Source organism: Pocillopora damicornis, chromosome 13 (genome assembly GCF_964200805.1).
Source record: "Pocillopora damicornis chromosome 13, jaPocDami1.2, whole genome shotgun sequence".
NCBI classification, from domain to species: Eukaryota; Metazoa; Cnidaria; class Anthozoa; order Scleractinia; family Pocilloporidae; genus Pocillopora; species Pocillopora damicornis.
In genome coordinates, this window is record NC_142682.1 from 8,695,636 (window position 1) to 8,821,462 (window position 125,827).

The window sequence follows — 125,827 nt, forward strand, 5'->3', positions numbered from 1 at the left end:
ACATATATACATTTTTTTTAAAAAAGCATTAAATTGAGGAGAAAAGAGTTGATTTGCTTTTATTTTATTATAGTGTTTGAAAACAGACCTATATCACCTCCATGCTTTGTGTTACCAGCGCAAATCAATGTGTCTCTGGATCAAGATATTAAAGCAAGAGGAAGCCAGTATTTTATTTTGAAGTCTCTTGGAACAATTTCTACATCACTTCATAACTGGAAAGCTATGAAGAGTCTGAGTGATAAGAAAAGGTATGGCTGTATAATTTTGTTAAGGAGGGGATTGGGATAGCCTGGGTTGGGAAGGGATAGTTAAGATGTCAAACTTATGCTGGGGGAACATGTACTTGGCACATACTAAATGTCAGGAACAAGTAAGGAAATTTTCAGTCCCTGAGATTAATTGTGACTTTTTTCCTTGATAAAGGCTGTTTGGTCAAGTCCTTCCCCTTAGCAACAGCATCCTGTTGATAAGTAGCATTCATTGTGAATGCAGTAAATATTGTATATAATGTGTTGAAAGGTACATGTATTCTTTTAATTCTCTTAATTTGTTATTAATACCATTAAAGGTTAATATGTAGGTATAACTCCTGGCAGGCAATGAAGCAGTCATTTTTGAGAGACATGCATTTGGTCAAGGAACTTACAATCACCTATCTTCATTGAAGTTATTTTTTCTCATTTTTCTCTCACAGAGGTGAGTCTTCAGAGGGCATCATGCAGCTTTTTCCAGCTGATGCTCTTTTGATTGAAGGCAAGGCTGTTATAGCTCAGGTGTATGTTCTGGTCACTTCAGTATCTCCTCTCAGGATATACAGACACAGAAAAGGGCATGCACACCTTGTGACAAGAGAGCAGGTAACCTAGCTATTAGGTGATTTTTACCCTGATGGTTTAGTGATCACTTCAAGTATGTGTAGTAGAAAAAACAAATGAGTGCATTTTAGGTTATAAACATCTCATGCTTAGCTTGCTTATCATATCTTGACTACTACTGCATTCTCCCTTCAGTTATTTGTGATCAATTTTCATAAAAACCTTGTTCAGTCATGAAGTTTAACTTTGGGCTTGTCACTTCAAACAAACAGCATTATACCAAGTTTAAGAACTAAGATTACAGGCTAAAAAAAAAATGCTACAATATTGAATCTCAGGGCCTGTTTCATTGTACCATTTTTAACCACTTCTATTTAAACTACTCTCAACACCACAGAAAGTTCTCTCTAATGCATATGCTATTGTAGGATGGTTTGGCAAGTAATTGGAACTTTGAAAAGTTCTATCAGCACTTGGTTGAAAACTTTGATGAAGACAAAACAAGTAAAGCAATTGAGGAGATGGATGAAATTGTGGTGAAAATGCTTCTTCTATTGGAGCAGTCATTGATTATGCACTTTACAGGGCTGAATACTGGTGGAAGACAAAGAAGGTTTAGGTATGTACAGTACTTTGGATGAAACAACATGTGAGAGGAAGGGCTTTAAGTCTTCAGTCCCATTCTGATAAGTGTACGTGAAGGGCTGGGGCATATGCCATACAAACCAAAGAGGTATCCATGGCAGCCCTGTAAGGGGGATCAATCTCAGATGCAAGTGCTAACATGCATTGTCAGGCAAAACAGTTTCAGTGGAAAAACTTACCTCAATATGATTACCTACCCTGTAAGGCAAGTCATCCTGCAGTACAAGGCAATGGGTTTACTTCATATGGAATGATTTGTAATGCAAGATAGAAGATCTGCAGCAGCCATAGGAGTCCAAAAGAACTGTCAATCAAGCCACCTTTGCTTTGTCTATGTGAAGTTGTGGAACTCAGTCTGATTTACTTTTAGACATATTTTTAGTGAAGTTTTTTATTTTCAGAAATACTGATTTATATATTGCATATAAATTGAAATTATTCTTGTTTGTTTCATGTTTAGATGCCAGTCGTGTTTCCAGCTTCTGGAGATCAGTGTTATGTTTAGTTCATCACTCAGTCCTTATATTTTGGAGGTAGGTTCAAATTAAGCTTCAGGAAAAATTTATGAGGTTAATGATACTACTGCTCCATTTGCTTATGTGCATTACTGTGATTTGCTTTACCACTAAAATGGTACAACATTATTGGGTGGAAGCAGTTTGATGTTGTCTGAAGAACATCAGTAACTGTAATGCTTATAACATGTGTTTGAATTTAATCAACAAATATGACTGCTTGCTAGCTTTGGCAATTAAATATCTATATTTTATGACCGAGAAAATAATGGCTTAATAATGACATACCTTTGAAAGACAGTGTAATCTTAACTTGAAACCTTCTGGTCTAATTAATACAAAGGTTATATGTACATTGTTTCAGCAGTTCTCTTTTTCTTACCATTCAGTTATTCCAAAAGTATAAAACACTGTCCTGTTTTTAATTGTGATTTTTATATCTTGCAAGTTTAATTAATTTTATTACGACATTGATACAATATTTGCTTTCTGTTACTCTTACCCTTTCAAGGCAAAAGCTCCTTCTTATGAGATTGTTTCCCAAAAAATAGTTGAAGATACAGTCAATCTCTTGTTTGAAATGATATCAGTACCATTTTCCCATGATGTTTACAAGACTGTAAAAGCCTTGAAGGAAACTGTGATAATCCAGGTACTTTTTATGTTTGTGTTATGAATTTTATTAACAAAATAATTCGTTATTATGCAGCAATGAAAGAAGCCTAACAAATGAACAACAATTTTTCTTGATGCACGCTCTTTTGCTACTTCCCCTTCCCTATTACAATGTTGATTTTAACATTTAGGGGAAGTCACTAGGCTGAAATATTTTAGGAATGTGTGTTTTGGTGTATTATTATGTTGAGGAAGATGGAGTAGCTTGACGTCAGTTGGCATTCTATGACAAAACTCTGGATTGAGAGAGTGGCTTTGAACCCTGGTCAGATTACTGTGTTATGTACGTGTTCTTGAAAACTTAATATTCTCTCATGAAATTTGATAGAAAACTATTGAATCACTGGGAAATCAAAGGCAAAACTGCCCCATTGTCCTTGCGTCAAAATTAATATCACTGGTGTCTTTCAATTGACAACTCACAAAAGCTCTTCTGAGAGATGATATGGGATTTTGAAGGCTCAAATGATGGCAGTATGAAGCTCTCTGAATAATTACCATTTCCTGCTCTTGTAAACTATCAAAATACAATTTTTCAAAATTGAATCATAGAATTCCTTTTTTTTCTGCAACATTGTGTTGAATTTTGTTTTGTTCTTCTGTATAGGACAATGTCTTCATATTGTATATTAATGAATGAAGCTGCATGTGTGTGCCTTTTTTCAGTTACGAGACACTTAAAAATTGTAAATGGAAAGTGAATAAGTTTCAAAGATGGCTTGAAACAGAGAGTCATTAAATGGGGCTTTCAAATGTCCAAATTTTGCAGCAGTTCCTAACTGAAATATCTTACCCTACTCTTTCAAATTAGAATAGAAAGTGCCAATTAGTACTGGAAAACTGTTTGACAGATGACTTGTTAGAGTATTTATTACAATCTCAAGTGGAGAAGCAACATAGAGGAGACTTCAAACAGGTACTAACATCCTTAACTTTTTTTTCTATTGTTGGAAAGATTCCCTGTATGCAGTTTATTTAACTGCCCCTTGATTTCTTAGATTGAAAACACTGGAAAGGATAACAGGAGAAATTGGTGGAAATTTTTTTATGTATTAAACCTTCAGAAAATAACAGCCTTATGATTTCAGGGTGTTTCTGAGGTTGAATTTTTTTTTGTTCTTAAAAGAAAACTTTCCTATGTTAAAGGTAGGTAAATAATAAATTCCATCTAATGAACTGCTATCAAGTAATGATCATCATAACTTCAACAATTAAATCTAGATCACACTTTATTTAATGTAAATTTGTTTTTTTGTAATATTGTATTAAACTAATACTGTGTCTATTGCAGATTTTATTAAGGGTTAATCATTCATTGTTTCTATTTGTGATCTATAATAACAGCTCTATCCAACCCCTTATGGTGATAAGTACAACACACTGATGCTAGAATTACTTGACAATGGAGTTGAGTTCAATCATGAACAAAGAGCTGATTTAGGAACACCAGATGTTCATGATTTTTTGACAGCTTTTGAGGCAGTGAGATCTACACATCCCTCGTAAGTTTTTATGTGTACCGTGCAGGTTAGGTTATTTCCACTTTGCTATGTTATGATGATTATCATGCAAAAATGATCATACCAAAAAAAGATCAAAATCATGATAATTGTTGTAAGCCTGGTAAAAAGCACTAACATGCAAATCTATGAGTGTGTGTGAGCTTTCATTTTCTGTTGGTGGTAAGACCCTTGATAAAAATTTGTTACAGCTGCATTTCTGTTCCTTCTTTAAAGGAAACACAGAGATGGTTCGGTTAGTGACTCACACATATCTAAAGGTAGGAATGAATTTGTCTTATTCAGCTGAGGTTAGACTTAATTGTACCCAGTGAAAGCAAGCACTTCATATCCATATTTTTGTATGTCCCAAAGACCACGTAGCCTTTTGAAAACTCTAAGGACTACAACTAGTTCTAGAGGGACTCATGTGAGAAAGCCATGATCCAGATGGTTTATTCAATAATATGATTCATGATAATAGTGAAATTGCTTGGTTGCAAATCTTTGACTGTGTAGTTTTTGAGATATGGACTTATTCAGGTTTACTTTTTGAGATTTCTGTGGAACAGATTTTTCACTCTCATGAAAAAATAACTTTTACTGGTTTCTAAGCTTCATGCATGTATAAAATAAACCCATTTTCTTTTTTATAGGGTCATCAAAAGAAACTGTTTGTGTTGATGGTAGGTTTATTTTGAGTGTTTTTCTTTTAAAGGTGATATGTATTTTATCAAAATCTGACATCAGGCTTATTCAGATAAATGAAATCAATATTTCTAAAAGACCTGCATCTTGACTTTTATCCAGATCCAAATGTGGATGGTGTCCTGACAGAACTCAGTTCTCAGCCCGAAATAGTTCTTCATCCACCTTTCAACAGTGATGTCTTCATTTATCAATCAACTGTTCCATTTGATGCCACAATCCTGCAGCTCTGGGGTAAAGCTTCAAAGTGCCATTTAGCTGTACGAATAGACACCAAATCTGAGGACAATAGGTTTGTAAATATGTGTCACTCTAATGATTTGATATTGTGGATAAAAAATTACCTTGGGTCAGTTTTATGAGTAGAATCCCATAGATAAGGGAAAATGAGGATTGGTCATGCAAAGCTGTGCCCTTAAGAGAATCACTGGCTGTATCAAGATTTGAGGTGCCCCAGCTCTTGTAAACTTTTATTAAAGTCATTATTTTTATAAAAGTCATCCATTTACTTAAGTTAGTTGCCTGTGGTACTTAAGCTCTCTAAGAGGATAGCTATGTTATTCTGCACTCATTGTTGGCTATGTCTAGATAAATATACTAGGCTTTTTAAATTATGGTCATGATGTCAGCTACTTAGGCTTGCGAAATTGATATAAATCAAAATTTTTCTGTATCATGTGAACATATCATTTTAATTTATTTGTTGACATAGTGAATCATAAACAGTTATGAATAATTAACTCTGTCATAAAGCTATATATCATTAATAGTTGGTTATATTATTTTGTTTCAGTAATTCTAATCATTCTCTTGGTGTTGGGTGGAACAAATTTTCCATTTTTGTTGTTGATACCAGGAAGAGTAGGCCTGAAGTTGTGAATACCTATCATCTGTTTGTGTTTCGTAAAAGACGCTCTGAGACAGAGAGAATATTTGAACAAGATTTTACCCATCAAGTTTGCGCTATTTACCAGGTAGTGGATCTGTTCACATCCAGGTGGCACATGTGGTCTTTAAATGCTGCCATGTAGAATTTCTTGTGTTTTCATTTTTTCAGTGTACAATGTGGTGAAATGAGAACTATTGAGTTATTAATGTGTATTTATTGAATCTTTGGGATTTCAGTGGTGGTGATGTTCCCACCTTCCAGAGAAATTTAGATTCAGCTGGTTTTTTTTATTTATTTTATTTCTCAGTCAGGATGTACAGAATGATTGGTCAGGTCAGTAGGACATATTCACTCTATGGCCTGCTAAATTCAAAAGTTTGTTTTAACTGAAATCTTACTAGCTAGTAATATCTTACTAACCTTGTTTTCTTGGTATGTAACTTACAGTACAGACTTCAAACTCAGTTAAAGGAGATACTTTTTTTTTTTTTAAACCAGCTTTGCTCAAGCTATATATAAAATTGCATACATGTAGTTACTGGAATTATTGTTGTAATTTTTCAAGGAGTGCAGCCTCAAAGTTTTTCCTGACTTGCCATGTGGTCTTGAGAAGTTGTCAGAGTCAACGTGGAAGACTTTTCTCTCTAAACAGAAAGAACTCCCTCACTGTGAGACTGGGCACGAGTCAGGTGGATATTAATTATAATAAAAGTAATAACAAGACACCAAATTGTCATGAGAGGATAGACAAAATGTTCTTATTTTAAAATTGCTTGACCATAACCCTTTATACCCGAACATCAGTATGCGTACTCTCTGCTCTGTTCTAAGTCCATTTCCAAAGGTCCTGACATGGATAATTTGTTTAACAATCAAGAGCCTCTTTCCTTTATTCTTGCGAGCTTCATGTTTGATGACAGTCACTCTTAGGGGCCATAAACCTTAGTACTTTGCCTGTACTTTGCAATAGATTGGAATTCGACTGAGGTATCAGATATCATAGGATACTTAACTTAGGTACATGAATAAAATAGGAAAATACTGTTTGCCCTCAGCATGTGCCAATGGCACAAAGGCCGTGAAAATCAATGAAAAAAATTACCTCGAATGAAACATAGCTTGGTTAAAACTCACAACTAGTAGGAGGGAAACTATTGGCTATTAATATTCATAACCTTGGACGCAAACTCTTGTCAATCAGTTCGCCAACCCGATGTTACCCACAGAAAACTAATTTTCTAAAGTTTTATCTTATATAAAGTAGATGCAAGTCTTTTTCAAAAGAGGAGATGAAATGCTAAAATGTAGTTTCTTTGGGTGTCACCACTTTCCTATTTTAAAGTGAGAAAAACATTTACCACTAGGATAAATTCCTCTTATCGTCAGGTCGTTGGGTTTTACCTTGTGCCAGCTGTGATTACCCTTCTAGCTGCTTCTGGAGGCAAACAGTCTGGTCGCCACTCACATGTCAGTACAGTGTTTTTTCCAAGAATTATACCAGAGCTTGCCTTGCAAACAAGAAGGTGAGAGGCAAATTAAACATTATTCACATTGCACTTGGTAGCTTGACTAGATTATAAGCGTCTCTATGCGAAGCATTATTTCCATTGTTTGTGGTTAAAGTTACGTTGCTTTCGACATCTCAACTTTCGGAGGCTTGTTGTCTTCCAGATTTTTATTGAAGAGTGCATTTCTTTTGAATATTGTAAAACCAAAATCAAATTCCATAAGGAGCCAGTGAGATCTCATGATAAAATAAGAAAACTGCCAAAAAGGCGGGAAAATGCGGGTGATTAAGTTCCAATTGGTTTTGATGTCGCATCTCATGAGCATAATGCAATCTGATACAACTAGGAATTGCATTCATCGCTTCACCGAGAATTTCTGTAACTTTGTGTTGGTAACACACCTTTGAATGTTTTGAACTTACGAATCAATTTAATCCTTTTTAGCCATAGAAAAGAAGAGGCTTTAGTATCAAACGTTTTCTCTTTTTTTTTGTTTACTTTAGATTCTTTTTGTCGGAGATTCTACCAATCGCGGCATTATGTATTACCTTATGGAAAAGGTATAGTTACGTAAAACGAGAGAACCCATATTTTTGCAAATGAAACTGTGTTATATCTATGAAGATAGGAGAGACGAGAGCAGAAGTTAACGTCTAGCTTTTGAATAAAGGTGCTTTCTATTTATATCTAAATTTTTTTATGGTGTAATTGTGTTTTATTAAGGAGGCAAAGAGCTGTAGTAGTTCTTCATTACTTGGTTATACTGACTGCACTAAAGATTGATTTTATCTTGTTTCCAGTTCACGAAAGTAAGTTAAAGTCCTCTCTGTTTCTCGCTTGCACGACCTTATGGCAGTTAATCAGTGATGTGTTATTATTCAGTGTACGAACTCTTAGTTCCTTTGTATTAACTGTGTTGGAATCACTCTTTATGAAATGAAGTGCCTCTACTTGTCGATGACAAATAAGTGTAGTAATCTCTATCTAGTCGATGAAGACGTATGAAAACCGTCGGTTTTTCCTTTATCCTTGATTGGTTATTCCTTTACTACAGCTGAACGGTTCATTAAGAAAATGGGAAAAGACGCATACAATGAAAATTTACAGCGACGAGTTGAACGGCGGCCGTACCTCTGTCAGCTTCGCGTATTACCCTCAGTTTTGGCTTCGTGAAAACAAGAGACCTGTCTTTGTTAAAGCGCTCTACCAGCTTATAGCGAGGTATCTCCTTATATGTCTTTTGTATCATTTTAAAATACAGTAAAGCCCAGTAAGTAGATAACTCTCGTAGCTTTCGTTTACCTCCCAATCATTTTAATTTCCATGGTCATCGCGTTTGTTAATGAACTTTTTCCATCCTAACATCAGTCAGCACAGTATTCATGTTGGTTTTCTCCATACTGTTCTTTAAATGATACATTTCCTAAGGTGCTGATAAGAAGAATTTGTTTCACAATGAAGAGCTTCTTTAGTTGGTGAACATTTCTTTTATTCTCTTGACCTTAACGTTTGACCAAGGGGGAATACTGTTGGAAAAATTAGTTGCTACTCTCTCTTAGGGGTTAAAGAGACATTAGCCATGTAAACCGCAAAAAGGAAATTTTGAAAAAATCGGTTAACCAATCACCTAAACCTACACATCCAATAACACTTCTACCGATTTCGTGATGGCATTACATGATTTCAGTCGTTCATATTCCACTGGGATCGGAAATGTTTTGTTTGCTTCAGGGGTGATATTGTAAGAGGAAATTATACGCTAGTGTTTCTCAGGGGTTGAAGGGTTAAGTCGGCTGATGTAACACGTGGAAAAATACCACAAGAGAGGGAAATTGTTTACCTGGAGTATCTGCGGAAAAATTTGAAAGAGACATTCACGACCATAGCTAGAAGTCTACCTTGGAGAGTAATATGCCCTTGGTTTCGCTTTAGTTTCATCTATTGACATCTTCTCCAGTGCCTTTAGTTTGAGGAGGTTTCTTCTGAAAATGATGAATTGGTGGTTGTTGTTGTTGTTGTTCGAGGGATGCATGGGTATACAGGGCGTGAAATTAACTTTTTTTTCTGATAGCCACTTGGCTCCTGAATTCTTCAAAGTGGTAGCCAATTCAAAAAAAGTTGGTCGCCATTTTCAACGACAAACAAAATCTTTCTTTACGCTGTCAGCGTTCTAGATAGACCCTCCAAAATAAAGTTAGGGAAAAGATCTTTGACGTGCTACAAAGTGGACACTAGGATGTATGATATACAACCTTCAGGCTCATCTAAATCCAAGATGGCGTCTAGTTATCGATCGAGATACATGTGCTACGTTTTGGAAACAAACTAAACGAGGAAGTTTGCCGCGGATTTATCTTTGCAAATTTATTTGATTCACTATATCTCTTGGTAAGGTTATGATGAAACGTTGTAGTCGCCAATTTGGCGACTAACTTTCAGGATTTGGTCGCCAAAGTGAAAAATTTAGTCGCATTGGCGCCTGTATTAGGCGCAATTTCACGCCCTGGTATATGACTGATATGCTCAAAACATCCTGTGGGTACTAAAAGGGCGTATGCTAGAAAAGGGGAAAGGGGTGGGGATTATGGTGTTCGTTCCCTCTTCTAAAAAAATGATCATTTATGCTATTAGAATAATTGAATGCCCTAAAATACCCATTAAAAGAAAAAAAACAAAACAAAACAAAAAACAGTGTAGTATTCCACAATGGAAAATCCTGCCTAACCCCTGTCACTAAGGCGTCCGCGGTCTAATTAGCACCTGCAAGGAGATAAGTTGTAATTATGATTTTTCTTCATCTATCAGGTTTCTTCCTCTAGAAAACAACACGAACACCATTCTTGTTGTGGGTGGAGTTCAGTGGATGGGATCCCAACACATTGTGGAGACCAATAAAGCCTTAACCAGGTGAAGTGTGTAATTACACCATCAACCGTTATTGACGCGGTTTGTTTTGTTTGGAATGCTAGCAGATGACTGTTGAGAATGTCAAATTTTCCATTTTATCATTATTATAAAAAAATGGAAATAAGTGATTGTACTATAAATGTGCTGCTATTCATTTTCTTATCATGAAGTAATTTTTCTTCAGTCTTGGCTTGAACGGAATCAAGGTTGTTATCAAGAGCCTGGGCTCTGGATTCCACCTTCCCGTACCAGGACTTCCTCGTCACAACTTGGTAAAGTTGCCATTGTTGCATGTTAAACCCTCTTATGAACTCTAGTATAGACAACGTTGATCGCTAATGGCATGTTTTTCACAGGCAGAACAGCGTAAAACTGCTGAACGGAATGAGATGGTAATTAAAGCTGCTACGCGGTTGGGGTATGAAGTAGTGGACACTTTTGGAATGACTGTTTCTAGATACAAGGACTTCCTCCTGGGAAACTGTGGCTGCCATTTTCACAAGGTGACGTTAATTCTTAAACGATTAGTTTAAATTCCTGATATCTCTTTGGCTTCATGCTCCGGCTAGCAACTGATAGTCAATACTGAGAGGGTAACCATCGCTTATCAGAAATCACCGTAGTGATTTGGGGCAATTTTCCAGTGAGTGTCAAAGTTATTCCTAATCACCCCCACAACCAATCCTATTCCAAACTAAAACAAATCGCGACTTGTCCACTATCTTTTCCAGCGTTTCAGCCAGTTTGCCTCATTCTTACGTTGAGTTCTGATTGGCTCCTCATAAGATTTTTCTTTACTCTGATTGGCCGTTGGGGTAAGTTTTTTTTGTGCGACACTATTGGAAAAGCACTTTATACCAGAGTTTCTGTGTAATACTAACCACTCACGTAACATATAACTTGAATCCCAAGATGTGAGAATTAATTTTCCTAAATAAACAATGATAGAATTCTTTGTTGGCCTTTCCTTATAATTTTTTGGTATACCGAGACGTTACCCGTTTTCGGCGTGGTTAAACAGTCTTAATCATGAACGCTCCTGGGAGTCGTAGGCCTATAGAAGTAGATGCATTAAATCAAGCGAGCTGAAATTTAAAGCGATGTGGTTTTCAGGTCGTAGACATGAGGTCCTTGATAAAGGAAGAGGATGAAGTTCCATCTCCATTGTTGGAAAACAGTAACAGACAGACCGACTTCTTACCCAGATATCACGTGATGGGACCAATTAATAGTATTTACTCAGAGTTGGTAATAAGCAGAATGTGCAGTTGAATTTTCAAATATTTTGGTTATCCTATAAGTTTTTCCGTTTCTTTCTACAAAACTAAACTGCAACAGTGATTATAGCAGGTAAACTAAAGGTAAAGTACAATAACGAATACAGTAAACCAGAAACCTGATCATTGCTAACCCGTTTTTAATGTCTATGAAAATATTTTTTTAAAAAACAAATTAAATTCTTATGGTTCAGAAGGCATCATTTTTACACATAAGAAAATAACGTGGTTTTTCAATTCATATCCTCTGTACATATTAATTATTACAATATTTCAAATGAATTCCAGATCTTTCAAGCTAAGAGTATCAATATTTATTATCAGAGTTGTTAATTCAAAATAGATATATACATATCGAATGATAATGTGCAATTATGAAAGGGCCGATATTATTTACCTATTATTTACCTTGAAGTATTTATAGTGTTATATATAGATTACATCAGAACATCGTCATTAGCGGAGCTAGTTGTGCTACCCATGACTGATCATTTGACAGCATTTACACTTACAAGTTCTTCGTGACAAATGTACTTGTGTAGAAAAAATAGCTGTGGGGAATTCCCTGAAATCCTTTACACTTTCTTTGACAATTCTCCATGTAAAGTCATCTACTCGACTTTCCTCAGGGAGCCTTACAAGTTTTTCCTTAGCTAATCCTCTTTTGGGCGCGGTAAAACCATTCCGCATTTACCGCAGAATCTTCTCAAGAGAAACCTCTAACTGTGGGTGTGGTGTTAAGCCTATTTAAATGTTGTGCCTCTCTCCTGTGTGTCAGACGAAATGGTGGCTTGTGGCAATTATTTGGGTCCTTACTTAAAAAAAGGGGCGAAGCCGCGAGTTCAGGGTAGAGTCAATTTGTTACTGTAGATATGAATGAGGTCGACAACATTAGGTACGGCTTTTAACCCTTTCACTCCCACAAGTGACTTAGACAGAATTTCTCCTTACGATATCAATACAATATCAAGCAGGCAGGTGATGAGAATAGAGAAAAATATCGTTTATGGGATTAGTTAATCCAATACCAAATTCTCTAAACTAACATCATAAGAATTGTATAGCAGATAGTAAGGAGAATTACTAAATAGATCTTGGGAGTGAAAGGGTTAAAACCTTATGGCCACTTTTGGATTTAGTCAGGGTTAGTGCAACACACGAGAGGTTCGGCGTTTGAAACGGGCGTCAGAGAATGATTTATGTCAAGGGAGGACTGACTCCCTCACTAAACTGCGTTGATCGCATGCAAATAAAGCCATCTAACTGATGTCTCGATACACGTGCAATAGGGTAAATTTTATGGAGAATTGATTGTGCAGGAAGGAAAATGTACCTTTTTCAATGGAGAAGTGGAATCAAATATGTGAAGGAAAGTGAGGGAATAAAATCACGATAGAGAAAAAAATACAAGATTTCCGTTGCGTTTACTCCCATCAGGTCAAAACAAGTATAAACTACCGAATTGGTAAACTTAACATAGAGCTGATAGCAGTTGCTTTTTCGCTTAAGAAACTTCTTTACTTATAAACAGGGTGAAGCGATTACTTGGGTATGCTTGAAATTCTTCCTTGTTTAGGTCTGATGGGTCTAGTGTATAAAGCGCCCGAGAGTATATGGTTTTTTTCCCTCTGCTGCGTTAACCCTTTAACTCCCAAGATCTCACTAGTAATTCTCCTTACTGTCTGCTGTATGGTTCTTGCGATGTTAGTTTCGAGAATTTGGTATTTTCTTTTTTCTCATCACTTATCTGCTTCATGTTGTATTGATATTGTCAGGAGAATATCTTGGTCACTCATGGGAGTTAAAGGGTTAAAACTCCTACGTAGTTGTACCAGTGTTCGCCACACTCCCTTTACACTCTCGCTTTATCGTTGAATTTTCCCCCTCGACCTTCGCGGTTGGACTCAAACATTTTATGGGAAGAAGGGGGTGTCTAAAAATCGAATGAGAACTTCCAAGATCGTTTTTGTCATTAATTGTTGTACCTACTTGAATAGTCTCAGCTTTGACTCACGTCTGTCTGACGCCGGTCTGACTGTGCCTGTGCTAAAATGCCTTATCTTTCACGATGATATTAGCCTGTTCGAGGCGAAAACTACTTGTGCACATTTCCCTACAGGACCTCGTCCACGTTTAACGTCACGCAATTTCAAATCAGATTGATTGCGTGACTCGTTTCGTCTCGTCTCGCATGGCCTGACGCACGTATATCATACCGTGTATTGTTTATCAAATAAATCCTTAGTATCAGCAAAATCGAAGCTACTATGGATATTGGATAATTTTTCATATTTTCCTGTTGAGATCGTTCCTATCTTGCGTAGACATCTTGCTGACGGAAGACTGTTATTCCTCTTCTTGCGCCAGCTCGCTAATCGCTTGAATGTTTGAAATGTCTGAGTGAAACTGGAAGATTTCATGATTAAATTATTCGGCTTCGCGTTATTTTGATCGCAGGAATCTTTCTCGTCGAAGGAGTTAGTGTTGTTATGCTTTGAGTCAGTGACAACTGGACGAGGAATAGTGTTTGGTGGTGCTTCTGGTGGTCGACCGTTCACAACCAAATCTATCATGTACATCCAGCGATATCTCTGGAATACCGAATCACATTTAAAGGTGTAAGTTACTCCATCGGTCTCCAACTTAAATCGAAAGCTGTACATTCTTCGTTTTGCCAGAGCACACGTTGATCCAGGGGAAATCTCGACAAACTGTTGGAAATTCTCATGTTCTGCCCCCATTTTTCCCAATTGAAAATACAGCCCGGTCGCGTTCAGAGTCGTCCAGTAGACTCGCCACTTTCCGGTGTGATCTTCTTTCTTTAAGAAATCTGCGTAGTAAGTTTCCATTTCAATTTTCCTTGTTGTGGATTGATTATTGAAATGTAGTAGATGCAAATTTCAACTGAAAGTCGATGAACGCTCTCACTTTCTTCCGAAGTGGAACCAACTCCCATCAGGTATTGCAGATGTTTCGAGATGTTTCACGTGTAATTCGAATCCCTACTGTTGAGCGAAAGTGAAGTAATTGTTTTGAATATAATTATTTAGATTAAGGAGATAAACGACCAAAGAAGCGCTTAGATTATATTCAAAACAAATCCATCTCTCACTTATCTGAAACGAGATTGAAAGCAAGAAAATCTTAGTGTAATGGGTCAAAGATTAAGTTAAACTTATAGGAGGTATAATAATCTAAAAAGTGAAATTAATCTCAAACATTTCGTTCGAGGTTATAAAATATTTAAATAATTCACGTTGTGCATGGCTTTATCCTCGCTACTTTTCTAGTGACGTATTACCATGCAATGAGTACAAAATTTGAATATTTTTAATTACAGTATGTATACCTTTTCTGCCGTCAAAAAAGAAACCCAAATACTTTGTTCATTATTTAAGGTCTGTGATCGTGATTGATAACTACTTTCCAAATTAAACGATTTTCCGACACAAAGAAAGAAGTAAATGGGAGAGTGTTCTGACAAATCAAAGTTTAAATGATGGCAGAATTTAAACATTCAAAGCGCGAGGGGTTCTGCCTAGTCGTAATGTAAATACGTGAGCTCAAAAAACGTGTCATGGTGCAAATTGGCACAGAACATGTCACAACGCAATGCAACACAACAGACAAAAGGCAGTACAACAAAGTACAACGCAGCGTAACCTAGGGAGAGTAATGCGACTGTCTCATCATTTCTCTTGAGCACAACGCAGTTCTACAGGAAAAAAACTTGAGTTAGATAACTCCAGCATCTTAATCTCTAGATTCGTAGTCCTCAGTTCAGGGTCCAGGGTCTAGAGCTTACCCACCCATAGCCAACCTTTCGTTCTCCCCTCCTGACCCACTTTAGAAAGTTGGTAGAGCACACATCTGTTGATCATGCGTTCTTCAATTTCGACAGAAGGTGTCTCTAAATGATGCCAAAACCGAACACTGTCAACTCCATGACCCTGCTCCGGCGGGTTTAATGTATCGAGCTTCGTGGGTGTCTACTAACATCAGCTTTAACACTCGTTCACAGTATTCCAGCGTTGTATGAGAAACTTTAAAAGAAAAAAAAATTGGAAGATCACACAGGAGATTATATAAGAGAGTGTGTAGAGAAGGTTGTGTTATATGATTTGGTCAATATTTACAGTTGAAATGGGGGGACTTTCTGATTGAAAAATACAAATCGAATACAGAAGAGGAGTAATTTCACCTAGGATTAGATCGACACGAGAGAAGCATATTGTATCTTATCGGAAAAAAAATAAAAATCGAGAAGTTTGCGAAGAACGGCTTCACTTGGCATTCGCAACACAGAGTTTATATTCTCTCGGATCACAATAAAAGAATTTTCAAACATAACAAACACTCATCTCCAGGCTGAGAAACACAGTTCATTACCACTTGTATTAGTCTTTCTTGTCACGTAGTAGGTTGACAAACAGGATCTACTTAACAAGCCAAAATAAATAATTTGGTACGTGTGTTTTGCAAACAAGAGCCAGGTGTCACCCTAATTTTAGTAGACAAACAAATCATGGTTGCCATTACTGGTTTATCTGTTTATTATTCCATATTTGCTTCTGAAGAAGCAAACTCAGTCTAGTTACATGATAATTGTATCAATTCTGGGCTACACGCTGGTGAATTTTGTCGGAGAATTAAGTAAATGTCTCCTTAGATGAAAAATTTCAGGTGGTAAGAAAAAAAGCTGAAATTAAAGTTTAGTTTGGTTCGGTGGCGTGAAAAATTCATTGACGAGGTTTCCATGCGTTTCCGTGACATTCTTGTTCATAAAGCGAGGCCCTCTAAATCAACTTCACATCAGCCAAAGCGCAATTGGTTGTAGTGGGAGTTGTTCTCCCAGTTTTGTACGTTTCACAGACCTACACTCTCTGTAACAAGGCAACAAGCTTTCAAGGGGTTTCAGCTAAAGCCGATTGCTAGTGGTCTACCGCTGCCTATGAGACCTCTTACTGCTGTCTCTTTAGTTCACGAGCAGGGTCTCGTGTTTGTGTTTCGCCTTACGACCCCTTTCCGGGCACAGTCGCCTTTGCATCACTGGCCGCCGCTTATGAAAAAAAGTTCTAGAAACCCCTGGCTTTCGGTATCGGATAAATACTGCAAAATCCATTTGGAATCCAGCCAAATGATGGATGATTGAAACAATACCTGTTAACTTCCTGTAAAGCTTATTCTTGTTAAGTTCCTTGTCATTTTTAAAAGGCGTAATGTCAAATGGTCCTATGGAAATGATGTTTATTTTTGCTCATGATACCTAAGGCTTCCTTCAGCAATCCTTGTTGTGTTAATTAAATGATGTGATGAATTATTTGTTGTCAAGAAGATTTATTCTCGGTTTTTTTCCTGTTAATGAACTAGAGTGTACTTGCTTAAGGTATCGACAATTATTCTTGCTAGACACTTTCTAAACTTGCCCATCCAAAATAAATCTCTTATGTTTGTAACCTTACCGCTCAAAATTTTATTACAAAGCCAATTCACAATCATGTCACCGAGAAACGTCCTTGAGAAGTAAGGTCCATAATACTCAAGTAAAACAATTTTGCTCATTTTACTCCTACGTTGACCAAAAGCGATTGGTTAAAACCCGACAACACGGAAGCATTAAACAGTTATTAACAGTCTGCAGTATCTAATGCTTGCTTCGTTTTAAAATCATACTGGTGAAAATTAAAGCTATGTGACACAAGTCTGAATTCATCCACCGAGGAGAACTTACTCGCCGATTCCAACTGAAGTACTCCACTGTTTTGTATCCAGATTAGCAAAGTGCAAGGTGAGTGCTTACTTTTTCGCCACATCACATCATGACATTGATGTTGGAATTGCGTTTTACAATTTTGATTGTAGGGATATAGTTATCTTTCTTTAAACCAGCTGACGTTGGAAACCGCACGTTTTTAATAGAGACGCAATATCGGCGATATGAAAGTTTTATGTTTCCGGCGCCTTGGAAAGACTTAAACAAAAAAAAAAATCTTATTGACAAACACTCAGAGTACTCTGGTATCCTGTAAACCGACATGGAGTAGGGTTCAAACGAATTCTTACTATTCAAGTTAAAGCTTGCAAGATATTTGGTCATCTTTCACTCAACAACATATCTTTCATGACGCGGAAAATAAATTTATCTGTTTTTTTTTTGCATCTTGTTTTTGGAGAATTAAATGCCTCAGGGCACAAAGCAGGTGATAGTGATGACAAAAGCTGGTTGGGCTTTGTGATTCGTGTACTTGAACCGCGAAACGCGAAAGGAATGGGAAAGAAAAAAGTTCTGTACTTGTAACTCTACTCATCGCTTTCGCGACGCCCACGCCCATTTTCATTCTTTGTAAAGCGCCAGGTGAACCAGCAGCTACGTAGGTAAGGGGACTGGGATGCGATTGACATTCTGACGCAAATGAAGTCGATTGTTGTTTTCAATTTCCAGATGACTGTGTTCTACGGGATGAGAGGGGGTGAGATTATTTGTTTTCATATCAACACGAGAAGCAGCCTCTCTAACATGGTCCGTAGATTAGAAGTCATTGAAAGCGGAGTGTTAAATCTGCAGGGTCCACACGGTGCGTGTTCATTTGCCACGCCCAGTATGGAGGTAAGTATTGGTGTTGTATTTTGGGCCCTATAAACTGTTTGGAGCTTGTTTTATGAGTAATCATTTCATTATCAATCTAATCACAATGAATTGTATTGCTAAATAACTCGTTTGCTACATCAAAAGAATCAGAATGCAAAGTAAACAAAGCACGGTAAACGCAAACATATTAGACAACACTACTTCTTGTTTCAATTCTTAAGCTTAAAGAGACGTTGAACATTTCTGAGGATGGAAATGATGCTTGGACTGAAAAGTAACCTGAAAGATGAAAACTTGACAACACGATTTTAAGCGACTTAAGAAGAGCATTATATGGCCATCATCAAGGTTTCAGTCCTTTTCCTCAAGAAACTTAGGATTCAACTAATGACTCAACTGTTTTTGTAAATTCCGATTATAAACTGTTTTGTACGATTGTAATATTTATATCTAAGTGCTTTCAGCGGCTCTCGGTACTGTGTGATATTTGGCACGTAAATCGAGCGCAGAATAACTGCTGTCTGATATCCTCTTTTCTTTAGTAAAAATAGCCTGACAGAGTATCACCCCGTCGGTATTTCTCTGCGCATAGAAAAACTGCTTTCAACATACAAGTCGTGGTCAGACAGAATCTGATCGGAAGAATCTGGTGGAACATTTATCAGTTCATGCAAGTGTAGATGGCGAGCAAAGGGCCATTCCTTTCCTGCCTTATCTGGGCATGCGAGTTGAGGTCTCTCGTTTGTTTTTAGTTCCTCGAGGAACGTCCGCAACGTTCGGCACTCAAAACTTTTTAAAATTGAAAATTAATTAGCTGAGCCACTTCGATTTTCAATCCAGTTCTGATAGTGAACTGACGTGTTCTACAGGTTCGATCAGTCAGGCAGGCAGCTGAATATCGTTAATGTGAGAGTCGTAATTAGCTTCTAACGGAAATCAGTAACTCTGTCGGAAGACGCATTTTTTAATGATTCCGCTGTCTTTTTCTTTTTTTTTCCTCTATTTTTTATTTCTTTCTTTGGCTATGTTAGCCAGCTGATTGGACATTATTCGATCGCGCCAAAGGGCTGATCTCGTTGAGAATCAAAACTGCGTTCAAACTAAGCCCTTATAGATCGTTCTAGCATAATTTGTCGCATAATTGATTATTTCAAGTTCGGTCCATGGTCCAGTCTATTTTCAGTTTTTAATGTCTTGTGGGAGGGGGGGGGGGGGAGGTTACCGCAATACTGAATCGTTCGTCGTCTAAAGGACTAGGATTACCGGAAGTAAAGTTTACCTTGGTCTCAGTTCCCGCTTTGACGGGCAACAAAACGGCGTCGAATTCGAAGAGAAACATGATTTTAACATTGTGCATTTTGATACATCGAGTCACCGCTTCTAGTCTAGAATTAAGTGTAATAGTTAATTATTTTTCATCAGGGCAATTATCTGACTTAAATTAAAGGAGAAATCGTGCTATATTAATAATGAATAAATATATAATTTGGACTTGTTTTGTATTTCCTTTTTTGAAAAGCTTACTCAAAGAAAAATAGCAGGATTTTCAAAAGCGAACATGATTTTGATCATAATTTGGAAAAAATCATGCAATGCCAATGACATAATATACTTCATTTACTAGCACAATCTATAGGGCCTAATTCAAACGCAGAGTAAACGCAAATGGGTCGGCTATTTTGGCAGTTGCGCGCCAATTTCCTGCCTAAAAATTTTAAGGAAAATATAGGAAACAACCGATGTCATGCAAATTGTCAAAAAAAATTTAACCGCCCATAGAAATCTATAAAATGCCAAAAAAAAAAATAAATAAATAAATAAATGAAATAAAGAGCTATACGCAAGACTTTTCCGGAACCGGCAAAATTTATTTCATTAAGGTTATTTTGTTCATATGCTATTTTGTTTTGGGCTTCATTAAACGAGTTGTGCTGTTTTAAAAGACTGTGAGCCTAGTTTATATGCTTGTGTGGTTTTTCATTGATCCTGTAAGACCACTGTTCGCCTGCCTCGTTTAAACGTTCGCACATGCACAGACGTTTAACCACTCTGTTGACCCTCTGTCGGCCGACAGAGGGAATGTGGCTTCAGGGACTAAAACGAGCATCCCTGGAAACGAGTTTAGTAATGCTGGTAAGTGGAAACTTGCATGGGCCTCAAACCTCTACAACGTGGGAGGTAATAGTCTAAATGCCAATATAAGACCGTAGAGAGCGGATGTTTTAGCCGCTGTTTCAAAGTTTTTCATTCGTTTTCTCGACTTGGTGTAGTTCGACTACGTTCGTTAAATCTCTAAACCGGTAGTTTGTCTGATTTACGCAGTGTGCGGTTATGGTGCTAAAAACGTTTTTTTGCCCTTTAGCCTTAGGATTTTTCCTCAGTAAGGATTCTTTTTGTCATTAAAGTCAATCAGGAAATTTCATAAAATACTGTTGCTTTTATCTTCTTCAAGTAACTGATGTTGAAGATCGTTTATTTCCGCCGAGCCTCTGAACAAATAGGTCTATAAGAGAGGAGGAAATTCGCACTTCCTGTCACAATCAAAATTAATTCTTTGAAATTGATAGGTATGAATCAATCACGACTAAAAAATTCATCTTAAATACACTTTTACAGACGTTTAAAGGTTACTGATTGGAATATATATATATTTTTTACACCAGTAATGTGTGTGGTGACGCTTGATCTTGCTTAATTGTAATTTCTAACTTGAATATTTTTTGCTCAGGTGGACGGCGAATATTCTTAGACTCAAGAATGGGTCTATGAATCTATCATCGATCAGAAATGTCACTCAGTATTTTACTGAAATAAAAAAAAAGAAACTTAGTTTTCTGTGTGGTATGATTCGACAAATGACATGATTGGACAATTCGATCCTACCAGTCGTAAGTTACGTATTTTTTATTGATTATCTACACTCACCATAAAGGTCTTTTAAAAATTTGGCCTTTGCGTCATTCCAACATACTTTTGAGTTTTAGCCTCTTCTCAGTTTTCAAGCTCTTCTATAATGGTTAATGTTTCTTTCCGCGGTTGTGCGTCTGACTTGGGAACAAAAAAGCTTATTAGTTTAATTAAATATTTGTTTCTAAAGAAGAGGCGAGAAAAACTGGAAAATTCGACTCGTAGTTTTTATAGCAACTCATTGATCGAGAGATTCGGGTTGCATTTTTTTACTATTACTTCTTCTTAGCCCATATGCTGATGTTTCATGGTTTTTAAGTGGTTTATTTAAAAGAAAGTTTAAGGAAGATGTTATGATTTCGTGTCGAAAATATTCTTGACTGAATGCAGACGAGTCTTTGATTGCTTGAGTAGAGTTAGTTTCGGTGTCTCAACAGATGATATCCAAACTGATATAGCGTGGAAGGATAAAAGATTCCTAAGATGCTACAAGGTTGGAGATTGTAACCGGTTTGAGTAATTCACGGAAAATAAACACAATTCTTTTGAGTTCTTTTAAATGATGGCAAAGCAAACACGCCATCTATGATCTGATGATCCTATTTTCAATAATACCTTCTACAGATAAACCGAGATATCCAGATTTATCCGCGTTTTTATGAGTCTTCTCCTACAGAAACCTAGTGGGGAGAAAAGGAGAAAAATATGTGAAGAGTTAGGGGTCATTAAAACGATGACTACTTGTTATGCTATTAATTGACCAGTGAATCTGCAATCAAAACGATATTCTTTTCACGTATTAATTTTCCTTTCAAAATTCTTTTCAGGGATTTTAATTTTTTACCCGTTAAAACTTGAATGTACTAAGGCTTTCCACAAGAGTGTCGATGAAAAATCTAAGGGTTTTATTATAATTTTTGTGTTCAGAAAGGACTATGTCGTCGCTTTCAAGCACGACACGTTTACACCTCTTTAACGCTAGAAATCCCGGCAAAAATGATCATTGAATTGCAAGAAGTTCACCGGAGTTATGGAGGATTTTTAAGCCGATTTCTTATCTTCCTTTCAAACAAAATGATTATCGTGTGCAAGGAATGGTTAGTTTCCCAGATTTGTAACAACCTCTATCGTAACCACGACTACCATCCAAAACTCTTCCCAGAGTTCTTTAGGGTCGTGTTCAGTGTGAAATCGAAAATTCCTATCACGTGACATGAATCATTACCTGAAAAGAAATTATCATGGCGGTTGTGGATTCCCAACACACGCTCGATTTTGCTGATTTCGATGAAGATTGCACGAATCACGAAGTGGAGGTAATTTCTGAACTGTTGTCGATATCAAAGAGACGACTGCAAAGCTTTGGCGAGCTTGTCTGCAGCTTTTTTGTGGTCGATTTGGGTTTTCGTGCAGAGCTTGCGAGCAAATGTTGTTTTGTTTTGGTGGTATGGTGCGTAATATGGAAATAGCTAATTGTTAATCGACGAAAGCAATCTTACCAACATTCGGTCTTTCCAAATCCTTTGCAGGTTAATAGCTTACAAAAGGTGATCAAGCTTACGAAGGAAAATCTACACAAGATAGAAGGACAGGTTATCAATGTCCAGCACCCTCCGTCGATTTTCTTGGAGGTGGGTGACAATTTTCACTGGGTTGCACGCAGAAAATAATCAGAAATTTGTCTACAAAGCACCGATAGAGAAACATCCTCGAAATAGTTTAAGCTGTAGCAACCGCCATCAGTCTGAAAAATTCTTTATTTAAGCGTATTTGCATTTTCTGTTAAAACTAAAACGTTTTGCAGTATTATCTCAATTTGTCAGCCAGGATATGAATCGAAATCTCGGCCACGAGAAATTCAAATTGCAAGCGATGAATTAATACACATAATTTTAGCTTTTTCCTTCTGCTATATAACTACTCTACGAAATCATTTAATTTTATTTACAGTTTATTTCCTTGCACGATTGATGTTGTTTTGCTTGGTGCGTGAGTCACAGACTAGACGCAATGGTCTGCAATCTTATTTGTATTTATTTTCGAGAAATGAAGTCATTGCTTTTTGACGCATTGTAAACTTGGTGAGCGATAAGATTTTGAAATTTCGACCATCCGTTAGGTTGATTGAATATTTATTTAGAAATGCTCGTCATGATATTTGACAAAGTCGAACAAGAAATCAAGTTCACCGCTCGAGCAATAGATCGGCGATTTGTTGTTGTTTGCCAGCTCTGATTGACGAACATGTTAATTTTGATTTTTTGGTGTGCTACCTCTTTTAAAATTTTCACTGGTCGCAGTTACATTTTATCACCGTTTGAGAGCAGCCGATGAGAACTTCTCAAAGAAATTTGTGTTTTTCGATTTTGATCATCAACATTGGTATTGTTCGCATTGTGTTCGTAATGTCTTCAACATTGTACGTCGCAAAATATTATGCGACATGGTTTGGTCTTAATTCTTTTAATCTACTTTTCTGTGTTGCTGTGATGCTTTGGTGCCAGGGAATTGACATACGGTACAATTCCGTTCTCGAAGGAATCGTGCGGACGTGAGAAATGGCTTAATCTGTTTATGTCGATTTGAGTTCATAAACAATTCTAGTGATAAAAGGTAATTAGCCAGTATTCTCTTCTTAGTCGCCACTGGCTTATCTATACGATATCTTGCGGGAGCGTAAATTTGCGTTCGTAACAGAATGTGTTCGTTAAATGGATTTTCTGCTTCTAAGCGATTAAATTTGTTTCTCTGCTTATTTTCTGAGTTACAATTACGTACGTCGATCAAATAGCATAAATCCGATTACAACTTGAATCACCATTTTACTAAGTCTGTTGACCAATGTTATCATCATGCTGTGCTGCTGATTAGTGTCCTAACTTTCACAACTTACCACTTTATTTCAAGTTGATATTTTGTTTATTTATTCAGGAATATGTGGACTTGCAGAAAAGACTTACTGAGTTAACAACAAGAGAAAAGGTCCTATTAGAGAGAAGAACAGCAACATGCTCAACTTCATCTGCAGAGCCCAGCCCCCATAGTACAACCCCATCTTCATCTGGTGCTACATCACCAATACCAAGTTCAAGAAGTAGTTTTACTGGAAGTGATCACCCATTTTCACCTCCTCTCCGTGCCCACATAAGAGTGAGACTCCCTAATCATCAGTACACAGTGGTATGTAAATTTATAAAATGTGTGTGGTGTTTTTGAAAGTTAACCAGATACTTGTATCTGTTGAGGGTGAATGGGAGTTACCAGTGGTTGTATGTCTTTTATGTTTTGCTATTACTTTGCTTCAACAGCTTAGATTTTACACTAAGTTTTCTGTCATTTGAGTTATAGTGTGTTTAAGAACTGGACAGCACAAAATTGTTACAGCAGAATACAAACTAGATTGCATCCCCTTAGGAAGTGAAGCAAAGGAAAATGGGAAAGGAAATGGAAAAGCAAGATCCCTGCTCAGAATGAAAGCACAACTGCTAATAATATTCAGCAACTGAGAACTTGCATCAGTAATTATTTCAACTCCTTTTCAACTAAATGTACATGCAAGTCTTGGTAATAGGGGACAGGGAGTTTATTTTGGCTGCAGTATTTGTAAACTAATAAACTTTCAGATAGTTGGTCCCCAGGCTGTCAGTAGTTTATTGTTATGGGGAACAAAGACTCTAACTTTTGTTGGAAGTAATCATAAAACTTTGTATTAATACAATTACATTGAATAACCATAGACTTCTGCTCTTGATTACTTGGCAGAAGTCAAAGATAGTGTATTGATCTATTGGAAGGGTTTTCTGTGTATTTTTAAAGGATAATCTGCAGTATTAAACATTTCATTAAAATAGTTTTGTAACAGGTAAAGGACAATGCACTGTGGTGTATACAGTATTGTGCAGAAGTACAAAGAAATTGCATGCTTTTGTTCATTGCTCTATTACATTTACTGCAATAGTCAGAACAATAGTTTGCTTGAAAATTTGAGCATTTTTCCTTTAATTTGTTGTAAAATGGAATTATGGTTTAAAAGCATATTTCTCTCAGTTTGTGTTCAAAATTTCTCTTTGGAAAGATTATAGAATTCTCGGCACTGTCTATTCAACATTTTGAGAGCTACATATCATTCATGTGCATTGTACTTGTAAAATTTTGCATGCTTGATGCTTGTGCAGTTCCCACCCATTTAATGCGAAAAACACACCCAGTGCGTGTCACTGCAAAAAAATGCTCGCCCTCTTGGTTACCCTTTTATGACCACATGGTTGCTGAAGTGGTTTACCAAATGTTCTGATTTGATGGACTTAATGCAAATTGAGTTGTTTTTTTGGCCCCATACTGTGGCCACCAGGTGGCCAATTTGTCTGGCGCACACACAACACAGTAAATAGTCACGGAGTGCCTCACGAAACTTTAAGGGATGATTAGTGATTCTGATTTGCAGATGTTCATTTTTTAACACAGGTAAGGAAAAATTGCTAGCCTGTGTTTTGCAGATTTTACAGAGTATTTTGTTTTTTTAAGGTTAAGTGCAAACCAGACGTGACGCTGAGAGAAGCATTAGATAAAGGAATGAGAACAAGAGGTCTAGCACCAGAGACTTGTTTAATATGTAATTTTCAAACTAGGTGAGTTTTGACGTTATGCACGTACACCACTGGTGACCTTATCATTTATCAGTTTGTAAAACACTGACCTACAGTACAGCTGAAATGTAAGTTGACATTCCTGACTTGAAACTTGATCCTTGTTACTCAAAAGTTTTGAGATTGGGGACTTGAGTTGTGAATGTTTAGTTTCAATTTTAGAAGATCAAATGTTTTGAGGATCTTGATGTCAGGATATAAAGAATACAGCTTAATTCTTGAATGTAGGACATAAATGATAACAGAGTGCTTGATATTCTGCCTCTTTTTATCGCGGCATAACTTGATTGAAAAGTATGAAAACAAATTCCATACTTTCCATTTTGCCACTAGACTGAAGTGGCTTCCCATGAAGCTAATAACAGACAGAAAATGCCTTCATATCTCTATTACACTCACATTAGAACTACTGAGCTTAGTCAGTAGGACTATAAAACATTTTTTCTTCTCTTTTGTATTGAAAAATAGTCTCTGCCTTGCAACCAAGACTCACTGCTGGTAATAATACAAACAAAAACAAATTTTTTCAACAGTTTTTCATACATTTCTTCTGTAAGTTGTACTTCATCAGACAAACTTTTTTTTTTAAAGGAAACCCTTTCATTGTAACAAGTACTTACTAATCTACTAAACAGACATTGATTAGTGGCCAGCTGGCATAATGCCATTGTCTGATGTCTCGAAAACTTTTATTTTGGGAATGTATTTAGGTTTGTCAAAATGAATTCTAATGAATTTGTTTTGTATTTTCTTTTTTTCAAAGAGAAAACTGACCTATGCTGTAGTTTGAAATTGTCTTAACCTTACAACACAAACACAAAAAATCTCACAGAACTATGTATGTATTACTCCTCAAGGCTCACAGTCAAACCATGGAAAGACAGCACAACCTAAAAGGGTGTGAAACTTACATTGTATATGACATGTTTAGTGAAATACGATAAAACAAGTTTGAAGATTCAAAATGAGCTCTCTAATATTGTAAAATTAACATATTAAGCTATACAATAGACAACAGGATTCATTCTGCAAGGAGTTTGTTGATTACAGTCTATCGTTTTTTGAACAAGTGCAGAAATTAGTGAGATGTTAAATGAAAACAACTTCTTTAACCAAAGTAACATTTAAAAGACACATTAGTCGAAAATGGAAGGATAAGCTTTGGAATTTAATGAAGTCAATGTTAATGAATTGCAAGAGCCTTGAGGCTTGAGGGAGTGTCAACTTTCATTTCAGCCACACTGTCAATAATGTTTGTATTAGATATACTGTAGTGTGGTGTACTGTTGTTAAACATTTGTCTCAGGGACATTTACCTTCTCTAAAACATCAATACACATGATGTTTTAGTACTGTAATAAATTACCTAGTTTTAGAAATCGTTTTTTAACATCACTCATCATTTGATAAAAGAGGAAAGTAAAATGAAAAGAGATTTTGAAGTGAGTTGATCACCTGAAGTAAAAGATTCTCACAATTACATTTTTAATATATTTGTGAGCAGAGTCACCATAAAGGCTCATTTCTTTGCTGTTGGTGTCCAGTGAATGGAAAAGCAATGATGAGTTCCAGGTTGTTAGCTGATGACAAAATTAAACTAGTTATGAATTTTTATGAAATATCAAATTTGATATGGTCACCATGAATCTTGGTTGCCATTACAATGAAAGGACTTAAACAGGGGCCACCTAACAGTTTCCAACAACAGGGCTTTCAGTAAGTTTCAAAGTACCTAGAGGGCAAATAAGGAATAATTAAAGTGGCAATTTTGTAGTGGATGCCATGTTGTTTTGTCAGTTTACATGTAGTTATGGGAACTATTCAGCTTAGCAGTCTCATAGCTTTCAGAGAAGTGCTCACAAACCTTCAAGCAAAATCTGAATGAGGAATCACACATTTAGACTTGTTACTAGTAAATTATGCATTCAATTCCACTCCACTCCAATTCCACAGATGTACAAAGTACTCTGACTGAGTCTCAATAATTGTACCATTTTCCATCAGCAATTATGTTGAAATGAGTTGAAAGTGGCTGGCCAAAGATGGCATACTTGCCATTGGTTTGATGGGCTACATACTGTTGGTTTTGGTGGGCTAATTGCTATTTTTGGAAGCTCTGTGATTATACCATGATACAATAACCTTAAACCAAAAGAACTAGAGTTTGTCAATTTCATATCAGTAACAGCTAAGGCCAGTTGAAGATCACTCTTAGATGGGATAAAATCAAGGCTGATACCAAATCTGCTCAGCATTTTCTTTCATGGGTGGAAATTCATTGTTGCTAGTGAGATACAATTGCTGAAATAAAGTCTAGATCTGCAGACATGCATACACTGCACTTGCTGCACCATTCTCCACCTTTATGTAAAGCTCATCTCTTCTCAACTGTAACTTGGTTAGAACTTGCAAACTAATTCTGTGAATTAATTTTGTTTTTTGCACAGAGATATTATTAGGTGGGACACTGAACTGTCAAACTTCATGGATGGAGAAGAGGTAACCCTAGGAAAGAATATTAATTATTTATAAGAAAACTTTAGTTTCCCTCCATGTCCACATGGAGGGGAATTTTCATGAATTAAACTTTGAAAAATTGACTGGCATAACATCCATCAATTAGTTCTATGTGCACAAGTGTCTGTAACAATGCCAACATTTTGAAATCAAAATGGTGAAAGATTTTTCATGGAAGGGCTTTAATTTTTTTTGCTTTCTTTTCTTTCAAATGTAATTGTTTCTAAAGAGACTCAAAGAGTTTTGAAGATTCCAAATGGACTTCTTATTGAGGATTATTGCCAGTACTTTTCCTCATTAATTGGAAAGCTCTGGTTGGATTTTATAGTAACATTGATTTTAAGCCAGTGGTTAAAATATCTCAAGCTGCAGGTTGTTGAGAGTAATAATGTAAAGAAAATGACCTGTTTAGAAGAAATTTGCTTGCAATTAGTAGTTGTGAAGGGTGCCAGTTACAAAGGGTGAATAAATGCATTTTGGAAATCTGTGGCAAATGGATTAGAATGATACATGTAGTTACATACATCAACTGTTTTATCTGATGTACCATTCATGTAACTTGTTCCTTGAGGCTAAGAAAAAAAAAAAGAAACATTGATAGTAGTTTTCTGCTATTGAAGTTCAAGATCTGAATAATTTGGAAACTGTTACACGTGTTTAACCCTTTGCATGTGCAAGAATGTTCCTTTGCATGTTGCTAACAAACTGTTTTAATCATCTTTGCAGCTATCAGTTGAGAGAATTGATGATCTTCCGAAAACTGGCCAGTTTAACCACTGTTTTGTAAGTCTTAATAATTTTTGTTGTTTTTGGTTTTATCCTTTTGTAGTGTGATATGTACTGGATAACAGTTAATTCCAAATACATCATTTTCCTGCCAATAGTTAAGAATCAGTCCATGCATAGCATGTGTGCATCAAGTTATGGATGCATACAGGGAGTTTGGATAGCACTAGAGAATTGCTTTTTGAGTGTTCTCCAAACCTCCCAAGTGCATCCATAACTTGATATATGTAGAGCTAAAACAGAAACCAATTTTTTTATAACATTACATTCAGACAAGTTGTGCTCAAAACAAACAAAAAAAAAAAGAGTTTACTACTTGAACAACTGTGTCTGGTTTTACCTCATAATCATGTTCTACCCAAAAACTACACATAAATGCCAAGGCAGAAATGACCAAGAAATATTTTGTGACCAATCTCTATTCAAAGATTTGTTAATTTTCTGCTCTGATGCAAAAAAAAAAGCAAATTTCTTGCATGTAGAAGACCGTGTACAGTAGCATGCTTTAATTGTTGTTTGCTTGAGTTCACAGCCAGAAAATTGCATAGTTTAAAAATTTTGAAAATTCTGAAACTGTATGGTTTTAAAATTAAAATCTCCTATTGTGTGATACTTTTATGAAATATCAACACTAAAAAATAACATTAGCCATTCAAAAAGCAAAGTGAAAACTTATGAATTTCTTGCATGTATGAGACCTGTTAAGTTACTGGGATGTGATTTGACGGGAACTTTTAGTTGAAGTGAAACTGCACATAAACAGTTGTGCATGCATAAGGATTTTTACCATGGTAACTCCTTAGGAATTAAGTAGTACTTGAGTGTATGCTTTGTGATAATAATCGTTGGTTGTAGAGAAGTAAGAATTAAAATCAGCATAATAGTCCATTTTACAATTGTGTGCGTGGTTGCCAAGCCTTTGAACAGGCTTGAGGCCAAGGTTAACCTTTTTATGATACAAACCTTGCTACTTTTCAAATGCAAATTACTAATTTTATAATGCTTACTAGGTTCTTGTCTCTATCACAACAAGGTGACCTTCAGCCTCACTCCAAATCAAAGGCTTGGCAACTAAGTACACAGCTGTAAAATGGCCTATTACAGGAAACTTAAGCTGTGCAATAATCAATATTTTAGGTATATTTTCAAGTAAAGAGATGGAGAAAAATTGTAGTGTGAGATTTTACATATAATCAAGACAAACTGGGTTAGGGATGTTACCAGTGCTAATGAGACTAATCAATGCAATATTTTTTGCAGGCCAAGAAAACATTTTTATCTTTCCCATTTTGCGACTGTTGTAAACAGCGTCTATGGATTGGATACAGGTAAACAGTCCTTTCATTTTTTTTCACTTCAATTCATTGAAAGGCTTTCACTTTTCCTCACATTTTGGCATTGTACGGTGTACCGGATATCCTTTGTTCAGTTCAGCAGATTCTTCGACCATTGTGCTTGTATTGTGTAAAACAGTCACATTCATTTAGTTTTTATTTTTAGCATTTGACCTTGTTGTTTTTCAATTGACATTTTATAAATAAATCTTGGTTGTTTCATCATAGATGTCAGAATTGTGGTTACAAATTCCATCAAAGGTGTGCAGCAACGATTCCTCCCTATTGTGAGGAAGCTTTCGTAGGGTGAGTTTTAATATAACTTATTTTTTAAATTTACAGTTTTCTCAAATATAGTGCACTCACAGTACATGGATATGATTTAGTTTGAGAATTATTTGGTAAAAGTTCAAGTTTTTTATGAATGATTATTTCAAATTTAAGTTACAATGGTCAAGAGCCCTTGGGGCTATATTTAAAGGAAAGGGAATACTTCTTTCATTGTATGCAGGTTAAACTACTGTAGGTATTTGACTCTTGAGTGAGTTGGATATTTTAGGATAGGTTGTATGTAAGGAAAATAGTTCTGCACATCTCAAGAAAAGCATCAGTGGTCATCATGGTGTTGTCCTGTGCATGGTTTTGTCAGGATCATAGAAAAGGAAGGAGGCTGATCGAGCTAAACAAGGCTTTGAGAAGGCAGCCTGCCTGTAGCAATGTAATTTTTATTTCAAATGTTTTTCATTAGTTCCAGACCAGATTAATTTGCATTGTGGTACATAAATAGAAAGATTTAAAATTGAAATTGTTCTTTCTCTTTATGATAAAGTATGACCCTTGTGCAATCTAAGCTGTAAATTAGTGCAAGGAAATTTGTGACAGATAACCAAAATCATTGCAAAATAAAATTTGAATATTGTATGTCTACATCTGGCAATTTGTTTTAACGAGAGACTTTAAAGTGCTGTGGTAAATAGTTTAATTTGCTCTTGAAGAGCAACAATACCCATGAGCACTTATTAGCAAACAAGCCACTTGCAATTTCTTATTGTTATTATGATTATTATGATTATTATTTTTATTATCATTATTATTATTATTATTATTATTGTTATGTTATTATTTCTATATAATATTATGCTTACCTTTGTGGAGATCATGATTGTATCCAATGACATCTTAGCTAGTAATGTAGTAAATGCAAAACAAAGGTTTTTGTAATGTCTTACTCATTCTTAGCAGTAATTGTAGACTGTCTTTACTTAGGGAGGAAGACATGTGTATGTATTGGTTTGATTGGATGGTGGAAAAATGGAATAATTTGAAATTGTTAGTTTGAGGATGATGTGGCTTTTCCTTTATTATTTTTGTATCTCTCTGCTCTTTATCACAAGGATATCCACCATACATATATATACACATGTAGTTTTCTGATATATATCAAAAGTTTTCTTTTGCTTGACTGATTCACTCATAATCTTGCATTCACCTTTGCCATACTAAAACTATAGGCCAGTAACAGAGACAGATCTTAGGGATGTGGAGATAGTGGGCTAAGAAAGTTGTGAAGGAGAGACTTCACTCCATATCTATAACACATCAATGTCCACTCATTAGACACCACTAAGAAAGTTATTGAAAATCAGTGAAAACAGGGAAATAAGTTCCTGGGATAAATGCTGCACTGCAATAATGTGTCTTGTAGGACTATGATTGAAAATTGTATTACCAGTATGTGCCCTTTCAATCAGTGGATCTATGACTCTATTTCAAACTGGGTTGAACTCCTGTAATTGATTGTAGGGACAAATTCTGTTGAAGAGACCATCCTTTTCACACACTCCCTCCATGTTTCTCAAGGCAAATTGTTGCAGTTGCAATTTGTCTATGGTGGGGTGGGTCATAGGTTTCTTTGACCTTTCACTCAGGTGTCACGACCTGAAGATCTGCTATGGCTTTTGTTTGTGTCCAGTGGCTATGATGTCATCTTCCTTCTTAGTAGAACACAATAATGTAATACATGAATTTCATCCATTTATGTATGTAGAGCATCTTGGAATTCATATGCTCAACAATTGGCTGATTAAGAGGAAAGTTGAAGACTCTGTTGTTAATTTTTTTCTTTCAGTGTGGGGTCTTGTGAGTTGATTTTGTTGTGGGAGGAATGTTATGGCCTGCTTTTTCTACATTCTCTAGCTCTGTTTCTGCTCAAATTCTTGCCAGTTACAGTTTTTCTTACAATATTGAATAACAAAAAAAATGGAAACAAACTATACAATGTACTTAGAATAAGGGAAATTATCATTATATTTTCCTTTATCACCATATTCTGCTAAATTGCACTGATCACATTGATGTGTTTTTTGTTTTTTTTGTTTTTTTTTTGACTCACACATTATCTTTTTACCATAAGTATGGCATATGTCAAAATAGATCTTCACTGTGGGTAATGCAGGAGAACCCTGTCAACTTGAACTCTCAAGGGAAACAAAAAAAAAAGGGTTTGAGTTAGCAGGGTTTTGAGTTAGCTGATAATAAATGACTTAACAAATGGGGTCAAGGGAAGTTGGATCTTGTTCAAGTTCCCTGTTGACAAAGTTCAAGTTGGTGGGTTCTACTGTTGTGCATAGTAGGTACATGTAGTAAATTCCTGTTTTTACATTTTAGGTTACTCTCAGAGAAACAATTTGACTTCTTTAATGTAGAGGACAATGGGTCGGACATGGCAGCAAATGAAGTATTTTCCAAATCAAGAGAACGTTCAATATCTGCTCCAGATGTTTACAGATGTAGAATCATAAGTGGAAAAGGTCCTTTAAATGAGGTTTGGATAACTGCTTGATTTAAAGAATTGCAATGAGTGGCAAAGTTTTGGCAAGCTCTATTATTTTTTTTTTTATTTTTTCCCTATACAATGTATTTTTTATTTATTTCCCCCTCTTCTCCATTTCAGTGTTGCCTGGTTTTGCAAAATGATCACTTATTCTTGCAATATTGTTTGGGGGAAAAGCTGGGGAAATTTAATTTACTCAATAGAGATGAATTACGAGATTGTTTTGTTTATCATGTTGAATGGAGGTGTGCCAGCCACTTTTGCCACACATGGTATGTTTATATTTAAATTATTGAATAAAAGTGTGATAACTAATTAGAAATGAACCAAGAAGGGGCTTATGTGGTGGTGTATTCATACATGTAGTTTGCAACATATTTAACTATGAATGACTGTAAATATGTGAAAATCATATGTTCATAACTGCGATGATCGTTTTCATATTCGTTTCTTCAATCGCAGTTCACATTTTCATATATTTACAGTCATTTATTCACCACTTTGAGGGTTTATTTGGAATCAACATAATAATCAGCTTCCAGTTGGCTTGTTAGCTCAGTTTGTAGAGTGCTGCATCGGTATCTCAGAGGTCATGGGTTTAAATCCCGTATGGGCCTGAATATTTAACAAATTGCAGCTGACCACAGCCTTGCATGTAAGCTGTGCGTTCGACACTGAAGATGGTAGTGAAAAGGTTTTCTGGTAGCATATTGCAAAACATGCAGCTTTCTCAGTAGTTGTCTCAATTACCAGGTCTTTACACACTGTAAGACAACTTTGTTTGTCGTTTTGGTAAAATTTATGTTTTATCTTTCATCCATAGGATCGATGCGGACCATTTGTTCCCACATTTGGCAAGGAGAGTTCACCAACAGTATCAAGTAAGAATCCTTTGGTAGGGTAGAGGCTTAGGCTTAGGGTTAGGGCAATTCTGATAACAGAATAAAGGGGTAAGTTTCTAAAGAAACTGTGGTTCAGAGTCGGTGGGAGAATATAACAGGGTAATTTAATATTATTAACTGAGTTGATTACGTAAATTGGCCACCACGAAGAGTTTAAAAGCTGACCTTTCGAGCGTTAGCCCTTCGTCAGAGCAATTAAGAAGGGCGAACGCTTGAAAGGTCAGCTTTTAAACTCTTTACGGTGGCCAGTTTACGTTATCAAATCAGTTGATGATACTAAATTACCCTATTCTGGTAATAGTAGTCTAGTTTGTCTCATAGCTATTTTGCAAATGTGCTAAAAACCGGTGTCAATTATTCATGCTATTCTGTTTACAAACCAGCTTTTTTCTCTTCATTTTATTGTTAAATCTCATCCTGTGTCTAGCTTTTTGAAGTAAAGTATTTAACGTTGTGGTAATTTATAAACTGCGAATAATGTTTCTGCAGCGGTTGAAGCCAGCAAGTTACTGCTGAGGAGACACAGCCGGACTTCAAGTGTTGGTAATGCCAATCCAAGATTGTTCGCCAACAATTCCTTAGTGCCAAATAATGAGCACACCAACAGGATAGAGCACCCTATTGCGAAGTCTGTACCAAATGGCACTGTAATGTGCCACTCACCCTCCAGCCCTCAAAAACCCAAGAAATCGGTAAGTTCAACAATCACTGCTCAAGAAGACTGTATGAGGAAGATTAGGGTTTAGTCTGCTTTCAAGATGACCCATATTGCTGGAGTCCTGATTTCAATGAAGTGACTTGGGGTACCACTACTCCTCTTGTGAATAGGTTGTCAACTCAGAAAAGAATTGTAGAGGTGTCCATGATGCAGGAAAAATTGAATAATGGAGCAAATGAATAATCAAGCAAATAAATTATTGAATAAATAAATAAGAAATGAGAAATACATGAGTGGGAGAATTACTTTGTGAATTGGAGAAGAGATGAACATGAAAACCTGATACATTTTCAATGAGTACTCGAGGAGAGAAACATGTATTAACTTGCTTTGCAGCTAAGTAAAAAATAAGAAATAATGTTTGTTCATTTTTTGTTGTTATCACAAGCTTTTTGAAGATAGACGTAATTAAAATTGTGTAAATTTCTGTTAGTTTCTTGATTGTAGAGTTAATTGCATCGTTTGACGATGGCTAGTGGTTATCCTTGTTTTGAAATCCAACTACAAATAGAACTTCATGCTTCTTTTTTTAAGATGCAGCGCATGCGAACTAACTCCACAGACGACTGGGAAATCCCAGAAGGTGAAGTTCATCGCGGACCGAGAATAGGATCAGGTTCATATGGAACGGTTTACAGAGGGACATGGCATGGTATGCCTTAATATGTCTATTATATCCTGATAACTAACATCGTGCAGAGCACTCACACACTGTTGAAACCACACTATAGTCCATGGAATCGGTATTGTTGAATCAGTAGACAACTACACGTACTTGTGTAGGCTTTGTATGATGTTGCTTTGTTTTTAATCTTTAGGGGCAGTGGCTATTAAAACGTTAAATGTGTCGGAACCAAGTCCTCAACAGTTACAGGGATTTAAGAACGAGGTAGCAGTATTGAGGTGAGTACGGAGATGTAACTTGGTCTATCCTGTGAGACAGCGTCAATCAATGCCGATAACATTCCAGCCTTCGTTAAATTTGCCGCTGAAGCTAAAAATTGATGTGAAACTGGACGGGAAAACTGATATCAGCCCTCCAATAAGAATTATTCAGTTAGGTGTTTTTTTAAGCTGTGAAAGTGAAATTTCGAATATGATTCAGGCGTTTTTAGGCTTGCAGTATAATACTTAAACCGTGAGTGAAATGGTAATTAAGGTTAAAGACAAAAGTCAGTAAATATGTGAAGTACGATCGTATAAATTTATTTTTGTATCCTCGCTAAATTAGTTTTCCCAGTATTTCCCCAAAATACTCTTTTTTTTTCCTCTCTTCCGTAATGCATAGTAAATCGTTTTATCTTCTCTGATCATGGCTTAGGGTTATTGTGTTCTTATCTGATACTCGATCTTGTTCCGCAGGAAAACGCGTCACGTCAACATTCTGTTATTTATGGGCTGTATGGCTAAACCAGAACTAGCGATTGTGACACAATGGTGTGAAGGCTCCAGTTTATACCGTCATCTTCATGTCACAGAAAGTAAATTTGAAGTTCTACAGTTGTTGGACATTGCGAGACAAACAGCACAGGGAATGGAGTAAGTTTAATTTTTCTATGCTTTAAATAGTTGGTATCTATTTTAAGAAAAATCTACTCTTGTGATGTAAAATACGATCTAGGAGTGGGTGAATCGAGGAGAGTGTCATTATAGAGCTTTTTGTAGTTGGTACAGTTTATAGCCTTAGCTTGTACTCCTAATACCGATTTCCAGAGGTGATCGCCGTCTTTTATGGCTGATTGTGAAACTGTTAATAGTGTTGATCTTTCTGGCTCTTGATAATGATAAATACTTATCGTAAGAATAATTTACGAGAAGCTTGCCAGCTGGTTCTCATAGGTTCGGCTACACAGTCTACCGGGAACGATTTGGACATCACTGCTCCTTGCGTCTGGTCGAAGAAGGTGTCAGTAAATTAATTTTATCCTCTCTATAGAGGGGATATTTCCCCTCTACATTCTAACCCATTTCTGCAATTGTGAGACATGGACCGTCAAGGGTTTTAGCTTTGCACTGATGGATATCTTTTTTATCCACAGTTATCTTCACGCGAAGTCTATAATCCATAGAGATCTCAAGTCAAATAGTATCCTTTCGTTAATAGACATCTCTCTGTCATGACGTTTCAATTTCTTTAATGAGTCTCACTCTATGACTAGTTATAGTTTCTTCCTATTGCGTCACTACTTTACCCAGTGGAAAGGTGAAAAAACTAGTGGCGCACCAAATGGTCAAACCTAATAACCGAATACATCTTTTAGAAGTCAGTTAGGTTTGGGTTGTGGCGTCACTGTTATTTTGTTGATTTTTGTCGTGATATCCTTAGCTTTTTACAGACATTTTTCTACAGGAGGACTTGACAGTTAAAATAGGTGACTTTGGTTTAGCGACTATCAAATCACGGTGGAGTGGGAACCAGAATTTCGAACAACCATCCGGATCCATTCTGTGGATGGTAGGTTCTTGAACTGTTTTTGAGGTTTTTTTTTCTGTTATCATGTCGAGTGGTATGTTGCTTGCACCAATCAGATCGCCGCATTTGGGTATGTATTTCGCACCAATCAGATTGCTGCATCAGGGTATGTATTTCGCACCAATCAGACTGCCGCATTAGGGTGTGTATCTCGCACTAGTCATATCACAGCATTTGGATATCTTGCAACAATCACAGCGTTAAGGGTATGCATCTCGCACCAATCATATCACAGCTTTCTTGCAAATGATGTCAAGGAATCAGGGGGCTGTACACAAAGAATGACATAAACCATAAATTTGGGCTAATTTTGATAAGTGTAATGGTTTGTGGCCTTCGCGATAGCCTTGTCGATCAAGGTCGGGATATGAAAGGTTCGCATTTAACCTTTTTGCATCATTTTAAAGTTAATTCACACTCAAAATGTCCATACTTCCTACTTCTCTATCATTGTATTGTGCGTAACCCTTGTCGATGTTGTGAAAGTGATCAAGCCTTCCTCTTCCCCTCCTGCATCCTGTCCTCCCCCCTCCCCTATGATGGATTACGGTAGAATCAAGGAGACAAAGCTCAAGAATGCAAAGGTGGGGAAGAGGGTTGCCATAAGAGTTATGTCCAGGATTGTACATCCTTAATGAAATAAAGCAAGAGCGATGGATCGCGAAAAGTCATTTCAGTATGGGTGCTCGGTATAGTTTCAGACAACATCGACTGTTGAATTACAATGATATTAAACTAGGATGTTTTGTCGTCACAAACGCAAGGTTAAGAGAACTGGCTCTCCATACCTCTTCCAGGTTGAGAATTTGCTTATCAGTTACCGTTATTATATGAGCGGATTGTCTGACTTGCCATTAACGCAGCTCAATAGTGTTGTCGATTCAATACCTGCCTTCTACATTTAATGTTTGCTTTAATTTTCTTGAAGGGCTATTTACTGTGCCGGTTGATATGTTTTCAGACAAAGTTATGGAAGGAACTTGTTTTCAATTAAACGTGAGGTTTTTCAATCTTCATTGCAGGCGCCTGAAGTGGTTCGAATGCAGGATCCAAATCCTTACTCATTCCGTTCTGATATTTACGCTTATGGAATTGTACTTTACGAGCTACAAACTAGTATGTTACCCTATCCCCACGTAGGAAATAAAGATCAGGTTCGTATATCACTAAATTTATGAGCGAGTTTTCCAATTGCATGTAATTTCTGACATATCGTGGTTATTCCTGGGTATTTCGAAGCACCAAGAGAAAATAGTAGGATTGTTTTCTGTGGATTGCACGTTATCACTGCTCATTATCGGTGCCACGTGTGATAGGCTCGTGCATATTACATAGAGACACAGAGACAGTCGCACATTCACACAGAGAAGCCAGGAGAAGAAGGAATTAAGAAACATGTCTCAAAATAGCCACAGGCCAATAGCCAATGTAGAATGAGTGACTCAGTGATGGTGGCTTATTCGCGTGATGATTTCCAGCAGGCCGAGCTTCGTTTTCACGAATCACTGATGGCCTAAACATTCGTTGTTTGATCAGATGCGCTTTGAGTGAACGGAAATGTGGTTTGTCTTTTGCTAATCTTTTTTCCGTTTTTTGTTTGTTGGTTTTTGTTTGTTTGTTTTTTTTTGCACAGATCTTGTACATGGTTGGTCGAGGTTTTCTTAGGCCTGACTTAAATAAACTTCGATCAGACGTACCAAAGAGTTTCAAAAAACTTCTATCAGATTGTATCAAGTTCAACAGAGATGAACGACCACTCTTTACTCAGGTCAGTGAACTTGTATGAGTGATGATAGGGTATAACCCGCGGATACCCGCACACACTCTTTATGGTTACGGCCACCTTTTAAGTTAAGTGGTTTTCTTAAGAACACAAAACAATGATCGCAGCTCAGGTGCGTCTCTGATATTGATTTCGTCAGAAACACAACGGACCCTTTTGTTACCTACATACATACTGGTTTTATTTTTAAAGTATGGTATAGATCTTTTTTAAGTATTTGTGGTCAGTGTTAAAGCCAACATTTGTTTACCAGACTTACTAAGTTCGTTTTTTTCTAGCGGCAACTACCATCTGTTAAATAGTTTTTTTAAGCCATGTCTTTCTCTTTACTGCAAGTACCTGTTACACATTGGTTTTGTATAATCGGTTTTCTTTTTTTGCTGTTTTTCTTTTCAAACTGTTGCTGTAGGTTTGATTGTCAAGTTGATAATCTGAGTTGTTGGCAGATCCAATGCTTTGCTAATAAAGTTTTCAAACAATCCTTTGCAGGTTCTTGGATCTTTAGAGTCCCTTATACGATCTATGCCGAAGATCCACCGAAGTGCATCCGAACCCTGTTCCTTAAATCGTGCTGGAAAGATGAACTCAGAGATCGGTTTCTTTGGGGCCCCACCCGAGACCCCTATCAGTCCATTTGGTGCGTACCAGCCATTTTTCACTGCAGTAGCCGGATACTAAATGACGCAAGAAAAAACCGCCTTCTCTCCAAGCTCCGAGCTCTTTGTGAAGACATGGTGCAAGTTGTAATATCTGTCACGCACAATTTCGCGCGACGTACGTCAGGGATGGTCACACAACTCAATGTGTTTGATAATGTTACTCTCAGGGAGAGAGAAAAGTGGCCAGTTCAAATAAGAGGATGCTCACCTTGAAGCTTAAGGCACAGAAGAAAAATCCAGCTGTTGTATCTCACGCTAAAGACTTAATTTATTTTAGAGCGTGCGTAGATATACATACACATTCCTCAAGATAGGAAAACAGGGTGTTTATACTGGAGGATATTTGTAGCGTTTCTGTATGATTCTATCAATATCGGCGCAATTGACTGAAATGGAAAAAATTATCAAATTATCTCGAAATGAAGTACAATGTAACATACGAGTATGAATTTGCCTGCTGCAGCGCTTTCTCGGGGCGTGAAGCATTTCCAAAATTTTATAAAGAAATGAAAAATATATATCGGAAAAATGGGCTTTATATGATTGTGGAAGGTGTCAAGCTTGCTTGCTCTCTGATTTTTTGCAAGTCTTAATTAAAGGCACCTAAAGAAGGAAAGAGAGGAAATTCATTGCTGGATGACCGATGAACCAAATAACGTTTTGTCGCAGACAATGAATGTTGAAGAAATTTTGGCAAAAGTTCAAGCTTTGTTTAGTTTCGACTTATTTTCATCAAGAACATACTACTGTTGTGTTCTCTTCTTCCTGTCAAGTTTAGATATTCATTTGTATTTAGATATTCATTTGTCTGTCGACACCAGAAAACCACCTATCTCGCTTTAGCCGCATATGACAAGGAGGAAACTTCGGATGTTTAAATTCACTTTGAATGTCCATACTAGTCTCACTGAATCGTCAACAAATTAAAAGAAACATGCCTTCGCAAGCGGGTGCGATATCGCATGTTGTGAGTTTTATATGTGTGTATCGCTGATCTGTGTATTTGAATTCGTGAGTAATTTTTCAAGATTTTGTTATCATTTCACGTTATTTTATAGTGTATATGTGACTTTGAAGCACTGCGTGTTGAAGTAATGCTGTGCATTGACCACTTCTTTTAACTTGTCTTCAGAAATGAATAGTCTCCAATCATAGGCACGCACTGTGTGCGAAAATTAGAATTTTTTTGACGTAGTGATGTAAGTAATACGGTTGATGGGCTAGTTAATAGATACCTTTATTTTAATGAAATGCTGTATTTGTGTAAAAATTTTGCAGACGAGGCTTTTAAATGAAATTGCGCAAAGTTCAAAGTATCATCTCCTAACTTATAAAATTGTATATTTTAAATATTTAACTACACTGTAAATGATGCAGTAGCACGGAAGTATATGATGTTCAGATCACATGTGTGCGTTTTGTTGACTCCTTACGCCCCAAATACGATCAGGATCAAATTTCTCCTCATAATCTTTACATTATCGCAGGAAAGTTTGTGGTTGCGCTCATCTGTCTCAAACAGGCTGGTTGGAATCCCAATTCATAGGAATTAAGATTCTGATATTGAATAATTTGCCCCGAACTTGACACATTGCTGCGGTTGCTGTCGAGAAATTGTATGCTTACCAGTGAGGATAGGGTATATGTTGACTCGCCAACTGCCGAAGAAATGTGAGTTTTTAGCTTACACCGAAATGTGATGTTTCAGAGGGTGAAGTAGGCAATTGCAGTTGGGCTGCGGCAAGCTTGGTAATGAACCATTCATACTTTGCCCGCCTTAAATCACATTCTCGGTGATCCGCGTCAGCATGACATCGGATGCGTAGCATGCAAGAGCAATTTTTTTTAGCTGGGTAGGTCGATATGGGACTCTTCGTGTTCCCAATGTTTTCATAACTTTCAAAAGAACGAAAATATCGCACTACTTCACTTCAAGAGAAAGAGAAAAAGCAATTTTTATAAACTTACGCAGGAATTTTTTGGGAAATTGTCCAAATGCTTTTGAGCAAAAATGAAATGGACCGGTGCCGCGCTTACTGTAGTCTCCTTCGCAGCCGTTGGTCGGCCTCGTTACACAACGCCCTCTATTCGCCGTTGGAGAGAGAGCCATTGCGTGACGAGACCAAATAACGGTTGCGAAAGAGCCTACACTTACTGCCGTTCCTCTAACAGAAAGAAAATCAAAATTATTCGCCTATAGTTAGTCGCCTCAAAAATATAATTCCACGTAGTTTTACTGCGAAAAGCAGACTGGAACTGCTGTATGTCCAATAGACCCTCAACAAAGATATATTGCGGTCTCGTATAAGGGAAAATACACCGAGCAAGAGAAAGGATAATATTTCAAAGAGGGCTCCTTGATTGGTTGTTGCCTATCTGGACTTTACCCTCTGTGTGTGAAATACGTGATAAGATGCAGGTTGTTTAGAAGGAATTAACACGCAATTGGGTTAATTCCAAGGTAGCTGAAAGCGAATTTTATTCATAGAAAAAGTCAAACGCAAAAGAATGCATGGAAAACTCACTATCAGTAACATAAAATTTCATGTGAATTTTTTTCAGTGGTGTTGAGTAATGCGATTAGAATACGTGATAAAATGCAGGTTGTTAAGGAAATAACACGTGATGGAGCGAAGTCTAATATGGCAAAATGGAATTTGATTGGTAGAACACAATTCAAGCACGTAAAAAATTGTCTGATGTTCATGTAGTGCAATGACTGAGTATGTTCTGATTGGACTTTGGACATTGTTTTTGTAGTAGGTGATGGAATGTAAGTTGTTTGGCGTGTGCTGGTTACTGTCATTTTTGTGCACAGCCCCCTAATCCCATGACATCATTTACAAGAAAACAATAACCAAACGCTGTAATTGATGCATGATATCCGAATGCTGTGATATGATTGGTGCGAGATACATACTCTAATGCGGCAATCTGATTGGTGCGAGATACATACCCTAATACGGCGATTTGATCAGTGCGAGCAACATACTCTACACGCTAACATGGAGTTATTATTTTTTTAAATGAAAAAAACAAAACAAAACAAAAAACTAAAAAACCTTAAGTACTGTGTAATTTTCTGTGTTGAATAAACAACTCACAACAACATTGAAGAGTGTGGGTGAGATGAGAAGCTGAGAGGTGAGACGTTAGAGATTATCACGATGAAGAGAGTCATTGCCCCGAGAGGAAATCGGGTGTTCCTGCGGCTCGGCACCGGAAGTCTTCCGTCCTCTGTTAAAGATTTCAGTGAGAATATGATTACATTACAAATCACAGCTACATTTGGTGGCTGATTTGGCCACCAAGCACTTTTATTTGGTTTAAGTGTCACTATCGTTGACTTTATAAGTGTGGAGAAACCAGTGTCCCCTTAACATAGGCTCTAGCAATGTTGCACGGCCACACTACTTTAGCCCCTGATAGTCTTAGAACGAAAGTCGCGAAAGATGGGCTTCCTTTGCCTTTAAATGAATGGAGCCCATGGCTACTGGAAAGAAATCCCTGATAGAAAAACCCTGGTCATTCAGGTGAGCGGTTTGGCTTGTGGCTAATCACTTCACCCTGTAGGCCAAGTAGATTATCAAAACCACCGAAAATATACTCTGTCATGAACACTACTTGAGCAATAGTGAAAATAAGGCCTGAAAAAAAACTTCAGGCCTGTACGGGATTTATACCCATGAACTTTGCAATACCAACTGAGCTAACAAGCCAACTGGGAGTTGGTCCGAGGTCATGGGTTCAAATCCTGTACAGGCCTGAATTTTTTTCTTCAGGCCTTATTTTCACTACTGCTCAAGTAGTGTTCATTACCACGAAGATCACTTTCATATCTGCAGTTCAATTACATGACTTTCATATATTCACTGTCGTTTAAAAAATACTCTGTTAACCCCAAGAGATGAAATGATGAGACTGGGAAGGATTACCTTCCTTGAAGGGTCACTGGATAGGGTGACCGCTGAAGCAATCTAGTCCCTACTTACATGTGTCCTCTAGCTAAGCACCTGCTGCACCATGGAGAACCCAGACGCCCCGCCGGGGAAATGGGCTGGAAAATTCACCCCCAGTCTTTCGCTAACGAAAAATTCAAGATGGCTTCCGTCGCTAGTTAGCAATTGTATAATGGCTCCATGCGGTATGAGTGTTATTTCACGCGCCAATTCCTTGGCTCTTCAAGGTTACAAGCACTGTTGTCATGTAATGTTACATTCGCCTGTGGAAGAAAAGCTTTTTGGCTTTTATCCACTGAAACAGGCTGTCCTGGTAAGTACCAGTTAGTCATGCTTGTGCCCTTTAGTGGTTGTGTCCTCGTGTACCGGCACACAAAAGAAGTAAACATTAACGAACTGCGTCATAACTCCATGTATGGTTATGAAAACAAAAGGAATTCCCTCGTGTACCGGTACACCAGGACAGCCCCCCTTTAGTCTTCATTTAGCACAGAAGTTAATGAAAATATGATTTCACCTGCCAAGTAGTAATGGAAAGATCTCTTTATCGCTAACTAATGTTTTTCAGAGCAAATCAGGCGTATGCATGAACACTTGACTGATATTGTGGACTTAGGTTTGAAAGAACACTGTTCATCGACTGATAAAAGGATACGCCAGTTACGTCCATTATTATATGTTAGATTTACTCTGAAAAATCTGATTGGTCGACAACATTCAATCGATATACATATATATACATTAGAATCACTCTGAGTACTCTGATTGGTGGAGAGCATACAGTCAACATACAATAGCGTGTGAAGTTGACATAATAATCCAATTTGTGATATAAACTACGGTGTTCTACAAGGATTTCCAGTCCTGAGAAAAGCCGTAACAACACACGTGATAAAATACTGTATCTTGTTATATGTGTTTGGTATCACCATTCAGCTGCCGTCACATTACTTGCCTTTGGCGCCTTTTGGTCAGGTTGATGAATGAATGGCAAAGCCTTTACCATTCTCAATCTATTGTTGTTTGTCAGCATTTTTTCGGATTATGGCTGCTAAACACTCAAATTTGTCTATTGCTTTCAGACAGTGATGTTCAAACTTTCCAGAAGGGGAGGAAAATCAAAATACAAAAAGTAAAACAGAAAGTTATGTATTTAGTGGCTAAGTTGGTGAAGGCATTTCTTGTAGCTGAGAATGAAAGTCAGCAAAGAAAAGATTTGCCACAGGCCGATTTTTTGTCATGTACTTGAAGGATTTATTCAGTCAGTAAGAACCTATTGAATAACTCAGAATTCTGTTGATTGAAAATTAGGCCCATTGTTTGTTTTTGTAGTGATTTAATGCATGTTTACAACGTGAGTGTACCAATGCACTTTACAATTGTTATTTGGAGTGTTGATCCTTTTGTTTTGATTCATTAATAAGGTTGACTTTTCTCTTCAGTAAAAGGCTATTGTGTTTATATGATAAACAAAATAATACATGTAGATGCTTGTAGATATGAAATTTCTCTTCTCATGTTCAACTCGACATTTCACGCGTGAGCTATTGGGTTAAACATTTGATGAGGAATTCCATATCTATGCACACCCATGTATTATTCTCTATATCTGCAGCAGGGTCATCATGTTGATTACAAAATCTGCCTAGTTTTCTAGCCCCACGTCTGTGTAGTGTTCTCAAACTTTCTGAAAACTCAGAGAAAAAGTATCTTGTCAGTATCTGTTATGTTACTTACTAACTGGGAGGTTCATAGTAGAAAAACTGTGTTGGTGGTCTTGAATACCCACCAAGAGCTGCACTCAAGACACAGGGTACACTTTTTTTCCAAAAGGGTTTGACTCATGAAAGAACTCAAAACTTTGCTCAACTTTTTACAACAGAAAAATTGTTTTGGAGAATTCAAATAATCAATGAATGAAAGAAACATTGATTAATTCATTGTAAATAAATAGCTGACATTTTTAACTTCCTGAGTGACATTTTTTGAAGGATTATTAGACTAAGAATAGTTCTTGGATATTATGTCAACCCATGTAATGACACATTTGCCATTGACAAATTCATTCCAAACTAATTTTCCTTGGGAAGGATATTTTGAATCCTTTTGATAAGGTGTTGTAGCTTGGCTCAGCTATTTCAGTTCTGGTTTGGGTAAACATGTGGTTTATTTTAAGTTGAGCTCTTTCAGCAAATTTCTGCCTTTATCTATTGCATTATTCACATTATTACACTGAAGTAACATAACGTATAAGTGCCAGTGGCAGAATTATGGCTGGACTGGTGAGGGAAAAATGATGCAGATTCTTGCTTTGGGAGTTTACATTTACATGTAATTGTGGAGATGTTAATTTTGGAATTTTTGAATAATGGCAATGGATATTTCGTAGGAGGGAGAATATCCAACACTCTTACGAATGCTTTTTAAGATGTATTACATAAGCTCATGAACTAGCAGACCTTAAAATCATTTATTTTTGAAGATATCAACATATAATCAGAAACTAAATGGGTGAAATCTTACCATGTTAAGCTCACTTGTGGCTGGGGTAGATTTCTTACGACAAAAATGATTGACAGCAAAAAGTCCTATTGTGAATTTTGGATGATCCTTTCAATCTTTCCTAGCGTAGTTTGTCAGTTAGTGTAATTTCTTGCCAATGATGCAAAACCTGAGGTTTTGTCTAACTATTTTTGCAAAGATTAAAGTATTATGGGAAGTTTGATTTTTTTTGTAGTGGAATACTGATGCCGCCACAATAAGATTTTGCTGTCAATTAGACATTTATGAATTTTTTGGAAGAGCTGCCTCATTTACTGAAACAATCTACTGTTAGTCAAATTTTTAGCTACTGTTTGCTCTTTACCTTCTCCAAAGTGAATAGTGCATGGCTGATAACCTCTTTGCGAGCCAATCAGCTCTAGAAGAAAAAATTCACTAGTAAGGTAAGTAGTAAGGAAAAATAGATTAATAAAAATAAATAAAATGATTAATGACATCACCAGAATAGAAATGAGCTTGCAACTGGTATGTTCAACAGGGCAGGGTGCTTTATGACTCCTGCTCCCGTGAACAAAGTACTAATGAGCAGTTGCAAAATAGAAATACAATTCTGGTGTGAGAGCTTAACTACTTGAAGTCCTCTATTTCAACTTAAAAATTGGTGGGTTTACGGCTCGTCAGATTTGTCAGAACTCAACAGTCAGGTTATTTTTGCATTTCCTCAGATGCAGCTTCGTTTTGATGGCCGAATGGGATTTCCTGGAGGATTTGTGGACGATTTTGAAGATCTAGAGACTGCCATTAATAGAGAGGTTGTAGAAGAGCTTGGAGAAACAACAAATCCTGTCAACATTACTAAAGAAAACTATGTGATCTCTCATTTGTATGAAGAGTATGTGTCAGAACTGGACATCACAAAGAAACTTTGTCTTCACTTCTTTGCCAAAAATGTTCCATTAGAACAATTCTTAGAACTTGAGACAAGGAAACAAGGGGCACCGTATTTAGGTTATGAGGTTTGTCAGTCTTTCTTTTGAATTCCACCCTATACACACAACAATTAATGCTGAAACATTTTTCAAGTTTAGAAGTAGTATTATTTTTTTGAAAACTTATTGTATTATTATTATTTAACTCCAGGCCTGGGTTGTTTGAAGCGTGGATGATGATATCCATTGGATGAATCTCTATCCGGTGGATAACGCACTACGTTTTGTGAACACTTTCTGTTGAATAGCGATTTATCCGCTGGATAGCGTTATCCGCCCTTAATACAACTAGACTCAGCAGTCCATTGCAAAAGATTTATGTTTTTCACGTTAGATATCTTAGTTACAATGTCCATCTTTTATGTGCTTCAAACAACGGATTCATTGACCTGTCAGCTCTCAAGATCCAATGTAGTAATTCTTCTTGCCTCTCTTTTGTTATATCAAGATAACGCCCTTTGGTGGACAGATTTGTGTGTTTTATTCAAATTCAGAAGATATTGTAATTTAGGAGAGGTTAATTTTAATCTTTTTTTAGAGGCAAAAAGGTAAACTCAGTGGAAGTAGTCACAAGAAATTTATCCCAAGATTTTAGTAAATCATTCCAGCAAGAAAAAGTCTCTTATCGTTTTTACTGTAGTTTCGTAGACGGCAGAAATTTCACTGTTTCCCTTTCAACGGAATACTTAAGTGAGAGACACAGCATTGTTTAATGGCTGTCACGTTTGACTCTGGATAAAGAGATTGAGAGTCAATCCTTAACTATCGGGGTCGTTTCCCATTGGAGGAAAAAGAATGAATTCTTGCTAAGCATTTCTTACCAGGAGATCATTAATCTAAAATGTTTTCCGGTGCATTGACAGGGTCAGATAAGACAGACGTGAGGAAATGTGCACATTCCGCTGTAACTTGTCTGTACCTATACGACCAAAGTCATGATCTGAAAAATTTTATGGTGATTTTTAAAGAAAGCGCATTTCTCTGTCAAGTTAATTATTTTCTTAATCGGCGAAGGTTTCTTCTGTTGTGCTTTTACACAAGAAATAGTTTTGAAGTTCACCTCTCCCGGGAGGGTATTATCCCTGTAAAATATTCACACCATGAAAAACTGGTGCAACTAGCTCGTACGCGCGGCATTTCAAGTTCGCTTTACTTATGTTCGGATCGTGACAAAAAAAGAGACATTGAGACATGTTTCTCTCTTACAAAGCATTTTCTCGAACTTGTCGTGTTTGAGTTTCAAATTACTCGATGAGAATATATATGCAGATCTTCCGATTGAGTGCGATGTTTGCTATTATTGAACTGTGAGTTCAAACCTTACTTATTTGTCTGTTGGTAGGTCCTCGGGCTGGTTCGCTGTCCAGTGTACATCTTAAGAGACAAACGAGGAGGGCTTCCGTCATTTCTAAGACACGACTTTGTAGGAAACTCCCGACAACAGCTGTTAATCGGCTTGGAACACGAAGGGATATTAACTCCAGAGGAGATCAAGGAAGTTGTGCAACTCTCTCAATCAATTCCAGCGTCGGCGGCTAAATTGTGACAGTAACAGTGTTTGATATTGCCGGGGAAGTACAGGTATGTGGAACTAATTTCAGAAGATAACGGCATTTGATAGTGCCAATTACTTTTCTGAGGAGGAGTGGACATGCAATCAATTCTGGGCTTGATGCGTGGGTGAAGGCTGGAAGTTTCGATAAAACCTTGTGAAAATGGACGTTTATCCTGGTCCATTTTTAAGTTTGCGAGCTTAATAAACGATATTCCACAGCTGCTTTGGAAAAGATGCAAATGTAATCGCAAAGCACGTTTTTATCACGAACGAACAGCGTTTTACGGAAGAACAATGGCCGTATTACTCATACGATTCGACTCACAAGACGAATTTCAGTGAACACTAATATTTGTTAAATTATTATTTTTTACTATTGTGATGATGATATTATTATTGTTATTATTGTAATATAACCGTGTGTATATTCCAAATGCAAATGATACTTGCAAAAGCTTTTTAAAGTTTCCCGCAGGCAATTTTTTTTGCCAGTAGCAAAAACGAAAACAGCTGATTTCTAGAACTCATTGGCCGGTCCATTGTGCGATGTTGGTTCTGTTGATCTCTTCCTTAATCCAAAGATAACAAATACGTGCATTTATTGTAAACGGTAATAAACGGCAATAAACGATATTAAGTGTGAAATGTGTCTGGAAATCAGTGTCAATGTTTTCTCGTATGTTTGTTTGTTGAGCTTGTTTTTGCACCTCCCTACCGCGTCCTCCCTCCTTTAAAAAATCCTGTTATTTAATTAACACGCAATTTAGTGGCTAATTTAGCGATTAATTTTACCGCTGAAGTGTGCGATCATTACCATAACTTCTTAGAGTTCTACGGATCTAAGGTTAGGTATTTTTTAATTATCGCTGCCTTGTAATGCGCGTAAGATTTTTGCTAAAAATAATAACCTTGAAGCTGTTCGATTCTGATTACTTGTGGTAGTCTGTGACTGTTTGATAGCTTCCCTTTTTTATCCTCGTTACAGAACGAATTTTTTTACTCAATTGATATAAACGAGTGTATTGATAAAAATTTGACAAAAATGAGCGCTGCGGGATCATGAGGTACCAGTTTAAACTCCTTCAGCTATGCGAGGGATCCGCGCATGCGTTACTCGCGATATCCTGGCTTCGCGTTGTCGGTTTTGTTACATGAAATAGAAATTTAGTTCACCAACAATTCTTTATCAGAGGCTTAACTTTCAAGGCTGAGTGCTTTTTGTTGCCGGTGTGGTAAAGTGGAAATGCTCTGCGTGATTGAATGATACATTAGGCGTGAAATAAGTTTAAGAATTAATTATTTAAAAATAGTCTCAGTACTAAAATAGAACTAAGATAGTCGGAAGAGTATTTCACCGCGTAGGTTATGTGATTTTTGGCTTTCAGCCGAGAATGTACAACAATTAAACCACATTTTAAGTGTGTACCTCTTCAGGGTAATGTTTTGTGGTGTGCGTGACTCGCTTTCACATTCCCTAAATGGGCTTGCCTTTCCTTCAGCTGTCTCTTTGTGTGAAGAAGTTCTTCCTCTTTTACCACCGACCAAGCTTTTGTCTTTTTTAACTTACTGAAAAATGATGGGGCTAGTGTAAAATCTTGAGTGCGTAAGGAAAGGTCTAATTCATTTTGGACAGGAGTGCAAGGTGCGGAATCACCTCAATCGAACCGCGTCTCTTCAGATTTTGCACCCCAATATTCTTGCCACTGATCTACAGAGAACACTTAAGTAAGCCGGCCCATCGTCATGATTACAAAGTTCGTGTGTTACATGATCCTTGGATACTGCTAGTATCAGGAATGTCGGAAGCGCCAAATAGAACAAGAGAGATGGCTCAGGATTGCTATATTTTCTATTTCCTCCTCATACAATTTTTCTTCCATTGAACCATGTTTAAGAATTTCAGGTTTTTCATTCTCTCTGCAACCAAATTCGGCTTTGTTAGTTTTTTCTTTGCTCTGGGTTTCGAGTTGGTTGTTAACCAGACTCTGAGTAGTAAACGCTCACTAAGTCTACAAAGAAAAAATCGACAAAGTTGGAGCTTAGTTTGTAGAGCAGGGCCTTGATCAACAATGGCATTATGCGGTCTGTTTTTCGCAGCTTGACTTCAGTATACACAATAATTGTCAAGAGGTTAACCTGTACTAAATAGTCATATTTTATGTTGCTATTAGTAGGTTTCGAAGCGCACTATTCTTTTGAAAGTAAAAATCAATTCAATGAGTCAGTACCTTCTCCAGGCGTGGCCATGTTAACCTTGTTGAGTTGATGTGACCATGAATTTTTCAGCCGAGAACAACGAACTGACCTATCACTAAATTGATACTGGTTTAAGTTGATAACTTAAGTATTCTTGTTTTATTTGCTATTATTTGGCCATCTGAGCATGTCGGGTTTTGCCTCTAATCCAGTCTAGTGTGGTAACTGAGCGACAACAGCATGGATAGAGAACATGGCGTGCGGTAGTAGAGTGGGCGTGAGGCGACAATTAACTCAGTTCTAGAGTTTGAATACCAAGGGTCAAGAGTTTTTTGCTGGAAATCGTGAGGAGGATGCTAACACCTTTACAAAACAGGAAAACAAACCTCCTCTTCGTTTTTTCGAAAGAAGTTGATGAAGTAGTCATTGTGGAGTATGATAAACTACATCCGAGACAGTCTAAAAAGCGGAAAATTCGACCCTTCCTGTGAGGTTAATCAACACTCCTGCCTTTTTTCCCACGGTGCTTTTACCAATTCATTTATCGGTGGACTTCAACCTTTTGCGAATCAAACATTTCGCTGAAGCGCAATTCTTGAAACATCCATTGTCGTTCAGCTAGACTTCCCATACGGAAATTAATTTTTGACGCATGTTATTGTGATGGTTCTAATTGTCGTTATCTCTTTAGCGATCTTATTTTGTGCCCTCTTTTGTAGTGCCTTGTTGAAAGGAAACCCTTTTATTCAATTATCTCTTTATCTTGGTTTAAACCTAAGTGTGATGATTACAGACGCTAGAGTAAAATAATCCGTTTGATACAAATACTTGTGGAACAGTAGGCACGCACGAAAACTGCGCAATGAGATTATTTTTATATCAGCGGTTTAACAGCCTCATTGACTCAGATAAATTTATTTCAAGATAGATTATTTTAAGCTGGCCTCGCGTTAAACCGATTACACACTCTATAAACACTCCGTTGGAACAAAATTTGTGCCAGTGTTATGTATCCCATGTTCCGTTTTAGCTATCGATACCGGAAAAGGCGACCTCATTCTTCCGGCCACTCTTTGAATAATTAAACGCGCCTAAAACAACGTAAAGATGCAGAGCGAACAAACACTACGGCGGGAGCTTGTGTAAAAAGGTTAACTTGCCGTCTGTGTACTTTACATTTAATTGTGAAAAAGAAACGCCGTCTTATTGTAATCAATCGGCACTTCTATAACCTTGCTTCGTGAAAGGGAAAAATAACTCACAACGTTTGAGAACTGCGTGTGAAAAACGATTGGAATCTGCTCTGTCTGACGTGATTTTTGTTTCGCGCTCTCCGTGCCGCAAAAAGTCGAACAGCTCGTTAAGATCCATTTTGATACTAGATGAAACCTAAAGAGTGGGTGGATATTGTACCGCTCATTTCATCCCTGTCGCTGATTTTGGGAAGATACGAGTTGAAGTGTCTTGAGGCTCTGTTGAGGTCACCTCGTTTGATCAATTGAGTTGTAATTAGCTACTTTACCTCCGCCCACCCTCTGCGATCAACAAACAATCATTGTCAAGCGATAAATACTTTAAGCGGAAATTTAGCTATTAGAGGTATTAACCGGGTTGCATTTTTCAGCCAAAATGCCCGGTCGTTGATGTGTCAATTCTTTCTTGGGACATGGCAGGGCGAAAAAATGACGGGAATTTTTGAAAATCAAACTGTACTGTTAAATTGTTTCCATTTGGAAGGCAGTATGACCAGTCAACGACACATGTCCTTCCACTTTTCCATACGTCACCATTAACCGATTGATGTCATTTTGGGCGACCAATCAGGAATGTTGTTGTTCATTAGCGATGACAGGTGAAATGAAATTGGCTAGCCGTGAACTTCAATAATATAAAAGCAAAGGACCAACCGACCACTAGCTGCATCACGTGTGAAATTGTATTTACGTTTTCATCATTTTTTTTTTGTTTAGTATACAGAACAGTGGGCCTCATAAGAGAAACTCGTATAAGTATGGAGAGGAACGAATCCATCGTTTTTGTCTTGTTAATGTTGGTCCTCTTCCAAGACAGGACCACTGCCAGTTGGATGTTAGTGCGTTTTTATCTCATGCATTTCCATTCATTAAAATCAAAAACAGAAGCTTTTCCAATTTGATGGACAAATACATGAGCGGTGGCGGTGTAGTTGATGAAAAGTTTCTTGCCTTATTTTGAAGGTGGATGGGAATTTCGGCGCTGGGCACCCGAAGCAGTGGAAATCTGACGACTTGTTATGGAGTTCCTGGCTTGTCCTCTCAGCAGATGACTGTCTGTCAGTCCAAACCGGACCTCATTCCAACCCTCAGACGTGGAGCAAAGCTTGGAATTGGTGAGTGTCAAAACCAGTTTGCCAAAGAACGATGGAATTGCTCCACCACAAATTCCTCGTCAGTGTTCGGTGGAATTATTAACATAGGTGAGTACAAATATCTTCAGTGTAACTTTTCTCACTGTGCGTCAGTGACGTTGCTTCAAGTTTCCCTCTTTTCTGTGACAGGAAGTCGTGAGGCTGCGTTCATTTACGCGATAACTTCTGCTGGTGTGGTACACGCGGCCAGCAGGTCATGCAGTCTTGGCAACCTCAGTGAATGTGCTTGTGAAACTCGTAGGAAAAGAAAGCAGCCCTCCAGAGGATGGGAGTGGGGAGGCTGCAATGATGACGTGAAGTTTGGTGTCTGGTTGTCAGAGACGTTTGTAGATGCACCTGAACGGAACGAGCGAGGTGTCACGAGTTCTGATAAGAAGGCACGTTTACGGAAGAAGGCAAGACATGCAATGAACCTTCATAACAATCATGTTGGTAGACTGGTGAGTCATTAGCACACTTCTTACCAAGGTTTAAATATGTTAGTGCAGTTATCAGCCTTCTGATGAAGTTGACAATCTTCGATCGACATTTTAGATTAAAGGCTATAGGCACCATCGAATAGTTTGAAGAAAATAAAATAAAGTGTTATCTTGTAAAAGAATGTTAATCCGAAAGTTTGCGAGAAAATCTGGAAACATAAGATGGTTGGGTTTAAATGTCACCTAAGCGATTTAGAATGTTGTGTTCGAGCAGGTTTTAGGTTTAGGAATTTTTTTGGAGTACTTTTCAACTCACATAAGTTCGAAACGGAACTGGCCAAGACTGCAAATGTTCATCGAAATGGCCAGTTTTCGCGAAATTTCATGCATATAACGATAAGAAAAAAAAAATCAAAGGTAGAATATCTATTTCTTCAAGTATTAGAATCACGAATGTACTAACAGCTCCAATAGTCTTCATGACCAGTATTCAATTGCTCTTAATTGCTTAAAATGGCTTCCTTTCATAACACATTCTCTTTTTTCAAAGACGAATTAGAATTGCATAATTAAAAATTACTATTCGATTGTTTGAAAGAAGGAACCTGGGCGGCTTGCATGAAAATCTCGTGGGAAAAGTGAGATTACTTTGTTCGAGATCGATGTAACGTTAACATATGATGGTGTTCAGTTCCAAATAAAAACAGTCTGACGTAAAATTTGATACGAAAAGGACACAAGGTTCAATCCTCATCGATCAACAGAGCAAAACAGTTTACTTGTAAATAGCATTTATTTTGGGAGAGATATTGCTGGTAATTTTATCGGTCATCTTCTTAATTTCATGAGCATGTGGAAGATTATTTGATTGTCATTTTTATTGAGTCATTTATTGACTAAGTGAGTCCAATGGGCCATTAATTTTGCGTACGCACAAGATAAACAGTTTAACAGACGTTCGATGGCAGCCCACTAAACGGAACTCGGAATTTTTTTTCATTTCAGAACTCGAAAATTCGTATTAGGCGCTGTATTTTCGGCCTAATATATGATTTGGACTTACCACGATTTACTTATACTTGTTTTTTCATGATATTTTCAAGCTAGACACGATCAGCCAATAACCTATCAAGTTTCCACATAATTTGTTGGCGTGGTAAAATTCTTTAGAAAGTTTTGTTGCAACAGGGTTTGGATTTTATGAGTAAGAATAGAGTTATTTGCGGCTTTTCAAATTAAAGTTGGTTTGTCAGTAGGCGATCTTCAATTCCAGACATTTCACAAGTTTTTTGCTGGTTTCCCCCCCAATTTTCCCCACACGCAAAATTAGCTGTTAAACACATTAGACGATCCGAGTGGAAAAAGTCATGTAAACGATTTTGCAAGTGGTTTTAAAGTTCAATTTCGTACGCGGATATTACAACAGTGGTACCTTACATCTTGTTTCTCTTTCACCATTGGCCTACAGAAAGCGACTCTAATGTCTTCCTCGACTTACATCGCTGGAATTTGGAATTTCTCTTTTAGTTGATAATGTTAGCGTGATTGAGTGGCTTCTTTTTAATCTCTCCAAATCTGGAGAGGTACCTCCCTCGACAAGCTATTTATCATGTGTTGCCTTCAGTTTCCTCTTAACAGCAGAACAACGCACTTCAACGCAATGGATTTTGCATGTGTTCATTAATTATCGCTTACTCGTTCTTATTTTATAGCTTAGAACACTAGAGCAACTTCAACTTAACGCTCAAAGCCATTAAGTTTGTATTTATTGGCGGGCCATTGATAAAAGCTCAGCAAGACTCAAGACCATTTGGTAAAATGAATTTCGTTTCATTATTGTTCTTATTAGGTTGACCTCCAGCCAAAGAAAACAAAGGGATCAAACCCCACTCTGAACTTAATGTGATTATAACGTATTTTCCCTCTGTCCATACTTTAACGGGAGACAAAATAATTGGAGGTCCTTTAATACTAGAAATATCAAACTCATATGTTGAAATGACGACAAATCATGTAGCAGTTTTCCTTTGGCACAGCAGATATCTTTTTAAAGCACGTTTTCGGTTTCCTGATGCTCAAAGTTCTTCCGTAGTCTAGATTCATTAAAATTAAACGATTATGGATGAGCTATCATGTCTTAGAGCAAATGGAACTTCGGTTCATGTCAATTAGGAACAAAATGTTATATTTTGATTATGTCGGAAATGTCGGGTAACAAGGGTAGAAGAAATGGGGTGTTTTCTCAACTTAATCAATTTTAGATTGGCATAGGTCCGTTAAAAGCACTTTATCCACCGGTGTTTTTTGTTCTTTGCGAAATTCACCTTATCTCAGTTGTAGTTGCGGTTTCCGTCACCGATAAACACATGAAGTTGGGATTAATGTGTAGTATTTATTTATGTTTGAATTTGATTGTTGTTTACATTATTGAAAAAGCGTGTGTATCAAGTGCTGCTCTTCACTCGGCCATTAGGCCGTTTGTCGCCCCACAAAATCGTCAGCAGCTGTCATTTAGTCAAAATATTTTTTGGATTTCTGACAATGCAGTAAATAATGCGTTGCTTGCCATTCTGACGTTAGTTGTAGCTACTCACGTAGCAAGATGATGCGGCCGGCGCCTTGTGCTGTCAAATTACTCTGTAGTGTGTACATAGACAAGATTTTTACTTAACTTATGATAATGAGGCGGCAACAAGAATGCCTTGCCGATGTCGGATATTGAACAGTGTTTGGTTTGTGGCCGCATTCGGAACATATCACGTACAACTTATACAACTAGACGCACTCAGTCGGTGTACGATTGAGGTGACGATTCCTTGCACGGTTTGAAGACTTCAGAGTTATCGTGGTTTGCTCTAAAAATTTGTTTTGATTCAACACAACCGTTTTCTTGTTTGTTACCGCTTTTTGAATTCCGTTCAGGCTATAGGTTGTAAGTAGTGATTTGGTCGAAGGAATATTCTTGTGTTCATAGTCAGACTGGAAGCAAATGTCAGGACACGAAACCTCCTTTTTTTAATTTTTAGACTCATGTCCAACTGTCCAACTGCTTTTCTACGTTTTGGCATTAAGGCAAAGTTAAGTGAGACAATACGCATAAAATATAAATTTTTAGTGTAAAGTCGTTTGGACTATTGGTTACCGGAAATAATTGAAATTAAAAATGTTAAACTAACCAACCTTTTTTCTCCTTTTTGAGTTGTGTTTACAGTCTTTATAAAGCCGTCTTTTGCGGTAATTTCTCGTTGCATACGAGCTGGACAAACCTCCAGAAATTTCTAACGTAAAACGCATGTAGCTTTGCTATTGTTGGTTGAAAGCTCTCAAGCACAATATTACGTTTCCTATTGAATATTAGTTAGAACCACTTAATTTTCCTTACAGTTGCGTGACCTATAAGTTCCAACCCATAGCTAATTTTTAATGACAAAATCATTGTGATGTTGTAGAGGGAGAGAGAGAGAGGGGGGGGGGGGGGGGAGAGAGAGAGAGAGAGAGAATGAGAGACAGCTTAAGTATTAGGGTGACACTTGTTTACTCCTTTACTGTTTTTGTCAAGTACAAACTATCGTTGGGTCTAACGGAAACGTGAGGGCAGGGGGTGGGGCAATGGGTAGAGATTGGGGTGCAAATGGAACTTTTAACATTCGTGATGGAACGAACTGTTCATAGGTGTGTCGTTATGTTCTGACGACAGCGACTCAGAAAACACGGATGTGGGAGATGTAAACACCTCTGTTGTGTGGGATCGTAACTAATTTATTAATCTGGTCGGCTTGCTATTTGTTTTCTCAGCCGTTTTCCTTTGGAATTAATCTCCTCATTAAAGACAAATCATCTCTTTTTGGCCGCTCCTAGAGTGATTTGGAATTTGACGGGAATTTTGTAAATGATCGGTTTGAAGAGCTTGTCACTCAAAGTCAAGAGAGTGACGCCGTGGGAAATTCCAATCGCAAAATCTGAGTCTTTATTTATATAATAAATTTAGTTTCCAATAAACGCCTGGGGCCGATTTTTCGAAAGGTGGTGAGCGCTAGTCCAAGGTCAGAATTTAACCTCGGTCCATATTTTTCCTCTATGCAGCAATGTTTGTTGCTGACTCCTGTGATATTTCATACTTTAAGATGAAATTAAAAGAAAACTAAAAGTGGTTGATAATTTTGCTTTTAGAGGCTCACGACAATCTGGGGAGAAAATTCAATTTATAAAGCATAATCATAAGGAAAGATGTGTTTTCGTCTTGTCACGAGCGTAGGACAAAGAAAAAAAATTCTGAGTCCCCATGAGGAATCGAACCTCAGACCTTCGGTCTGAGCGCTCCGATGCTCTACCACTGAGCCACAGAGACTCCACGGTAAGCGAGGTTTATTACGAAGTTCATATGAAACGCGTCCTGCATACTGCTAGGATCGGCAATGTCGAAAGTGTCAAGCGCGTGCTTTCCCAATCACTCTAGACTTTACAGAAAACACAAATAGGATTGTTCAAAACATAATTAAGTTTTGTAGTTAGAAATTAGAGAGATGGTAAGTTTTGAGCTCGGTAAAGAAGTAAAGAAAGATGTTTTTCGTCTTATCACGAGCGTGGAGCAAAGAAAAAAATTCTGAGTCCCCTCAAGGGGACTCAGGGCGCGGAATCCGAAGGTCTGAGGTTCGATTCCTCATGGGGAATCAGAATTTTTTCGACCTCCTTAGCGTCACAATGCTTACTTGTCCCATTATCTACAGAGACAAAACTTCAGCTTTAAGTTTCCGAATAACTTTGTCAATGTTTGCAATCAAAACATATCTGATCGCTGCCCTGACATCGGCTCGGTTGTTGCTTAGGTTCGTGAAATGAAAAACTGCAGAAAATGCTGAACGCAGGTTACTATCTCGGGAGTTATGTTCAATACATTTCCGAACGTGCTTACAAAAGTTACCTAATGTATATCATCTTGCCCAACTCTAGTCTGTCTACAGCCGTTTATTTTATTTTCAGTTCAGAGGGGGCGCGCAAAGCGAGCATAACTAAGAGCGTGGATCTTGAAGGCGACCGCGTAGTGGGTTGAACACCCACACTTTGTGTCTGCCTTCGTTAAATCCCTAGCGGTTCTAATTTATTTCGAGTCATAGACAATAAGCTGAGGGAAAACAGAACGTCCTGTGAACAGAATATCCTGAAAGTGACTAACTTTAAAGAAACTTTAGAGTTTACCTATATTTCCGCAAAATTCAATAATTTTTGTAACATGTGAAATAACTCTTAGTGTCCTATACCCCTGAATTGATTTTACACGGCATTTGTTTTCAGCAACAAAATTAATATCTGTCTACTTTGTCAGACCAGTCATCGTTCAAGTGAATCTAATAACTGTTTACCAAACTTGTAATTCTTAAAATTTTGGTATCTGTTACATTTGTTATCTTTTTTCTTCTATCTTTGATCATTCAACGGGTTTTATTGCGCAGTATACGATGATAAAACGTAATACCGAGATATTGTTTTCTCAGCCGGTAAGATGGGCCATCGGAGATTGTAAGTATGTCATCCGAACTAAGTGAACTCGTCACTTCAAGTAAATTGCTCTAGTTTGGAGAAGAATGAATGAATTCAGCACACGTATTCTTTAACACCTTCGATATTAAAAAAACGCCAATCGAAAGCGGTCTGTCGCTTAAAGAACCAATCAGAATGGTTCTTTCATTGCGGCATACTAGTTAACCGTACTGTATCATCAGAGTGCTTACAGTCAAGGGCTGTTTGGTCCAGTGAAAGGCAGGATTTTAATGATTGATACTGTGATTAACCCTGTACTCGTTTCATTGTGTTAGGTTTTTAAATTTCATTTGTCTGGCCGGTAGTAAGAATTATATCAAAAAGTACGTTTTGTTCAAGATAGGCCTTCTTCCCGATTCTCCTAAAATATTATTTTTGTTTTCTAGTAGCATTCATTGATGTTACACCAGACAATACAACTCCTTTTACATACCTCATTGCAGAGCAAATATTGGACAGTTTACGTTTTGTTTCCAAGGACCTAGATTTTTAAATTCTCTGAATATAGGAATCCAGAATGTTGGCACACTTCCCCTGTTTAAGTCTAAATTGCTAACATTACACCTAAGCTGACTCTTTCTTGTTTTTTTTTTCCTATTCAAACGAGCTGTTCTATTAGATGTTTATTTGAGTGCCTGCTATTGTTGTTGTTTTATGTGTATGTTCTTTGTGTTCTTTCCCATTTAACCTACAATATTTTTTACCTAAATTACGCCCTAATACCCCACGTTTGTAAAATTTTAGGAGCCTGTAGCACATAAGCCTCTTGGTTTCTCACCTCGCCACATGTTAGATTGTCAGTTATATTGTATTATATTAATGTATATGTAATTTCTTTTATTTCTATTGATTTATTATAATTAGAAAATGGCAAAATAAACAAATAGAGGATAAATCTCCACTGCTCATTTAAACATTTTTAACATTGTTATTTGCAGGCCGTTCAAACCCTTGTAAGTGATCGCTGTCGTTGCCATGGAGTCTCTGGCTCTTGCACCATGCAAACATGCTGGAAAACTGTGCCGAACTTCGAAAAAGTCGGAGAATTTTTAAAAGCTAGGTACGCGAATGCGGTACAAGTAGTTTACAACAGACGAAAGCGACGCATAAGGCGAAAGGAGCAGAAACGACTAAAGATTACCAGAGATACGTTGGTGTACATCGACCGGTCACCAAACTATTGTAATCCTAATCCGACTCTGGGCATCTTAGGCACGTCTGGCCGGGTGTGTAACAAGACGTCTTTAGGAGGAGACCGATGTGATATGCTGTGCTGCGGAGGAGGGTACAACACTCAGGAGGTACGAGAAGTCAAACGGTGCAACTGCAAGTTTGTATGGTGTTGTGTTGTGACCTGTGAAAAGTGCCCTCTGATTTATGACCGGCACACCTGCAAGTAACCGTCAAGATTCCCCTCTTTTAGCAGCAATTTTCTTCCCCGTGGAGATCAACTTTATAGTTTAATAAGTTATTTATTAATTAAAAACAATCAGGAAGTGAAATGAATTAACATGGTGGCTAAAAGCCCGCGTTCGTCTTTACTCTTGGAACTTTCCTACTTCCACTTTAGCACAAAAGAAAGGGAATGTCAATGAATAACAACAACAGTTATGCTTTGAGTTGAAACTTTACTCAGCAACTACGTATCTCGTAAACTAGCTGTGCATCAGCAATTTATCAGTAATTTATTAGACTCTGTTAACTGCAAATAATGTCTAGTTTAATGCAGTAAGAAAGAAGTGAACTAATGAGGTGGAATACAAATGATACTACGGTTTTCATTTTTTTAAATAGTCTGACTGACCGACTGACTGACCTACTGGCTGACCGACTGACTAACCGACCGACCAAACGACCGTCTGACAAACAGACAGGCAGAGAAAGACAGACTTATACAGGCAGCAGAAGAAAGACACTGAGTCGGCAGACTGTCAGAAAAGCAAACAACAAACCCACATACGTAACCAGCAAATTAACAGACGCAGTACTTCAAACGAAAATTTTCAAGGCAAAAGCGTGGAGTACAGCGTCTTATTGTAACCGATATTTTCAATTTTCTTGTTGTTATAAATGTCAGTCAGGTACTGTGTAACATTTTGCATGTAGTGTACGTTATTTATATCCAGTAGCACGTAAATGGCTTGATTTGATCATTTTAAGGGATACATGGCCAGTTTAATGCTGGTCACTTTACTATAATGGGCAGAGCAGGGGACACATTCTTCTCTTTTTATTCGTCCTCTCTATTTTATTCCGCTTGCAATCGACAAAATGACATAGTGATATAACTGATACACGGTTAAGCCACCTACATTCTAATTGGTGACGATATTTTTTAATTCAAAACATTTTCAAGTTTGAGATATCATTATCAATTCGCTTCTTGCCCATTTCCGGTCCATGCAAGAAGACAATAATCGATAATATATGGTGTAAAGTTATGTCGAGTTTTTATCACATAGGAAACCTTGAAGTTCTTGCTTAGTTCATTTGTACAAATTGGCTGCTTTAAAATTAATTTTTAACAAAATATTTGTACTTTTGTTGTTGTTGTGTTTTTTTGTCAGCTATTTTGTTAAATAAAACGAATTAGATTCGGAAATGTGCCGTTTCGTTTTAATGCGCCGTGAACACTGGCTAAGGGTTTCTAGTGCGCGATAGTCCGTCTGTGTCAACTGGCTGACGAAAGTCAACTTAGTTCAATGGGAAAAATTTATCAAGAGTTGTAATAACTCGGCATGCGAACTTTTAGATCATAAATGAGTCTCAAAGAAGAGTTTGGCAGTGTATGATCGCGTGACAAATTGTAATCACCGCTAACGGTTGTTTTGAGGTACAAAACTAACTTAGTCAGATCATTTGTATTGCTTTGAGGCACTTTCTCAGACAACGGTTCCCAGAACGCTTCTGCTAAGTCTATTCTGCAATACTTGTAGCCAAAAAAGTATCTTCAATTAAATTGTCTGGTTTTTCCGGCTTTGTTAAGGGCGTCCTGGCATCCTGGTGATTCACAGACTTGGCTATCCTTTATATTGAGAAGCCGTAAGAAGTCGATCTACCATCATTAAATCAAAGAAGAAAGCTATGAAAGAATAGATAGGTTATGGCCATCGTTGAAGAGATGAGTTAACTTTGTGCACGAGTACTGTAATGTATGATGGCAGATTTCACAATCATGAACTGACGTCTCTTTGTTTGGAATTTCTTTAATTGCAGTTTACCTGGGATGAGAAATTCGCTACGAAATCCATTTACAGTAAACCCTCTGATAATTTCCAGTGGGACTTTTTCCTAGGGCTCCCAGCCGGGGGGCTTATTACAAAAAGGGGAGGGATCTTAACAATAACTCACTGTGGGAAAATGCAGAATTGTCCCATATTTACTAATACCGTTTGCAGTATGTATTTCTCCGGTTGAAAGGCTACAATGTTTGTAACAGAGAACAACGCAGGTTCTCAAATAAAACTACGTTTTTGTACTGCAACACTACTTGAACAAAAGAACAACTATTTCGGTATTTAGATGGGGAGGGGGGGAGAGGGGGGGGGGGGAAGGAAAAGAGGCCTCCATCAAAGAAGGGAGATCCAGTTCAGCTTTCAAAGCTAGAAAATGACCAAGATCCCCTCTTGTAACGGAAGGATTGCAGTGAGACCAATAAACAGTAAAACATGCTACTGATACAAGCGACGTAAGAAGTTTAATTATGCCGGCTTTCGGCCGATGGACAACACTGGTGCTCTGACTACAGCCTTAGCGTTCAACCTCAAACTGGGAATTGGAAAAGATATCAAGCGTTCTTTCCAATTGCAAAAGTGTGTGATGTTTTCGTAAGATTTTGGTACAGGTAAAAGATAATTATGCACCCAGCTTTTAAAAAAACTCAAAATGGACGACGTTCACATTAATTCAGGGAAAAAGCCACCTGCTAGCTTCACGAAGATTCTGATCAAGGAGGTACTGAGTCAAATGTTAAAGAGACAGTGCAGCTGTAAAGAATGAGACAAAAAGCAGATCCTCACAGAGAGAGATGTGTGTTTAAAAAGAAATTTAACCCTAACTCTAAACTACCAACAGCTAATTAGCAATAAGGAGAACCAAGCAGCATTAAATGTACATGTGCTTTTAGAGGTTAACAGCCACTCTACGTACAAACATAGCCGGGTTTATTCATTGAAAGATTGCAATCGACAGCAAATGACGAAACTTTCTCTCTCAGTCCAGCATCGTTCAGAAAACTCGCATCCCCGATTTTGGGAATCAATCCAGGCGGACAGTTTCTAAAAGAAATTTTAAATGAAAAACTCATACTTTTAGAAGAAAGGCGTTACAATCGGTAAGGTGAATTAATAATGAATAAAAAATTGGTATCGAGGGAAAGAGCGAACGAAATGCTATTGATGAGCAAGCTAAGTATTTCAGTGATCTAGTTGTTAATTGTGATGTACCATCAATGTAAAGTATTTTTTCGGTTTCAAACGATTGAAAAAGCAGAAAAAAAATGAACAAATAAATGGCTAGACTTAAAATCGGAATCGTGAGAGAACTAGAAAATAAAATACTTATTCATCGTAACATTACTCCTCATCATTACTCCCTCTGAAGATCATTCTTAAAACTCTTTATACTCAGGGCGTGTATGTGGCATTTGCTCGTGTTTCGCAGATGTTATGAAGTCTTTCATGGTTGATAAGAAGTTTTTTATTAGAACTTTAATGCAAATGTTGGCTTGAAACGTAGATGACAATAATTTAATTCCTCATAGTTTGTACATTATACACAAGTTAACACGATTGTTGAAAGTTTTTGCTAAATGACTGATTATCTACGTACGAGCAGATTGTTGGAAGAAACGTCATTAACAAGACGTTATAATGTGTCTGTATTTGAAGAATGTCCCTGATGCCGTGTAACACAAGCGGATCGCGTAAATGACATATTGGTCTTTCATTCAAACTAGTCTTCGCGCCATCACAGAAGACATACGGTAAAATTTTGCTATTATGAAGTGGTTTGATACCAATGTGCTGCATATACAGTCCAAAGCAAGCGTCTTCAACTGGTATGATAGGAACCTCCTGAGACGCAGCGAGAAGTCTGGGCAAGAGACTTGCACTGAACACATAACCTCCACCCGAGGCATAAGGCGGATACTTGTGTCTATTAATGTCCATTACGGACACATAGTAACGATTAGTTTTATCTCTCACAACCTCCATGTCCCTCTGAATATTACCCGCGTATAGCGGCCTTGATCCATTGGTCACGTGATATTCTTGTAGCCACTGAACAAGAGATAGGACATTCACGTAACAGTCATCGTCTGTCTTGAGGATATACTTAGGTTTGCAATGGTGTGAGGTCCACTGAAGACCTAATAAAGTCTTCAAGGACAAGTTACGGTATGTATCGAGGAAATCTCCGATGACAATGTCTTTGTAAACCTGAGCTTCTTGCCTCAGCAGATTGTTTAGCTTGGAACTATTCGTTTTCCCAACGAGGAAAACTGTCTTCCAAGATCTAAATGAAGGAGAAAAAGAGTCTTCCTTAAACGAAAGGTTCTCATTCCATAGAGTGTCAAACTTCTTTAGAGATTTATAAACGTACAATAAACGGCTTGAACCTGGATTAATATTTTATCACATTGTTTGGTTTTATCAACCGGTTTAAAACACTCATAATCCACAACTCCTCTATACGCTCAGACGAAGGCCTGACACTCGAAACGCTAGATTTAGAAACTCTTTACGATGGCCAATGTACAATATGAACTCAGTTGATTAAACCAAATTATCTTGTAATACACCACGCCGACGCAGCACCACATGTTTCTTTCTGTAATCATACCAGCGATGGACAAATTCGCGGTCTTGCGATTTTGTTAATCACTCGTATGATTACAGACCGAATTGGACTCCACTCGGTCCTATTACCATTATATAACAACTTAACGACAACAAAAAGTTGTTACGTGTAAACAAAAAAATCACAAAAAATTGTTGTTTCGTTAACCGAACAAGTAGCTCAGGTCAACACAATTAAGAAGGATTTCTTCTCTTGTTTGGTTTTTTTTTTTGTTTGAGGTGTCGAGTTTGCTTACTCATCTTATGGCAAAGTTATGGGACATGATGTTTTTTAGTATTATGAAATCCAATTACCTTCCATTATTATCACAGCGTGAGGGAACAAGAAGTCAAGAGATCAAAAATTAGACGGCAAGAAGTCTTTAAAATGACAAAGTTTTCCCTAAAAATTTTTTTGGAACTCTTCTCGAAACCGTTGTCACCAAAGAAATGTAAATCGGGTCGTATATGAACATATGGGTAACATATGCAGGGCATAGCAACAAGGCATACACCTGCTTACGCAGGATGAATATCCGAATTCCGAAAGACACACGCTGACATTTAGCAAAAACCTTTCGTACACACATTCCATAAATTAGCCATTTGATGAGATTCTACGACGTAGCTGTGCTCACATGCTGACGTATTTATGGCTTTCATTCATCATTGTAGTCTTATGACTAGGCACATTCTAGGTTTTGTCAGATCTGAAATTTGCTTGTTGAAATTGTGGACTCATGAAATGATACTGGCTGCCACAGATATTTTTATGGGATGAAGGTTCTTGGTTGCGAGACAGGCCACGAGTCACGGAAAGTCTCATTACCATTTATTTAGGGGAGACATCTCCCAAACACATAGTGGTAACTGACATTAACGAGCCTTCACGTGCATGAGCACTCTCAGTTGCGGTTGTGCAATTATTGATTTACACTTCTCAAGGAGAACATAAACGGAAAAAGGAGCGTAGAAAAAAAAGCGTTGCTCCCTGTACATTATAATTAAATCATGCTCACATTTTCTGGAAATCTTGTTACAAAGGGCGACATTCCTCTAGATCACGATAGCCACAATTGCAAAGCAAAAAATTGAAGCAAAGTTGTTGTTTTTTATAACGTATTCATTCTCAATTCCCGAATAGGCAAGACCCTTTTGAGTCTTGAGTATTAGAGGGAAGATAGAAAATTCATTGCCCGATCACTTTTTCCTAAAGAATGTCTCAGAGATGAAGGAAACCCTGTTTTTCTCTCCCCCATAAATAACTTTTTTCCACCCACGTCATGCCAGTTATAGTTCCGTGCCCACAAATTACGTGCCCACAGAATACGTGTGGCAGTAGTGGAATAGTTCGGAGTAACTGACTTCCTGAACAAAAACAAAGCAAATATAGTAAATACCTCTCAGGACTTGTCCAACTGCCCTGATTTACTGGATTATCTCCTCGACCCCACGATAACCGTATGGATTCTCTATCCATGAAGTTAACAGGATTTGAGTGAACCATGATTAAGAGAAAGGGAACCGGAAGGCAACGAGGCAGATAAAAGTGATTTACAAGTACTTGCTCTTCCTGCGGTTCCTCTTGCAGGTTGTTGAGTTCATACTGTTTAGCAATAGTTTGTGAAGATGCCAAGTATCTTTGAACCAGGTCTTTCAAATCCAAATTCAGAAGTTCCAGGTAACTTAAACTTGGTCCCGTGGCGGCTTTGATATCCGCGTCTATTTGAATGCTTGCTATCTGTCTTCGAAGGACACTTGACGAAGAACGTTGCATTGTGTAAAGCTCGAGAGTACCCCTCAGGTCGGCCAGGAACGTTAGGTAAACAAGATTCATGAACCCAGTGAGAGATGCCAGCAAAAGAAGATACCGGATCTTGCAATATTTGTTCATTTTGCGCCCCATTTGTGTCAAACTGACTGTATATGAAAAGGGAGAAAATTTCTCAATAAGTACGTGCACGAACTGGGTTTCATTTGTGTGAAGGCTATTCTTTGGGCAAGTCTTGTTATAATTAGGTGGTCTGTGGTTCTCCAGTACAATAATCCATCTTTTAAGCAAGATGCAAGAGACACATTGATCAACTCGCTGGTAGAAAACTTGTTTAGAAAATAATTCTTTACATAATAGCTGCTTCTTGAAATGTTCAGAGAAGTGTTTTAAGTTAACTATGTTTTATCGGCTCAGTGTTGCCTTTTTGTACCATGTGATGATATCATAAACTAATTTAACAGGCTGTAATGATGACGAAAAATTTCTTTCATTTACTGATGATGACAACGATCATTTTCTGGAGCCGGAACCCGGACCAAAGACATTTTCAAGTGCTCAGCATAAAAGTTGGTTGCTTGACATAGAAGCTATACCACTAAAGGTGAAATATATAAATGTTCTTCAACCAGTATTGTTTTAAATATTGTATTGCACTGTAACGTACGTATTTGTAAAAAACAAAAAACGTAAGTAATGTAGCTATAGATGTAATTGTACTGTAAGTTATTTTTTGTATCCGTGATGTAAGTAACATAGCTGTAATTAAAGTAAAAAAAAAAAAAAAAAAAAAAAAGGTTAAATGGAAGCAAGTTGTTAGCTGACCTGCTGAGAATGAAAACTATGGAGTGTTATTCCCCATGCATTAATTCCAAGCCGGCTGAGCCTCTCCACATGCAACTGAACAGAAATTTTTACAACAAATAACAAATGCGTGAGCTCTATTGTTGTAAACTCAAGAATCCATGTTAAAATGTGCAAATCAACAATTGAACAGACAGAACCCTCAATTCAAGATAGAATAAACCACAGGAATGTATAGTCCGCGGTGAAAAAATGAAGATAAATCGGCTTAAAATATCAGCATAGTAGTGTTAAGCTTAAACAAAATACGACGAAAAGTATGAGTGATCACGGACGTAAAGGATGAAGTGTCGTCTGTTATTTTACTTGTTTTCCTTTTGCTTTTATATTCATCATGGGAAATGACCTTCACAAGAATAAGTGAGAGTCCAATTTGATCAATTGACACACACAGACAGAAACCTCAAATCGTTAAAGCCCTGAGGCGTTTTAAGGGAATCAGCGCTTGCTTTTAAACTGTCGTATATAATTTGCTTACAGATAGAGTTAATTAATTTAAAAAACATCAAGATTAAAACCTACTGTTGATGCCAGATCAAGTAAAACTTGTGCAGGAACGTTTGTGTTGTTCAGTCGTTGGCGTGTACCGGAGACTGACGATGAAGGTCGGGTCAAGTTCGATTTTGTGTAAAATTTCTGGGATTCGTAAATAATCTGTATGACTATCGGCAAAAGAATGAGAGGAAATGGCATTGTCGGAAACCGTCCGGAAAAACACAATGTTAAACATTGTTTTTGATGGCGAGACACAGAATTAAGACAAAGGTGGCCAATTATCAAGCAACATGTTGTGGTTTTGTACACGATTACCAACAGAGCTTATTCGAATATCGTAAAAAACGCCTCAAGCTGACAGTTTCTTAATTTAAAGAGACTTTTCCCTATTTTTCGTACTTGAAACTGTCTGAGCCTTAACCTCCTCCAAAAAAGAGGAATTCCTAGACTTTTTCCTGGAAGTCAGTGATCAAATGAAGGAGAAAACAAATTAGGTAGTTTGATGTGCTGCCCTGGTGGACCACGTTCTAAATACGAGGAAGTGAGAAATTAACTGAGTTAATTCACACTATTCATTTTAAGGCACAACATGTACGAAACTAGAATTACTACCACATGAATGTTTGTTATGAACAATGCTTTTCAAAGAACTCGAGAATATTGATGTATTTTAGGCTTATGGAATTACATGTATGATGAAAACCTTGGCCTTAAGTCGGACAATTTCCTGTTTATTATAGCTGACGTAAGCAAGTCTCGTTAATCACGACAAGAGGCTTATTCTAAAGTCTATCGTTCAGTGTAAAAAGTGATAAAATGAAAAATTTTTTTGTCTCTGCTACAGCAGTAATTGCCTATAGTGCCGAATTTAGCTTAGAATCACCTTGTCACAATTTTTTAAATCCAGTTTCTGTCATTGCATTGAGTGGCGCTCGGAAATGTAACCTTTCCCAGAGGGCGTGATATGGATTTTTTGATGACTAACAGGGGAAGAATTTGTGTTATGAGACGATTTTAAATGCCTTGTTGTCAAATATTTTTACAACTGAAAACCAAACAGGACACATTTACCTTGATATGATGTCTTAGAAAGAACGAGAATTTCCTCACATGTCGGTAACTCCTTGTGTTCTTGGACATAATAATGTATTACGTATTTTCTTTATCGACCGGACGACGTTTTCAATGCCTTTCAAGAGTGTTCGAGGAGATAACTGCGATCACAAAAAGTGCAAGTTTACCCTTTTTCCCGGAAACTGTTAAGTGTTAAAATAGTCATAGATATCAGGACCTAGCTCAAAATAACCGTTATCAGTCCATGTGTGCACGCTATTACGACTGGCTATAGTTAGCATGCGGCGACTTGAGTGAGTCTTACCTAAAGTCGCCGCTCGACATATGCGTGGACTTTGAGATACTGTCACATGACGTCTGGACTCTGGAACTCTATAATAAGGAATAGTAGTGGATCATCTGATCTTAACAGGCTCGGAAGAAACTCATACATCGGCTATCCGAGAGCGAAAATAGGCCCGTTTTAATCTGTCTTAAAGAGTACCAATCCAGCTTTGTAGACAGTGTGAAGAAATATTTGATTCGCAAGAGCACTGAAAATTCTGGGTTAAAAAAGTGAGAACACCACACGGCTATCTATTGATCTTTTAAGGGCTTCATGTTCACCTTACAAAATATTAAATGAAAATAACTGCGGTCAGAAATACTGATAGTAATCGGCTGCAAGATGCATATATCGGTTTTCACCTCGATCCTACTTAGCTTCGAATATTCATTTGACAATTCTGAGTTGTATCTTTGGAAATATCGTGGCTGTGGTCCTTATGGTGGAATTTTTAAAATCAGGAAACTGGATTGACAACAACAATATTTGAACTGTGCGAGCATGAGTGGGCTGAGGAAAATGAACAGGGCCAATGGGTTAATTATTGGGGAGTGAAACAGTTTAAAAGATCACAGCTATTTTAAAACTTGTGTCAGTGAAGATTTTTTCTTATATCTACAGGACCCCTACAGGCCTCAACCTTCATGTCGTAGAGAAAGGAGCAGTAACGATTCATTTTGTGAACATTTATCTGTTGTGAATATAAAAATTGCCTTTCTTTTTAGAAATCTAACCTGAAGAACAATGGCTCAAGATCTGTTGTCGTATTAAACCAGTTGCGGTTCCTTGAACGTCAACTGTATTCCTTAACACTCTTAAATATTCCCGAGAGTCGTCAAATGCAGATTTTGCTGATCATTCTGTTGGCTTTTGAGTACGGTCAATTGACTACTTAAGCGGGCAATTTGGCCAAAAAAATGCCTCATGCTGTTTAAACAATTTAGATGCGACACGAATTAAAAAGTCATGTTCACGGTGAAAACTATGCGTCATAACAACGCTTTATGAAGAGAACATAATTTTTTGTGGTTAACTTCTTATTGTCATCTCATGTTGTTTTATTGGCAAAACATGGTTAAGTGAACATGTTTCGTGCTGAGAGCTGTTAGGTGCACACATGTAACCGCACTAACATTAGCAGAACTCATGAGTGTCTGACTGGCTTTCAATGATTTAGTGAATCTAAAAACAGCTTTTTGTATCAGCTGTTAGTAAGGTTCTAAAAAATCGTTAGGGTGCCGAAAAACTCCGAAAGAGAAGGTCAGTCGAGGATTCTTGTTTATGCTCCACACCTGAAGAAACTTGACACAGCAGCTGGTACTGAACGAACCGTAAACAAAGACAATGTTTGAAAACCTACCTCCGAAGGGAAAATCGACGATTATTTCGTAAACAAAAGATCCAACTTGATTAAAGGTGCTGGCCGTTTCGGAACTAATGGAAACTGCCTTTTCAAGCCCAAGGAAAAACTCAAAATGTGTCTTGATCAGTTTCTTTTTTGACAAATTTTTGATGCAGCAATAAAATACCTATCACTGGACAACGAAACATGTGCACCTACATTACAACTTGGAAAAAGTGTGAATAACTCTTTTAGTATAAATAAACGAGTTTCTGTTCAAGAAATGTATTACTCTTTCCACCATAACCTGTGATAAATTAGTAAGGGATGACATTAATTATAACATATGAACAAGGAAATTAATAAGTGACGCGACAAATGTTGGAAACACTGTGAAACTTTCTGCGCATAAATATTGCGTGGGAAAAACAGGGATAAATGCCCTTAAGCCATACTTTCACTTTTCTTTATACAATAAGAGCGTCGATGAAAAGCTTCATTTGCATGTATAAGTTAGTTGCCTCTCTTTGTGTACGGTGTAGAACTTCCTTACATGTCGCTTTCACTTCATTTTCTTCTCAAAGCTACCTGAAATTTTTGACCCTGAACAGATAATTTTATTAGCTAATATCGTGTTATTTCATAGATAAGAAGCTCAAAACCTCCCTTCCGGAAGCATGCATATTTTCATTATATTTCAGATCAGAGAAAGACTTGCGTTACGGATGATGTTAGACCTGACAAAGGATTATGGCTCTCATGTATTCGAAGAGTGAAATCAGTGCTCTCTCAATTCGTATTGGCCACAAAGAGAGAGATTCCTTGAATTCAATTTGAAAACGAAAATTCCCAATAGAAAGATGAGTAAAACAACTTACCAAAGATTCTCATAACAATTTAGCACCTGTGCTTCAGCCAACAACAGTCATTTTTAGCAAGGTTCGGAACCCAATACAATGTCTAAAACATCGAAAACATCTCACTATATTGAGACAGTTTTGCTTCATTTTTCTCGAAGGAATCAACTATCGGCGAATGCATGTACTAGACAGCTAAATGGGAGACTGTGTTCAGCACAGAATAAATGGTTTCAAACTTACGTTTTGCTTTTTCGTGAAATCGAAAGTTAATTATCAACCCAAGGTTATAGAAGACAGATTAAAAACATAGATATCGCAATATTGCATACTATACTAACCAGCTATTTTTAGTGGTGCATCTAATAGCAGAATAAATTGAATCCTCGCAGACATATATATTCAAAAGCATTAAGACGCAGCTGAAACCTTCTGAAGCCTGAAATTAATCCGCTGGTCCACAAAAACCCACGTGTCTGGAAAACAAACAGTATTCACACATCTGCAAAACCACGTGGTTAGCTAATCGTCACAGGTGTGTTAATGTCTGAGAAACGTGGAGTTCTATGTCAAGGTTACCCAATACTGTTCTTGTTGTCATTCATATGGCCATGCCTCACGGATCACCTTTGTTTAACCTGGTAGTGATTAAACCATTATTGATCGCGCGTTTGAAGGTTTTTTGCCCTGGAAGTGGGCATGATTGTTCGTGAAACAAAGGCGCTTCTGCATTATATAGATCAACTCTTATAAGTCTATTAAGAATGCGGTTCCCAAGTGATAAACATACTTGGTCGGAAATTAATGCAAGTACTATTTGAATTCGGGCCAGTCAAAGAAAAAATTGTCATTCACTGAGCACGTAGTACTTAGTAACAGTAAAATTTGCAACTGCAGACTATTATACCACCAGTGTCACAGTCTCTTGATTGTACTGAAGGACTTGTACAGATCCTTGCAGTATTTTATAAAACCAACATGAATTACAACACGTGTATCCAATATTTTCCTTTAAACCACGGCCTTGAGAAGCAAAACCCATTGAATCGGATTTTGTGCGGTTTCCTTTGCTCAGTACATGGTGCTTAACTGAGGATTGGAGATTATCCATAACTATAAATTCAGTATCAAGTAGCGCCATAATTTGGTTATCACCAATTAAATGTGCAGACACCGAGCGAAGACATTTACACGATATGTTGGGATAATTTCCGTTAGTTTTCGGTAAGCGACCGCTTAAATCTCTTTGAAGACAGGTTACAATGAAGATATCAACCAGCTGATTTTCCTTCTGTACTCCATACGATAATTATGGACCAAAGTTACATTAATATAAAACTTACTGGAAATTAAAAAGTTTACCTGTTATCATGTCAAAACACTCCACCAGACTTGAACCGACCAGTCTAGAAATTCAGACTCTGTCGAAGTATGTCTGCTCCGGCTCTAACAACATCGACGTTTTGCTTATTAGTCATCGATTAGAAAGCTAAGTACCGCCATTAGTGTTAAGTGCAACTTGCTACAGGCAGGTTGTAGACTTGCTCTGAGGGACGCACTTATTATGGCCATGTACATTGCGTGAACTCTCCATGAGTTCATCGTCCTTGCAGTCAATTTAGGGTGAAGATCGTGTTGCATATATACTTAGGAATTCAAAGTGGGCGAAAATAAGTATGGCCTAATCGGACCTGCCTAAACATGTCTTTTATTTTGAAAATAAGCAAACAGTTAATAGGCTTTTAGGAAATACCTAAAGAACGTGTTGAACAAAGACAGTTCCTTAGTTGTGATAAATTTCGCCGCAAATTTCCATAACAATTGGTCATAACGCTTGTCGTGACAGAGCACAATCGACACAAAGCCGTCAAACGCTGATAAACAAGATGACAGTCAACAAGAACACTCTTCTATCGCTGACAACCGTTCTTATCACTCTCCAGCTCTTACGAAGAATTTATGCTGCCGAATACAACATCGTCAAGTGTCGAGATTAGGAGAAATTTTACAATAACAATATGGCACTTCAATGTGCATTCATAATAACTCTTAACTAATTTGCGTGATCAATATTTTACTGCTAACGATATGAAGACTGTGGCTGCTAAATAGCGAGCCACTTCAAAATAGGTCAAACTATTGGTCATTAGCAGAATTTGAAATATTTTGGACCAAGAACTTCGAGAATGTGCCATCTCTTTAAAGCAATGAAATCTTGCTCAACTTTTGTTTGCATATGAGGTAATTTCCCAACTGTTTAAAATATCTTTAATTCCTCAGCATTATGTTATTTCCAAACAGTCTCTGAGAAGATGCGTGTGAATACAGGCATGACTGCGTGGGAAGATGGCTCTATGTCACTGACTCTGAGATCAATAACATTTTTCCATTCGGCCAACAAAAAAAACCTATGGAACAGGCCCAAACAAGTTTCTTATTCTTTTAATCAGACAGTCATTTTATGAAACGATTACATGAAATCGGACAACGTTGTCAATAAATGAAATCACAGAATCTTTGTGCGTCACCGATAAGATGTATTAAATAAAACGGAAAGTACTTTGCAAGTTAAACATGGACATTTGTCTCTAATGCCACAATCTTTGATTCGCACAAGGATTTAATTAACCACGACAAGAACACGTAAACAAGACGCAATTGAAACAACGCCGCTGTGAAGCTCGAAAGTCCTTCACTAATTTGGATTTATTTAGGGTTGATGACCGTGTTCTGAACTCCTGAAGATTTAGAAAGTAATAAGATTTCGCTTATTCGCTGCAGCTTTGTGCTAGAACAGCTCTTAATTAATACACCGGCTTAGATAAGACACCTCCAAAATGTATTGATTGAACTTAAGAGCGAAAATTCTGGATTTTGATTGTTAATTGAAATAGAAATGACGAAAAGGTAGAAAAACAGATTTGCTGTGGTTTTGGTTTGCGCGTAGTGGTAAAAATCCAATTTAAACTCTGCAGAGGTATTTAAATCACCAATGCGGAAAGCACAAAGTTACGTAGATTAATGTCTGAGCCTTTAATCTACTGCTTTTAATTGACATTCCCTTGTGCAATGTATTGTGACTGAATTGTTTTTGAAGGAAAATGAAAATGAGCTAGTTCAATTTGTCAAAGGTGAAAGCGTTTTAATCCCACCCGCGTCGTGCAACCGCTATCGCACATTATAAGACTTTCTAATAATCTGAACACTTCATTTCATGACGGAGTTATCTTCTTCCTTTGCCTTTTCGTAATCAGGCTTAGAATATGGACACTCTATATTATTTCTTAATAGATTTCATTTCGGGAGATCGTCGATTGATGGCGGAGAGTAGAAGAGCAGAAGTACGAACGATCAGTTTTGAGTACACGCAGATAGGTAGTTCAATAATTTGCTGATCAAAGACAAACGGATTAAAGTTATTTAAATCGTTTCCATTAGAAACAGACAGGTAATAAAATAAACAAGTAAACGAACGAACGAAGATGGAACGTACTGATTAAAAAAATATGTCAGAACAAACATTCATACAAAGAAAGAAAGTAACAAACAAACAAAATATCAATACAAAAAAACAAACAAAACTACAACAAGCAATTTCTTTTTTAGGGAAAAGCGCCGTATTTCTCATACCATATAATCGTAATGTCATCGAATAAATGTGCTTTTTTTGGTGTTGGGATGGTGCGGAAAGAAAGGGGGTAGTTAAATGGTTAGGACCTTAAAACTAGCTACGTGAAAAGCCAAACGTACACAGAAAATCTATACAGACAGTTAAAGAAAGATATTTATCAATTTGTGATGATCGAGGAGAAAATGACAATAGTTCTTCCTCAACACGAACGCGAACCTCAGAGCATCGAAAGTCATTGTCTGATGCTATATCACGCCTAAGCTACAGAGAAGGTTTGGGTAAGCAAGGCCGTGTACGAAGTTAATTGTGTGGTTTTTGTCTTGCGCACTGCTAGGATCAGCCTGACTGTGGAAAACATCCTGTGAGAAAGTTAACCGGAGAAAGAACTTTTATCCAACGAACGTTTTTTAAAATTCACCATCTTTTTATATCCACTGATAGACAAGTGATGGATAAGTTTGTATATCCGATGAAAGTTTCGAGCACTTCCTGGGGAGCCTGAACCAAAAAAGTTGGCATACGAACCGATGGGCACGAGTTTCGTTGACGATTTACAACATTTTGACCATATCGTTAGTCTTTAGAGGAATAATAAAAGCATAGAGACCAACCAAAAAAAAAATAAACGAACAAACAAAAAAAGGCAATTTACATATTTTATATAATCATGCATCTTTTGAATCAAGAAAATCGAAATTTGGGATGAGCTGTTGGAATTTGTCTTTAGAAAATGTCTTCCATTCATAATTTTACTGAAAGCAGAGAAAACCTTGCATTCTGTGTTGCACTCAGGAAAGTGATATATTACACTCTAATAAATTAATGTAGTTTTCACTTCTTAATTAGTGTCCATTAGTTCACTTATACGATTTTCATATATTTACAATCATTTCTGGAACAAAATAATCAAAATGGAAGTTGAGTCAGGGCAGGGCTATCAAAAAGACAAAATGGACGCGCAGAAGCGTTAAGGTGTGTTTAATGAATTTCTCAGAGTACATGCAAGTATCAAATATGGCATCATTTACTGTATGTAAGCTTCTCAGTAAGTTTCCGTCTGGTTATGCTGAATATTCTCCATAAAGAGGACAGTCACTCTCTAGAGAAAAAAAAAAGATTAAAATTGTCAAAATTCGTGAGCCACTGTAATTTTTGTGGCCTTTTTAGAAGAAAATATTTTTGTATGAAAGAATGCTATGAAAAAGTACGGTAACAACTTACTCATCCATTTTCAAAACAATGTATGATTTCACTTCCATTCAATACGGTTTTCTTCACTTTTGTTAATTTAAGTTGTCTTTCACTTTTGTTTACTAAAGTTGTCTTTCACTTTCGTTTGCCGAAGTTCCCTAAAAACTGTTGTAATTCATGCATGTATGGCATTTTATGATGCCTTAAACATAGGCGTTGACATGGCGCTTAATTATTCTAATTTAGTCTCAAAGTCAGGTCTTCCTAAATCCACAATTTATTTTGACTTGAAACCTCATGTTCATGAAAGGCTATGTAAAAGCGGAAAGGTTATCTTCTGCTAATTATAAGAATGCATAATTCTGTTTGGTACAGTATCCTCTCTTCATGAAATTTGAATATAGTTAACACAACAGGTTGAACAAAAGTAGCAAAACATCCCATAATCATAGTTTTGTACACGTGTAGCTGAGACCCCGTTCTCTACACAGGAATCACGGTCAATCCGATGTGATATGGCTATTCTCGCGTCGACCTTTTCCTTTACATGACTTCCATGGAGGAGTTACAAAAAAGAGCTTTGGTATTTGCATTTGACACACAGTATATCATATTACTCCTAATATGGTCGCTGCCCCACTCAATCCTAACCCTGAGTAATGCACAGTTATATCACTTTGTTATAGTGCAAAACAGATGGAACTGCCATGCGAGGTTGGTAAGTCAGATAGAGTAAATGAAGAAAGAGCCTTTAAACTAATTCCAGAGAAAAAGCCAAGAAAGCGGGCAAAATTCTTATCAATAGACCCCAAAGTTATCTAAACATACCTACCACGGAATCCGGATCAGCAATACATGCAAGTTTTCTTGCGTTCTCTCCTTAGTGTCCGAACATGGATGATGTGGAAGCATTTTTCCACATTGCTCTGCAATACCTTGGTCTGAGATCTCTACATTCTACGGAATTACATAAGAAACTCGATGAGGCATCATGTTATTTGAATGAGTAAATAACTCGTTGTAAAATTGACTTTTTTTAGATACTTGACAAAATGTTTTGTTCTTAGCTCTTTACGTTCTTTCTCGAAATTCAAGCTTTAAGATATATATTCAACATCTTCATTTCTAGAGTATTTTAAATAACAATAAGTCATAGTCAACATATTATAAAATCTCCTGGCCTAGTTCATATTATACAATCGTCTTTCCAAAATGCTCAATTCCAAGAAAAAATGCGATCATTTTCTAAACCATTATAAGGTGTTTCGAGATTTTTCACACAGAGGGTACAAAATAGGTGGCTCCTGGCCGGTGACAAAATTGATTTTATCTGGGACATAATAGGCAAAAAGGCACTCGTAATATTTTCAAATGTTTTCAAATTTACTCTGTATCGACTCACTCGATTGCAAACACGTTGAATGCGTCAATCAACATGCGCTTCTTAAAATGTACTCGTGTTTATGCAGTCATTTTCTTATGGTTGTTCGTCTCGTTGTACCACTAGAAATCACGTGATAATTTTCACTTAAAATTGGTCATGGCCACGACTGAATTTCCTTTCATTAACATTGAAAAAAGGACATTGTATGTTCCTCGAATAGGGTCTATTTTACAATAGCTATGATTTTGCTTGTATGTTCTCGACATTGTCAGAATCAAGATACGGTAAATTAGATTACATTAGTTTTAATTGTTCTTACTTGAGTCATCTAATGTTTCTTCTAATTATAATTCTGAAGGTAAAAGGGAAAGCAGGACTTTTGTCAAATACACGAACCACAAGGTATTAAAACGATAGGCATAAATTGTAAGAGCAGGCGCAAAAGAAATAAAGCTACTTTGTGTTTATTTAAAAGGTGCGGTAGAACTGTTGATTTCGTTTCAATCCTTACAGTTGAAAATAGAGACAAAGAGAAATCCCACAAAGAAAACAAAAAACTCAAAATCGTGTGTATTAGATCAAGTCAAATCTTATCACTCGTAAAGGGATAAATAAATTCTAAGTTCTTAATACAACTTAGCACGCAAAAACAATCCGACAAGGAACAAAAAACAAAGCAAAAACCAAAATACGTTTTTTACCATCATTAGAAAAGTTGCCTTGTCCTTCTCCATTTCCTCGAATAGCAGTTACTGAAGTAAACAGAAAAACATTCAACATTACCATGAAAATGATTGGGACATTTTCAGTGCTGTGAATTAACCTTTATTGTCTTTCTGCTACTGCTTCGCGTCTGAATTTTCAAATCTGAACGAACTCTTTTATACTAAGTTGCTAACATCTGTAGCTTAAAGCTACACATATATTGGTGTGGTTTCTTCCACCTTGCTCAGATCAAAAGGTGGTATTCTTAATTGAAATCAGCCTTTTTTTAACTTTCAATTTGGCTCGAAACATATGTATTTTTTAAAGGAACACAGGCTGAAGCGTGGGTACAACTAACATCTGTTCTCGATTTTTCACTTTAACTGTATAAGGCAAAACAAGCGAAATAATGCATTTAATTGTTGAAATTAGCGAATGATATGATTAATTATACGAATGTTTTCTCCATTTTTTGAAAAAAGCAGCAAAAAAAACAGTTATAAGCATTCTTCTGTGTGGCATCAGCCAAGTTTCCCAGACGTCCATTTGAGGCTTGTGCAATTTTTGTCATTTCAATGTGTTAACTAACGGTTAATCCTTAAACGGAAATAATGATCTTGAGAGAAATTCTACCGATACTGATTTGGCGACTGTGCTTTAAGGATTATTAATGTTATCTCAACTAGGAATCGAAACGTCTTCTGAGTGGCCACAAAGTTAAGTCAGTTAAGTCAAGACTGACCAAAATGGTGAAACCTGCAACATGTGTACACGGGTAAACCGTATATGCCTGTACATGTGAGTAGAGAAGAATCGTACTTCTAAAACAAATTACGATAGTATCAGGAATTTATGATACGTGAAGATGCTCATGGAATCATTTTAATAAGTCAAAAAGTGTTAAAAAAAAAAGTCACTGAAAACAAAACTTAACAGGCGACATTTAATGTTTTGCTTAGTTTTGCAAAGGAAAACGTTTGCTTTTTGACCCTTTTTTTTTTACTTGTAAGGCTGAAATAAAAATATTTTATTTGTTATTTTGTTCCAATATTGGATGTCTTCTTTTAGACCTATGGAGTAGCAAAACGTTAACAAAATTAAATCAACGGCATGTCCCAGGAAAGTTGTTGTCTTGGGTTATCTTTTTAATTTGTTCTCTTTCTTGTGATAACAAGAGTAATCTGGTTTAATTTGCGGTAACCGACGGATGACTTCTTTGAAAGGTAACAATATGAAACAGATGTGATTAAGGCGTTGGTGAACGAGTTTAATAAAGATTTTAAAATAATAACTGAGACCAAAACATTCCTGAAAAGCAATTCATGTGCTATAAAAAGTAAAATAACATCGGGTGAAGACAAGAGTGGTTTTTACCGCCGTCTTTGTTAGCCAAGAATTTCTGTGTACAGTAACTTTCATGACTGGTGGTACATGTATATGATGCAAAACTTTCTTTCTGTTGGCATGGGTTTTATGTTAATTTTTTGCTTCAAACTAAAATGACTAAACAACGAATAGTGGGGGAAAGTTTCTAAATAAAATATAGTTGTTAGATGGTGTTCCCTCATAGGTCTGCAATGATCGGCTGTTGTGTTGTTTGATCGTGAGTATCCAAGCTTCGGGAATTTAGATTCCACTATCCCTATTGATGTAGTTGGGATGAGGTCTTAAATGGACATCCTCTTTGACCCTACATGTGTACCAGTAAGGGTCACGATCAATAAACTTAACCTTGTTCCAAATAGGAATATGCCCCGTTACGTTAGCGTACTCCGAAACCGCAGAGGTCTGAGTACGAGCAAACCGTATGTCTCTGTCATGTTCTTTTTATCCTTTCTCGCATTGACTCTCCTTGTTTCACCGATATACACTTTACCGCATTCACATGGGATCCTGTAAACGACACTGCTTTGTTTTGTTGGTTCTAAGGCGTCTTTAAGTTGCACGAAGTGAGACCTAAGCGTCGTGTCAGACTTAAAAACAGTCTACATGCCTTGATGTTGTAGACAGCGGTTTTTTAACAAACGGTTTTGCAGACTCGTTTTAGTATTTTGAGCGGGGCAAGTCTACAGCGGTAAAATCGTGCATGAATTAAGTTTGGGAGTACTGCAATTAGTTTTGGGTGTACACTCTTATGTGATGGACAAAATAAGAATAACTTTCCCCTTTATAACAACAGGAAACCAAAAGTTTCTTTTGCTGTAGGAATTTTAGACATACTGTATAGGCATTTGACACGGTATTTTGACACGGAATCACTCATGAGGGAGCCAGCTCCTCTAGACAAATGAATGTTTGGGTGCCACACTCAGTGGGATTACGAGCACGAGAAACATGTGACATGGACTCATTAAGAGAATCAGAGCTCTTTTGCTTTGCATGGTAGCTAGACACTACCATTCCCTGATTCTTCCACTCTTTGACTGTGGTGGCATTATTCGAGAGAAACAATCAATGCCAATTTAATGTACGATCCTAAAAAACAAAGTGCGATAAACATCCTCAACGAACAAAAATACTCCTCCGCTACAGAAGCTCTCGACACGTTACATTGGAAACGTCTACATCATAAACGACGTGTTTTGTCGACGACGAGTTTAAAGATCAGATTCACGGGCAAAATACACCTTTATTTTTACCAGTAATGGAGGTTCTTAGCGCAATAATAAGCATCTCTACCATCTTGTTACATCTCTTCGTTAAACAAATTTCTGAGAAAGCTAACGATGAAAAAATACAAGCTATGAATTTTTTGGCGTTAATACTTCATGGACTTTTCACGTTTTGCCAGAATAATATCCAGCCAATATTTTAATGGTTGCTTCTCTTTATCACCCCGCGGAATATCGCTGTCTAGGTCTGGAATCGACACGGAATCACCATTTGCCTTTAGTCTCCAACCTTCCGGATTCCGCTTTGTTAAATTGCAGTATTGTTCTTCGCATTTTTCCTTGTTTGTAACGCAGACGGTGGTACATTGATTTGGGTCTTCGCAAATGTCCATACATTGCTTATAAGTTGTGAGGCAGCAAGGACAATCACTGCATGCACTACTCACGGGCTGAAAAGTGCAATAGGCGAGAACAAGAACTCCAATATATGCAGAAGTCACAGTCATCTAGAAATTAAAACGATAGCAAAAATTTGAAACGTATCAATGTTTATTTATAAAATTTAAGCTATGTCATCTTCATGTTCAATCGAAGGAATGCAGAAGCAGAGAAAATTGAACTTGGCCATGCCTAGTGTGTTCAGTGACTTGTGTGACGATAGGTTTTGACGGCTCTACTAGACTCTTTTGCGGGGAACGCAGTAGTGACGGGGAGAAATTGCTTGGAAAAGCACCACTGGCTTGTGGGTATGAAAACTCGTCATGACTTCCTTGTGCACGGAGACCTGCTTCAATGGTCTTACTTCAGACGTCAAGGATCAAAAGCTCAGCTTGGTTCCAACAGAAGTCTATTCTAGTTCATGCATGACGAACTCTGACATGAACGTCAAAGTAATCAATAATGCAATCTCTACATGGTGTAATCTCAACACGGTCATCGATGTAATCACTACTCAGTAGTCGTTGTAATCCACAACACAGGAATGGGTGTAATCGAAAGATCTTTACGAAGTTTTTGCTTATGTACTATCGAGAGCGTGGTTCTGTTACTCTCTACATTTACGCTATTTGAATAGTATCAGAAGTTAAGCGCTTCCTTCTTCAATATTCCATCTGTTTCTTAGTGAAAAATGGTAAAATTAAGAAAGCGGATGCAAAAAACACTAGGAGATTAAGAAGAGAAAATTTGGTTCAAAATTCACGGCTTCGAAACCAGAAACAACGACATTAATTACGGCAGAGCAACGTAGGAAGTAGAAAAATCACTAAATTTTCCCGTAGCACTCCAAGATTTCGCTATAGCGAGGAAATTCTGTGAAACAGTTTGCTGTGGAAGTCATGTAGTATGTTATGTAAGTGAAATGGGACATTCAAGAGAAAAGCAAGTTCCCGTGACCAGATGGTCGACTTATGAACAGTGCGTTAACCGCCTTTCAGTAAATATGTACTGAACGAGGTACTAATCGGATTTTAACATGAAAAATAAAGTTTGACTGAGTGATTAACTCATCATGAACATAGTTCGCACGGTTTTTCCAATTACTAATGACTCGCGACCTAAAAATATCTGAGGGGGACCGTAAAAAGCCATAGGTTGTACTCCTCCCGCTGTCAATCTTGCCTAGTTGAGTGTTCTAAGGAAAGTTGCTGTTGTATTTCACGGAATGATAAAATTAAAATCTATTCTGGACAAATTTCGTTTTCTCAATGGCATTAAAACATTAAAGACCATACATATGATTGGAAATCAATCAAGTTTTAGCAGAGGAGAAAGGATAATATGGGAAAGGAAATGAAGGCAACTACAGACATATTCCTTAAAGTAGAACGCCAATTTACCCATATTTTACATGTTGAAATGAAGCCTACCTTCCAGTATCGTCTGAAGAGGTGAACGCTTGTAGGTTATCTTATTGAAACTGTACCCGGAGTTCTAGGTGTTTGTAAGCTGGACTGTTATTCACTTACGCCTTATAACCGTTTTAAAATAGCCATCCGGTCTCGTGGTGCGGGCGTTCACGATTAATAAAAGTTGAAAGCAGTATCTGTTTACTTTTAAATGGAGATTATTGACGTCCGCCGGGTTAGGTTATTTGGTATGTGATAGTGTTGAAGGGTTCTTTGTAACTTGTTTGCGGCGGCAACTGTTTGTTCAATTTCATCAATCGAATTAAAATGAAAATAACAGATAAAATGCTCGTTCCTTTCTTTTCAGTTGTGTCAACATTCTTAGCTTTTTTTAGGTTTTCTCAGTGTTATTCAAACCAAGTGGATATGGATAAAGCGAAATGACTAGTTGATTTGATCGAAACAAGACAGTAAATAAGATCCTATTTTTGTACCGGATGACCGACTTGTGTCTTGCCGGAGCCATTCAAAGATAACGGTTTTCAAGAAAATAAGATGTGAATAATTTGTGTTTGCGTTGGAGGGAAGCAGGAAAGATTATAGGCTACGTAGGGTACAAGTTTGACTGACTGAAAGTGGAAATGTTTTGGTAGATGATGCATTGGAAAGAAATTGAACAACGATTCATGCCTCCGTGCCACTAGGAGGCATTGAAAAAGTTTGGAAAGATGATACTGATCATTAATGTACACTAGTTTCATTAACATGTATACATACTTTGCAGTCAATATCAGGCAAGAGAAAATTAAAAATAATTTGTCATTCAATATTATCACAACATTCAAAAAGTCTCTAAGGACCTCAAATACCAAGGCAAGTAAATATCAACGATTGTTAACTGGTCAAACATCAAGGACCGATCTTTCAGAATTTACGATTAAATACTTAGTGCGCTTGAAATAAAGCACTAAGAACATGAAATATTTTCTTGGTCTAAAAAGAGTATAAATTTAAAAAATCTTTCCGCATTTTGTTTTGAATTCTGTCATAAAAATGTTGCGTTCTTGTAAAATGAAGTAATTATAACTTTATTATTTTATGTAAGAGAAAGTTTGCAACTATATAAACATGATGATCATGATGTATCTGTTTGTGTCAGTCAAGGAAACAAAACAAAGAAATTTCATTTTCTTGCTACCAAAGAACACTTTAAACGTGGGTTGGAGGAAATACGTACTGCTGAGAGTTTCATTGCTTCTAAGGAACGATTATTGAAAGTGGGAAAACTTTTCTCTTCTTCACCTGAACTGTCTTACTCCCTGGTTTGGAGCAGGAGCTGTTAAATATCTTTTAAAGGGAATTTCTTCTGTAATCAATGAATTATATAAAATTTGGTCGTGATGTGCTGGTTTGATTTGATTTTAGGGGAAAAAATGCATGATAATGTTCCGATTCTAGCCATGTTCGGCGTTATCTTTGATTTCAGTATATTATGCCCGAAGTTTTCCTACAGGATATTAAGTTATCTGTTTGGTTGACGAAAGCACCCGTTTAGCCCATTTCAGATGAAGTATTCTACCAATCAGAAATGTGGATCAAAAATAACATTCATAACGCAGGAAATGAATTTTTTGCCTCTTTCATGTGTTTTCTGCTTTGCATGATAACCAGAATTCAACTTTTGATAACAAGAACTTCCTGTTTGAACTGTACAATAAATTGCATTGTTGAAAGCAACCACTGAACTCTGTTTCAGAAAGATCTGTAAGAGAAAGATCCTCGCAGAGTGTAAATTTTCATGAACCTTGATTTGAGAACAGGGTAAGTGTGAAAAATCAAAGCTCATAGCCGTGAAAACTTTTATATGATAATAAAATAATCACCTATCAATAGTTTAATAAACTTCAGTAATATTATTATGTATTTATTGTTAGGTAATTTAATTAAGGCTTTGATCTTGATAAGATGACAGATATCTTATCAAAATACAAGCGCGCCTAAATGAAATTGTGAACTATAGGAGCTATTTGATAGGAAATTTGATCGCGGCTGACAACCGCAGACCTTAGATCAATGCAGTACCGGGCATGGAGTAGTAAATCCAAAACGAACGGGTAAAAGCCGGCGCAGATTTGTTGTTTAAGGTTTCAGTAGCTTTCTTAGTTATTTACTTTTTGTTAATTGTTCCTGACAACCACCCATATAGAACACTAAAACTGCAAAAAAGTTAACTACAAATCAGTGAAATCCGCCAAAGGATAAGGAGATGATAGTAAATTCTTCGAACGAGAAAATTTTATGATTAGCATCACCCTTGCAGACTGAAATCACGAACTGAGTCAAATGCTTGGAAAAAGATGAACCCAACGTTTGTCAGTGTAAGATGTCTAAGAGTAAAGCAATGTCATGTTTTCGAATGAGGCTTGATGGAATGAAGAAACATCTTACTTTGAATACGTCGTGTTGGAACATTCTAAGAGTAAGCCCAGGGAATTGTTCACTAATAATTACAAACTTTCATCACTTGCTAAATTTTGTCGGCGATGTGAGAAGTAATCACTTTTCGGTCCCCACTCGTGGGTCACGGTATATTCAATTGAACCATCTACTGTAACAGTAAGGCCAGATAGCTATCAACTAACTAGCAAGTCCTCACGTTATGTCTTATCTGTATCTACAGCAATATTATGTTCAGCCTGATTTCTATTTCTGTTACTTTCGCATGGAAATCTTGTTGACCCAGTGTGTTTAAATTGTTAACAAAATCTGATTTTAATCATTATGTAATATTTGCCTTTTAATAAAACACTTGTTAACTGCTCATTCGTTGACCGAAAATCCATTATAATAAAAGGCATTATCGTTTTCGCTCTCAGACCAACCCGTTTTCAATCAGTCGATTTTGTGTATGCAGGTCGCGATGTGCAAAGTTTGTTTATTTTCGTGGTGGTTTTTATTTTCTAAATCGACTCCGAGAACAGAACAGAATTACAAACAAACAGCTGACACATTCACCTTATAAGTGAGTAGGGAATGCTCTTAAACCAAAACATACCAGCTGCCTAAACTATTCCCTCAAATCAAGGTCCGAATAACTGTTGCAATGGAACAACTCTCAAATCTCATCGAGGAAAGGGTGAGTGGAAAATAAGGAAAAATTCATTGCAACAACTCGAGATGCCCGGTACGATATCGAAAACTGTGCAGTTAGAAAATTTAAGTATCGTTTCTTTCCGTTCTCACCAAGTTTAAACTAAGAAAACTTAGGCAAGTGTTACGTATCCCCGCTGTTCGAATTTCTATTAATTCTCCTTTTGTGTTACTGTTTCGTTGAAGTGTTTCCTTCCTTAGCTTTATATATAGAGGTCATCGTTAGCCCATTGTCTTTCTTTGCTTTCTCGTACCCAGATCTTCCCATTCTTTTATTTGGCCACCATTTTGTCTTGAATCGAGCAATCAAGTGATCTGCAGCAAGCAAGCAGGAAGTTTCCGTAGACCGGCAGCTATCTTGAAAACCATTGAACGAGAAACCGCTAAGGACAAGGTTGGGGTTTCCACAAACTGGCCGCCATATTGTCTTAAATCGAGCAATCACGTGATCTGCAGACTGCCAGAAATTTCACTAAGCCGGCTGCTATCGTGGAAACCATTGACCGAGAAATCACTGGGGACCAGGTTGGGATTACCACAAACCGGCCGCCATCTTAAAAAGATTCTGACCAAGAAACTCTTGGAGTAGTCTCCAGACTGGCAGCCATTTTGGAAAAACAGTGACCGAAAAACCCCCAGGACGAAGTTGGCGGATTGTGGACAAAACATTAGGTGGACAAAAATTAAAATATGCGCATAACCAGAAGGCAAATTCTGCCAAGCTCGCAAAGCTGTTGGATTTGGAAGCCATGTTGCAGCAGAGGTCTGGTTCTTACTATTTTATTCTGATTTAAATACAGGGGCTCTACAGCATTCAACACGCATTTAATCAGTCTCACTAAAACTTTCGTAGATCTCTTTATTCTGCTAGACTTGACTGTTGATGCAACCAGCTAACCAGCTGGCATGCGAACAAACAACTATCAAACTGGGAAAAATACAGCCATCAAGAGACGAAATATAACCTGTTTCATGAATGATCATCTTCGCACACTCTGGAGGCGAATGATCAAGCGAGGCCATCTGATGCGTCTTTCTCCTTCTGAATGTTATAACAGTCAAATGCATTCAAGCTGCTTTAGGGGCCATTAAACTAAGGGCATAATTCATATGTACAACAAATACACTCCGCTGCTATGAAGTTGACATGAGAAAAAGCGAAAAGCAAAAGAGGTAAAAGGAAGAAATAAAAGGGGATTTGATTAGCACATAAAATTACGCAGTGGCTATATGCTCAGCGGCCAGGAAATTTTGCAGAATTTCCACTGAGAGGTTTTTTCAAACTTCTTAATAGTACCAAAAGTTGGTTAACAGATGTTAGGTGATTCCACAAAACGTTATTGTAATTTGTCAATTGTGTCTCTACCAACAGGGTCCCTCCTTTCACCCAACACGTGACTAAATAACGGGTAATCTTAAAGCAAGAATGAACTATGCTACGGAGACAAACGTAATTTAAGAACGAAACAAAACACCATCTTTTTCACACTCGATCGAGATCATTAATTTTGGACGTAATCTTACCACACATCCACTGTGGGAGTTTCGTCGATCGGTGTACGGGAATATTTTCTGCCTAAAAATGTAATCCAGGCTCGGTAAGAGATAAGACAACGCGCCGTCCTACTTATAGGGCTCTGACCGGTGCACACTGGACCGACTCAAAAATGGTTGTAACCTTATATTCAAGCTTGAGAAATTATGGGATAAACAGCTTACTTTGTAACCTATGAATAAAGGGGTAGGTTACTAAAGAAACTGTGGTGCTGCGTCGGTGGGACAGTATTACATGGTAATTAAGTATTATCAACTGAGTTGATAACGTAAATTGGCCACCACAAAGAGTTTAAAAGATGACGTTTCGAGCATTAGCCCTTTTTCGTAGCGATTGGAGGAATCGTGGGTTGTGTGTGTGTTAAAATGCAGAAAATGGAGCTACGCTATTGGTGGGAATATGGTGACGAGAAAACAAGAGTAAATTACGTTGGGAATTAAGAGTGCCGACTTGAAAGAATTTTTCTAGAGTTTTACGGCTTTCCGAACTGCCTTAATGTAGGGAAAGGAAGCAAAGTGCCATATGCTGTAAGTTACAAATAAAGGGAAAGTGGGAAAGTTTGAGCCGTAGGATAGCAGCAACAACAACAATAAGAAAACAGCTTTGAGTCATTCTGCACTTTGTTCAAATGTATTAACAACTTTAAAAGATTGACCGGAATTGCTGATCAATGGTTTTGAATTTAACTCAACAAGCAATTTATGTATTTATACCCTTATCCAGCTCATAATTGTCCTTGTGTTCGACTCTGTTCGCGTGACATTAGGATAATACATCTGCAACTTCCTCGACATCCAGTGAATCGAGCATTGTTTCATCTCTTTTTACACACTTCCTGTAGCACTGAAACTTGAATGTATCACAGTCCCTTATGCAGAGGCCAGTTTTGCAAAGATTTGAGCATAGCCTAAAATTATTAACACACCATCTGCAACTTCTTGACGGTCTTGCGTCTGCGGTCTGTAATATGGACGATGTGAGAACTAATGCCATCAGAACGCACACATGGCGAATCTTCATCTAGGATGCAAGTAAAGAAGAATTGTTGAGTATTATCAATTCAAATTATCAAGAGAAACAAGTGCCAACCAGATCAACCAGAACTAGGGAGTTCGAGTTGGCAGATGGTATATGGCAGTAAATTGCCAACTATGGCAACCAAGAGAAGATAATTGATAACAATTTTATTTGTTCCATGCATCAATAAAGAGTTCGGTGGCCACAGTTATTCACGGGGAAGTGATGTGATTGATAACGATTGGGTCAACCAGGGAACTGGTAATTATTAGACTAGCGGCTCCTAGTCGAGGCCTAAGGACATGTCAATTTCTTTGAAATTCAATGTCGTTTCTCGGCCGGAATTCTCTAAACGATGTTTTGAACGACGGTGAATGAATAAAAAAGAACTATCATATCAGACTATAGCTCATATCTATGAGATAAGTTATCAATACCTATCATGAATTGTGCTATTAAGTCCAAGCTTTGCATCAAGAAACCCACGGGGGTGATATATCCGTTAAGTGCTTCTTTATTATCTAACCTTACATTCTCCACGATCTGGATGTCTTATTTTTTTAGCGAGCAATGAGCTAAGACTTGTTTTTGTCCAGGTGTACAACACTGACGGATGATCTTATTTTTATATCAGATAGTTCAAAGAATAGATCGTGACGCACGAGTAGGGACCGAAAAGTGTTTCCTGCACATGTCGCAAACAAGAATTTGACTAAGGTTCACTTCAAACGAACTGTGGTACGAAGTATTAAAGGTTGTCTGTAATCTTTTTTGGAATTTTGTTATGTTTTAGAGGTTTTCAGAAAGAGAAAAACAATTTTGGCATATGATCAATGCTTAACCACTTGTACACACGCCACACATCGAATAGTTTACTCGGTCTGAAATCTGAATCAAAGGAAAGAAAACAGAGGTTATTGTTTGACGAAGGGATATGCATATTAATTTGTTTTGCGGGAACCGCCATTTCCTCATTAGGAAGAGAGGGGAAGAGGAAATTAGATCGAGAGCATTACAAAGGTACCCATGATCACTCTATTTACAAAGAAGGGCTGCCATTCAGGACCCCTGCTGATTGAAAAAAGCGAATTCAAACTCAGCCCCTGCGGTTGAGAGAATGATCTTGGTCCTGCCGAGAGAATATCAACTGTCGATATTCTCTTGGTCTTGCCGAAGTAAGCCACTTTGGGTATGCTGTGTAATATTAGGCCACACTGTTTGCGGTTATCTTATCGAACACGAACACCAGTACTACAAAGAGACCTATACCTCTTTCACTGTTGGTCCAGGCGATAAAAAATCATGCGAGTAACCTTTTTTTATCATTATGTAGCGAGAACAGGGGAGTTGTTAAGTTTAGAAGCAACAGTTCCTTTCGTTATCTTAACAAGAACTTATCACCCAAATAATACGTCCTAATTAAAAACACGGCTGATGAATGCATCCGCTTCGCATTTTTTTACCGTATTTTAATATTGTAATTAGAGTGTGTTTGCATGAATAATGTTAAACTAGCCCGGAAAGATAGAACCATCGCAGAGTGTGTGGCGGGTTTCCGCCAATCACACACAATCCTTAACTGCGGTATTGTATAAACATGGGACTGTTCGTTAATTACACAGTACTTCCTGTTTTCACCTTACAATATTTCCAACGTTCAATTTTAACGTAAGATCAGTCTTACATTTGAAGATAGGCGTTTCCCCACAAATATATCAATCAAAAAACTTTATTTTAATTAAAAAGCGTTGAACGGACAAGGTAGTTGATAGTGTTTGAAGAAAAGTGGAAATCATGTCAACAATTTGCCAAAACTAACATTCGGATTTTCTCCTAATTTTTAATTCAACATCGGTTTTCATGGTCACATCAAGATGTTCCATTGTATGAATTATCATAACGAAGACAAAAAATTTCGTTTGGTGAGTTCGATTTTTTTTTAGCAATGTTAGTTATGTTATCGTCAGTTCTAGAATCATTTTTATGGAGCTTTCGTCAAAGAATCTCAAATGCCTCCGGAACAGGCGGCCGGCCTGATATATGTACATAGCTCTAAGTTAAGCTAACCTTCCGCTTTCTAATTTGATATAAAACAGACAATTTCCTACTAATACGTTCTTTACACAAGCAGAATAATTAAATCCGAATGTAAGTCGCACAATAATTGAAATAACTATTGCCTGGTCGACGGAACCGTGGCTTTCTGGTGACAATAAGGTTTCTCGTCGAAATATTCCAACTTATTTTTGCACATGTACTGTATCGAAAACCAACTACGAAGACATCGGGCTACTCGTAATTTACCCTTTTAACATACAGAAAGAGAGACTTGACTGCTTCTTTAAAGATGCACACGTTCCCTTATCATCAAGATTTTCGTATGATCGTTTCACTGCGAAGACGTCTTGCTTATAAAAATGAGGCTGTACTTGAGAAACAAAAAGATTTCATCTTTCAGTTTTTGTCTCCTGACAGGAAACCGGTAACAGCATTCTTCTAAACTGTCTTCTTTTTATCAACGAGCAAAGTTTTAGGACATTTTACATTGTTGGAAATCAAGGATGCATCAAATGAATTACGAGACACATCTATGACTCTAGAACGATTTGGACATGACCTCTGCTATTCAAATCCCTCAACTTTGCAGCCTTTGTGTTAACGTCTAACATAATCACAATACACCTAATGGGTTTCGAAAGAATCAAAGTGCGATCAACTCGGCTTGCTCTCTGTCGACCATGATCATTAGCTTAAAAAATTCTAGTGTAATTACAATTTCACAAGAAAGCGTTTAAATCAACTCTTACAACTTACCTTCGTTAGTTTCTTTGTGTTGGTTCTGTTGGCTGACTAGCACTTGTTCTGATGTAGGCGATTTTTTTCCGAATTGCTTTTAAATAGTTTTCTTTTCACGGCTTTTATACCCTCGCTCAAACAGATTAATTCCCCCGCTACCGTTTCGCATTACACCTGTCGCTGCGATCAATTATCAAGGGCGGTTTCTACAAATCAACTTCTGTCTTTCACCTGGAGATAAAATGTGCAAACTGTCATTATGCGAAAACCAACATATTGTGGGAGTTTTGTTTGGTAGTCATTCTTAATTTACCAATACCGTGTGCGAAAACCGCAGACATTGAAGAGAGAAAATGTTCAACATGGTAGCATTCTAATTAGCATCAGAAAACACCACCAATAGGAAAATTACATTTTGTGGGAAACCAGTGACACGAAAACAAAACTTCTCCATTATCACCTTTTCTTACGGCAGCAATAAATCAGCTGTGCTCATAAAGAGTTCATTTCCGCCGATTTAAATTTACCCTGAATTTGTTTGTTCTATCTATGAATACACGATGGAGAGTTACTTTAGCTTTGAATTATTTCCCAACCTGGCTTGCGTGCTGGTAACATTGTAACCACATTGTTATCAATTCAGGCATATCACAAAGGATGGCGAACTGTGATATGTGACTACTGCTCTGAATCACGTTCGAAAATCTCCTGGCGTTGCCACGAGGGGGACGGAAAAAAACTGTATGAGAACTCATTTCAGTTACCTGGGATGGACTCTCTGCTAAATTGTATTTATCTCCTGTAATGAAAGATAATTTCGAATACAACCTAAGTATCATCTTAATGAATCAGTATAGTGGAACGAATAGTGGAGCGAGTAGAACATGACGAAACATGCTTGTAAAATGTACACAGACCGTCAGCTCACAGGCTGACGACTTTCTTCGTATCGCAGAGAACCAGTTTGAAGAAGAAAGATGACGCTGTCGCCACCTATTCGGTCTTCGCCTGCTTCCGCCTATTTGTTGCCGCGGTTGCATGACTATGCTATCAGAAAGTAGCCGTCGACGCAAGTTTTCATGAAATAAGTGACCACAGATCCTCTCAAATATAAAGTAAATAAGATGGAAACCAAAGCCACCAGCAGACTGAAGAAACATGGAGTAATGGATTCATTTCTATTTATGGAACAGCATGTTGCTTGTAAGTCAGATCCGCGTCATGAAGGGAATTTCAGTCGAATCAAGATGTATCATTATTGACAGCCTGCAGACTGCCTGGCTCACACACTTTTAGTATATATTAAAACGGTGGACAGTGTTGAAGGCGCGCTCTGATTGACTATCCTTTGCAATTTGTGGGATTTGGGATTTGCGCACGAAAATAGTGTAATGGTTACTGAAATAAATGAGTTAAAATCATATTTATGTGCGATATTATCTCACTGTTTTAGCATTTATAATATAAAACAACTTTTCACCTCAGTGTCCTTGGTCAGTGGTGGATATTTACCGAGCCGCGAGGCGGCGAGGCAAATATCGACCACTAGCCACTGAATAGTTACTAAATATAATCTTGGCTATATTTTTGTGAGTCGATTTATGTGTGCGACTTGGTTACCTTATAGAATTATTTTCAGAAGTCCACGATGTTGCAGCGAGAATATCTACGCTTGCAAACATATTAAAGCAGGTTTCTGTAATCTACACTGTCTAGCAGCAGAACTGAGGAAACCGTACAAGGAATTAATATTAACTTATAAACTGACTAAAATAGCCTGTAGCTCCCATTGCCTATTGACATCTTTAAACCTGCTAGACGTAATCTTTGCTCATCCGGTTCTAAAGAGTTAGAAAGGAAAGTTTGTTCTATCTTTATCCAATTTTACGGAGCAAACTCTACCCACCTTTTCAACGAATTTTGAAAGAATTATTGAAGTAGTGGTTAATTTTACTCATGAGAATGTATAATACATATAACTTGTATCCTCTCATCAATATTCACGTAGCTTGAAGAGCAACGTTTTTTAATAATTATGTTAGAAAGGAATCTATCTATAAAGCAAGAATTTACATTTGAAAGTAACTTTCATTAACATTTGTGACGCACTACTCGCCGGTTTCCTTCAAAACGGCGCTTTTAGATACCTTTTGGGGTAACACTAAAAACATGCACCTTCAACTGACCCAGCCACCATAGGAAAAAAACTTTCCTCGTGTGAGGGGTCTACTGATGGTCCATAAAATTTATAGTTCGAAAACCAATTGACTGCTGCACGTCGAATGTCCACGGTAGTATTATTCAGTGCCTCATCTTATTCAACTATTCGTCATTTTATTCAACTTCAGTCCGACTTACATTCAACTATTCAACCAATTTTTAATTTCATTTCAACTCATCATCCAAGTATTCAATCTCTTTCAAGCCCAATTTAAACTCTCTTTCAAATGTTCAACTCATATTCAACTAAAATTCTACAACCTGTCGCTAAGCGTATCAACCCTTATTCATCCTCTTTAGACAATTCTGCATTCAATATTAAGGGAAATAAGTAGAGAGGCTTACCGACTTCTTTTTATTGTTGCGGGCGAGATTTTTTATGCTTTTCTCTGAGACATCAGAGATTTTAATTGGGAGCCGTACAAAATAGTTGTCAAAAAGAAAACCCTCATCTAGGCTTTCCTCCAGAGTTGAATAGCAATGTAAAAGTTTTAAATAATGTTAAACAGGGGCTAAATGAAAAGTAAATGATACGGACTTAAATATTGCTTCAATTGACTTACCATACATGACCGTTAAAAGTTCCAAAAAATTGACCAATATTTGTAAGCGTAACAGTGGATCCCTAAAATGGGCGGTAAGACTGCACTCCTTGCTTTCGTTTTAGACAATTGAATTAAAAAGACTAAACGCTGACGCCATGGCAGGGGCTTTTTGAATTACGAGTTCGCCGTAGAATCCGATGAACCCTTTTTCAACCGGTGTCGCAATTGAAAGAAACATTGCGGAATGGGATATCACGAGCGAAATTGGACCGAATGAAAAGGGGTTTCCGGAAACGATCAGATCTCCAACAACAGGCAGTAGTTTTGAAGGTAAAACCGATCGACTGGAAACGGCCGGAAGTGGACCGCAGAGGTCATGCGTTCAAATCCCCAACGGGCCTGAATTTTTTTCAGGTCTCATTTCAACTACTAGTTCAGTAGTGTTCATAGCTGCGAGGATCGCTTATATCTCATTTCTTCACCGCAGTACACATATGTGATTTTCATGTATTTCCAGTCATTATTCACTGGCTGGAAGTGATTTAAATTTTTTCGGTTAAATGGGAACTTGTGTCATAGCACTTGCAGGTGCTGTGATTTTCCTTCGAACTCGCTATATTTTGTTTGATCTATTGTCATTTACTGTGATCACAACCACCGATCTCAGTACCTTCATTCCTGACCCTTTATTCAGGCCTCAAAATCAGGGATTCAAGAGGCGAGGTTCGAACACAAAGATATTTTGAGTTCAACAAAAATCAATTCATGTGTATTTCATAAAGTGACTTTGATCCTCCCAAAATAAATAATCTCACTCTAACTGCTTTTGCTGTACTTTATTAATTTTTCTATTCCATTATGAAACAGAACTCAACTAAGCCAAGGGGAAACGAGATGTTGTGGCAAGCCTACGATGACTCTTCATTTACCCAGTGATTCAGCAAAAAACAGTCATCACCGTGTGGATTGTAATTATGACTTTTTCCGCGTTTTTGAAAAATAAGTGGAAAACGTACAAACTATGAAGGCATTTGGTGAGGGAATTTAAAGAAGGTTGATTATTACTCTTGGTGTACTTTCGCCCTGGAGATAGTCATTTACTCACAGGTATTTAATGGATACACAATATGTCATTTCCATGTGTGAGTGCACGTTCCTTGCGTTATTAATTTGTGTCCTACAGGGACACATTATCCTATAGAAGCTTTGCATAGGACCAGTTGTCCCTGTAATGTGCCTTGGCTTCCTTTCATTTGATTCGAGGGCTATCGGTGCCCAATATCTATGGACCAATTGTGCCTTACAATATGGGATCATCTGCGCTCGAGAGTTTCTATACCCAAGAGTATGGGAGCATCTGTGCTGAAGAGTTTTTGTATTGGAGTAGAAAGTTAAAGACATAAGACATCTTAGCTAGGTTTTGGCGAAGAGTTTATCTGTTTTATTTTATTTGCGGAAACATCAGTAAAAAAAAAATTAAACAATAAACAAAAGAGAAAAAAAAAGGAAGAAGGAAAGAGAGAAAGAAGGTAAACAAAGTAAAAACAAACAAGCAAAAAAACATGGAATCATGGCCCCATTCCTCATTTACGCCGAGCGATTAAATCAAAGAGGATATGATGTGCATGTGATGATCAGAAGTTCAGTTGTGTAAGCACTTCACCTTGAACCGAGATAAGGATTACCCCTTCTACTAAACAGAGACACCGGAAATTTCATCAGTCTGGAATCAGTCGGGAACCTAATCACTTTTTCTAACTACTTAAATACGACATAGATTCTAGTATTACAATTAACACAACCCGCCTACAGCTTGGGCTAATCTTGGCATATATACATTAGTTATGCTCGAAATTCACAGTGTAGCTGTAGAGCTAATATCTTCGAGAAAATAAGCTAAAATAAAATAAAATAGGCTATATTACAATTCCAGTATTATTTATAAACTATATACAACATTATGCATGCAGAGGGAAATATAACTTGTAGATCTATTGTGGAAAAGCTTCATATCTGAGGATCTCCTGCTTGAATTCTTGAAAATTTAATGTTTTGTAAGCATGCCTTATTCAATCGTTACGATTCACGATAGTGTTGGGTTTGCAACTGAACTCGAATGTTTTTTATTATGTCCAGCGATACTTCGTAGACAGCCTAAAGTGAAGATCTTTTTGCAAGTCCCCGAAAAACATTTGTGACCCCCAAACACATCACGTACTTGTACATGTAGCGTCCGCAAAATGTCACGCATATCATACCTTTGTCACACCTGACAGTTACTTTCCGCGTGCTTCTCATTATACCACTATACGTGGACCACTAAAGGTCGAATAAAGACATCGCATTCACTATGTGAATATAAGCAAGCTAATTTTCCCTATTATTGAAAACTCCTTGATGTTTAATCTAAAACTAGGATGTGACATTTTTTTTGTTTCGTTATTGTTGTTTAGGCTCGTCTTTCTTAAGGACATCTCGTGTCTACTTACACGGACACACTTGGTCACATGACCCTGAAAGCCAGAGTTTCTCGCACGTGCTTCTTTTGTGTGTTTTCCAAATGTTTTTTTAACTGTCTTCTTTGGCACAGAATTTAAATGCATCGTTGTCTTAGGTTTTCCATGTAGTTGTCCTTTAAATTTATTTGACATTTAACCTGACCTTATAGAGCGGAACCACTTTCGCGATTCGTAAGTGAATGAAATATTATTGTCACAACGCAACACCTGACGAAGTCTGCTATTGTCAGACGAAACACGTGGAAGATAAAACAAGTTTGTTCAATTTCAATTCGTGCAGTTCTGCTCACTAGTTTATCATTCTAAACAGGGTAATGGGCTCCTGGTCTGGAATCAGTCAGGGACCTCATTACAATTACTTACCACATGATTACAACCCAGATTGTACTATTTCAATTTACGCTTGAACTTACACAACCCGTGTAGAGCAAGGGCTGATCTTGGCATGTCTGGCGTGACATCACTCAAAGGTTAAATATAGGTGAGGACGTATTTACACAAATATTCTCATTCGTCGCCCACATGCCATTATTTAGCTGACCTTAACTAAAACGATTAAACCGTTCGCTGGCCGCATTGAAGTAAGAGCGTTGCTCTTTCAAAATCCATAAAAGAGAAATTTATTGTTGTCTGTTGGTGTTAACCGCTCAGTTGCGATGGATGTTGAGTTGGGAAACAAACCCGGCGACAGCCATGATGGTGGAGAGGATCTAAATGGTTCGAAGCTGAAGATATCCGTCGTTGAGAGGATTGGTACACCGCCGCCGAAAGAAAAGGAAGCTATGGGCGCTGCTGACGACACTGCTCTCGAAAACGACGACAAGAGGTAAAAAATATGATCGTACTTTGATACTGATTGTACATATCAAGATCTTACTTTTATTTCGTAAATGTACCAAAAACAATAACAGCGACTCAGTTTTTCATTTGATTCGATTGAAATAAAAAAGAAAAAAAACTTTCCTGGCATGGCTATTTGACAAAAGGCCTTTTGCTCCCTCATCGCTCTGTATATGGGGAAATGAAGGTGAATACTGAAGGGAGAATCGAATGAACAAGATGGATTTCGGCTTGAAGTAATAGTGGCAAGAAGTGTTGACAGACAGGTAACGTCTCCACCCTACGAATACTAATACTAGTACTTTGGCACTTGCAGCTCTGCTCTTGTGATTTGGAAATATCTCAGGAAGTTTCCTCTTCCTTAGATCGCAAGGCTTATAAATTTCTCCACATGAAGGCTAACTTTCACTGAAAAGCCACAGTTTCATTAATATTTCCTTTAAATTCAATATTGATGGGTGATATTGCGTGACAAGAGGTTCTTCAATACGAAATGTCACCTCTGAGAATAATTTATATTCACTTCGCATGTTCATTGTACGCCGATTAAGCTGATTTGGAGCAAGATTAATGATGGTGAAGATCCAAAGTTTTGCTTTCCCATCTAAAGTAAACGATCCTCCGCAAATACGTAACCATGCATATGTTTATTATTTACGGAGTTGTATTGCTATACTTTGTAAAGGTGGTATTCCTAACCTAAAAATCTGAATAAGTTTTGAATTAAACAAACTTACCTCGCTTCTGAGCTTGCTCCTCCGCTTCCTTTGCGTTTCTTAAAGCAATCTGCGGTCGTTAAGCTTGTCCTTAGTGCCTTTGCTTGTTCTCCAGTAAATCCTTCGAATAAAGACAGAATCGATTAAATATTCGGCAAAGACGAGCCAAACAGCTGTAAATCAGTCAAGAAAACACACGAGTTGCAAACGAACAAACAGAAAGACAGAAGGGTTGTGAATTTGTTTTGACTCAAAACTAGTTTAGAATTTCCAAGTAACAGATGCGATCGTTCATTCCCATACTAATTCTCATATTTCGCCTCTTAACTTAGAATAAACATTGTTACGTATTTACAATCTAGTAATGTGCGAGCCTTGTCGACGTGTGGTCTCATTGGTTAGATCTTTCTCTCTGGTGGTGTTAAAGTAGTTTTCTCTCTTAAGGCTAAGTTGTGATAGCTCCAAAGTCCGTTTTTTTTTCCATACGAGGAAGGCGATGAGTAGAGCGATGAGAGTCGAGGACTTGGTAGGAGCATTCACCTCTCAAAACTGTCAAGCGATGTTTAGTCTCAATCATGGTTTTGCAAAACGTCTGTCATGCTTCTAGCAGCCTTCATTCTGGGTTAGTCCGCCACGCGAGGTATGAGACTGAAATACTGGGAGCCTGAGTTTTCTCCCGCGCACTTTGCTCAGTGCTAATGCTCGGCCTCCCAATTTTTTAGCTCCTCTGATTTCTCTTTGACCTGCGTGGTGGGGTGGAAAGGAGAGACTGCTCATAGTCTAATAACTTCATTATCCACTTTTATTTTCCGGTAAATATATTCACCTTAAATGCTAAAAACGATGCCGCAACATTAAAAAACCATAAAGTTGCTTGAGATTAGACCTGCTCACTCTATAAATTTTGATATCAGCTCTCTCGATTCTTTATTCGTACTTTCCTAAGACTAAACTCTGAGAATTCATTTTTAAAAAATAAAATGATTTATTTATTGCTCACTTTTGGGAGGGGAAAGCTTATACATGTACTGACCAAGCAATTCTTTTGCAAAATATACTGATTATAGGTTATTCCAACGAGGAAAAGTGCTGGTCTCGTTACCTAAGGGTGTTAAGGGTGTTCTTGAAACGCTTATTATCTCTTAAGCAAGTGTAGCGTGACTTTTCGTCGCTGTATTTAAACGGAAAGGTGACGTGAATTAATACTCCAGTGCATGTAGGATTTTATTTCAGCAGATTAATCATTATCCATCTTTCATTACTTTCGATTCGTGCCTAGTTAAAAAGTCAGAAGCAGTACCTTCAAAATGCCTAAAAGATCACGAATGATTGTTAGATGTAAAACTCTAACACTCGTTGTCTTGTTGTCTCTTTCTTTATTCTCTCTTACTGCACAAGTTATTACAACGGGGACTAGCTCTGATCTCTGGAGGAAAGTGTGGGTCACCGTTTACAAAGGTGACACTTACTGAGCTGTCAATCTCTAACCTTCGTCATGTTTTTACACTTATATAGCGAATCACGTTGGGCTACGGAAAACGGTGTTCGCAGAGTAGATACCTTCGCGATACCTTCGCGATGTTTACGCTTTACGAAATGTCTCTCTGGCTTAAATTTCTTGGTCTTACAGTCAAGTTTGGGCAAAACGAAAACAAGATTGACAATATAAAATTATAATAAACTTAGTAACAGAATTAAAATCATACTTGAAAAGGTATCCTAAAATAAAATTGTCCTTGAAGGCTGTTGCATAACAGCAGAATAAACACAAAATTCGCCCCTAAAAGAGCTACGTGCTAGTCGTATAAGTTATCTAATTATAAATTCAGTGCGGAAGATGAAAAGTACTACATGTTTACACCTTAAGTCACCTCTAAGAAATTAAAATTGACAACTATTCTCCTAATCGGGAATTCGATATGGATTTAGCCTAAAAGCGAGAGTAAATGGATAAATGTATAAAGGAGAATAATTTCCAGGAAATTCCTGTACGGGATCAATTTTTATAGGGTAGAGTCATTTTCTTAGTCATTAATTATTTTTTTAGCAACATAATGAAAATATACCGGTATCTAGCCGCAAACCGCAGTTTACGCAAAAATGTCTCCATGTCAATTTCACGATCACAATAAAGAAAAGGTGGCAAAACTCTGTCTGTAAGGTAAGACCGCTAAAAGGAATAAGAAATGATCAACTGGCTTATTACTATGTTTACTGAATGGCTTATGGAAATATGTTATTTCCATTCATTTTCCAACACCAATATAGGAAACCCTTACAATGTTTTAAGGTTAGATATATTTCTATTTTTATCGTTTAACATGATTTATGCTTCCTCCTACAGCTTTGAATTGTGTTTACCTGTAAATACGCATTTGCATGTGTACCTTTTTAATAGAAGAGCCAAAAATTGAAATTATATTGATTATATGATTGTATGTTATGCAGCAGTGATGAAAAGAAAGAAAAGGAAACCAAAAAAGAGGAAAGCCAACCAACAGTACCATTAGGCCAACTGGTAAGTTGTGAAACTCCACATCGGTAATAAGAGATGTTAGTCATTCCTATTTAGCTAGAATCAAACCAAAACAATCATAGTATGGGAAAACGTGAAGATGTAAACGACAACTCCTGCGCACATAATCAGCGGCAATTCACTGAAACAGTGGTTGAGAGGAAGAACTGAAGAGCTTAGCATAAACTAGCAGCTTTTAGCATCAATTTCCACAACAATGATGGGCTTCTTCAGAGGTTTTTCAAGAGGCGATAATTGAGGGACTAATCAGTGATATACAGCTATTTCAATTTACGTTGTCGGATCAAAGCTTCAAGGGTACGGGACAAGACCGAAAGGCGGTATGGGTAGATTAGAATTAATTTTAGGCTTTCGGGGTTGTCGGCGCGAGATGGACATGGACATCGGAGATCTTCGCTGTATGGACGAGGCATTGTTAATTTTGCTGATAATTATTCATTAAGATCCCCTTCGGTCTTGTCTTGTAGGCTTGAGGCTTTGATCCGACAACGTAAATTGAAATAGCTGTATATAAACAAGTCTTCTATTACTGTTCGGCGCATTTCTTTGAATGATTCTCCAAAATAATGTTGATTTTTCACCTTTTTTTTTGCAGTTTCGTTTTAGCGATAAGTTAGATGTCCTGCTCATGATACTTGGAACTTTATCTGCTATGGGCCTTGGTGCCACCTTTCCACTCCAGTTTATCATCTTTGGGGATCTTATCAACACCTTCATCGATTATACTAAATATCAATCACCAAATAATACGCAGCCATTTGATCTCGATAAAGAGATGACGAAGTTTGCGTTGTACTATGTTTACATCTCTGTTGGAACTTTGATTGTGGCTTATGGTCACATGGGACTGTGGTCACTTACTGCCACACGCCAAGTGAATAAAATGCGCTTGGCCTTCTTTAAATCTGTTTTGAAACAAGACATTGGTTGGTTTGATACAACTGATTCAGGAGAACTGAACACTCGTCTCAATGAGTGAGTATTTAATAATTAATCAGAGACAACTTCTTCATTCAGGGTTCAAGGTTTTTAAGGCGTGATTTTTTTGTCTATCATCTGAGACCGTGGTACACATTGCGCAATACTGATTCGAGGATGGGTACATTTTTAAGAAAGCGAGTGGCAAGCCCTTTTTCAAAATTAGAGAACTCCTTATTCCTTTGAATGAAAAATGTGGGATTTATAGCCAGGAATCATGATTTAGATTTTTGCAGGCTGACTTGGTTGGTTATCAGAATGGATGCATTCAAAGTGGGAAGCTCGTCGTTAGCGTATTCACAATTTGAAATTAACAAACAATACAATTCAGCAAATGCATCGTTATAAAGTGTGAAGCTCCGATACTTGATTGAATTCTTTATTTCCTCTTCGTTGTGTTTATTGTTGTTTTATTTGTGGTTTTATTTTTGCGTTCCTCAGAGCAATGCTATCGTATTCTTCACTTCCCTCCCTCCGAGGTATTATTAATATTTAAACGCTGTGACATTGTGTTTACTGAAACTGATTAGATGTCCTTACTACTGCCCGTAGAGATCTGAACAAAGTGGATGATGGTATTGGTCATAAGATTGGCTTGTTCATTCAAGCCATGACGACCGTGATTATAGGGTTTGTGATGGGATTTGCGTATGGTTGGAAACTTACCCTCGTTATCATCGCTGTGAGTCCGCTGCTTGTCATTGCTGGCGCCTTGATAGGAAAGGTAATCAATTATCTAGACGTGCGGTTTGCCATTTTCCTCACAGCAGAGCTCGTATAGTTATACGGCGCGTATCGTCGTGTTAGTGATACAATCACCAGCCGGAAACGTTTTTAAAAACAAATAGTTAGTCTATGGGAAGGGAGTACTTCCTATACATGAGTGAACTACAAGAGGATGTAACGTCTAAGTATTTTCCTTTTCCTCAAGGAAACACTATCATACCGAAGCGTGTATCGGGTAAAAAGAGAGAAGCCGTGAGTTGTAAATGGCTTCCTCCTTGGCTTGAAGTAAGCTGCAAAAGAATTATGAAGAGTTCGATTGCAACCAACGACTTTTTTGTTCTTAAATGTTAGACATTAATACTATCTTATCCCAGCAGCTTGAAATGCATATGAATGAATCCCAATACCACCTTAAAGTGTCTGTTAACCTAGGATCATCAATGATCAACATCGGATCTATTTGTCTTATTTTCTCATCGATGAAATGTCTCTGTTATGATTACTAAAAAAATTTGTACTGAAGCTGCCTTGAGCAACCTTTAAAATGTTGCAGGTAATGACTGCCATGACAACCAAAGGTCTTAATTCTTACGCTAAAGCTGGTAGCGTAGCAGAAGAAGTGCTTTCATCAATCAGAACTGTGGTTGCATTCGGAGGAGAAAAGAAAGAAATTGAGAGGTAAACCAAGAATGTGGATATGATTTCACCACCCACTATACCTCAATAACGTATGACTCTGGGGATAGGGGTGTTAGAAGCGTGCCTGGGATTTCTCATGGGGGTGGCACGGTAACGAATTTCAGCGCCTTTTACCTGGAGTTACTTATATCGCTGCTCTTTCATGTGTATCAACGGGCTCGAATTAACGCAGTAAGAAATGTTTCACATAGCTGATCACGTGAAGTCAGTTGTTTAGCAGCCTCCAAGCAGGCAACATTTTCTGATTGAAACGATCTCATTCCTGACTAATCAAAGTTAAAACTGGTTATAATTGAATAACATTTTTCAATGAAAATCTGTACAAAAAGATTTAAGATTAACTCGCGGTGCTTCTTCTGAGTTACATGAAGATCTCTTTTTTGTATCGTAACTGTTACTGTTCGTGATCTTCTAGTTTATTTTTGTGTTAAACTTTCCAGGTATTCATCCCTCTTGAAAGAAGCTCGTGACTTTGGAATCAAAAAAGGTTTAATGACTGGACTAGGCATTGGATTTTTTCAACTTGTTATTTACGGAAGTTATGCCTTAGCCTTTTGGTATGTATAGGGCCTTTTCTACCTTTTTTTTATATACATGTTTTCCTACGTATGTCTACCCATTTTTTCGCGTAACCTATTATCTAAAGTATGAACGTATTTATCTGTCAACCCTCCATTAATTCAGGTACTCATCTCACCGTTATTCCTACCTGGCAATAAACATGTAGCCCTCCAAACAGCCAACTGTATTTCATCAGCTACTGAGCTTTTAACGCATCTTGTACTAAACTTTCTTGTTTGTTCCTATATTCACAGGTATGGCTCAACGTTAATAATTGATGAGAAAATGACGGGAGGACAAATGCTTATTGTAAGAAAATATCGCATTACTTGTTATTTTTTCAAGGAAATTGTTCAGCTTTGCAATTTGTTTTATTTGCATTCTTCAGGTGTTTTTTTCAGTCATGTTTGGGGCCATGCAGTTAGGTCAGGCTGGGCCACACATGGAAGCCATAGCTGCAGCTAGGGGAGCAGCATACAAAGTGTTTTTTATCATTGACAGGGTAAGTAGCAAATTGTTTTTTGTTATTTTAAACAAACTCAGTTTAACTACGGCTGATTACGGCTAATTTTGAGCTGGAATGGACATCAGCTGTATTTTGATAGGAATCATTTGTCAGTTATTGTACTTAGGCGACTGAAAACTTGAGAGTGCCATGTTAAGTGCATAGCGATTGAGGAGATGTTTACATTATTTACGCCCAGGTGAACAGCCATTTTGTCATAAATTGTCTGCGACGTTTAATGCTAAACGGAGCCATGGAAATATTTTTTTTCTTGGGAAGGGTATTAAGAGAATAAGTTGGTGTCTACCTATTAAAGAAACTTCCTTATAAAAAAAATGAGTTCACGTAATAATTTGTATAACTTCCCCATCCAAATGAATAATTATCAGTCTAATACGCTTACATCTATTCTTGGAGATCTAAAGTGGGTGTCATTTAGGCGTCTCAACATAAAGTTAATTCATTTCACTTTTTTTCTTTCTCCTAATGTGAGATTCCACCAATTGACTCCAGTTCTACTGATGGATTGCAAATTGATCAAAGTTCCTTAAAGGGAAGGGTAGAGTTAAAAAGCATTGAATTCTGGTATCCTTCAAGACCCGACGTAAAGGTATGTTTCAGTTGTAAAGATGTTAAATGAAAAGGAAGAAGGAGAAATTTGTCCTCTCTCTAGTAGTTTATGTGATAGTTATGATTGTTTAATATTCTGCTCTAGAAACATATGTGCGAAGTATTTTACACCAAACATCAACATTATTGAAATACGAAGACTTAATGTCTTTCAAAGGAAAAAGAAAATCTTGGCCATTTTTTTTTTCAGATTTTAAACAGTTTGACTCTGGCTGTCGAAGGCGGACAGACTGTGGCATTGGTAGGTGAGAGTGGCTGTGGAAAGAGTACAGTAGTTAAGCTTTTACAGAGGTTCTATGACGCAAGTAATGGTGAGGTAAGTTTAAACTTGATACTGATAGAGTATACAGTAAACAAAATCAAATTTCGTCAAGAAAGGGTCCCATGCGTTTTTTTTTTAATTAAGCGAATTTTAGATGAAATGTTTCTCTGAACAAACATCTCACTCAACGAATTAAGTTAAGATCCTGATGGGAATCAGATCCCAGTGACTGCTTGCTCGACGTATTTACTCTTCTGTCTTTTAAGGTTTCTGTTGATGGTCATGACGTTCGTTCTCTAAACTTAAAATGGTTGCGTGAGCAAATTGGTGTTGTGAGTCAAGAGCCAATTCTTTTTGCCACCACAATAGCTGAGAACATCAGGTATGGTAAAGATGGTGTGACACAGGAGGATATTGAAAGAGCAACAAAGATGGCGAATGCCCACGACTTTATCAAAGGTCTTCCTCAAGTAAGTAGAGACGTAATTAACTGATGAAATGGCCTTTTCGAAATCTCATACTAATAGAAGGAAAAAAGTCCTGAGCCATTTTCTTCCAGCTTAAAGGCCTAGTGAAATCGAGAAATGCGCGTTAAACTTTTTGGAAAATAATTTAATTATTGCACTGTTTGTCAGGGCTATGATACTCTTGTTGGTGAACGAGGAACTCAACTCAGCGGAGGACAGAAGCAGCGTATTGCCATTGCACGAGCTCTGGTAAAAGATCCAAGGATTTTGTTGTTAGATGAAGCAACATCAGCACTGGACAGTGAAAGTGAATCAATCGTACAAGCTGCTTTGGATAAAGTAAGTAACCAGAAAATAAACGAAACATCATTCACTTGTAAGGGTTTTCCTCCACGTTGTCAAGACATTTTGTATAAGATAATAATAATAAAAAAAGAAGTGCAACGTCTTGATTGTGAACAAGATAATTAGGGGAAGATGCGAATCCATGCTCCAGAATATATCAATTGTAATACTATGTAGATACTTAGGAGTTATCTTGATGTGATGATGCCAGTTAAGGCAACATAGTTTCGAGAGGCGTGAAAAAGTCTAGTTTCGGAAAACAACTCCGAAACGATTTTTGTTTCTTTCTTTCTGGGGATATATACCCTCTCTCTCATCTCAGTTCCGCCCTGATTGTCTTGTCCATTTCTGTCTTTCATTTTCCTTTGTGACTATTTGTACGGAGTGTTTCTTTAAATGTACATAATTCTGTGTGACTATCGTTACATCTTTCAGGCGCGTCAGGGTCGAACAACCATTGTGATTGCTCATCGTTTGTCAACAGTTCAGAATGCAGATGTTATAGCTGCCATACAGGATGGTGTGGTGGTTGAGAGGGGAAGTCATGATGAACTCATGCAGACTGATGGAGTTTATCGTCAGCTGGTCACATCACAGGTGTGCAGGATGAACGAGAGTGATGTAATATATTGCGACGTTCTAGTTGTTCTGCGTGGCAGGATGTAACCCACGAACAAAAATTTGTTTGCCACAGAATCGCTAGAATTACATTTCCATGTGAATGGAGTCAATTTTATGAAAAACAAACAAAAGTTATTAGAACTTTCTGAATAAGCCCATTTTCTCAATGAGCTGGAAACGGTATGAGTTGTCGGAAGAGTGCGAGCTTTCATAACAGCGACTCGATTCAATTCATTACCACAGTGTCTTTAGTTATTTTTTTATTCAGTTTTTTATTCACTTTCGCGGTAGACATACAAAAAGGAGGAAAAAGGAGATAATTCTGGTAGTGACGATGAAAGCGACAACGAGGAGATAGAGAATAACGATGTGAAAGGTTGGTAACTTGATGTGATTTATTTAAGGCCTTGTCACCACTGCTTAAGTAGTATTCATCACTGCGAAGATTGCTTTTATATTTATTGGTGTGATTTTGTTTGTCCCATTGTTGTTCACCACGAAAATGAGAGAGTAATCTTGTAAAAAATTAACTGAGCGAGGTTTACTTGTGAGTAACTGTACTAAACCATAAGTTTTCTTTATCAATCCTAATCTCTTCTCTTTGTCCGGGGTAGAGCCTTGTTAACAAAAAATAGATGATGCAACAATATCTCTCTGCATCCACGTTTCACTCAGATCCTTAGTTTAGTTGTTCGAGATATCGATTATTCACTATTGTTTAGATATTTCCTTTTGAATTTCAGTATCGACACCAACAGTGAAATTTACTCGAAGCACTTCCCACATGTCAACTGACAGTAGACATGAAGAGAAGAGAACTTCGGCTTTAGACATTGCAACATCAAACAGGACTAAGGTAGACAATATATACATACTAGACAATCATAACAGGAATGGCTCTTTTCGATTATGATTGCTTATGACTTGCTGGGAAACTTAAGATCACAAGTTTGCGTTTCAGGTTTAGGTTGGTCTTATTTATCGATATTCCGTCAAAAACTATTATTTTCTTATCGACCTGACGTCCATGAGGGAGTTTTGCCGCCATAGAGAAGTTTCAAAAGTTGAAGGGAAAAGGAGTGCTGCACTTTGTCAGAGCAATAAGCAGAGCGCGGGAAATCACATCAGTTGCTCAGCTAAAAAAATTCGTTGTCGGCATTGTCGGTTATACCTGTTGTAGCTTATCCAGGCAGTTTAATGACTAGTTTATGGCGTATACTCATTCGAGATTTGAATTTCCTGCGGCAATTGCATTTATTCTCCTACTTACCTTACAGTTTTTTTTCATACGTTGATAACAAGGGTAAAGATGATGAGGAGAAGATTTTAGAGGAAGAAGTTGAACCAGCTCCTGTTCGTCGCATCATGAAGTTGAACACGAAAGAATGGCCTTACCTTCTATCAGGGAGCGTCGCTGCCATTATAAACGGACTATTTCCGTTTGCATTTGCTCTGCTTTTGTCAGAAATTCTTTTCGTAAGTGAATCCATTTTTTTTTGTTGCAATCAAATCTAAATTCCATCGCCAAGCTTAGCTTTCTCTCCGTGTAAGCATGCGTCACCTTTCTTAACAGTTTATGAAAGCCTCGTATTTTTAGTTACTTGCACACAGTAATTCTTGGAAAGGTTTTATAACTCTGTTAAGCTATAAGTGAGTTCCAGGTTCAAGCTAGAGTTAGTGTCGTCAGACTGTGTGAAGATCGAATTGATGAAACACTAGGCCTCAATCAGCGTGCTGGGCCACATTGCATGGAAATACTCTAATGGTTTTTCTCCTGCCATATTCGTGTCATGCTCAATTTGAACTACTTGTCTCGTGTATTTGTTCTAACAACAGACATGTGCAAACAGTGGAGAAGAAATTATGAACACACAACGGCTTTATTACTTTTTTTTAGATCTTATCGCATGAACGCGGTGTTGTGATATACCTTTCCAGCAAGCCATAGATGTATACACCATCGTGTGTCTGGGTTATTAATTCTCTTTCATTTTCAGGTTTTTTCTTTGCGGGACAAAGAGGAAATGGAAAAGAAAGCGGAATTCTGGTCCCTGATGTTCTTTGCTGTTGGTGTGACGAGCTTTTTCTCAAACTTAATCAGTGTAAAGAGGAGTTCCTTTTCTTTAAGCCTTATTCAGCCATTATTTTCTACGTCTTTTTCCGAGTGTGATGTTAGTGAAAACACTAATACAGTGAGCTGAATAATCTGACAAATTTCTCTCTTTAGAGCGCGATGTTTTCCAAGTCTGGAGAACTTATGACTTTACGATTGAGAAAGATGGCTTTTGAAGCGATTCTTAAACAGGTCAGTAAACCGAACTAATAAAGGCCAGGTAGATCTTGACTATACTTGAAATATTTTCTTTCCCTCCTCTTTTTCTTGGTCTACCGTCTCCTTCCTCGTTTATGCTCCTTACTTTCTCCTTAAAGGGTTCTCTTCTCTAAAGCGTGCGCGTACTCAAGAGTACCGAAAATTTGTCGGGTACTTAACGGAGTCGAGCGTCTACAAGAGCTATTATCAGTTTCAAGCTCACCTGCCTTGTTATTATTCAACAGGAAATATCGTACTTTGATGATCCGCTGCACAGTACTGGGGCATTGACCACAGCATTGGGGACACATGCCTCGGCTGTTCAAGGGGTAATTCTGTAATATTTATGAATTCCTTTCATTGGTGAACAAGAACAACTTGGCATTGCAGGTAACATGCATATGGACATCACAGTAGACCACAAAGTATGCTTTTCTGCCTGTCTTTTTGTGCTTTTTTAGGCTGCTGGCAGTCGCCTCGCCATTGTTGTGACATCTCTAAGCACTGCTGTTGCCTGCACCGTGTACGCTTTTTATAATGGCTGGAAGTTGACCCTGGTAGTCCTTTCATTTATTCCTTTTCTCATAATTGCAAATGCAATTCAAATGAAAGTAATTTATGCAAGTGGAAAAGGTTCTAAAGATGGCGAAGATGAAAAACTTCAGTCCGGCAAGGTGAGGCCTTATTCGTGATAAGAAAATTTTTGCATTAGAAATTGAACCATATCTGTTATGATCATGTCATTGTTTATTGCTAAGTGATTAATTCACCGTTACGCTGGCTCTGATCTACAGTGATTATTAATCTTACCATCAAAATAAAATACAGTTTTATCGTTAAGAGATCATGGCGTATGTGTGAGGAACTAAATATAAATCATTTTGGTCAGTCAATAAACTTTTTTCATGGCTTTTATATACTTTACGCCACAGATTGCAGTTGAAACAATACAGAATATTCGTACTGTGGCATCTCTCGGTAGAGAAAGCACTTTTTACAGCGATTATGTCAAGGCTTTGATGATTCCGTACAAGTAAGTGACAGAGATGATTTGTTGCATCGAACCCCACACTAGTTGTTAGATACAAGGCCACGAGTCAGCCTCTTCTAAGGTCCTTCCGTGGTGCTGCCTGTCACAGCTGATTAGGGAAATTATCGTTGATGAATGAGTTGCCAGTAATCGGTTCCATGTGTTTGCGCAAAGATCTCTGGGATCGCCATGAGGCAAACATTGCAACTCGCCAGAAAGAAAAAAAAACGATTTTGGTTAGAGATCATCGTTTTTTTGCCGCCGTTTCATCAGAAATGGGTATGGGTGGCATTGATACAAGGGAAGCGCAAGGTTTTGTTCGAACAACCGTGAAATATATAGTGAAATCTAGCGATTGACTTTCCTCCATGCACAAGGGTTTAGTGAAATTGACATTGCGTAATGATCTCGAACTTTAGAAATATTAGTTTTAAATCAGCAAGAATAACTCAATAAAGCCTTTTCAGTTTTATTTACTTCTGTTAAGTCTACATCTAGCTTTTTTCTTGGTTTGGTAAAAAAAAAACAAAAATTATAAATAAACGCCACAACAGCTAGCAGGAGTTTGAAATTGAGTGCTTGAGCATTAAATACTATCGTGATATATTAGTGATTTAACACCTACAGTGCCTCTTTGTTGTGATCAATGAGAACGAACCAGCGTTGACAATCGGCTCAAAACTGAACCCTTTCTTATGCGACGATGAGTATGAACAAATGGGTCGCTTAAAGAGCGATGCATAACCGATTATGTATACGTCCATATTTTCTGCCGGAGTTCCCGTGATCTTGCTTTTCCTGACAAGGTCCTTCAAGGAGTTCGAGGAGGCAAGTAGCAGCTCAAATACCCTCGGATTTTTCTGGACAAATTATGTCGAAAATTCCTTTTGTTTTTTATTGCTTATTTCAGCCTTCCGAAGAGCGAAAGCTCGGTAAAAACAATTTCCATCTCCGCTGACGACGACTTCTCTCCTTTGAGGTGTATTTTCAGACATCGCAATATGTTTATTTAACACGCTAACAAGTATAAAAACAGGCTTTACATACAAAAATACAACTAAAAAGACTCAAGTGAGTTATATCCGTGCGATTTAAGACTAATTTTGTGACATGTCGAGACCATTACAGGATAACGATTTCACAATTATATCGTAGACCTTACGCAAGGAGAGAAGTTATATGTTTCCTATTAACAACTTGGAATGTTTGCCCCGTGGCGATCCCAGAAATCTTTACACAAACACAAGGATCCGATTACAGGCAACTCATTCACTGAGAGGCTCGTAGCAGACTGTAAAGAATGGAATATCGCGCACCTTTCAATGCCAACCACTGCTGTTTTAAGGGTATTGTTATTATTGTGGAGGTTCAAAGCGACCTTCTCAGTGCTCCTACACCCTATACACGAAACCTTACACTTCAATTACACCAAGCTCTTCTGGTTTTCTAACACTGAAGGACGTTATCATAACGGTCTTAGGCTTCTCTGCCACCTCTGAGCCTGAACCACAATAGAAGGTCATTCTTTGGCTCCGTAGTCTTTGCAGTTTGTAAGGGTCACCCAGCCATGAGCTCAATACACCAGTTGACCCCAATAGCTCTGGGTGTTACAGAGATTGACTTTACACGAGCTTTCCCATCCTGCTGAGATGACATTCATAGAAGCGATTTATCTTCTGTTTAATTTTATTTCCTTGATAGAAAGGCCTTGAGACGAGCTCACCTTCAAGGAATATCATTCGGCTTGGGAGAAGCGTTCAAGTTCTGTGCCACCGGGGCAGCATTTAAATATGGGGGATATCTTATGTCAAACGGAGAAATGGCCATGGATGAAGTATTGAAGTAAGATATTCGTTATTTGTTGTTCTAAGGCGTAACTAACTATTTCAAATGAAAAGTTTCCGTTTGAAAATTAAATTTAGATAAACCCATGAGAATAACCTCACAGACGGACGACTGGTTACCGTTCTTTTTTCCTCTTTTCAGAGTCATAATGTCCATCGTGATTGGCGGTGCAACCTTGGGCCATATCAGCGCTTTGTCTCCAGACTATGAGAAGGCAAAGATGGCTGCTGCTCGTCTCTTTAAAATCTTTGACCGTAAATCTCTTATCGACAGTTCGTCTCAAGTTGGTTTAACTCCGGTAAGAAATTTCTCAGCCAACTTCATGACCACTGATGGGCCTTTTTACTGATTGTCGTCCCGCATGTTGTGTGGTCCTGTGTTACATTAATATCAATGCCGTTTCTTGTTCTTTTCACATAGAGTTCTGTGTCGGGAACAATCCAGTTACGCAGCGTACGTTTCCGTTATCCAACTCGACCAGACGTCAAAGTACTACGCGGATTAACACTGTCAGTTCAGAAAGGACAGAAACTTGCCCTTGTTGGCTCGAGTGGCTGCGGAAAGAGTACAGTTGTTTCCCTCCTGGAGAGATTTTACGATGCTCAGGACGGAGAAGTGGTAAGTTAGCGGCTGTTCAAAGACCAGTCTTGAAGATTATTTCATGTTTTTGGTCGCAGTTCTGTTGTTACCCTGACCTCAAGTATGATCGTACTGACTCCCGGAAAGCATTTTGGTTTGTCTGCAATGCATCCAAATCAGAATCAATCACAAGTTAGAAAACTGTCACTGATTCATTGAAGCAAGTGAGTGAAGGAAGAAAAAGCAAAGATAGCGGTGTTGTTGAAGGCCTAAATGTAATAACTGTCTTAAATGTAATTAAATCTTAAATATATTAACATTTGGTCCTAAACGTAATAAGCTTCCAATGCAATCGTTTAACTCCACATTAAGAGGTTAAAGTGACAGCTGTTGCACCGGAAATTCCTCTGACCAGTATTCATGTCACATCGCGGGCTCGCTGATATCAATCAGTTTCTTTTCATCTACCATACTTAAGAATAGAAGCATTTACTGCAAACCGTTATACTGATGAACAATTGGCATCAAATGAAAGCTGGCAAAACAATGAGCTCAGACTCATAACAACAATAGCTTTTGGAAAATTGTGATAACGTTATACTCGTGTGATCAGTGATGGAGTTTACGAGTCATAAACCGAATTACGAACTAGGACAAGGAAGTCCGCTGACTTGTAGTTCGGACAATTTGCAGGCTAGGCTAATATATATTTTTTGTCTTTCCTTACCTGAATAGACATTGTTAGCATGCACAGTTTGTTTCCCAATTCGGACCTTGTAACAGCACTCTAGAGGGTTATTTCTTTCAAATTCACGATGATCTTCGTGATTATAAAAATATGGACAGAATAATTTTTCTCCCCAAGAGAACGTAAATAGGACAATTATGTTCTCTTGATCTTGAAATGCATGCAACAAATTCGACAAACGAATAAGGTATTGCACGGTTCTGCATCAAATTATACACTCAATGACTTACATTTCATGAGTGTAAATTGAAAGAAGCTGCTGACCAGCACATCATTACAAATCACTGGTTCAGATTGCCAATCACAAAGAGACGTTTAACAAAAAATCTGGAGCATGTCATCAACAAGTGAACTCATCGACGATTGCATGCACGAGCCCATCTAGGAGACTGACTTAAGGTCGTTGACCTATGTCTCTAGCAAATGAAAAGACGCTGATTAATATCAGCGAGCCTGCAATATGCCACGAATGTTGGTCAGATTCTTTGGTGGAACAGCTGTCACTTAAACATCTCAATGCAGTTTAACGATTGCATTAGAGGCTTATTACATTTAGTTCGTCATAAATGGTGTTAAAATTGAGAATTCACTGATCCGGCAAAGAGGCAGTAATTAATCGCAAAATAATCTTGCATGAACTGTAGTGGACGACCATTAACTACCTGAAATTGTGGTTGAAAGTCTTGGCAAGTTTAGTGAGTCAATAAAGACAAGCGGATGGCTACTGTTTTACTACTAATTTGAGGGCTATAATTCTTTCCTTTTGTTCCTCAGGCTATCGACGGTAACGATGTCCGCACTCTGAACATTCAGTGGCTACGCTCCCATATTGGTATCGTGTCACAGGAGCCCATTTTGTTTGGCTTCAGCATCGCTGATAATATTGCTTATGGTGACAACTCCCGTCAAGTCAACCAGGATGAAATAGAAGCAGCGGCTAAATCAGCAAATATACACAGCTTCATTAATTCTCTCCCCAATGTAAGAAACATTTAAGGCTTTCTTATCTAGATTTTCACAATCATAGACCCAGAACCTTTTTAAAGTCATATGATCGCCGGACATTTTACTGAAATGGTTTATTACTCCCAATGAGCATATTACAACTTGAGCAAGTGTTGCAGTTGTTAAAAAGCCGATTCTCATAAGTCCTTCCCCACATAATCTCCAGACTTCAGGACAAGACGAGGCAAGTTTCGAGCGCCGAAGGCGCGAGCCGCTAGGGGGGTCTGGGGGCATGCCCCCCCAGAAATTTTTTAAATCTAGAGGCTCAGAAGTGCTCTTTAAGCATTTTCCGTGGCATTTTTCTTCAGAAAAGTCAATCTTGGGAATTGCCTCGTCTTGCCTCATGCTAGCTACGGCCCTGATCTCAGCATAGCTGTGTTTTTCCGCATGTAGGGTTATAACACTCTGGTAGGAGACAAGGGGACTCTCATCTCAGGAGGGCAGAAACAGAGGATAGCTATTGCCAGGGCACTGGTTCGTAATCCGCAAATTCTGCTTCTTGACGAGGCTACCTCTGCATTGGACACGGAGAGTGAAAAGGTCAGTCAACTGAATATATTGTGTTTCTTAACGTGGATATTTACAGCGTTGAGGTATAGTGTTACAAACAAAATTTAGTTTAAACGACTGTGAATATAAGAAAGTCATATATTTGTACTGCGGATAAAGACGCGAATATGAAAACGATCTTCGCAGTAATGAACGCGACTTGAGCAGTGGTGAAAATCAGGGCTGTACGGGATTTGAACCCATTACCTCTGCGATACCGGTGCAGCGCACTACTAACTGAACTAACAAGCCAACTGGGAACTGGTCATTGTGTTGGTTCCAAATAAACCCGTGAAGTGGTGAATAAATGACTGTGAATATATGAAAGTCATATTTGAACTGCGGATAAAGACGTGACTATGAAAGTGATCTTCGCAGTAATGAACACTACCTGAGCAGTAGTGAAAATAAGGCCTGTTAGCTCAGTTGGTAGAGCTAACAGGTAGATTACAGCTTGACCGAAACGATCATAGTTAACCGAAACAGACATAATGCCTAGGTACGTTACACAAAACAAAAGGGAATTGATAGTCACGCTATCACAATTCGAAATAGCCTTTGTAACAAGTAGTTTTTGGTATTTTAAAGTTTAAAGTCGTCGTACAATACTTACAATACTATTCGCAATCCATCACTTTAGCACCATAAAAGAACACCAACAAATTGTGAAATGTGTGGGATACTATGTCAATCTGTATTGAGCTTTTTACGAAAAACTTAAAGAACTAATAATTTGTAGTCAATTGCTGAAAGGTTTTTCCTATGAAATGTACCTTTTTGCTCTATTTGGTATGTTACCTTCCTCAAAAAACAAAGGTGGATGGTAACTTTTCCAAAAATTTACACTGATAACAGCTAATGATATAAGATGATTAAGGAAGCTTTAACTTCAAATATCTTTAAGGGGGCAACTCCAGTATTATAAATGTTAATGATAATTTATATGTGAAAATGAATTATCATTCATAATTATTCATATCATCATTCATAATTTGTAGTATTGGTAATATTGCAAGTGTTTTTTTGGTACTCTGTAGGTTGTGCAACAAGCTCTGGATGCTGCAAGTGAAGGTCGCACAGCTATCATCATTGCACATCGACTGTCCACAGTGCAGAACGCAGACATTATTGCAGTGATTCATCACGGGCGCGTGGTAGAGCGAGGCACTCATCAAGAGCTGTTGAACCTTGAAGGAGTTTACCACAGTCTTGTTACGGCGCAAATGCAGAACACAAATAATTAACTCAGCGTTTCTCTAAAAGCTAAAAAGAGGGCAGATATAGTTCCTGACAATACCAAGAGAAAACGAAATCATATCAAATGATTATCCATTGTAAAACTAATTCGGGCCAACAAATCTATGTATTTAAGTTTTCAGTACTTTACCTGTCGCTGGAAACCAGTACTAAATTCCTGTTTAAACATTGTACACAGTAATCATTAAAGCTGAGAGGAAGTTCACAATAACGTAATGACTTGTGTTTGGCTCTCGAAGGGTATTTTTAATTCCCTCTTCTCATGCAAGCCACTCGTCGTTGAGCCAAACAATCCAATTAAAGCGTCTATCAAACTACGGTTGAAGCTGCTCTGCGAAAAAATGTGAATTGGCGATGATGCAAATATAAATTTCGGGATAGCCCGGTGTAGTTTTAACTTCACGTGCAAAATTGATTGAAATTCATTCTGTTACAAGGGATCGTTTGTTCGATTAGCTAACGTTATCTTTATTCTCTTAATCCCGTGCCTGACCGTCTACATCACTAAGGAAGGAAAATGAATTGAAGAATCGACAATCGTGCAGTGCGGTGGCGCTAAGGCTCAAGATGGAAAAATGCGTTGAATCATAATTACAAAAACAACAATGGGCGTAATTATCAATTTACAAACTTCTCATTTATTGGCTTGGTCCTTACCGACAGAAGAAGTGTTTCAGGTGAACGGACAAAATCGGCCTATGGCAAATCTTCCAGTTGTCAATTTTCGTTCTCAGCCACGAGAAACGCCATTACCAAAGTCACTGAATACGTAACTTTCGGTTCTTTTCGTATATTTGTTTTTTTCCCCTTCTAGGAAAGTTTGAACGTCATTGTCTTTGCGCGGTACGGCTTTTTTAATGTTTCTAGCTGGCATAATCCGAGAGAGTTCCGATAAATTACCTTGTATTGAGAATCGTGAAGGCTTTGCCGTTCATTCATCAACCTGACCGAGTGGCGCGAAAGGCGAGTGACGTGTCAATAGCTGACTGGCGATATCAAACACACGTGAAAAAAATATCGTATTTTTTCACTCATGTGTGATGTTACGGCTTTTCTCAGGGCTGTAAATATTTGTATAACATCCTTGTTCATATGATGGCAAACATTATCTGGCCTTAGAGATGTTATACAATTGTATTCTTTTTCTGAGAGGTCTTTTTCTTTTTTCGTCGAGTGGTTTATTAGGATATAGTAGTGGTTCATCAGGACAGCAGGGCATCATTAAGACATATATTGATTCAATTCTGATATATCATGAGGCAGATATATCAATCTTTTATCTAAGTCAGGTTTGCCTTAAGTGATGTGCCTTAATCAAATTCAATCGAACCAGTTTTGCCTTGCACCTGCCAGCAATGTTGTGCTAGGATCTGACGAGACACAGCTCGTCTACGAATTGACTAACATCTAGCTTAAGTAAGAAGTCATTCACAGTCAAAAACTCGCTGATGAGAACTTGTCTAACAATAAAAATAGATAGAGATTCATGTAAGAGCACGCCACTCTCAGTAGATAAAAGATCGGACACGATCATCAATGAGAGTATCAATGTTCCAAGGAGGTCAATAAAGGGACTTCTTTTTTACGAGCCACGTGTCGTTGGTACTAGAGTCAGTGAGAAGACATTTGATCCCGACATCACTGAAGTAAAGGTGATTGTCAAAGGAATCCCAAATAAGGTTTACAGTTAGGGAATGGAGACAAGAGATATGTGGGAAGGGGTCTTCAGAAGATTTGGAAAGGAAAACAGGGCGATGAATGCAATAGACTTTTCTGCCGGAGATAGACTCGCTCTATTCATTGATCTCAGGGTTATGAGAGACAATGATCTCTATGGAAGAGATTGAGATTGGTGAATACGAAAAAAGGAGTTCAGCTCGCAATTAACAGGAAAGCGTCGGGCTCAGGGAATGTTAAATGTCACATCTTCATCCTCTCAGATGCTCAGCTTAACATCAACAGAGAGCTTGAAAGCGTGACCTATTAATAAGGTAAATTCCTATTTATAAAGCCAAATGTTTTATCATCTCCCTCAAAATAATTTCGAGTTCACTACACACCTACCCGCTTATAGGCTCAAAATTATCTGTTGCAACAGATAATGGACTTGAAAAATTTGTAGCGCTCCAAAAGAAAGGCTCGAATTAAATTTTTCTTTTTCAGTTAATGCCTCATGTATTCTTCAAGATTCTGAACGTCATATTTTATTCTTATAAGGGTCACACAATATAATTTATATTTATAATTCTTCATCTCATCTCTTCTCCTCTGGCTCTCGAATTGCCTTTATGTTTGATGAAATGGGTTTGGATATTCATTATGTTGAATGCCGTAAAATTCAAAAGCTAAATTTGGTGCATCACAAACGCCATCTAATTCAAGCAAAAATCCTGTCTGATGATTTATGAGCCATGAGGGCCTGACATTAGGAAATTTCTCATTGAAAATATTCTCAAAGATTTTACAAAATCTTTCCTCGTTAACAAATTTTTTTGTCATTTCTTTTATTTTTAAATATAGATAAATGGCAGACGTTTCCCAAATGTCAGAACAGATGAAAAGCATGAAAATGTTTGAAATAAGAAACATGGCAAAAGAAGCAGGCATCAGAGGTCATACAATTGTGAAAAAACCAAAACTGATCTCATTGAATTCATGTATAATAGCAAAGAGAGTAAAAAATCGCCAAATCATCGTACCTTTCTTTGTTTGGCGAGAGATAAAAAAATAAAAAGCTACTCGCTACTCACAAATTCCGAGCTAAAAAAATTGCTAAGTTCTGAGATTGAGGAAAAGAACCGCATATCAAACCCTTAAATTTGCGCAAAAAATGATGAAAGGTTTGAATTAAAACTCAGAAGGAAGCCATGGATTTTTTCAGAGTCAGCGAAATAAACTTGCAAAAGCGATTAAAAATACAAAAATCATTGGTAATGGGGATGAATACAAATTTGAAAGGTGATAACTTTTTTTAAAATTTTTGACAATAAAATGGAGAACAAAAAGGTTCCAGAATTAAAAGCTGAGGCAAAACGGCTTGGATCTAAAAGAAGTTAAAGATTGAGAAAGCAGGATACAATTGAGTTGATATCTAATATTCTTGACCATCCAGTCCCAGAAATTGATGCTTCACTTCGGTCACCAACAAGATATGTCCTTGTCAGGCCTCAAGTTGAAATAAACCAACAGAGAAAAAGGGAAATAAAAGAAATCCAGTATAAAATCAAGAATCCAGTGTCAAGTCAAGAAGAAGTAGAGCGAGGAAGACAAATCAATGAAATCAAAGAAACTAATAGGGAAAGCATTCAACTCAAAATTAGACGAACAGCCAGCGCATTTAAAGGTTTTGCGAGGCAATTTAGAATTGAGGCTATAGCAAGCTTGGATCGAGAGAATTTATGCAAAGAGCAAAGCTTGAAGTTTTGAAGGTAATAAAGAGAATGGCAGGAAAAGAGTCGTAGTTATTTTGAATTGTGAAATGGCTAGGGGAGAATTATTCAATGAGAATGTTGAACTTCTGATCCTCATTTCCAAAGCAACGTGATCGAAAGTCCTGAAGCAACTAACGATTCTTAAGAATTTGACAGTTCCAGGGGTGCCATTCAAGAAAGAATTCAGAATTTTAATCAAAGAGGAAATAACTGGAGATTTTAAAGAGTGACATCTCTCGCCATCCATCTTGCAGAATACAGACTGTCAAACGGCAGCTCTTACATCGAACTCCCAGAATTTAGTCAAAGTAAGAAAGTAGTCATAAACATGGAGAATAAAGATGAAGAATGCCTCAAGTAGGCAATAACAAAAGCACCCAACCCTGTAGTCTCAAACCCAAAAAGAATAACAAAGATTCTCAAAACACAATCTGAGAAGCTCGACTGGAGCGGCATTATCCTCCCTGTCGAGCTTGACAAGATAAGCAAGTTGGAAAATCAGAATGAAACCATTGTAATAAACGTGCTAGCCTTCGACGAGGTCTCTACGCGGTTTGGCTATGAACGAGCCTCTCCGAGACCCGACTGAAAGCTTGATTTTTGTCAATTGAGGATCAGTAAAGAGGAAAATAGGAAGCACTTCATAAACCTTCTTCTTATAGCAGATGATGAAAAGAAGCACTACTGCCTGATAAACAACATGAGCAGGCTACTCCCGAGTCAAACCTCAAAGTACAAGGAAGCGAAACAATATTGCCTTAGGTGACTGAATCACTTCTCAAGCAAAGAAAAGCTTGCACTACATAAAGGGTATTGCTCAAGAATGAGACAGTCAGGATCGAGATTCCAGACGAGGATAGCATAATCAACAGCTTAACATGAGTCAGTCGTTGTGGTTCATGCTGACTTTGAGGCTTGTACTAAACCAATAAGTGATTGTGAGCCAATAAGTGATGGGAGTTTTACAAAAAAACATCAAAAGCATAAACCATGTGGGTTCTGCTATCAGTCTGCTTCAGTGATAAGCTTTATTCTCAAGGGCCAGTCATCTACAGAGAAAATAGTGAGGATGAAGATGTTGCTCAGACCTTCGTTGAAATGCCCGAGAAGAACATCAAGAATATTCATAAGGAATTCGATTTTGCCATGAAGATGATCGTCGATCAAGAGGAGAGGCTTAAGTTCAGAGCAGAAGTGTGTTGTTGGATTTACAAAGGTTCGTTTGACAATAACAGGGAAGTATCGTGGAGCAACTCATCCCATCTATTCCTCAAGAATCTCGGTAAAAGCGAAGGAAACATCAAATGCATTCCCGATAATGAAGAAAAATACATCCGCTTTACCGAGGATGTCGTCGTTGCAAATTTTAGAAATAAAGAAGGTAAAGAAGTTGAAGTCAAGAGTGAGCTTTGCTTTATCGACAGCTTCAAGTTCATGGCTTCTTTCCTTGAAAAATATAGTTTCAAACTCTGCGGCTCGGCCGAAGGCTTGGGTCGCAAAGCGGTCCCTGACCCGAAGAGCTTGCCTTCTCGGGGCCTGCCTCTTCGAGGCTTGCAATCGTGTCTTGTGAACTATAATGAAATGGAAAGAGAACTTTCAAGAATCCACTATAGTCCCCAAGGGTTTTGGAGGGGATTACCAGCTGTGAAGAAGTTGGCTCAAGAAGCTGGAGTATCTGACGATAATGCAGAGATTTGGCTGATGAGGCGAGCCATCTGGCAGATTTATATGCTTGAGACCAACTTTTGATGTTGAATCTCTAGATGCAGTTCATCAAGCTGGTCTTCTTTTCCTTCGGCGAGGGAAGAAAGACTGCAAGATCACGGAAAGTCTTAAAATATGCATTTAAAGTTGTTGATATTGCAAGCAGATTCAAGGCTATCGAACCTCTCACCTCAAAGGATTCTTCTGAGGTCTCAAGGGCTTTTCAGACAATCTTTAATCTTTTTTAAAAAATTGATCCTGGGCGTGAATTCATGGATGGTGTCAGAAGAGAAATGGCAAAGCATGATGTGAGGATAAGAAGAAGGAATGAACGCTCACAGAGATCAGGGAATCGTAGAGCGATTCAATCTAACTTTGGGTGAACGTCTCTTCACTTTCCAATACAGTCAGGAGATGAACTTCAAAGAGGGAAAGAGATCAACGGAATGGGTGAAGGGGCTTCCAGAAGTTGTAGTGGCTTTGTATGGTGAAGTGACCAGGTTGACAGGAAAGAAACCTGTTGATGCAATAAAGACAAGTCGGTTGACGCAAAGAGTTCAACGACTTCTTTAAGACCGGTTGGCCTGAAGGAAAAGAGTCTCTTCTGACTGTCTTCTGACTGACTGTATTGGAAAGTCTGACGACTCAAAGAATGTGAGATATCTTTATGTCACTGGTGAGCTGGAAGGTGGCCAGAGGCGAGCCACAGATCCCGTGTGGTCTCCCGTGTGGTCTTCAATAACGAAAAATCACTTGTGAATTAAGGTGAGCCTGTACTCTACTATCTGAAAGATGGACCAAAGCGTGGTTTCGTCAGAGAAGAGCTTCAGATTGTTCCACCTGGAACTGAGTTGCCTCCTGAAGGAATTCGTTGATTTGAAAATAAAAAAAAATGAGTTTCTTAATAGCCTCAAGCAATCCTGATGAATCAATTCAACAAAATGGTAAAGATATGAACAATAAAAGATCGTCACTCTTGCTCATCCAACTGAACACCAAGACGCAGTGACCAAGGAGTATGTTGATGAAAAAACGGAAACAATCGATTTATTCTCTTTTTTTTGTCAAAATATGCTGCCAGGAGTCTCTTTATTGAGACATTCATCAAAGAAAAAGCAACATGTTGGTATCACACAGATCCAAGTCAAACAGTGAAGTACTTCATCAGAATAAATTTTATGCCATTGCTCTCGATCAATCAGGATTGTACTACCGTGCACCACAAAAAAAATAAAATTTCATTCATGCCGAGAATATCCACTTCGAAAAATGATGGAAGACACTGTTTCTTTTTTGATGAAAATGAGCATTTTTATCTTCTTTTTATTAATAATCTTAAAAACTTAACTGTCATCACTGTTATCAAGATATGTAAGAGAAGTTTAAATGGAACAACAATATATACAAGAAACTGTTTGATTGGAAATTGATTAATTCAAAACTTTTTGCTTTCTCTTGAAAAATATAGAGAAGTTGTCATTAGTGGAACAATACCAAAATCAGAACCAGATGTACCAATCACTGTTGTTGGAGAAAACGCAAAATCATTCATTTTACAGAAAAAATCAGACTTAAAATTTGTTTCTAATGATGTGAAACCTTCAACAAGATTCAAGAGAAAAGCAAACTCAACAGAAGGAGGAAAGTGGAAAGTTGTCTGCTGTCACTGGAATATGGATAGTAATAGCGATTCTATAATTCATTCTTCTTCTCTCTGGTGTAATGGGAAAAAAGTTATCAACTTTAGTGCAAGAGGAATTAGTTGTAATAATTATGTATGGGGGAATTTTTCAAAACAAGATGGAGATGATTTTCATGAAGGTTTAACCTCAGACTGTCACACTCTTCTCGTTTTCAAAGAAACTCTTATGACGGAAGAACAAACCAGGGCACGCCTCGACTTCTTCTTGCGAAGGTACAACATTTCTGCCGATCCTGTTGTATGAAACCATGAAGCATGCTTACATGTACAAAGACTTTGAATTTCTCAAGTGATTTTGTTAAATTCAGGTGTAATGATAAGTGATAATAATGCTACACGCATGAAATCTCCCCACAAAAAAATAAACACCCTGATTACGTGACAAGAGAATCGTTCAAGAGAATATTATTCACATTCTCTTCAGAACTCACGAGTTGAGACATTGTGAATATTATTCACCTGTGAAAAATTCAAGTTGTCTTGAAATCAAGGTTGACTTGAATATGTGCACAAAATTGTTTTTCGGAAATCAAGGTTGATTTCAAGGTTGACTTGAGATCGAGGTAAAATTTCATGGGTTGCTTTGAAATCATTGTTGTTTTCAAAATGTGCCAGAATTCCCCTTTTATATCTACTAGTTTCAACGTTCCTGCTGGACATTTTGTCCATGATTTTCTAAGAGATTTTCAAAATCATTCGTCGAAGCTATTGTATCATTTCATTTAAATTGTCCACTCAGACGCCAAGTGCTTTCATGAAGTTGGATCTCAAACAAGAAATCTCAAAACCGTTTTTATGAAAAGATTCGATGTACATTCTCTCATGAGCTTATTTTAATTGTGAGAACGAAAGCAGCGCATAACATCAATAAAATAACTGCTGGGAAGTTTTCCGATAATATATAATATTGAATTCTTCATTCAGCTGCTTAAAATAACAAGAATTCATTCTTCTTTATTTTCGAAATTCAAACGCAAAGCCTTGAATCGTTCAGTGATTGGCGAAATTTAGCCGGTATATTTGTAATAACTGCATGAATAAATTAAGACCTAATTGACTAAAGGACGATTCGAATTTAACCGAAAATTGATTAAACAAGTTCAATTAAAGGATAATAGTGACATGTTATGTCAAATTTTAAACCGCGCCAAGCGGGTTGGAGACTCAATTGACGTGAAAGTAAATCGAGTGTGAAGTGCTATCCACAGCCATACGAAAAATTAACGGCAAAGAATCTTTAGAATATTTGACAGGCAGGCTTAATGTCAACAGTTCAAGATAATCCCCCTTATTTATTCACTTCTTGCCGCTATTTCTTGCACGGTTTTTTAAGGCCTCTCCAATTTGTTCTTGTTTGTCTGACCGACTAATTAGGAATTTCACTACTTTGCTTTTGAGAAGCGTCTCGTAAGAAAGCTATTAGACATAGAAAGGAAATAAAACCCTCACAGCTTCGACGTCCTTTTTTATACGTTCAGTGAAAGGAAGATTCTCTTATAGCTTAATGTTCTGTTAAAGCCGCGAAGATTAAAGAAAAGTACCATGATTAATCAAAATTATGTCGAAAATGCAGGATTTGGCAATTCAGAATCAATTTTGTATTACTCAGCGGGCACAAAATGAAAGTTAAAAGCGAGTACGTGTGTTTTTCGACAGCGTACGCTTTGTTCTCGAAGGCGTAAATTAGACGGCAACAGCCGCCCTCAAAAGAATGATGGACGTCATTCCCTTCGTCTGCCCCTTTCACAACCTCCTTTGGAAACAAATTCTCAATATGAAACACTTGCATTCAGTCTACGTATGAGTTTTCCATATTAACGGAAGGGAAAAATCATCGACTAAGCTTTTAAAGGAGAAAAACTTGGTTCAATCAAAATAATATACACTATCGGCAAGCGTTATTGAATGTACGTCATCTTCCTGTGGTCGTGTACAATGCATAATATATATGCGGTCTCTTCACTTTCAAAGCACGTTTCAGGGAAATTCATAATGCATGTTTGAACTGATACATAGTCCGTGAAGCTTCAGAAGTTCGTGTCGAGATTCTCTACCTGTAAGACGGAATCAACGTAAATTGTTCTTTGAAATTCCAACCATGTTTCAATTTCCTAGCTTTCTCGTTTGACGCCGGAAGGTTTTATTCATCAAATGAGAGTCACTGTGGATCACCATCAACCTGTTATAGTTTTCAAATTTGTATCCCTATACTTAGGAAAGAGGTCTTTCTGTCGATAGATCCCTTTACTTTAGGCGAGTTATTAACAATTCCTGTTAAGTATTAGATTGCAAATGTTTCTAAAAAATTATATTTAAATGGAAAGCGAGACATCGCAGACGGCGAATTTGATATCCTTTCAATTTAAAAGGCTCCTGTAGAGATCGCACGGGTAAGAAAACACAAGACGTTTACATTTTTAAGTCAGGCATAGTGGAAATCTCTTGGAATAGAGGGTCTGAAAGGCATCAAACAGCACTCATCAGTGAACTTATCAACAAAGAAGAACCCATCGATAAACATGAAAGTTACATCTGCTCACAGACGCCCACCGAGAGAACAAAGGATAGGGAAATAGAAAAAAAGAATTAACCTAAAAATAATTTTTCCCTTCTATTTCGTCTTCGCTACTGGACGCTAGGATCGGACATTTTCTTCCAGTGCTTCTTTTAGCTCATACTGAGTTCTTAACCGACTACTGCTTTTTTCTTCTAAGTTATGCATTCACGAATAGGAAGTTTGGCACATATCGCGTATTACATTTTCTCAACGGAAGCCAAGTGTCTACACCTGTTTTCTTTCCATCAAACATATAAATGAAAAACGAGGACAACTAAAATTAATTGTTAACTTAAATTACACACAGAAATCGTAATGAAACGCCTCTCC

General features: G+C 37.6%; 7 protein-coding genes and 3 long non-coding RNA genes across 18 annotated transcripts in view; 5 read left to right on the top strand and 5 right to left on the bottom strand.

The window, feature by feature from the left end:
* LOC113668703 (cadherin-like and PC-esterase domain-containing protein 1) overlaps positions 1–12,846 on the top strand; it is a 17,184-nt gene extending 4,338 nt beyond the window's left edge. For both annotated transcript variants that reach the window (XM_089192241.1, XM_027184650.2), the window contains 19 exons: positions 74–251; positions 698–860; positions 1,247–1,437; positions 1,924–1,996; positions 2,490–2,630; positions 3,465–3,569; positions 3,998–4,155; positions 4,390–4,433; positions 4,809–4,838; positions 4,963–5,152; positions 5,654–5,834; positions 6,315–6,438; positions 7,136–7,272; positions 7,761–7,817; positions 8,312–8,478; positions 10,063–10,164; positions 10,349–10,436; positions 10,521–10,667; positions 11,278–12,846. In XM_089192241.1, coding sequence (XP_089048367.1) covers positions 74–251; positions 698–860; positions 1,247–1,437; positions 1,924–1,996; positions 2,490–2,630; positions 3,465–3,569; positions 3,998–4,155; positions 4,390–4,433; positions 4,809–4,838; positions 4,963–5,152; positions 5,654–5,834; positions 6,315–6,438; positions 7,136–7,272; positions 7,761–7,817; positions 8,312–8,478; positions 10,063–10,164; positions 10,349–10,436; positions 10,521–10,667; positions 11,278–11,436 — 2,435 coding nt within the window. In that variant the 3' untranslated portion in view covers positions 11,437–12,846. The remainder of the gene's footprint in view (positions 1–73; positions 252–697; positions 861–1,246; positions 1,438–1,923; positions 1,997–2,489; positions 2,631–3,464; positions 3,570–3,997; positions 4,156–4,389; positions 4,434–4,808; positions 4,839–4,962; positions 5,153–5,653; positions 5,835–6,314; positions 6,439–7,135; positions 7,273–7,760; positions 7,818–8,311; positions 8,479–10,062; positions 10,165–10,348; positions 10,437–10,520; positions 10,668–11,277) is intronic.
* A 647-nt stretch (positions 12,847–13,493) lies between these two features.
* Positions 13,494–15,710, bottom strand: LOC113668704 (uncharacterized). The gene has a single exon (XM_027184651.2). It carries the CDS (start codon positions 14,288–14,290, stop codon positions 13,652–13,654), a length of 639 nt encoding a protein of 212 aa, XP_027040452.2. The 5' UTR covers positions 14,291–15,710; the 3' UTR covers positions 13,494–13,651.
* A 6,433-nt stretch (positions 15,711–22,143) lies between these two features.
* On the top strand, positions 22,144–40,994 carry LOC113668705 (serine/threonine-protein kinase A-Raf). The gene is made up of 19 exons (XM_027184652.2): positions 22,144–22,253; positions 22,467–22,568; positions 23,869–24,117; positions 25,462–25,565; positions 28,031–28,082; positions 28,827–28,883; positions 30,147–30,214; positions 30,449–30,526; positions 32,888–33,044; positions 33,877–33,934; positions 34,445–34,647; positions 35,208–35,325; positions 35,492–35,576; positions 36,036–36,212; positions 36,713–36,759; positions 37,010–37,128; positions 38,169–38,300; positions 38,780–38,914; positions 39,419–40,994. The coding sequence occupies exons 1-19, from the start codon at positions 22,179–22,181 to the stop codon at positions 39,605–39,607; spliced, it is 2,205 nt and encodes a 734-aa protein (XP_027040453.2). The 5' UTR covers positions 22,144–22,178; the 3' UTR covers positions 39,608–40,994.
* A 2,674-nt stretch (positions 40,995–43,668) lies between these two features.
* LOC113668722 (U8 snoRNA-decapping enzyme) lies at positions 43,669–49,238 on the top strand. Its single transcript, XM_027184675.2, has 3 exons — positions 43,669–43,860; positions 46,775–47,065; positions 48,381–49,238. Exons 1-3 carry the CDS (start codon positions 43,720–43,722, stop codon positions 48,582–48,584), a joined length of 636 nt encoding a protein of 211 aa, XP_027040476.1. The 5' UTR covers positions 43,669–43,719; the 3' UTR covers positions 48,585–49,238.
* On the bottom strand, positions 46,006–48,530 carry LOC113668723 (uncharacterized). The gene is made up of 2 exons (XR_003446027.2): positions 48,363–48,530; positions 46,006–46,467 (listed from the first exon to the last, which is right to left on the bottom strand). It is a non-coding gene; the product is annotated as an uncharacterized LOC113668723 (long non-coding RNA).
* A 3,255-nt stretch (positions 49,239–52,493) lies between the features above and the next one.
* LOC113668724 (protein Wnt-16) lies at positions 52,494–61,755 on the top strand. The gene is made up of 5 exons (XM_089192254.1): positions 52,494–52,641; positions 52,760–52,877; positions 53,006–53,244; positions 53,326–53,636; positions 60,092–61,755. The coding sequence occupies exons 1-5, from the start codon at positions 52,590–52,592 to the stop codon at positions 60,551–60,553; spliced, it is 1,182 nt and encodes a 393-aa protein (XP_089048380.1). The 5' UTR covers positions 52,494–52,589; the 3' UTR covers positions 60,554–61,755.
* Positions 61,756–63,833: 2,078 nt separating this feature from the next.
* Positions 63,834–73,336, bottom strand: LOC113668711 (beta-1,3-galactosyltransferase 5). Of its 4 annotated transcripts, XM_089192252.1 has the most exons (4): positions 73,084–73,336; positions 72,063–72,197; positions 66,394–66,913; positions 63,834–64,670 (listed from the first exon to the last, which is right to left on the bottom strand). In XM_089192252.1, exons 2-4 carry the CDS (start codon positions 72,115–72,117, stop codon positions 63,935–63,937), a joined length of 1,311 nt encoding a protein of 436 aa, XP_089048378.1. In that variant the 5' UTR covers positions 72,118–72,197; positions 73,084–73,336; the 3' UTR covers positions 63,834–63,934. The 4 variants fall into 4 exon arrangements, with proteins under 4 accessions (XP_089048378.1, XP_027040463.2, XP_089048379.1 ...); XM_027184662.2 differs by lacking the exon at positions 72,063–72,197; XM_089192253.1 differs by lacking the exons at positions 72,063–72,197; positions 73,084–73,336 and adding an exon at positions 69,195–69,503.
* A 7,905-nt stretch (positions 73,337–81,241) lies between these two features.
* Positions 81,242–83,247, bottom strand: LOC149035361 (uncharacterized). Its single transcript, XR_016182244.1, has 2 exons — positions 83,113–83,247; positions 81,242–81,750 (listed from the first exon to the last, which is right to left on the bottom strand). It is a non-coding gene; the product is annotated as an uncharacterized LOC149035361 (long non-coding RNA).
* A 5,151-nt stretch (positions 83,248–88,398) lies between these two features.
* On the bottom strand, positions 88,399–94,675 carry LOC113668727 (uncharacterized). 3 transcript variants are annotated; one of them, XR_016182661.1, is made up of 3 exons: positions 94,393–94,675; positions 91,628–91,840; positions 88,399–88,816 (listed from the first exon to the last, which is right to left on the bottom strand). It is a non-coding gene; the product is annotated as an uncharacterized LOC113668727 (long non-coding RNA). The 3 variants fall into 3 exon arrangements; XR_016182662.1 differs by lacking the exon at positions 94,393–94,675 and adding an exon at positions 92,070–92,084; XR_003446030.2 differs by lacking the exon at positions 94,393–94,675 and having other exon boundaries at positions 91,628–92,060.
* Positions 94,676–97,141: 2,466 nt separating this feature from the next.
* LOC113668712 (ATP-dependent translocase ABCB1) lies at positions 97,142–116,314 on the top strand. 3 transcript variants are annotated; one of them, XM_089192914.1, is made up of 28 exons: positions 97,142–97,374; positions 97,545–97,719; positions 100,898–100,967; positions 101,581–101,960; positions 102,516–102,687; positions 103,243–103,367; positions 103,829–103,945; positions 104,204–104,258; positions 104,338–104,451; positions 104,948–105,064; positions 105,275–105,400; positions 105,613–105,816; positions 105,982–106,152; positions 106,594–106,755; positions 107,071–107,155; positions 107,523–107,635; positions 108,082–108,255; positions 108,777–108,881; positions 109,007–109,084; positions 109,336–109,419; positions 109,552–109,764; positions 110,023–110,123; positions 111,822–111,962; positions 112,107–112,263; positions 112,386–112,583; positions 114,067–114,273; positions 114,691–114,837; positions 115,884–116,314. In XM_089192914.1, exons 2-28 carry the CDS (start codon positions 97,550–97,552, stop codon positions 116,088–116,090), a joined length of 3,993 nt encoding a protein of 1,330 aa, XP_089049040.1. In that variant the 5' UTR covers positions 97,142–97,374; positions 97,545–97,549; the 3' UTR covers positions 116,091–116,314. The 3 variants fall into 3 exon arrangements, with proteins under 3 accessions (XP_089049040.1, XP_089049041.1, XP_089049042.1); XM_089192915.1 differs by lacking the exon at positions 97,142–97,374 and having other exon boundaries at positions 97,399–97,719; positions 100,901–100,967; XM_089192916.1 differs by lacking the exons at positions 97,142–97,374; positions 104,948–105,064 and having other exon boundaries at positions 97,399–97,719.
* Positions 116,315–125,827: the final 9,513 nt, after the last annotated feature.

Coding starts and splice junctions, on each gene's coding strand:
- LOC113668711 (XM_089192252.1), bottom strand. CDS start 72,117: ATGTCTGCGAGGATTCAATTTATTCTGCTATTAGATGCACCACTAAAA. Junction 66,914..72,062: donor TGCACCACTAAAAATAGCTG/GTTAGTATAGTA, acceptor TTTCATATACAG/TCAGTTTGACACAAATGGGG. Junction 64,671..66,393: donor AGTTGGACAAGTCCTGAGAG/GTATTTACTATA, acceptor TCCTTCATTTAG/ATCTTGGAAGACAGTTTTCC.
- LOC113668722 (XM_027184675.2), top strand. CDS start 43,720: ATGGCTCCATGCGGTATGAGTGTTATTTCACGCGCCAATTCCTTGGCT. Junction 43,861..46,774: donor CACTGAAACAGGCTGTCCTG/GTAAGTACCAGT, acceptor GCATTTCCTCAG/ATGCAGCTTCGTTTTGATGG. Junction 47,066..48,380: donor CACCGTATTTAGGTTATGAG/GTTTGTCAGTCT, acceptor GTCTGTTGGTAG/GTCCTCGGGCTGGTTCGCTG.
- LOC113668724 (XM_089192254.1), top strand. CDS start 52,590: ATGTCATTTTGGGCGACCAATCAGGAATGTTGTTGTTCATTAGCGATG. Junction 52,642..52,759: donor TTGTTCATTAGCGATGACAG/GTGAAATGAAAT, acceptor TTTTTTGTTTAG/TATACAGAACAGTGGGCCTC. Junction 53,245..53,325: donor CGGTGGAATTATTAACATAG/GTGAGTACAAAT, acceptor TTTCTGTGACAG/GAAGTCGTGAGGCTGCGTTC.
- LOC113668712 (XM_089192914.1), top strand. CDS start 97,550: ATGGATGTTGAGTTGGGAAACAAACCCGGCGACAGCCATGATGGTGGA. Junction 104,259..104,337: donor CGGGAGGACAAATGCTTATT/GTAAGAAAATAT, acceptor TGCATTCTTCAG/GTGTTTTTTTCAGTCATGTT. Junction 112,264..112,385: donor CTCAAGTTGGTTTAACTCCG/GTAAGAAATTTC, acceptor CTTTTCACATAG/AGTTCTGTGTCGGGAACAAT.
- LOC113668704 (XM_027184651.2), bottom strand. CDS start 14,290: ATGGAAACTTACTACGCAGATTTCTTAAAGAAAGAAGATCACACCGGA.
- LOC113668705 (XM_027184652.2), top strand. CDS start 22,179: ATGGCGGTTGTGGATTCCCAACACACGCTCGATTTTGCTGATTTCGAT. Junction 34,648..35,207: donor CTCAAAAACCCAAGAAATCG/GTAAGTTCAACA, acceptor TCTTTTTTTAAG/ATGCAGCGCATGCGAACTAA. Junction 36,213..36,712: donor CAAACAGCACAGGGAATGGA/GTAAGTTTAATT, acceptor TTTTATCCACAG/TTATCTTCACGCGAAGTCTA.